The 108,651-nt window shown below is 40.5% G+C and overlaps 6 protein-coding genes across 8 annotated transcripts; 4 read left to right on the top strand and 2 right to left on the bottom strand.

Moving 5' to 3' along the window:
• Positions 1 to 265: 265 nt before the first annotated feature.
• Positions 266 to 19,998, top strand: mxd4 (MAX dimerization protein 4). Its single transcript, XM_068322617.1, has 6 exons — positions 266 to 460; positions 1,085 to 1,184; positions 4,855 to 4,884; positions 15,732 to 15,846; positions 17,150 to 17,312; positions 17,747 to 19,998. Exons 1-6 carry the CDS (start codon positions 397 to 399, stop codon positions 17,911 to 17,913), a joined length of 639 nt encoding a protein of 212 aa, XP_068178718.1. The 5' UTR covers positions 266 to 396; the 3' UTR covers positions 17,914 to 19,998.
• Positions 19,999 to 23,204: 3,206 nt separating this feature from the next.
• On the bottom strand, positions 23,205 to 29,459 carry LOC137600102 (PRELI domain-containing protein 1, mitochondrial-like). Of its 3 annotated transcripts, none has more exons than XM_068321499.1 (7): positions 29,112 to 29,459; positions 28,278 to 28,484; positions 27,539 to 27,764; positions 26,380 to 26,493; positions 25,812 to 25,890; positions 24,904 to 25,002; positions 23,205 to 24,251 (listed from the first exon to the last, which is right to left on the bottom strand). In XM_068321499.1, exons 2-6 carry the CDS (start codon positions 28,367 to 28,369, stop codon positions 24,941 to 24,943), a joined length of 573 nt encoding a protein of 190 aa, XP_068177600.1. In that variant the 5' UTR covers positions 28,370 to 28,484; positions 29,112 to 29,459; the 3' UTR covers positions 23,205 to 24,251; positions 24,904 to 24,940. The 3 variants fall into 3 exon arrangements, with proteins under 3 accessions (XP_068177600.1, XP_068177601.1, XP_068177599.1); XM_068321500.1 differs by having other exon boundaries at positions 24,904 to 24,929; positions 29,112 to 29,458; XM_068321498.1 differs by lacking the exon at positions 24,904 to 25,002 and having other exon boundaries at positions 29,112 to 29,279.
• An 878-nt stretch (positions 29,460 to 30,337) lies between these two features.
• Positions 30,338 to 33,579, top strand: ndufb6 (NADH:ubiquinone oxidoreductase subunit B). The gene is made up of 4 exons (XM_068321501.1): positions 30,338 to 30,616; positions 32,172 to 32,264; positions 33,292 to 33,336; positions 33,440 to 33,579. Exons 1-4 carry the CDS (start codon positions 30,440 to 30,442, stop codon positions 33,503 to 33,505), a joined length of 381 nt encoding a protein of 126 aa, XP_068177602.1. The 5' UTR covers positions 30,338 to 30,439; the 3' UTR covers positions 33,506 to 33,579.
• Positions 33,580 to 35,277: 1,698 nt separating this feature from the next.
• Positions 35,278 to 39,485, top strand: toporsa (topoisomerase I binding, arginine/serine-rich a). Its single transcript, XM_068321497.1, has 2 exons — positions 35,278 to 35,417; positions 36,512 to 39,485. Exons 1-2 carry the CDS (start codon positions 35,352 to 35,354, stop codon positions 38,888 to 38,890), a joined length of 2,445 nt encoding a protein of 814 aa, XP_068177598.1. The 5' UTR covers positions 35,278 to 35,351; the 3' UTR covers positions 38,891 to 39,485.
• A 1,084-nt stretch (positions 39,486 to 40,569) lies between these two features.
• Positions 40,570 to 51,637, top strand: mtap (methylthioadenosine phosphorylase). Its single transcript, XM_068321763.1, has 8 exons — positions 40,570 to 40,724; positions 41,369 to 41,455; positions 41,599 to 41,657; positions 42,177 to 42,344; positions 45,945 to 46,047; positions 46,361 to 46,600; positions 50,108 to 50,230; positions 50,954 to 51,637. Exons 1-8 carry the CDS (start codon positions 40,701 to 40,703, stop codon positions 50,990 to 50,992), a joined length of 843 nt encoding a protein of 280 aa, XP_068177864.1. The 5' UTR covers positions 40,570 to 40,700; the 3' UTR covers positions 50,993 to 51,637.
• cdkn2a/b (cyclin-dependent kinase inhibitor 2A/B (p15, inhibits CDK4)) lies at positions 51,547 to 54,161 on the bottom strand. The gene is made up of 2 exons (XM_068321764.1): positions 53,571 to 54,161; positions 51,547 to 53,005 (listed from the first exon to the last, which is right to left on the bottom strand). The coding sequence occupies exons 1-2, from the start codon at positions 53,691 to 53,693 to the stop codon at positions 52,754 to 52,756; spliced, it is 375 nt and encodes a 124-aa protein (XP_068177865.1). The 5' UTR covers positions 53,694 to 54,161; the 3' UTR covers positions 51,547 to 52,753.
• Between the last annotated feature and the right edge of the window lie 54,490 nt (positions 54,162 to 108,651).

The following is a 108,651-nucleotide window of genomic DNA, read 5'->3' as shown; positions in this document are numbered from 1 at the left end:
TGACAGCCAATCAAGGGCCGCTCGTGTAGTGTAAAACCAATCATCTAGGAAGTGGGCGGGACCTCAGACTGTTGCTAGGGTATGTCCGCGATGACTTTAACACGGTCAAACCAGTCACAGTGGACCTCATCGAACTCAGCTTTCCATAGGTCAACATGCAGAGAGACTACGCCCATAAGCTTCTGTGATTGGACAAAGCTGCTATCACTCGCGTCCCCTGAGTTTTGTTGGGTGCTGTTGATACTAACTAGTTTGGAGTCACCAAGACTCAGAACTGGTCATAGCAGCGTCAATTCATCTCTCTAACACAGTTTTTAAATTTCCATTCCATTACTTCATGACTTGTACATTAGTGTAAATAGAATCCTTCTATTTTTATAACGAGACAACAACAAGATGGAACTTAATTCTCTTTTAATTCTACTGGAGGCTGCAGAGTACTTGGAAAGAAGAGACAGAGGTATTTTGAGCTAAATTGAGAAATTGACCCAAGACTTTTTGGATAATAGTTTTAATGGACATTTAGGACGGCAGCTAGCTTCATAACATAGTCAACGTAAAGTTCTAACGTGTCCTGCCATAGTGCAGGTATGATGTCACTTTACAGACAATGGGACGTAGGCAGGGAATGAGTGCAGACTCGACCTAGTAGCTTACATAGTAGAAAAGCAAACAAAAATATTTCATTATCTTGACTATGTCATGTATTTATCAACTTTGTTCGCGGTATTTCCAATCTGAGATGTGTTATACATGTTCGTAGTGCAGTTTGTATTCGTTTCGGTTCTTCAGAAATTAGTAAAGAAGAGTAACATTGAAAATGTGAACCAGTATCATCATGACAGATACTCCTAAATTGTGACTGTGACAAATGCTAACCTTACTTATCTGTTATATCGTGTTGTTAGCTTTGACGTTAGCAACAACATTGTGGATCGATCACTGCTTGCTCCTATTGAAATGACATGTTCATCTCGGTGTTTCCCTAACTGTCTCGATGACAGCATGTTTGTATCGTTGTATCGTAGACCACACAGTACATTAACATTCATTTTATGTCCCCCCCCCCTATCCCCCATAACAGAGGCAGAACATGGTTATGCGTCTGTTTTACCGTACAGTAGCGACTTTGCCAGAAAGAAAACGAAAGCTTCGCCAATTTCCAGAAAAACTCAGAACAATAGGTAAATATACGTCTTGTTCTTCTTTGTTTCTTGGTTTAAATGCCAGTTTCTATAAATGCATTCAGATGTTTATGCAGGAGGGTCGAGCTGTTTGCATGCACACTGCCATCTTTCTTCTGTCTGGGTTGGGCTTTCGCTCTTGTTTTGGTTTCTCCAATACACACTGCCACGCGTACACTGTTAACCCCGCAGCTGCTCTCTTTCTGCCTGACACACACACACACACACACACACACACACACACACACACACACACACACACACACACACACACACACACACACACACACACACACACACACACACACACACACGCACACACACACACACGCACACGCACGCACGCACGCTCGCACTCGAGCACACACGTTCACTGAGGGTTCATGGTGTTTTTCACCGTAGATCAAAGCTTCACATCCCAGTGTAGACCTCTTTTCACTCACTCCCCATTAAACATTGATTAAAGCAGGTTATCCCAAGTTTGACCCTCCACCGCCCCCCCCCATCATTATGTTGTTACAGTGCGCATATAACAAAGATACAGCTGAAAGGTCTTAAAATAACAGAATGTGTGGAGTTTGGCTTTGCGTTTCTTATGCGGCTCAAGTTGATTTGAAGTCAACATATAAACATTAAATTCTTAGCCGTTGAAATGTTAAAAGCCTGTTCAGCCTGAGCTGCTGAAAGGCATTTTATTAGAGGTGACATTACTTTCATCGTACATTAGTGTGTGTTGGTGCAGTGGTTAGCACTGTTCTGTTAGCACATTGTTCTGTGTGCTCCCAAAAACACGCTTTATGGTCATGTTGTCTCTACAGTGTCCGTACGTGTGAAAAAATAAAAATGTGATCTTTTTAAATCAGATTTGGGCCTCTTTCCTATGTGTCCCTAAACAGATGTACAGTATATCTGATTCATGGTAGTGCAACATGAAAGCCAACAGAATTAATGTGATTTTGCTCATACGCATGTCGTAAGACTGGAGAGGAGAGATGATGACATAAATGCAGATTATCAAATGTTCATTAGCCAGACATCCACTGCTATAATTTAAGAGCTCACGATCTACGAATAACTTTAGATGCTGGGTTCACACCAGCCATTTCATCACTATGTTGGTCTTGAGTGTTGGAAATCGGTGAATCCCTTTACCATTACATTCTGATTTAGATCTTATGCAATCCATGTAAATACTTTCAATCAGCTTATTTTCTATATTTTTAAAAGTGTAATCATTCTTATGTCAACAGTAAATGTATTTTTTTATTCAAACTTATTTGCCAAACATGTCCACGTTAATCCAGTTTTTCTCCTAAGAGCTCTTGTCCTGTTGTCAAATATTACTTTGTGTCGTAATAGTAAATTACATCATTGCACGTACAGCACGTTATCATCATCTCACTGTATTTTACTATGTTTAGTCTTATTATTTAGAATATGGTTTTTGCATTTGTCACAAATGTGAACTCAGTTTCCGATGAAGTAACTGAGTCAGACTTTTTGTGTGTGGGTTGGGGTGTGCATGGCAATGTGGCAGGTGGGTGTGGTGGCTGAAACAAGACAGCTACACACTACCACAAACAACGTTGGGCTTCATGCATCAGAGATTCTTTCCCCAAATTCCTCAATTTCCTTTACGCTCTCCAGGTTTTTTGACCCCCTCAGGATAATTGGAACAGTTAAATAAAAATACTTTTATGTTTGACCTTAAACTGTTCTTTCATTGAGAATGAATCCAGTTCTATGAGGACAATGCCTTGCTTTGTACAACCAAAAATGGGCGTTGAGGGGTTTGATGTCCCGATCAAAGCCTTGTTATCTGTTTGACCAAATCAAAAAAAGCAATTTATACTAAGGTAGAAATATTCAGGACAAACAAACAAAACAGTTGGGCCTCCATTTCTGCACACACAAAGAATGCATGGTGGGGTTTCTTCTGCAACTGTTCTGAAATGTAAATGCGTCTAAAAATAGACAGAGACGTGTTTGTTTGTTTTTATTATTGACTTACCTGCTTCTCTTTGTTAAACTGGATATGATAATAAAAACAGTATTTCGGTTCAGGTAAAGAATTTATTGATCCCAGAAGGGACCCTGCTTACCCTGACGTCCCTTCAATACGACAAGCTTTGACTGTGTTACATTTCATTAAAGGTTGATATCAGATTTGTTATGTCGGCCTTGATCGTAGGAACGAGTTTATGATAGCAGAGAGAGATCTTTGCATTATATTTACATAACATGCAAAGGTGCTTGTAAGTACATTACCAACTACTGTTAATACAGGCCTCTGTGCATCCCCACCTAGTGCAGAATGACAGTATAGTCATGTCCTCTGTCACATCTGAGGCCTTTCAATGATTTATGAGTGTTTGAATCACACAACCTTCTCTGTGATGGGATACAGTGTTGTTTTGCATTTTGGATCAGATTACTTGAAGCAGTGCAAAATCTGGTGTTCCTTCTGGGATGATTCTGTGCAAGTGCAACATTACCCCAGTCGCACTGTTGGCTTGTGCTGTGCAGAAGTCTCAACCTTCCTTGGTACAGCTGTGGGAACCAATATGCCTCACAAGCACAAGGGAGGCTCTGAAAAGGCCTGTTGTCCGTATGGCCTTTTGTTGTGTCTGTTTTTGTTTTTATTGCCATGGTATCCATGGCGGTCTCATGAACAGAGGGCTTGTTTCAGACTGACTGCAGTGCTCTTCCTGCTCTTGGTTGCACATCAGGATTGGGGCTGTCCCTGGAATAGCTCACACGCTGAAGAATTCTGCAGCGTCTAGGCCTTCAGACGTCCGATTGTGTTTTCAAGCAGCGTCTTTGCTGCTGTTGGGTCAGCGTGCATCAACAAGTGCAGTGCATGCATGCTGTTTGTGTGAGGAGGGGGTGGGATGAGGGGGTGTTGTGCGGTGTCAGAGATTCGACTCTTTCTCGCGGAGCACTCGTTGCTCTCTGCTACATCTCTGTGACAGAAATCTTAGAGCAGGGCTAGGAATTTAACCAAAAATGTATCAGAACCACATCAAGTTCAGTCATGCGCCTCCAATTTGTCCAACTAACAATCACTCCAAATGAAACTGAATGCAAAGTGGCATGGATGACACAAGCCCAAACACGAGGCAGCAGATAGGTCTTGAGCACAGGAGCTTGTGCCTAAAAAAGGGCTATAAAATAATTGCTTCATTAATCATAGTCAGGATTAAAGACATTGTAACTCACAGATGTCATTGATGTGTTTGTGTTGCTGATATTCCACAGTAAATGCATGAATATGCAGCAGATTTGGGCTGAATGGTAGCATTGTAGTGTTTTACATCTCCTTCAAAATGTCATTATATAGCAGTTTTCTTATTCAAAAGCCCAAAAGCCACCGTGACGCAGAAACAAATAAAAAAGCAGAAAAGAAAAAGTGCGGTGTTGTATCGTCTTTACACATTTTTTTCCCCAATGCTTCTCAGTTCTCATGTTTGTTTCACTGCTTTTGCTTTCATCTCCCTTGCATTTCGATCCATCATGTGCTTTCCAGACTTCCTACCTCGGGACTATTCATTACACCACACACAAAATCTCATCTTCATTTATTTGATGTTTCTTTTTTGTTATATTCTGAAGGTAGTTAAAACCGTGCTCCCCTGCCACTGATCCCTGACTTTTGTGTTTTTGCTTTCAGATCATCACACAACGAGCTGGAGAAACACAGGTAAGGCGACATCCTAGGCTCTTCCACCTACTGCCTTGTCAAACTCACTAGTAAATGTCTAATTTTGTTTTATTCCTCTCATTGAAAAACACCAGAAGATTTATTTAAAAATTTCCAATCGATGAATTGCTCGCATCTGAAAAGAGATACTAAACTGATTATAATAAGCTGATTTCCAGGAGTTCCATCATGTTGATTAGGTCTGTCTCCATTTCACGGATGGAATGGTTGTTACCTTGTTTGGAAAGGGAACCCTGTCAGTAATGTGATAATCCAGCCAAGACTGATGCTGTGAAGTAGGGCAGACTGAATATGGCACTCGTAGATAACACACAACTCTTCTACCCTGCCATGCACCACAATTCAGCTGTTTTGTTTTATCCTCTTTTTGGGATAAAGCACTCAGCTTGTGGTATCTTTGCTCATTTCAAAGCACATTTGTGCTCTGTTTTCAGTTCACCTACAGGGAAAGTGACTTTACATATCCAAATGGATTTCTTGAAGCAAGCCCCCCCACCCCCCTTACAAAACTAGCTAAGCTACTTTAGGGATTTTTAATTTTTTTGGTGCTTTTGTGTTGCAAGATCACTGAAAGCAAGTTCTTTAAAAAAACAACAACTGCCTGCCAGAGGGATTTAGGAAACAGCTGATGTAATCATCGTCATGTGAGTAAAGTCTGAGGTGGGTGTGTCGAGGGGGCGCATGAGTGTGACACACCATCACACACACTTCTGGGGATTGTGAATTATAAGACATGTCTGGGAATGAGTAAGAGATGTGTGTTGTTTAGAGAGAAACAAGTGCAGACATATTTGTCCCTAACCTGAGACGTCGGATGGTCACGCCGCACGTCGTTGAGACACGACTTACTTCATGTCCGATGGTGGGTGTGGTCGTTTACCCAGGAAGTGACGTTCAATCAAACTGATGAACGCAGTCGTCAGTGAAATGTTACGTAATGAGTTTACTCACATCCTTTGTCGCCATAATGGCAACAGATCTTTAGAAAAGACTTGTAGGACAGTAAGATATTTTACAATACACTCTGAGTCAAGACAGATCATTTCACTGTGACTAGTGAGGCATGAGTCAATATTAGAAAGTCCTTTGATTTAGTTGCGTTTTTGTCACTTGTGACAGTTCCTATGGAAAAATTTCAACCCTCAGTACCGATTTTTAAATGACAGCTTAACAGGTGATAAATCTTTATAATATTTACGAGCTAAAATGACTAATATTTGCTCCTCAAATGCCAGTTTGCTGATTTATTTGGTTTTGTATGGATTATATTGAATATCCTTTTGGACTACTGGTCAGACAGAAAAAAAACCTGAGGTTAAGACAGTGTCTTGGCTTTTTTATAAATCTATTATCTTTAAGACACCAAATTAGATCTTAAAATTTTATCAGGATTGATTCAAAGTAGGAACTTCATTAGGATCTGTCCTGCTGTGGGATTTCCAGTGTCCTTGGTTGATTTCTTTCTGCCTGTTCCTGATTCAAAGTCATTGAAAGTGTTCATTGGTTCTGTTCAGACAGTTTATTCAGCATCTACACCGAGTTTCAGGCCTGTCTGAAATTAATCAGTGTCATCCAAAATTTCAACTTCTTTAACGCCTGTCAAACGTCATTCCAGGGAGGTGCTGCTGTTTTAGCCCTGACTCACTGTCATTCTTTTGTACTGCGTCTGTCTGTTAGCTTTGTTTGATTGAGTGCAGAACCATCCTAGAAATACACGTCATGTGGTCAATGAGGTTTCTGATAAATGCCTGGTTAAGACACCTAAAGCGTTTAGGTGTAGTGTCAAGTATGGCTTCTTTATTGTCTAAGACGGAATAGAGAAGGCCACAATGGACAGGGGGTCTTCTTGTAAGAATAACAATATAGGACAGGTAGATACGGGCACCAAACATTTTCACTTTCTCTCCCACCATCATGTGTCCAACGACGTTATATATTTTTGTACGACTCTCCAGTCAGTCATACCAGGCTTTGTCTGTTTAAATACGTCTTCAACTTTATTTTGTAAGCAAAAGTAGAGAAAGTAAAGAACTGAAACCTCTCAATTTAATGACGTTTTTATTACAGTGCCAAAAAATGTATTGCATTTTTAAATATTCGATGTTTTTTTGTGCTTGGTAGGTATCCCTGTGCTTTCAAGTCTTCAGACAATATTGAAATGATGTCTCAGTAGCGTTTGGTGGTGCCCTGTTATATTAGAATAAGTCCTTTGGGCGCGAGCCAGCAGCGTCTCTCGGCATTGCCTGTCCTAACATAACCTGCTTCTACGCTGCAGTCAGTGGTTTCTCTGTGCTGATCATCTTATGGGTGACTGCCGCTTTTTTTTTTTTTGTTATAGGCATCATTGCATTGGCACAGGCCAGCACTACAAAGCAGCGGTGGCTTGGTGTTTCTGTGGAATCAAATGATAAATATGTGGCTGGCGTCTGCCAGTATTGCTTTCTTCTTATTTCTGACTCGACTGGATCACGCCTGTGACGACTCACCCACGCCACAAGTTTCCTTTTTAGAAAAGCCAAGAAATTGTGAAAGTACAGAGGTTTTCTTTTCCCCACATGTCACCTGTTTACAGGAAATTTGAGTCCGTTTGTGTCAGACCTGCATGCATCCTATTTTTGCGTTGCTTTCCTCGATGGAAAAAAGAATTTTGAGGTGCTATTTTTATCCCTCTAGCCTCAGACATCACCCATTGCTGTGTGCTCTCAGTTCTTTTTCGGAATTCACTTGTAATGACTTTGCACATTAGTTTCAACACATACTACTCTCTTACACTGAATGTCATAATGCAGATAATGTGCAGTAATTGCATGGCACACTTTTAACTTGAAATTTAGATGCGGGGACACGGGATCAAGCGCTCAGGTTTTTTTTTCATATGATCTACTCTCTAATTAAATTTACTGTCACAGTGTAGTCTGTGAGTAATTTCAAGTGAAGCATTTGCATGTATGTCCATAGGCACAGCCTGGAACCTGACATAGCTGTCTGACTTACGGTGGTTTGTTTTAGGAGTGAGACCCATGTATACTTCACCTCCCTGTGTTCCAATCTTTGTTTCTTCCTTTCTCCACAGGCCACATCTGTTTTTTCTCTGTTGACTTTTTCTTCCTCCTCATTCAGGCTCTCCTTTGTCAAGCCCTGAAAGTGTCTGAGTCAGCAGAAACCTAAGGCAGAGAGGAGGGGAAGGGCGAAGGTCCCTTTTGACATAAAACGTTTGATAGGTCCTTGGTAGTGCTCCAACCAAACCCCGTGTATTTTTCTGGTCCGAGGTACAGATGTTCTCAGCATTTTAATGTGAGTTTTAAACTATGCATACACAGAAGCAAAGTAGGGTGACTTATGTTCACATCCTGTTCTTACTGATACATCCTGTTAAAATGTCATGCAAGTGATACATAAATGTCGTGTAATCTGCCTTTATCTTTATGCCTTCTTGTTTGGGTTTTGGTGTAGTGCTCACATGGTCACATGATTCCACATGAGCATTTTTACTTCCTCACGTACTTCTCTCTCAGTCACCTAAAGTCAAAGGTTGACTGTGAATTGTACCATGTGAAAAACACGTCATTTTTGCCCAAGTGGATATGTGTAACACTTCCATGTGGAACAGAAAGAATAGGCCTATGAAAAAACGGGGTTCTTGTTTGACTGGACATGTTCCACTTCCAGCATTTTACGTTACACCATCCCAGGATGAAGCGCAGCGAAATATTCATCTGAAGATTAATTTCTCAGGAATCTCAGACAGGCCTTGTGCCGAACAATTGTGATCAAGCTGGACCAGCCAAGTTTTCCCCATGTGAATTCAGTGTTCACAGTGTATAACGTTCCACAATGTCAAGAGGTGTGACGTACAGGACAATTCAACAGTTTGCCTAATGCTTCTTTGTTTTTCTCATTTTGGGCTCATCTTTCGCATGTGTTCTCCGAATAAAGGTAAAACCTTTATTTGGAGATAAAGGTTTTACCTTTAGTTGGAGACATCTGAAAATATGACCACAGTGTCACACCCGTTCTGAAGTCCTGGATGTTCCATTCATTCAGATGCCTGCTTTGGCACTGCTAATACTTCCTGAGGCGTCACAGCGGTGGAACAAACAGACATCCTACTACATCTTCATTGCATTCAGATGTCAGGGCGGAATACAGGTTTGCTGACTTCCACGTCTGCAGACAGATGCAGGCAGTCCACACTGTGGAAGTGACGCGAAAATACTGTGTATGTTCAAGTGTAACTATAAGTAATTTACTTTTTTGTCTAGTCTGTGAAGACGCAGCATGATTATTATGAATTTGTCTTCCTCTGGTGAAATACAGTATATCCAAATATTACTATGGGAAGTTTTCTGCATTTCCTTGAGTTGATGGGACCTAGAATTAAATGCAGACTCTGGGACAAAGAATAAGAATCATGGAGGTCAGGAGCAAAGTTCACATGTGGAATGCGTCCACCCAGAGGTCACTAGATCCTAACTGTCTCAGGTCAAGACTGTCTGTGATTGCAGGGTGGTTGGAGATATTCTTTCTGTACTTCCATAAGGCTCGATCTTTACTGCCGTTTAGCGCACCGACAGCACACCTACTTTAGGTGAGGACAGTCCTGCCTCCTCTCAGGTGTCGGGACTGCAGGTTCGACAGCCGTTCTGTGTCAGTTCACTTCACCGCCACAAAGAAGCTGATGCTTATATAAAGAGAAGTGCACGGCACATTTAAATAGGTATGTGCACAGTTTAGAAGAGGTGGCTTTCAAGGACAAGGAAAGGAGAGTCACATAAAGAAACAGAAAAAGGACTGAAGTAACAGGAGTAAACCATCGACGGCCCCTCAGGCCTCGTATAAGTCTGAAAAAGAGGAGGGGTGTAGTGGCTGCTTCGTGCTTCGAGCAGGCAGCTTGAAATTCAGGTCAGGGGAGCATACATGCATACGCTGGAATGCAGAGTTAAGTAAGAGTGGAGGTTTGATTGGGGGGGTGAGGGGGTGCGGTCTTAAAGCAAAAGCGGGGGCCTCAAAACTCACAGGCTGAGTAGAGCACTCTGCAGTAGCTTTCATGCTGGCTACTCACTTTCTTCTTTCTCTTTGCAGAGCAGGGAATCAAAGTAGATAGTTAAGATTAGGTCTCGACAGGTTGGATCAGAGGTGTTTGAGTCATTTACATTACAGCAGTAGTTTGCAACCAATCAGGTGACTGGTGTGTAACTGACACTGCACCTCTCCGATGTGAAGTTTTACAGTAAACGTAGAAACTGGAAATCGTCTCTCGTTCTAGCAGATTCCTGTATGTTAATCATTGACGGCAATGCATCATAGAGGCAGAGCGCCCCACGCCAAGGGAATGTGTTGACCTGCTTAACTTGTCTCTGCTAGTCACTCCAAGAGCAGCAGACGTACCTTGGGTGCTTGCATCTGAAGGCAATTAATATCCAGACCTGTCATTTGAATCGCGTTGACGTGATTCAGAGACCGTTTGCTCACACGCTCCCGTCTTTAAATTCATTCACACATCTGTTCACGGGTAACACCAGCGTGGACTGGATGTGCTGAGGAAGGACTTTTATAACGAGCTGAGGATTGTTTCAGCACACACATACAGACACACACGCACAAATCAAATTAATCTAATTACTTGGCATTACCCAGCATGCCCTGTTTGAATTCCACTTTGTTTTGTGGAAATACAACTATGCCGAGCAGAACAACAAGCTGCCTAGCGCTGCTGTTTCCTGTTTTTCAGTCACCAGCAAGGCATGCAGAGCTCACTCTACAAGTGGTGGAGGAACCACACCTCCCTCCGTCGGCTCTGCTGTCATGGTCATTTGCTGCTTTGCGTGAGAGCAGAGTCATGTGAGAACGAGCTCTGTGTTACTGCCATCAGGAGACCGTGTTTATGTGGGACTCCTATTTGTCTGTCTCGTCTTGCAGTTGTCCCTGCATGCAGTGGGAAGGGTGGGTGGGTGTGGTGTTCCCCGTCAGGGAAAACAAATAAAACTCAAGCAAGGAGACTGACATTTCATATCAGCGTGATAAAAACATGTTGTGTCTCCTGCCAGTCTCAGGTCCCGCAGAGGAGGGCGTCACCGCAAACCTCTGGGACAGGTTTACAAGCACGAGCCTCACGTCTGTTCCGTCTGACAGAGCCTCAGATCTTAAATGTAGACTTAAGGGCAGGAGGGTGACAGGGAGACTGATGGAGGGCTGATGAAAGTGTGTGCTGTTTGTCAGCAGGCCCATAGATAGGGTTCCTAATAAGAATCTTTCATCATACACCTTTTACTCCCTGGGAACACGCCAGACAGAACTACTGGAAACCCCAAACCCCAATTTATAGGACATAAAGTTTGTTGTACCCCACATTAATGTAAAAAAGAAACCCTGAGTAACAGCTTTTTTATATTTTTTATCATTCTTCTATCAGAGTATTTGCTGATTTGTTGCCTCAGAACCAGATGCGCAAACAGGTTTTAGGCCCTACAGGGGAGGTAATGAAAACAATGGTGATTAAGTTATTACCTGAACTGACTTCCTGGTTCGAATTTACTTAGAGGTTAAGGTTACACATCCGAAGAGTCTGAGACACTTCCTGATTGTTTAGGAATTCTTTTGGGTGAATCTTTCCAGATATGTGTCATTCATGATTTAAAAAAAAAGCATACTGATCTGGAATTAGCTTGTCTAAGCCCTTAAATGGCAGATTTGCTCATTGTTACGTCGGAGATGTTGACAGAAAAATTAATACGTCTCATTTTTACATTGAATTACGTATTTATGGTGTTCACCTATAGCTGAACAGAGAAGGCGCTGAAGCCCTCATACTGTTTTCTTGTCAGTTTAAACAAAGCCAACAACCCTGGAGAAGCACTGTCTCTTCTTCAAATCCAACAGGGAACGACCAGAGTCGGTTGTAGTTTGAGGAGGAAACCGTGGCTGAGAGAATTTGGAACTTTGCCAGACGAGCGACTTGGTCCTGAGCGTAGGAATCGAGGAATGCGCTGGGCTGCCGTGAGCTCATTAAAAAGTGAAGCGAGTGATGGGTGAAGGTCCACTGTTTGCACTGGCTTACCTCCTCAGACCCTGAAGCTGTTTGTGCACCAAACAGGACTCCGAACCCAGAGACTTTTGAGTGTGAACATTGTGAAAATGATCCCGCATTGTGCATCCATCAGACACGTGCTGTGCAGGTACACCGCTCACCTTTGACTTTAGCAGAACTAAAGGACATTTCACAGTTGTTCCCCCTCCCCCAAAAGAAAAAGGCCCAGGATGTGAGCACACACTTTATGTGAGGGAAAGGCATGGTCTGTGCCCAAGAACCTTGAAGAGCAAGTCAGCAGTTTAATTAGTTCATTCCAGTTTCAGGACGATGCAGATTTCAGAGAAAAAGTTCCTTTTTTCTCTCCTCTGCGTTTGCTTTGTTTTGGCATTGAAAGAGAGGGGCGAGGGGGAGAAAGGGAGGAAAGGAGGGAGGGAGGGACACAGATCAGACACAGATCAGAAACAAACCATCCCGTGGTACCGTGCACGTGAGAACGGTCAGGTGGTCATATCCTTGCAGACGTGACTGCAGAGCCAATCAGATTTCACTCTTAAATCCTCTGCTGCAGAGCAAGATTAGTTTCTTTGTGTTTTTCTGGTAACATTTATTTTTAGCAGAGTGCAATCATATTTATGCTATTTGAGTGTTTTGGTTTGAAAAACATCTGAGTTTCCATCATTCATTGACGCTCGCAAGCCAGGAATCTGCCTTAAATACAAAACCCTTGTGTGAGGATACACCAAAAGCCAACTTTGACACCATCCCCAGCAGGAATATGAAATGAACTTCCTATTTTCAAGCCAAATTGGAAAATTTATAGCGATTCAAAAACCACATTGGCCAGGGGGGTAAACCATCTGCTCTCCTTAATGCACACACAGCATTGCTGTTGATCTGGTGGCGAGCTCACATGGCTGTTTGAGGCAGATCTGAAATGAAAAACATTGCGTGACCGGGACTCAACTTAGGAATAACAAACGTGAGTGAGGGAGGGTCCCGAGTCCTGACCCCGAGCTCCAAATAGTCTGTGCACTCTTGAAGGAAAATAGCGAGTGTATCTCTTGGCACATGTGCTGGAGGAGGTGGGGGGAATGGTTGGCTGTCACTGAAACACTTCCAGGTTTAATTAGACCCTTTCTTGTTGATATGTATCACAAACGTGAAGCTAATCTCGTAGAAGTCACAGTCAAAACAGACTGGAAACAGGCATTCAGTGTTTAAGGCAAGGCTCGGGATGAACAGAGAGGTCCAGCCCGGACTTGTTGAAACTGTGATGGCAATGTTAAAGTGGATTGTTAGATAGGCAGAGTGATTTTGACGTCAATTCAGAAGCAGCTATAGGAGCGTTAGGAAAGAATTGTGCTTCTGATGAGGTGGTGTTCCGTTTTTAAAACCACTTAAGTTTTCCCCTCTTTTGGACCTGCTAGCCATTCAACCACCTGTTTTTGAAAACTGCAGCCACAAACCAGACTCTGGTGGATCTGCTGCCAACAATGGGCTGAAGAAACCTTTTAGTTTGTTTTAAGAGTAGTTCATGGGACCAAGACTTTGGTGTACCTCATGTGAGAATACAGCCACCAAAGCAGAAGCAAAGAATTCATGGTTGGTTTCCACATTTCCAGCTTTTGTACTAAGCTAAGCTAACTGGATAGGAGCTACAGCAGACCAGCATGACTTAGATGACTTGTCTTGATGTGAGATCATATAAAATTTCTATGGCCTTACATTTCCTTCTTTTGAAATTAGATTTAATACCTCTGGTTTTTTTTTCTTGTCACAAGGTAAATTCTAGTTCAATCTTTGTCCCCTTCATTCATTGATATCCTGAGATGATTTTATGTGTATCTTCTGCATGTCAGGTAGTTTAGGGTTGGGGTTGGGGGGGTAGGTAGACAGAGTATTCAGAGAACGCCTTGTTTTTGTTTTTCATTACATGAGAGGCTGGGTGGGGTGGGGGGGGGGTTAAGGTGCAAGATGGTGGCTCATTGGCTCAAGTTACCCTCTGGATGATGTGTGTGGAGCACAGCCTAGTGCAGCTGAGCACACTACACTCAAAGAGACCTTTTTTTTTCAAGCCCCAAGAAAAAGTCATCCGCTCGGTCAGACCCCTGCTCCTTCCTGCCCTGCTTCCCTCCGGCCCTGCTCCAAGTGCTTCTTGTGGCCCCGACCAGAGCAGGCTGGATGTGGACCCCCGCCCCTGTCCTCAGAAGACACTTGTTTTCCAGTGGGATGTGGGTGTGTTGGTGTTGGCAGTGTGGAGCAAAGGGGTGGAGGGGTTCACTGCCGGAGGGGTGCGAGGGGTAGGGGGGGAAGGGCAGTTGCCCCCTGGGAGGGGAGGAAAGAAAATAACAAGAGCACTTTCACACGCCCTTTTTTGGGGGGGGGGTGGGAGGGTGAGGTGGAATGCCTGTATGCACCTGTAGAGGTAATGGTTTAAAGGATTTTCCATTTATGTATTAGAATCCTGTGCATTTTTATTGTTAGAATCACATCCCAGGAAATTAAAGATCCAACCAATATTTATGTCTTTGGAATTATCATGTTTAGCCACTGAGATTCTGTTACCCGTAGGCCATCTCTGACTTACCTCTAAACAAACTGGGCCAGTCTGAGGGTCTTTCTTTATACGACAAGCACCGGCTACGCCCTTCCTGAAAAAGAAACAGGAGAAAGATGAAGTGTGTTCTTGTTTGCTGGCTGATTTCTCTGGTCTGCAGGGCTCTCCAGTTCGCCTGTAGAAAAGTTCATTTCTCTCGTTTGGTTTTATTGTGGTTGCATTGTTGGAGTTTGTTTACCATTCAGCCAGAGTTAGCCAAGGGAACGAGAGAAAAGGGGGGTGGGGGTAGCCCAGAACAAAGAAACGGTTCATGGACAAGCTTGACTAATGGAAGATTAAAAAGCCTTTATGAACAAACCTGAATGCACCAGGGAGAGACTGGGGAGGTAATCTGATGATAAAAATGTTGTGCATAAAAGCAATGCTTTGAAACATCCATGTGGTCGGTGAATGTCTGCATAGAGATAAACTCTTCATCACAATGGATGAATTAAACATCTAAATGCTGCATCCAGTGAGCTGTTTATTTGTGGATCTAGGGTTATTGGCCTGTTGGGTTTTGGCAGGGCTGCAGGGCATTCTGGGAGCACAGTTCTTGAGCAGCCAGAGCAGATGAGAAGCTTCTCACGGCGTCTTATTTTGGTAAAAAAAATTATTTTTGCACCTGGTTACTGTAGATTTACGAACTCTGTCCGGGTTCTATTTAGGTCAATGTGTTGCACTTTCACCACACATACAGAAGCAGGAGTGAACAGTCTTATTTTTGTAAAGCAAACAGGTTTTTGGTGGATATTTATTCACATAGGCAGACAAAAATTATTAGTTAAGTGTGGAAACAAGACAAGTGAGGCCCTGTTGGCTCGTTCACATGTTCCACATGTGGGTTGTGTAGTGAAAACAGCTCCTGTTGATGATGAAACATGCAAAATTTATAATAGGAATAAGCTGAGGTCAGCAGAAGTTTCCCTGTAATGCTAAATAGCATGAACTGTTTTCAGCATTTGGTTCTAAATATGGGTGTTTGTGTTGCAGACGGATGAGGATGTGATCTCTATTCAACCCGTCTTTGAGATGAACCGTGGAAAAACACATTTGAAACAAAGCTTGTAGAACATCAGCCCTGATCATATGCAGTCGCCGTTCTTTACTGTTTGGTTGTTAGTGTAGATGCCCATCATTTTTCTGCTTGAGGATGCCCACTAACTGACCCATATCAACCTTGTCCTTGTGTGTTTGCAGACGTGCCAAACTACGGCTGTACCTGGAGCAGCTGAAGAAGCTGGTGCCTTTAGGTCCAGACAGCACGAGACACACCACACTGAGCCTGCTAAAAAGGGCTAAGATGCACATTAAGGTATAAAAACCCCAAAGTCCAAAATGAAAGACGTGTTTGCAACGTTTCCATTTGTTCCATTGTGAATCGTTAAGATAAGCTAGCCGTTAACTCAGCAAGCAAAAATGCCAAGTCTCTGCTGGCACCGCCTCATTAAATTTTAGGGTTTGCTTTTTGTCTGTCTCATATTGTTGGCAAAAGAATCTTTGGTTTCTAAACTGTAAGTGAGACAAAATCTACAATTCAATCAAGTCCATCTGAGCTGTTTTGAAAACTTCCTTCTATTTTCACATATTTGCAGACTAAACAAAGAATTTGTTCATCAAAAAAAATATTGACAGCGTGTGAACGATTGTGAGCTTCATGAATACACTTGTCAGGCTCAACTTGCCTTTGCAGGATATTTAATAGCCGATCTTCAGGACATAATTGGATGTTAGGATTCTCAAAGTCTTTTCATGGACCATTACCTTTTTGCAGCTCACACACACACACACACACACACACACACACACACACACACACACACACACACACACACACACACACACACACACACACACACACACACACACACACACACACACACACACACACACACACACACACACACACACACACGTGAGACGCTGTTAACAAAATTAGACCAGCAGTGTAGAAGGGTGTAAAATATATTTAAACCTCAGCTTTGTAGAGATGTATTTACCTGTAATGTCTCATGGGGGGCAGACTGTAAATTAAAGCACAGTATAGGACACTGTATTCAACTGACTGTTTACAGCAACAGTTTTCATTTTAACCCTTCATTTCCTGTTCATCATGCACAGCCCTTCTGTAGAGACGAATTTTCCTAATATGCGTCATTACATTGAGTCTTCTTAGATCACAAGCGTCCCAGATCTACCTTTGATTCACCACAAAAAACTTTCATGTGCAAATAACTACAATATCTCAGCTCATGTTGAGCCAAAGATGTAAGAGTTTATTTCTTTTTTCTAATCTGCAGTACAAACCATGCATACTCACACTGCAACTTCCTTCGTACGTACTTGAATTTGATATTGTTGAATGAGATCTTTCTATATTTTTTACTAATGTGATTGGACAAATGATGCAAAACAAAACCTCTGTCAGAATCCCTCTGTTTTGGTTTTATGACATCATTAGCAGCATCTTTACGATATGAATGAATCCCAAATGATCATATAATATACAGTATATAATGATATATAGTAACACACACAGGAATGTAGAGGAGATATGTCAACGTTTGGGTTTCTCTAACGTTGTCATTGCGTTCTGGCATCAATCTGTGTGTCTGCAGAAGTTGGAGGAGCAGGACAGGAAGGCTTTAAACGTGAAAGAGCAGCTGCAGAGAGAGCACCGCTACCTCAAACGTCGCCTGGAGCAGCTCTCTGTGTCCGGATCCGTGGAGCGCATCCGCACTGACAGCATGGGCTCCACCATCTCCACCGACTCGGAGCAAGGTGCGCTCACTTTCAGCTCTGCATGTGCTACTGAAAACACGCATGTTGAATGTTTTCAGAAAATTATTAATAATGTACAACTCTACTTCATAACAATTGCATTGGGATTTTGGTCAATCAAAATCAAGTGTGGTAATAAAAGATTGTCACATTTGATTCAGGTAGACTCTATGCCTGATCGCTAATGATGACAAAACAATGTGTTTACCGTTCCTGTGTGTTTGTCAATGGATGGAGATCAACAATGTGAGAATAAAGACCTGCCTGTTGGCTCAGGGTTAATGGCTGCTGAAGACTGGCTTTAATTCCCAGGCACAGCAGGCTCCCTAATAAATATACCCACAGCTAGGTGGAAATTAACAGTTTCCCCCCCTATTGCTTTGTTTTCCAATGTGCACCAAAAATAACCTGGTGCGTTTTCGTCTGGCGTACAGAGGTGGACATCGAGGGTGTGGAGTTCACGCCGGTGGAGGCGGACAGCGTGGACAGCATTAGCGAGGGCGAGGAGGAGGAGGATGACCACTACAGCCTCCAGAGCAGCTCCAGTGACACCAGCTACACAGCTCCACATTCCCACAGACTGCAGCCACACCACTGTTAAGGTGCCACGTGGAGCATCCATCTACTAGCCATCTTTTCCCCCCCCTGTGCTTCCCTCCCTGACAATTTTCAAAACGCCAACGCCGCCCACTACCGACATCCAACCGGTGGTCCACCCTGAAATCTAGTCCTCCTTTCCTCGACCCGGGTCTCCAGGAAGCACATGGGGCTAAAATGCCACTGACGCCTTCCTGATCCCCTTGACCACTGACCCTACCTCACCCTACTGTATCCTGCCTGACCCCGCCTCTCGTGCCACACCCCCTACCCTCGCACTGACCACACAAACCCTAGCTAGTGTCGTGCAGGCTCAGAAAGGGCGTGGCAGAATTTGTTGTAAATGGGGACTTCTGTGGTGTGATGGACGGCTTTGACTTGTTAATTATATGTTTGTGTGTATGTATATATGCGTGTGTGTGTGTGTGTGAATGAGGGAGTTTACAAGAGATCAAATGATTAATCTCATTTATATAACGCAACAATACACAGGAAGGGTTTTGCACCGGTTTCGTGACGTAAAAAGGAAAAAGGCTTCTGTTTATTCTGCAGTAGATGCAACAGTTCTTTACAACATATGCTGTCTTTACACAAGAAGATTTACAGGAGCTGCTGTCGAAACCCTCGACTGCTGAGAAGTGGTCAAAGGTTTTATCAGACGTTTGACATTTTGGGAAACATATTTGTTCGTTTAGGTGTGAGGTACCAACAGAGCTGAAGCTAGCCGCTAAATCGCTCAGCATAAATAAAGAAAACTTAGCAGAGCCAGATTAGATCTCGTCTTCAGCTGCTCTACTGCCTTGCGGGTCAGGGGTGTTGCTGGAGCTGATTCCAGCTGACTACGGGAGAGAGGCAGGGTATACCCCGAACACATCGCCAGCGAATTATGGTCTTAGTTTCATCTAATTTTTCCAAAAAGTCAAACGACTCTTTTCAACTCCTGCACAGCAGTTCTCACCGCTCAACGTAAAATATAGCCTTTTTCAAATTGCTGTTACCGAATGAGGCTCGTTACTAAAGAAGTGAAAGAGTGACAGAGCTGTAGCAGAGGAGACAAACAAACCCTTTTGTCTCTCTCTGGTTGGGATGCCTAACCACTACTCCACACTACTGACCACTACACTATACCTCCCAATGGTGTGGATGGACTTTGTCAGATAGAAAGGCTCAAAACTAAAACTCTATTCCACAAAGATTGGTTGAATTCTTTCATCTCCTCAGTAGCAAATTGATGTAGCAATAAAAACAACAGAAAGACCCTTCATCTGAGTGTTTAAGAGATCTGATGCCACAGGGGACTGTTTTCTTTTCCCCTTTTAACCCCACAGATGACAAGTGGGTGCTAACAGAAAGGCCACTTCACCAGCAGATTCTTTTCTCTACTCCCAAAGCCATTTACCCAGGAGTCACATTACTCTGCAGCTTTGTCACTCTTTCATGTTATTTTCCTGTGTGTCTGGATTTTGTTTTGTTTCAATTAACAAGTCAAAGCTGTAAAAATGTGGAGAGAAAATATTTCAACGTGAACAGAGCCAGCTCCAATGGTTTGTTGTCTGTATTAGCATTAGGAAACTAGTCCCAAATGGTTGGACTTTCTATTTCCATAACAAGACCCACTTTACTTTCTATTGTTTGGCTTATTTCTGGAGCATATGGGTACTGCTGAAGACCAATGTAGATGCAATCTCTTCCCTAACACGTCTGTAATTTATGCACAATAGTCACTATTGACGGAGGAGGTGCTTCTGTCGCACTCTGACCATTTATCATTAGGTCCCAGTTTCTTGCGGTCTTTTGAGCTTGGTGTCCCAACACTTAAAAAAAAAAAAAAAAAGACCTTCCAGGCCTCCATGGCAGGTCTCGCCAAAAAAATTAAAAACTACAAAAGACTCAAAAGAAAACGAACAGACAAAAAAAAAAAACGTGAATACGTGAATAAGAGAAGCTACTTGTCACTCTAAGTGATGTTAGCCAGTGTAGTCTATATTTCTTGTATTAAATTTTTTATTATATTTTCCTAAATGTTCTCTTGTAATTAAAAAAGACAAAAAAGAGTGAGTATATCTATCAAGCTATGTATATCTATATATATATGTATATATATACATATACATATATACGTTTGTGTGTGTGTGTGTGTGTGTGTGTGTGTGTGTGTGTGTGTGTGTGTGTGTGTGTGTGTGCAGGTGTGTCTATACTGTATATATATATGTATATGTATATATATGTATATATATAGACACACACATATATTAATATATGTATATATACAGTATAATGCATGTATATATACATATATACAGTATGTATATACTGTATATATGCATGTATATATATATGTATGTATGTGTATATATGTATACACACACACACACAGTGCGCCTTCATTCCTCACGGTTAATGCGTTCCAGGAACCATATGCAATTAACGAATTCCGTGATAGAATGACAAACTATTAACTTATTTTTTGCGTTAATTTAAACATTTATGACCCTCCTCATACTGATATTAAACCACCTTCTATCTGTATTTCTTTTCCCACACTCTTATCAACTGTTTAAAGCACTTTTGTGTCCCATGTAAGTCCGAGACTCACCGAACTAGCGCAGTTCTGGATGCCGTCAGCCAATAGAATGCGCGAACAGTATCACGTGACTGCCTACCAAAAATCCACGATGAGGTGAAGTTGTGAGCATTAATGCGCGAGGGCGCACTGTGTGTGTGTGTGTGTGTGTATATATATGTGTATATATACAGTATATACAGTATATATATGTATATATATATGTGTGTGTGTGTGTGTGTGTATATATATATATGTGTATATATGTGTATGAGAGAATGAGAGACAGACAGATATGAGGCCAGGCTTGTTGAAGAGAGAGTGGGGGCAGGGGAGCTGATACACTGGCCCCTCTCACTTGGGTGACTCTCCTGCTGTCATTCTGTGCCTTGGTAAGCCTTTGACCTTTGACCTCCCTCCCACCTCCCCACTCTCAGTCCCTACTCAGGTCAAACCCCACCCCATCCTGTCACCTTCCCTCCTCTCGTCTCCTGACGGGGTGTGGGGGGAGCTAGAGCCCCGATTCCAACCCTCACCACGCCAAAACACTTCCATGAGCAAGGGCACTTGAAGAGAACATGTCATTTTAAATACTTTTATTTAAAAAAATAGACCCATTGGTCTCTACTGAGAAGCCGTGGTCGTTGTAGTTTTACACCCTTGTCCAGGCACTTCCCACCCCCTTGACATGTGCACGACTCCCAGCACCACCTCTGTCAGAAAGTTCACCACACACTGGTAAACTCCCATGGCAGCTTCCAGTCTCCCCAAATGGTCAACAACAGGGTTGAAAACTTCTGGGCTTGAAGCATGTGTGTATTTTATTCTTTTTTTTGTAATTTTACTATTCTTGCATGTTAACTATGTGTTTGTTGAGCGGGTGTCACTGGGAGTGGAGAGATAAAAGAACAATCCAATCAACGGCAGCTTAAGACGTTATCCTCTGCGCTCCCAGTGGTCCATCCCAGAAATAGTGTTACCCATCGATCAGGGGACCTCTTGAGACACAGCAATATTACCATCTTGTGCTTTCTGAGTGAGGGGGGGGGGCGGGAAAGGGGTTTTCAGACAAGCAGGTGGTTTTTGCTTTGACTCTGTGGTGCATTTTTTTTTTTTTTTTGTGACCAACTCAATATTTTGTTTTGATAAAATTTACCTCCTATCTGCACTCTCTCCACACACTGCAGGAGGGCAAAAGAAGTTGAATGAAAAAGCTTTTTGAAAAAGCTGGTTTTTCTCTCTTCTTTTTGTCATTCAGAGTTTACATTCATGTCAAACGATTTGTACATGACTGTGTGTAGCAAAAAAAAAAAGTCCTTATTCAGTTTGTTGGTTTAAATGAACAAATTGGTAAATCATATATTAATGGCATCAAAGTTATTCTCTAGCACAGAACCTCCCCGTAGAGAAGAAGTGACGGAGTCAATGAGATGGGATGAGAGGAAATGAGATGAGATGCAAGGGCCGGATCTGAGATTATAATTTTTCAGTGGCGTCATTGAAAAATGTACATAGCACACACTCAGAAGGAGTGGATTTTGAGTAGTTTACTGAAAGTGGTAACATTTTGTTTGAGAGTTGGAGGAACAGTGTTTATGGAAATTCTTTTAATGATGTGCCTTGGAAAAAGTTATTTTCTTAAAAAATAAAAATGCAGAGATTGTACCGATTAATGAAGACTGTTAAATCAGTCAATGTTTATTTCTAACCCCTCAGAGAGGTTGAGGTGTTGCTACATTCAGCTCTTATTCCAATTATTTTTAAAAACCTGGGGGGGGGGGTTGTTTGGATATTTGCTTTTATTTTGCTGTTGCACAGAGATTTACTGGAGCTTGTTGGGTTTCTTAAGAGCACAGAACCACAGTGTGGCATTTGGAGAAGTCGGACAGACAGACAAAAATGTAAGGGTGGATGGTGTGAAATCTGGTTGTAGCGCACAGAATGGGGAAAGATGAAGTCTGTGTGCATAGATGAATTTTTTTTTAAAAAACACAGCATCTCACCAACCTACTGAGAAACGGTGCTCATAAAAATCAACCCGAGAACTTCAGAGAAATGTTATTCCTGCCAAATAGTCACTTTTTAACTTTCCTCACTGAATGATTCAAATTTCTTTGTATAATTCCAGATGAATAATTTTATATGTAGCTTCCCTTTTTTTTTTCCCTCTTTGCGTTGCATCCTTGGGTATTGGGTGACGCTCTACAGTCGGAGCACACCGAGATGGGAGTCACACCAGCATTGTGGTTGATCTATCGTGCCTACTGGAGCCTCAAGCTTTAGAGGAGCTGTCGGGGAGATAATGGGGTCTTTGCTTGGGCTGATGTGCTGTGCAGAGTAGGGAGAGTTCTGTGCCAGAGACCTGTGAATATGTTCTTTTAGCAGATGTGTAATATGCATTCAGAAGATGTTATATAAGTTCCTTTTATTCTGTTTTGTGTGTGAGTGTGCATACACTAGTACCTGGTGCTGGCTACATCTGAGCAAACACTTGATGGTATTGTGTATTCTCATTGTAATATAATTAAAATGTTTTATACATAAAACTGTTTCAGCTTGATCTTTGTCTGTGAATGTCTCCAGTCAACAAAGCAGCAGGAATATGCAGATGAACCCTGATTGGTTCGTGCAGCTCAGATGTGATCTTTGGTGGAACTAGAAGCAGTTTTAAAAATATTCTGTCTCACTGGAATCACAGAGAAGAATTTACAAGATGAAAGCAATTAAGAGGCTAAAATAAACAATCAAATTTATTAAATCACAATTGGACTAAGAGAAAACAAGACAAATATGTGCTCTGTGCCTCCATTTAAAGTCGTTACTTTTATACTTAGAAGAACTCACTATTATCACATTACAATGAATATACATAAAATCCCACGTTTTCCACGTTTAATAATGCTTCTAATAAAACCAGAAGTTCAAGTCGTGCAGCAGAACAAGTTTCATCTCAGTGGGAATGTAATCACTGATAATAACAAACTTGCAATTCTATTACAGCATGGTTCCCCATACGGCCGCTGTGGGTTTGATTCCTGCACACGTCCTCCCCTTTTCCAGTCAGATTCTTTAAGCTTCCCCCTAATAAACTGCTTCATCATTGATAAGTCACTTTGGTGTCTCGTGATTACCAACACCACCTCTGTAAAAGCAGTGACTAGTCACTGATCACACTGCAGGTGTGATAAAAACCATTAAAAGTAGAAACCCTCCCTTCATTAATCCCATCTGAAACCGCAGACAAACTACATTGCTGTAGTTTGTCTTGTAAACGTTAACCTGGACTCATAAAACAATTTAAATTTTATTATTTAATGACTCTGCAGGAACGATAGCTTACTCATATTGAAACAGTAACATTGAATAAATGAAAAAGACAAAAACAATGCATTTGTGTTTGATGTACAGCATTCGAGCATGCAGCCGATCACAGTCTGAAAGGTTTCACAAAGGCTATCTGTTTCACGCTGTACACACAATCTGAGACCTGAGGTTGAAAAGAAACAGGACATGAAAAAATAGATAAAGGTAGACGTGGAGGAGAGAACTCGGTTGCAATGTTGACAGAATAAACAGTGACCAGAAACGTCTTGGAGACTTTCGGTTCAGTCTGGATTTAGGAAAGGCATTAGGCTGACGTCATGTTTCCCCATACGCTTCTTCTCCCGGGGCACACCATCAGACAAACTGCTGGGGCTTCTGGGGGATGGTGGCGGCTGAAGCCAGGGTCTTAGCAGCGTCCTTCACTGTGTCCCTGAGCAGCCGCTGGGGACTCTCTCCTGTGAGCGAGACGGAGAGGACAGGATGAGGATGGGAAGTAAATAAAGACCTCTTTTCATGAATGTCTTTCAAACTGGCATTGGGCCGATCTGAGAAGACTCCCTGAACGTGGAAAAGTGTCTCGTTCATAATCCTGACATGACAGGACGGTTTCAATAAACAGTGACAGAGACAAAAGGGTCAGGGCATGTTGTCCTTCATAGAAACCCTCTGTCATATCGGCAAACAGGAACAAGAGGGCAGAGGATTGTGTGACACTTGACTGAAAAGTGCACTCAAATGTCTTTCATGTTGATTGGAATTGGCTGCTTTTATGATTCTGATGTTTACAGACATACAGTAACTGTCAGTTATGTGTAAATGATGGCCTTCTGAAATATAAATCAGCTAGATTATAAATTAAAAAAACAGCATCAGGGTCACTAACGGAACACAATCTACTTCTACACCGTCTGCTAGAACTTCTCAGCCTTTTTCTCAAGGTTTCTGCTGAGTCTCTTTAAGATAGACTGTTTGTCATAGCACACAAAATGACAACAGCCACTATCTCTGCTACACAGCATACTGTCTGAGACTCATACAGGGCATCATGTGACAACCCTGGATGAGGCCTGGGATGGCAGATGGATGCCCCACTGCTGTCATACTTACCCCAACGCTCAGCCTGATGCCAATCCCTGCAGCGCCATCAACAAAAGGGCAATGGGACAGAATCACAACACTGGGAGAATGTCCTTTCAGAAGAGTACGCTGCATCAGCACAACACACAGCACAAATCCTCAGCGATCAGGGCCGGCTGCCAGACGAGGCACCGCCTTTCTGATTTGATTGCTCTACGATGATTACAAAGGTACCTTTCAAAACTAAAGTTTAATTGATTTTTTTATCTTATTTCCTTTAATAAAAAGCACATCATTTAAGAGATGACTGAAAAAATGGCATTTTTCAGTCTCTGATGGGATTAGTGTCATCAGTTATCTGTTAACTTCACATAATCAGCCAGACATTCACATCTTTCATTTTATGTGTCCTAGCTAGTCTTCCTTAATCAGTTTTTCAGACATTAAAGAGTCCAAAAAATTATTTATTCAATTTGATAAAGAGGTTCATTACTAGTTTTATAAAATAAGCAAAAAGAAAAACACTTTGCAGGCTGCAACTAAGGAATGTGTGTAAATTCATTGAAGTTTGTGCTTGAGTTTTGGAAGAGGTGTGGACAGAACATCCAACCTGTTGCACATGCCTGCTTTTCATGGCCTTATGGTGGAGGCATGAAAGAATTTGAACGTCCTGGATGAACCAGTTCAGTGTTTACTTTCACCAGATTCATCAAAATACATCAGAGCTGCTTCATGTATCACACAGCATGGAAAATGCTTCAACTCTAATTAAGCAAAAATAAATATTGTACATGCGTCCCGGTCCAATGTGAAGGGGAGAAAGTTAAACTTAGTTTGCATGTTCTTATTTCCAGAAATGGCAAGAGATAAAAATAGTCTGTTTCTCATTTTCTCTTTCCCTTGCAGATCTCTCGTATTCACAAGCGACACGGACGTACCCTGTAAGTTGGACAGTGCGAATTCCAGCCCTTTCATGGCTTTCACCTGGTTGGTCTTGAAACGGGCCAATCCAAACTCCTGGGAAAACACAGAACAGGAAATGGCTTTTCATGGAGAAGACTGCAAGAAAAAACAGTGCTTAGCTAACATCCCTCTCTTGCCTGTTCTCTGGGGAAATTAAAGCAAGCATGGCATCTTCCACTTCTAAAAATAACAATTCTAAGTTGACAAATTTTGGTACGTTTTCACTTCTATCTCCAACTTCTTTATTTTGGCATTCACACACAGGCTCCCATGCCTCTGCTGCTCAGATTAACTTGAGGCTTTGAAAATATAACTAAGTTATAAAATCAAAGGTGTGAAATTCACCTTTAAATATATATATTAGAAAAAAACCTATTCTGACCTATGACTGAAGAGAACTTTCTTTCTACAGCAGAAAAAAAGATGGTGAGAATGAGAATGCATTCTATTGTAAAACATATTGTGCAGTCTGCTCTAGGACAGTCCAACATAGTTATGTAAGCATGGGTAATTAATTACTTCTTGCACCAAGGATACAAGTACCTGAATGGGTCTGGAGAAGCCATAAATACTTGATGATATCCAAGCTTCCCGTTTTAGATGGGTGGTGGATGGCTGCTCCACTGAGTCTTGAAAAATGCATCGCTCCTCGACAGACTACCGTTGGAGAGACAAAAGACACATGAGGTTGCAGAGCGATTTTAATTTGTCAAGCAGTTCAGGAGGAAAACCTGACAGGATAGTGAAAACATATGGTATTTTAAAACTTGATGTGGACAAAAATAATGATAAGATTTAAAAGGATTCCCAAATGAAATCTATTTCAAATCTGAAAGAAATCCACTGCTGTCATCTTACAATATATTTACAGTATATAATATAAAGACATAGGAGGCTCAAAACTAAAAGTTTGCTTGAGACTACATCAAAGCTTTGAACCATTAGTTACCTTACTTTCTGTTTCTGTTTTGAATTATAACTGATTAATAGCATAATTAGCATAATGCCATCATTAGCATCAGAATGAGATTTACAGCAGTAAGAGAGTGAAAATAGCACGCCTCCATATTTTTCGAATAATATTCAAGGTCCTCCTTCCCTGTGAGATTATTACATCTCAGTTCTGTTCAAAAGCTTTTCTCCTTTGAAGTCCAGACGGGCTGAACTAAATCGTCCTCCTCCTTTATAGACAACTACAGCTACTAAAACATGTGACCACGCAGAGCAGGCAAGGCACAGCGTTAGCCTTTAAAACTCTGCCAAATGCCCCAGGATCAAGCTGAGAGAAAGTGCAACCCTAGTGAATCAAAACTGACGTTATTTTTGGAGATCGGCAAAAACAACATTTTTGAGGCATAACTTCACAATTCAAAACTACTATAACTATAACTTGTTTTTAGCTCATTTTAGGGAAGTGGAAGCTGTAACATATCATTCCAGCTTACCAAACGTGTGAAAAAAACAGTTGTCAAACAGCTTATCAACTTACCAACTTATCATTCATTCTGAGTCATGCTGTTTGACAAACCAAGGAACGAAAAATAAAACATTCACTCATTTCTATTTATCAACATCATTCCAGAGGAAATATTTTTGTCTCTTCAGCCGCTAAGTTCAGCAGCTCATTGAGGTCTTCATCTGCAAATCCAAAAAGGAAAATTTTTACTTCTAAAAGCAACAAACTACAAAGGAGCAGCCTCACCATCAGAGTAGCATAGTTGAGGTTCCAGGTATAGGTCGTCAGGCTCCTGTTGACTGGGTCCACGATGGAGTCCTCGATGATGTACACAGAGCGAGACATGCCAGAGGGAAAGAACCGCTCTGCCCAGCGAGGAAGACGATTGGTCTTCATTAGTAGGCGCCTTGAGAGGAGACGGTGGTCCGGTGTCACCTCCCGATACACAACATCCTCTGTGAGAACATGGGTGCTGGATGATGTAGAAACACAGTCATGTCGGATAAAAAATTACTGGTTAATGATATAGAATCACGATAATCACGATAATAAAACATTGATCAGGTGCAGTTTCAACATCCCTCCAGTTAATACATGAAATTAAAAGTATTCCCTCTGCCAATGTAAATGATGGAAGACACACACACACACACACACACACCGAGGAACAATTTGGAGTGATCAATTCACAAAAACTGAATATTTCTGTAGGTGGGAGGAAGCTGCAGAGCCTGGAGTGAACCAGCGCAGACAATCAAACCCAGAACCTTCTTGCTGTGAAGCAATAGCTCTACCCACTTCCCCACTGTACTGCCTCCACGGTGCAACATTTTGTGCATTATTCATACAGTCAGTCATACATTCAAAAAGTGGATCGTGTGTGATTCTAGATCCTTGTGCTAATTTCATGCACTAAACCACTATAAACTAGAAAATGTTAGGGCTGACAGTGAAGATTACATTTCAATATTAATTGTAAAAATACCTGTATGGATTGGGGTACTTCTGCCAAAAAGCAGAAACAACGTGGTCCCACACACTTCTGATATCAATGTTATTACAGTAATACTTGACCATTTTTATCTCTCAAATGCGAAGGTAGGCCTGAATCCCAAACTGTAAGATCCCTGGATGTGATTACACAAGACAATGGAAGCTTGGATGCTAACTCCATCCAAAGTCTCGCACAGTCCTGCAAAGGAAAAGAAACAGAGTTGATCATGTGTGTTTACGCTCAAACCAATGTAACCTTTGTTTAATAACTTATGGGTTTTGCCTCACCATTAATAACACAGTGCTACCTATTTTTATAGACAGCTCTTGATATATTAGGCACGTTTGTCTTCAGTGTTGTATATCAATGAGCAGGGACGCTTTATGGCAGAAATGGATTTCAAAAGGATATTTGCTTTTCCTTGATTATTTACCATCATCTGCCGTAGATTACATTTACTTCAGTAAAATCCAACAACAAAAAACAAAACTTTCTTCTTACTAACATGGGAAAACAAATTCATAACTCGGTGGATTTTTATCACAATGTGATGAAATCAACTTGGGTAGCTAACAGTAAAATTACTAGACAGATTCTCAAAATGAAAAAACTAACTAATACGTGTTTGGGATGTAATGATAAAATAATATTGAAATGTGACTAAAACGCTGCTTACTACTATTCAGGAGCTCAAACCTGATTATACATAAAACTGTTTAACAGAAAACACTGCAGAGGATTTGACAGCTGATGTTTCCCAGTGCGAATGAAGAAGCGAATGGTTGAAAAGGTCTTTTTGTCACCACGATCCACGGATAGTCTTACCTCCAGTGACTGCCGGTGAACTAATAAAATAACACAAAACCGAACGGAAGACTCGTTCTTGTGTATGTAGCCTACAAAATGACTACATTAGCTAATCTCATCCATAATCCTACATGAGGCTACAGGGTCGAAGCACCAGCAGAGCATCACTGCTACTTCCTGTGATGTCGGCTCTACAAACCAAATTCGAAGGCACAATGCCGCCCCCCTTGGGACCGGAGTGGAATAACGCTTCTGATGTCTCCATTAAAGGCAGATTCCACACAATTTTATTCATTACCAGCTGGATTAACATTACTCGTGTTCCGCAAGGCAGATAAACGGATGTAGATGAAATGATTGCGGTCATTCCATCTACAAGAAATAGGACGGATTAAAAGTACCTTCACTCCTCATATAAGGTCTAAAATAAATGGTGTCATAAAAATTAGGTTTAAAACAGCGTACAAACGAAGTCCAGTTTACTGGCTTGGTAAATTCAATGATGCTTCCTTCGTTGCACATTGCTCATGAAAATGGTGCCTTGCATCCATGTACAGTACAATGTATATTTTTTTTGCCATCTAGTGGATAAATGAAGGAATGAACATCAACTGATGCAATGTTTTAAATGCATCTCGTCACTGTGAAGCGTGTCGGGTTCTAACATTAAAACACGTGACGTTCTAAATTAAGTCTTACAATTAAAAAAAAAGAATTATAAATATTATACTTTAATATTATAAATATTATAATATTATGTTCATAAATATTATACATATTATTATAAATAATATATACTATTATAAATAACTCTAAATATTATAATTTATAAATATGTTTAAAAAATAAAATTATAACTTCAAAAGCGTAATAAAAACATAAATAGATTGTCATAACGTAAAGTTACTTGCTATAACCTAAAATTTTATCCCGCTATTTTCATGAAAATTATTTGTTATGACACGAAAAATATGTTGTAATAAAAAACTTTTAGCATTTTAATATCAGTATATTGAAATCATACACATTTTTCATTATCATTACCCATCACTAAATCACTGTGAATTACGCAGCACGCCAAAAAAAAGCAGTTAGTCCAGTTAGCAATGAAATATTCCGTATAAAAAGATTGAATTCAGAATGTGACCAAGAAAAAGACGCGAATGATAGCTGTCTCGCTGAAGGTAGAGGGAGGACGCGTTCCTCCAGTCCACTAGAGGTCGCACCGCAAGTAGGCCAACCATAATTTCACTTGTTTTCCTCTTCGCTAACATAGTTGCCGTCAAGGGGAATTGTCCTCCATGGTGTCATTGCAGGTTTCTCTAGGTTAACTGCAGAAATAAGACATGTCTGGGTACACACCAGACGAAAAGCTCCGTTTGGACCAGCTGACAAAGCTACGGAGGCAGTGGCTGAAGGACCAGGAGCTCAGCCCGAGAGAGCCCGTCATACAAGACAAAGCAGGCCGCATCGAACGGTTCTGGACTCGCTTCCTGGAGCCCAAGACCCTGTGGAGGCTATACGTGAGTGCTAACACACACACCACGGTAGCTAGCAAAACAGCCGACAACAAATGAATACACTGGAGATTTCAGCGAACCAGTTGCACTGTAAGATTAGGTTTAGAGGAAATCAGTTGTACTGAATAGTTTGTCTACATTCAGAGCAGCAATTTAGCTTTGTGATCGCCTGCCTTCAGCCTCTTGAGACCTGTTCACAGACATATTTGTGTGGATCAGACTGCAAAGCATGCAGGCTTTATTGATTGAAATGTTCTCGTACAAGAATGAACAGCGATATCACGCATCTGCAGGTTTTGTTTCGATAGATAAATGATTGATTGATTTGATTGATTGATTTGGAAGCATACAGCATTCATGGTCATTAATCCTCTGCGATAGATCTGCATTTAGTTTTGAATCATTTCGTGATTTACTGAATACAGTAAACCATTCTAATGCATTGTAGTTAGTCATCGTGATTTTGTTTCTGAAGAAATGAATAAGATAAAAGATAAGATACAGTAATCCTTTATGGATTTAATTTAATTTTAATTTAATTTTATACTGTTTATATTTTAATACTGTAATATTTTTTTCAATTTTATACTGTTTATATTTTAATTTTATACTGTTTATATTTTAGTTATAGTTTAGTATATAAGTCCTGTTAGTGCTGCATGTGTCTGTTAGTGTAGTGTATGTCTTGTGGTATGTCCTGTGATGTCAGTGTTTCCTTTTCTCCTGGTGTTTATCCAGTATTATTTGTTATGTAATGCCTGAGCAGTGGATATATACAATTTCCTCCAGGATTAATAAAGTATCTATCTATCTATCTATCTATCTATCTATCTATCTATCTATCTATCTATCTATCTATCTATCTATCTCTGTCTATCTATCTGTCTATCTGTCTGTCTGTCCCACAGTGGATACAATTTCACAGTCGCAGCAGCATTTCAGAGAGCATGGAAAAATAAAATACACAACAATAGGATAAGTACATACAAATATACATAATACGTAGTCAGAAATATACAATTTACAATCTACACTGGACATACCCATGGTGTGAGTGAGTGAATGTGTGTCTGCTGAATCACAGTTCAATTCAATGAAGTTTAGGATAGATTAATCCTTTATTAAAAACATTTGATATCTGTAGACCCATATTATAAGTGAGAGTACAACTCAGTGATTTATTTTATTTCAATAAATGAACCTGTTTACATATTCACTGAAATATTGACCTCAATATCTTTTTCAATATCTTTTCCTAACTTATTTGTGAAAATGTCATCTACACAATTACTTGTTTTTTTTACAGCATGTATGCGTCTGTTCATTATTGTTTCAGTTTTTTTAAATTCATTTTCAATATTTATGGAAATAACTCATGTTTTTTGTGACTGTTCCTGTGTACATTCATACTTTTCTAACTACCTGGTTTGAGAGAACAAAGTACAGCACATGCTGAAGTATTCTGTCATTTCTTTGGAGCAGTCCATAAACACTGTCATTCATTATGTATGTCTCTTTTAATTATGTTTAACTGTCTGTAATTTGTATCTCCATACAGACCTACAAAGCATATAATAGAGGAGTTACCATATTAACAGGACTCTTGATACCTGCTTGGATCACACACTACTGGGTGAAATACCATGTGTCTGTAAGTAAACACAAAATGTTATTTGTCATATTTAAAATCATTAATGAGGAAACAGAATGAATAAACACAATATATGTCAATCACATGTTGTAAATGAGTTACTTATGATGTGACCCGAATTTTATGTATACAAATATATCAAATTTACCTACATACTGTACATTACTTTTAGAATTCAAGTGTTTAAATGTGTTACATTTGTGTAACACATTTGTACAAATGTGTTACATTACATTGGTGAAATCAACACTGTGTAACCGCGACCTGGAGCTAACAGCTGTTAGCATCAGACCCTACTACCTGGCGCGTGAATTCTCACACGTCATCGTCATGGCCGTCTACATCCCTCCACGTGCGGACCCTGAGGCGGCACGAGAGACCATCTGTGGGACCACCTCTGCTTGATTTAATTCAAATTTAATTTTATACTGTTGTATATATATATATATATATAATTTATTTATTTATTTTTTATACTGTTTTTATATTTTAATTCAATTTTATACTGTTTAGATTTTATTTTATACTGTTTATATTTTAATACTGTAATATTTTAAATTTTATACTGTTTATATTTTTAGTTATAGTTTAGTATATAAGTCCTGTTAGTGCTGCATGTGCCTGTCTGTTAGTGTAATGTATGTCTTGTGGTATGTCCTGTGATGTCAGTGTTTCCTTTTCTCCTGGTGTTTATCCAGTATTATTTGTTAAGTAATGCCTGAGCAGTGGATATATGCAATTTCCTCCGGGATTAATAAAGTATCTATCTATCTATCTATCTATCATTTCTCAATAACCTTATATATTTATCATTATTAATCACAAAAAAAGCCAAAGGACACTTTGAAACCACAAATATGCAGCCTTCTATTGTCTAATTCTTAAGCATTTCCATTAGAAACGTGCCTTACTTTATTGGATCCTTGCTGTTGTTAGCTTCAATACTGTTTATAAATGACTAGTTCAGTTATCTGAAAATGTATGGATTAGTAGACATACTAAACAACAATGTCATTTTACTCTACAGGAAAGGCCATACGGCATTGTGGGATTGAAACCCAGATTGTTCCCTGTAAGTCTTAATATTAAACAATAGTCTACACGACTTGCTGTCACATGTAGTAATTGAGGAAAATATTATTTGTAATTGTTTTTTTCCCTGTTTTTGTGTTTAGGGTGACGTCATTATGGAGACGGGCGAAGTTGTTCCAGATCTTCCTGAATCTCATGATCATCACTGAAATTGACGTATTTCATTAACTGCTTGAATTTCTGTTGTAAAAACTGTGTATATTCCAATAAAAGATTACAGTGGTTTCGGTGTTTTTGTTATGTCTTCTGGAGTAATTGGTTGTGCGCTTATCTAGTTCAATAGTACATTAGTTAAAAATAAAAAAAAAACCTAAGTGACCTAGTAATAAAGGAGCCTTCTTTAAATCAATACATGATTTGCAGAATCTGTGTTTTCCATTGAAATGGAGTTGAAGCCATTTCTATTGAAAACATAGTTAATAGTTTAAGAATGATTTTGTATTAGAATTGTTTTAGTTAAACGGCTTTCTATAGTTGGAAATTCTGTGTTGCATTTGTACGGTGGGGATTGTGTTCATCAACCAGCCATGCTTTGGAATGCTGCTTAATGCGACTTGATTGGCTGTCTCATTTGTATAAAATAATAGACACTTCTAGAAACATCAGATGCCACTGGACCTTGGAGAAATATTCTTTTGACCTAGACCAGACAGGTTACACTTACTTTCAGATGATTTACTGTATTTCGGTGGGGTGGGGTTTTTGATACATTACAGTAGATTGTATATCAAAGCCTGACTGACCGTTGATTTACTCTCCTTTGATTGTACATATTGTACAATCTGTCGTACAGTTTACTGTTATTCGTGTACAAGAAAAAGAAGAAGGAGCCTCTTCTTTTTCCTGCTCCTGGAGGTTCTCAGCTGGAAGGTCCAGGGGTTGGATACTTTCAGCGTGGAGTTGGTATGTTCTCTCCGTGTGGTCATGAGTGTTTTTGTTTTGTCTTCTGGAGTAATTGGTTGTGCACTCATTGGTCTGAAATTTAAGTTAGACCTTAAAAATGTAGGAACTTTCTTAAGTCATGTACTGACGACATAATATTCTATTCAATTTGTCCCTCCATGAAGTCAGATGAGTAAATGGAGTTGAAGCCATTTCTATGGAAAACATAGTTAATAGTTTAAGAATGATTTTGTATTAGAATTGTTTTTGTTAAATGGCTTTCTATAGTTGGAAATTCTGTGTTGCATTTGTATTGTGGTGATTGTATTGTATTAATCAACCAGCGAAGCTTTGGAATGCTGCAATATGATTGTCTCATTTGTATAAAATAAAATAAACTTCTAGAAACATGTATTTTGAGCATACAGACTGGGTAGACTACACTACATTCCAGTTGATTGACTGTATTTCGGTTGGTTGGGGTGGGGGGGCTTTGATGAATTGCAGTAATTGTGTATCAAAGCCAGACTGACCTTTGATGTACTCTCATCTACTCTCCTTTAATTGGACAGCGTGTAATGTACCATCTATCTTAAAGTTCACTATCCTTTGTTTACAAGAAGAAGAAGGAGCTGTCCTGCCTCTTCTCCATCCTGCTCCTTGAGGTTCTCAGCTGGAAAGTTCAGAGTTTGTATACTTTCTGCGTGACTTGGTATGTTCACCCTGTATGGTGAAGAGTTCATTTGTGACCCTGAGGACTACCACTACCTCCGGAGGTGTGCGCTGCAGGTAAATCGGACTTGTCGTGAGTGTGTGGGTGAATGGTTGTTTGTCCTTCGTGTAGCTCCGAGGTGCACCAGTGTCACAAGAACACGAGCCGTTAATGAAAATGAATGAATGCATTTTATTAGAATGGTACGATTTTATTTTAAAAACTCGTTTTGAGTACAGTACGGTAGTTCTTCAAAATGTGTGCTTTTATTCTGAAGGACGGATGTGGCTGATCGTTACACGGTAAAAAACAACAACACACCAAATCTGGCAGGACGAGGAAGGAGTGTTACGAAGCTAAGCTGCATGTCTTGTTTAACAGTTTATTTTTTCTGAAAATGGATGAAGTTGTACAAAGCGGTTATAGGTGACTGGTTACCAAACTTGTGCGCGTCCGGGAGGTTAGAGGTAAATGTCGAAGAACTGTCCCTCATAATAACCTCAGTCATAAATAGCGATAATTGTGCTAGCATAGTTAGCTAGTTTGCTAACATTAGCTAATCACGTCTCTTAGTTCTTTGATCATATAACTGTTTCCCACATTTTTAGAATATTTTTGGCGTCTGTATATTTAAGAAAAATTGCGTGTGTGTGTGTGTGTGAATATCAGTATTGTTACAGTAACAATGACGTTATTTTAAGGTACGATATTTCGGTTGTAGCTTTACTTGCTTTGCTAACAAACCTAAAACAGCAACGAAGTTCGTTCCCCGAAAGAATAAACTCATACTTACATTAAAGAATACATATCATGTAGCTTTATGTTTGTTGCTTTTCATATTAATAGCATGTCTTCCATACTTAGCGATAAAGTAGTTAAATATACGTCATGAATAGACCTGGTGTAACGTCAAGTTCAGCACATTAATGAGTCAGAAATAGTCACATTTCATCAGACTATATAACACTAATCATGATGAGACTGCAACACCCCGCAACACCCCTGAATTCAAAATTTACCCTGACTTATTTACCCTGACTTTCATAGATCGAAGCACCAGCATTGTTCAATAGTCTTTCTCACACTGTCTTTCTCCCTCGTCTTTCTATCTTATCCGGTTCCTGAGTGTACAAAAGTTCAAATTTGACCTTGACCTACTTTTGTTAAGGCCATCATCTAATTTTTATCTCCTTTCTTGCCCGAATAATTAGGTTTTTGTTTAATATTTTTATCTGAAACGGTTGCGAAGATATTTGGTGGACGGATGGACGAACACACAAACACTGGCAATTACAATACATTACCGCTTTGAAGTGGGATGTAATTAAGATTTCAATCTTGTTATCGTTGAGATGGGCCATACTGTCGAATCTTTAATGATTAGAAGAAAGACAGCCTTGTTATTATAACTAACAACTTAAGTTATGCACTTGTTTGGTTAATTGTAAAACTAAACTAAGTATTAGCACTGACTTTAGATTTAAGGTTGCAACACCTCATAGCTCACCAAGTTACATTAGAGCTGTCATTCATTGTTTCATTATTATTTTTTGTTTTTTAGATCATGTCACTCATCAGGATTGACCTGGAAGAGAGCGGAGACAATTCTACAGCAATGTCTCCAGAGGTGTCCCCAGACTCCAAGTGTCCCATCTGTTTGGACATGTTTAGCAATGTTTCTTACCTGGATGTTTGCTTGCACAAGTTCTGTTTCCACTGTATTCGTGAGTGGTCCAAGAACAAAGCGGAGTGCCCTCTATGCAAACAGCCTTTCAGTTCTATTTATCATAGTCGAAACCCAGGTCAAGATTTCAAGAAATATGACCTGCTGCCTCCGGATGACAACTCTTTTGGAACTGTTGGGGAAGTACGATTCAGATACCAAACAAGTCTTACGGGTTTCTATCAACAGATGAGAGGAAGGCCATCTGCACCACGAGACAACGGAGTAATGTTTGAATCTGCTGCAAATGTTCCTCAACAGCCACGGGACCAATACATCCGACACATGATGAATAGGTTGGCAGCTAAAAGCAGAGCTGCAAGTGAAGGGAGGGCAGTGAGCAGTGTCGGAGAACAAGAGATGATCAATTTCAGGAGGGAACTATATCGAGCGGGGGTGAGGGTTCGAAATGTCCATGATGGTGGTCGTGCCAGAGATATCTCATCTGAGTTTTTGCGAAGAAACCCTGCCTGCCTACATAGACTGGTCCCCTGGCTTAAAAGAGAGCTCATTGTGCTATATGGGGAACATGGCGCTTTGGTCAATATCGTTCAACATCTTATAATGTCACGAGTTACACATTTCGACATGGAGGATGGAACTATTCAGGAAGAGCTAATGCCATTCCTACAGGGACGCACAGGGCACTTTTTTCACGAATTCATCAGCTACGCAAAGTCTCCCTTCGATATGGAAGCATATGACCGACATGCAGTGTATGAGTGTCCATCCCCATCCTCAAATGAAAACAACAGCTCTAACTCATCTGTAATTTTCATCTCAGAAGATGAGGAGGACATGATGGACATAGACCCATTAAGAAACCCCACTTCTACAATGAGTTACTCTGTGTGGGATGACGAGATTCCTGGGCCATCATATTCCACTGCAGGGGAGCAAAGCAGTGCAGGGTGTCTGTCAGTCCTCGACTTAGACTACGACAGCAGTTCAGATGAAGAGGCACAAGAGTTTGGGGCTCATCCACAGCCAGAAAGCTCTCTCCACCAGACAAAAGTGAATGAGGGCACAGCTGAGTTTTTGTCTTGTAAGAGCAACGATTGTGTCGTCGTGGGTTATGTTAAGCCAACAGCAGAAAGGACTCCTGAGGTGATTGTGATCTCCTCTGACTCTGGAGAGTCCGCCAGTGAAGATCCTACAGAAATGCCTCTTCTTCGTCAACACATCCGCTTCCAGTGTCTCAGTCCAATAGTTTCACAAAATAGCAATCTCAGTGATGCTGGTCGGTCTGAAGATTCAGAAGCAAATCATGATCACCTGTTGGATTCAAGAGAAAGAAATGGCTTTTCAACATCTAGCAAACACAAGAATGGTAATAGATCAGATAAAAGAGACACACGCAGAAGATTTGACAGTCAAGATGGATCTCAAGAGAGGAGCTATTCAAAAGACAGAAAGCATAGGAGAAGAAGGAGGTCAAGAAGTGAAGAGCGCAGGTACTCTCGTATTAACTCCCACAGCAGTGCTGAAATTCTGTCCAGAGAAAGAGGTTATTCTCACTCCAGTGGTAGAGGCCTCTCAAAAGGTGACAGTAGCTATGACAGCAGGAATGGTGGTCACAGCAGTCGCTCATATAGGCATTACAGCCAAGACAGACTTTGGAGTAGGATGCATTACACAGACAAACATCCCGGTTATCATGGTAGACGTAGGTATTCACGGCAACACTCATACTCTCGCTCCCGGAGCCGCAGCAGGGAGTCATGGAGACGAGAAAGAAAACATTCCCGATCCAGGTCTTGCTCCAGTAGTCGCTCCCCTTCGACTAAAAAGAGATTTCACTATGACAAGCCTGGTGGAAAGAGGAAATATAAAACAAAACATTTGGAGAAATCATCTGAGGTACTTCCTAACTCAGAAGCTGAAGATGACTCTCCCACCTCCTTGACAAAACATAAAAAAACAAGCAACAACAGGCATCATAAAAAATCCAAAGACAGGTCGAGAAGGACAAGTAGGAGCGCCAGCCTGGAGCTTGTCAATGAAAGCTCTGATAGAAGCAGGCGTCAACACAAGAAAAAGAAGAAACACAAGAAGAAAAGCAAAAGACACAAGAGTTCTGGACATAGAGAGAAAAGCTCATCAAGTTTCATCATCATTGACAGTGACAGTGACTGTTCTCTTAATGACCGAATCAACCAGGAGAACAGCTTTGACAACCCCCCCACCCCATCAATAATGCCACAAATGACTTTGTAGATGCCACCCCCCCCCCCTCTAATGAATAAGAAGTTCAGATTTATAGTTAATATAGTTGAAGCACATGGGTTCAGCCAGAGTTGCTATTGCCTTCCAGCAGTATTTTAATAAAATATAAGTTCCTCAAAATCACTAGACTGTTATGACAAAGAAAAGATGATCCAAGTGTAACTTCAACTGAAAGTGGAAAGTTTTCTGCTGTGGTTGTTCATGGGATGCTGAGTGGCCATGTTTTAGGAAAAAAAACTATGCCTCTTAACTGTTGAAAAAACACTTGAAACAAAGCTATTTCATGTGCAAACTGCCATTATGAACATGGCAGAATGGATCGAGGTTAAGTCACGTATTTTTATTTTTTAGTTGTTGTTTGTTCCTCTGGAAATGTGTTTTCTTTAATGTATGTGGTGTCTAAGGTGATCTCAGGGAACCTGTTGATACCAGTGATTTTATTGTGATACAAGTCAACTATATTCTTGAGAGGAAATGTTTTAAAAGTTATACTCTACTCTCTACTCTTCTTGCTGCTGATTCATGGATAAGTACTCGACATGAGCTCTTGTCAGAAGAGGCTCTTTTGTACTGAATTGTATTTTAAATAAACTAATGAGAAAATTTGCTTGTTTTTTTTTTTAAATTTATGTAGCAGCAGACTTAAGGTGATGAAGTATTGTTGACATGCGAATATGATAGCTGTGTGCCAGCCATTGCAATGTGACTTCATCTAGACTGAAGCTTGACCCATTGTTTCAAATTCTTTGATCCTACAGGAAATTGCATTTCCCCACTGCTCTTATACTTTCACACGCACTTATAAATTCACACGTTCCACAAGGCAGCACAGGTTATAAATGAAAACATAAAATAAATTAAAAAAAGACTACAGGACATATATTACACAGACTCACAAAAATTACGAATAAAGTTGGAAAAGTAATGACAGCAGGAGGGCCATAAGGGCAGGGCACAACCATAGGACATTGTAAAATCATTTAATCCATATTGCACTTTTGCTGCCATGACTGCAACACCTTGTGTTTGGCTTAATCCTGTTTAATGCCATTCATTTTACTATAAAACTGTTCTAAGCCTTACTCCAGTAGCCAAACCCTGGCTACTAATAAAACACTGTTCCAGCTACACAAGCATAAGTAAAACACCACTGTTTGCACAATGACTGCTCCCTTATGGTCACTACAATTACATTTAGTTCAAATCATGCACTATAATTGTGAAGCGTTGTGACTACTCGCGTTATTTATCTTTTTATGGACCTCACAAGACACCGTACTCTGAGGAAGCGCACATCAGTTCGTTACCATCCTGGTTGCGTTTCTCGATCGGCATCAGCGCTTAGGATGTCTCAAGGTTGTCACCATGGCTGCTCAGGCTGTCAATGAACTTTGTTAATCTTCTTCTAATTCTTCTCCTTTCGGCTTTTCCCTTGTTCGTATTCGAATGAGTTTTATTTTGAGGGTTGTCCCCTACATTATAACAGCAGTGTTATTGTGAAAGATAGCTCCCCCATTCGATGTGATCAAGCTATATACAACCCAGTATGTACCGTAGATTTGCGTAGAAAACTATTGAAAAAATAGAACAGCGTTGCTAAGGATGATCAATTATATCCTTTTTCAAAACAAATTCACAAATTTTGTAACGTAAAAGAAAAGTGGGGTCATGCTTTTATTTTGAAGGTGACGGAACTAACGGAAAATGAAGATGAACCAGTGATGACGTCACCACTGTAAGAGTCTTCTTCCTCAAACTCCAATCTTCATTCTGCAATAGCGTCATTTACAGTACTGTCGTCATGTCGTCCACTGTGCCTATTAAGGTAGTAATCTTTTCATACATATGTAGTTAGAGTATTGTAAAGTTGACAGTCTCATGAGCTGAACATTGTGCGTTTCAACAGAGAGATACGGCGGGAAATTAATGACGAGGTTGAGAGAAAATACCTTGGTAGCCTCTGTCATGACATAGGATGCTAAGAGGAACCTGGGAGTAGGGAAGAAGACGCTAGCGTCGCTTTAGCAAAGCTCTGACGTGTGCGGGTATAAACCACGAGCTAGCATGTACGTGCTAAGTGCGAGGCTTCCCTTTGTGATGTTACTAAGAGAGTTGAAACTGAACCAAGTCAGAAAAATGAATCAACGCAAGACGGAAGATATATTAAGTACCTGATTAACCAGTTTGAGCACACACATGTACAAACAATCAGATAAAACTAAGTGTCATGTCTGTCTGAGGGGATCTTGGAGTTTGTCACCTGTTAATGAATTGACAACTTATTTGAGTGTTCATAGTTTGAAGTGCCACATATTTGGCTAGTTTGTATTGTTTTTCTATTACACCATTTTCTTATGTGACATGTGAAAATCACAATAAAGAGTTTCATTTATTTGTATTTTTTTTAAATTGGCATTTGAATGGAATTTGTTATGTAATTGTCATTGACTTTCTCATATTTCTGTTTAGATTGGAATAATTGGCGGTTCAGGTCTTGATGATCCCGATATCTTGGAAGGAAGGACTGAGCATTATGTTGACACACCATATGGGAAGGTTAGGGTTCTTCTTCTTTTTTGTAAGGAGTCTTAGCCCAGGAACAGTGTCACAAGTCCACCACAGACCACAATATGAAGTGTGAGCTGGTAAATACAGAATTGACAGTTTCTAAATAACCAAATTATTGTGTTCTTGAACAGCCATCTGATGCTTTGATACTTGGGAAGATAAAAAACGTGGACTGTGTACTTCTTGCAAGGTAATGGAGGAGGCAAGTTGCCATTTTAAAACTTGAATTACAGGTATTAGCAACATCTTGTGGAAAAACTGTGCAATTGTCTCATATTAAGAGCAACAACAACACACTCAGTTTGTTAACAAGGCAAGTCACAGACTGCAACATCATTTGCGACACCCCTGAATTCAACATTATACCCTGACCTACTCTCATAGGTTAAAGATGAAAGCTAGTGCTCTGACCTACTTTCATGGATCAAAGCACTACCTTTGATCTATGGCCTTACTCACACTGGCTTTCTCCCTCGTCTTTCTAGTTTTTTTATTTCTTCAAATTTCTTTGATATCAAACAGCAACAATGAACAGCAACAACACCTGTAACTGGGGAATCATTATTATCAACATCACAGAAAACACATTAAATGTGTACACAGGGCAGCTATAATGAGACAAATCATCATCTTTAATGTTAACGTTTACAGCTACAGTATGTAAGTTGCTTATACAACATTGAAAGCAGATATTTGTCCCTGTCCTCAGACATGGGAGGCAACATACAATCATGCCATCCAATGTGAACTACCAGGCCAACATTTGGGCTCTGAAGGAACAGGGGTGCACACATCTTTTGGTCACCACAGCTTGCGGCTCACTCCGGGAAGAGATTCAGCCGGGAGACATAGTCATCATCGATCAGTTCATTGACAGGTGAGTTTGACTCCAGCAGGAGTGTGTGTGTTTTAGATATTTTTCATATCTTTTCACATACTCTCAGATTGTATAGGACATGTAGGATTTGAAATTGTACTACTTTTTAAAAATAATTATCCTTTGTTTAAATGATACTTAAAAAAGTGTTCGAATTAGAATGTTTGCTTTGATTTTTGTTGCCAAATGTTATCAGACAAAACTTGTATGTTGCAATACAAGTAAAGCACACACACACACACACACACACACACACACACACACACACACACACACACACACACACACACACACACACACACACACACACACACACACAAAGAATACCATGTGAGCTTGGTGTAAACAACTGGCTACTTTCCAGAACCGGATCTTAACTTTGGTCTCATTCCTGTTTGTTCTGTGTAAGCAACTTTTTCCCAAATTACTGGCAGCATATCAGCAATGTTCATAAAAGGTCTATGAGGTCTACGTAGAGGAACTAGGTAACAATATGGTTGTCAATTCCATTCAAAACCTCCTTAAACCAGCTTTTTTGGAACTTATTGCAGGCATCAAATTCAAAGTGAGTGAATAAAAAACAAAGTTTATCAGTTTGAGCGTTAAATATCTTGTCTTTGTAGTGTATTCAATTACAAAGCATTTTATCGTTTTTATTTACATTTTACACAATTCCTTAACTTTATTGGAATTGGGATCGTAAATTTAGGTGATGTTTGTGCAATTTGCTCTTGACAAGATTTAAACATATGCATGGTTCTAATGTGATTCTGCATGAAGGGATTTTGCTCAACGGTGTGCCTAAAAATCTTGCTGACAGGATTCACGTTACTGTGTAACAAGATTGTCCAGATAGCTGAGTGAGAAGAGGTTGGCTTACTGTGATTGACACATTTGCCAAAAGCCAATATTTGTGTGCTACCAGTGGGAAATGACAGCCCACATTCTATTCATTCATTCACTTTATTGAGGCGGCTCCCTCCATCATCTGTTAGTGGTGGATATAGACAACTCTTGTTCATTTCATTTTTAATTTTAATAAAATTATGACTTTATCTTGATAATGACAGTCTATGCTGTTAGTTTTAGAGTTGACCGCATTTCACCTGGATTTACTGATTACAATGTTTGTGTAAATATCTTTATTTTGTTACACATATTTTTGCGGAACCCTTAAAAAAACAATCTTGTATTTCCTGGTATCGATCTTTAGAAATCAACACAAACCTGAGATTGTCTTTCAGTTTCATCCGACGTAGGAAAGCAGGCTTTGTCAGCAGCGTCTCATTTTCAGGCACATGTTTTTCCACACGTCATGTAGCACAAGCCTGTGGGAGTGTTGCTCTCTGTTAGCTGACAGCACAAATTCCATTAAATAACTCAATATGTGCATTGAGAAATGCGTTTTAAATGAGGTGGATTATTTGTTACCCACAACATTCCCTCAGTCGTGTCAGTGTACGCTTGTGTACGCCTTTGTCACCGTGTATGTGGCGTGGTGTGCCCCGATTGTGAATCAGATTAATAGTAGCAGCGTAACTACCAGCATCAGGCACAGACAGTATCTATTTATAAGAAATGAGGAAGGTCCTTTTTGGGCCTTGTTCAGACTTGTCTGCCAGCATGTGATGGCCTGTTTGGTTAACCCTTCATTGTATCGATGCCAAAATTATGTGACTTCTGCACACTTGTTCCACGTGGTTATAAGTTTATGCTGGGTTTTTTTGCAATTTGGTAAGTATTTAACTCCCTCAAGCTGACCGGGTGGCATCATGACAGCATTGCTGTTGTCTCCGATGTCACCATCTATATTTGAAAATGTTAAATAAGGAGATGACAACAATATAATGAATATTTAAAACCTGATATGAATTTTAGTAACTCTGAGATTGGTGTATAAAACCCAATCTCAAAAACTAGAGATCATCTAACATGATATTAAGCAACATAATCCAAAATATATGTTAAAAAGAAACTAAAACAAATTTGAAAATTATATGCTGCTGGAGGATTTACAACGTGCATTCCAGAACAACATTGCTAGTAAAATGCCAATCCAGGATAACTCAATTTCTATAGCATAAACAACCATTGTTTTCCATTCACAGATCATTCCAGGCATTGCTCTTATATAGAATTTTTGGTAGGGTGGAGCTGCAGCTGACTCAAACTATTTCGGTCCTGAAGTCTTCCATTGTCTGGGCTGTGAGTAAGAAATAAGGGTTGGGCAGCAAATTGAAATTAAACTATTTTTGATAAGACATTAATCCAGATTGATTTACTGAAGCATCTTGACACAATAATCTTTTGTATTCCTTGACGAAACCAAACTTGCCAAGTAGAATTTAGTTTCTACCAAACGAGTTGGGATGACACCTGAATGTTGTCGAGTGACTTGGTGAACAGTCACTTGTTGTCTTCCAGCTGTCTCCATGTAGCTCTAAGGCTGTTAGGCTGCCTGCTGGAACTCCACTGTCTAAGCAGAGTTGTGAATTGGACGATCATTGTAATTCAATAGACTCTGTGGTGCCTGTTATGTGTTAATGCCTTTATAGCCCTGCAGCTGTGAAAAGGCTTTTCATAACATGTCAAATAGCATTTTTATCCGTGGTCAAATTATTCCTTGGGATAAATAATTTCTCACTAAAGTTTATACTGCTTTAGATTTCAAATAGGTAAATTATTGCTGCGTGGCTCCTGATGTCGTTTGTGTTCAGTAACTGTTCCAAGAATACATTCTTTATTAATCCCAAAGGAAATTGTAAAATATTTTCTACATATTTATATATTCACAGATGGCAATTTTCTGCTGATCAGCAGATTTTAGCCAATTTTAATTTAATTTGATTATTTATGAATTTTCTAAATCTGTTGAGGAAAAAGAGGGGTTAGGTATGTCATTTTTATTGTTGTCATTGAAAATTATCATGTATTTGATATTCAGAAAAACTGAATAACTTGAATGTGTGTTTTTTAAGGGACTTACAATTGGATGAATTTGAAACAATTAGACTGCTTGAAGCATTTCACTTGACGAATTTTCAGCAAGCATAACACAAGAAATTAAAGAGGAAGGCAGTGTAGAGGACGGCAGAACTCGCAGCAAAGAAGAGGAAGTTGTCAGACCAGAAGTACCAACTGTGAACTGTAAATAGTGTAAATATGAATATAACCTGTAGCTACAACACAATTCTGGAACTGAAGAGAGATGTAGTCTTTTAAGAAGCTGCCGTCTGAGAAAAACTAGAGCATTGAAGAAAAACAATGTATGTATTTCAATTAACTTTTCCTGAAATATGTTGGCTTGTTTTAAGTTTGTTTTTGGTTTTTCTTATCAATAATCTTACTTTAAATTAGTCACAATTACCGTCATTGGTTCAACATTAATAGTTCAGCTGATATATTTTCCTGTTTCCATCCCTGATATATTAACTCATTCACATTAAATTTGTTATTAATCTCTAATTAATTTGGAAAGCATCATATGTTTGATATTAATGAATTTCTTTTTTCATTTAGCTTGAATCCTTTCTAACAACAATAAATGCATTCATCCTGGGTTTCTTGATAATTCTAGCGTCCCGTACTTCTTTTTGTCAGGACTACCAAGAGAGCTCAGACGCTCTACGACGGGCAGCCTGCGAGTCCTCCAGGAGTTAGTCACATCCCGATGGCCGAGCCTTTCTGCAGCAGAAGCAGAGAGGTGAGTTCATTTATCACATTTCTTTGATGTCACTCTTGCATCAGTATTGTATTATTACTCCTCCATGACACAAGTTGGTCTTATTTTATTTTGATGATTATTCTATTATGATAATTAAATTAATAGATCCCACAAAATCCCACATTTGAATCTTCAAATTAAATTAAAAAGGTTACACTTAACACACTTGAAATTTTTGACGTCAACAGAACTGTTTTGAGAAAGAGACAAATATTAAACCCATGGCAACAGTCTTCACCTTCCCTGGTGTGGTTACTATGGAGACAGTTACTGACTGTTTGTCCTGGTGCAGGTTTTGGTGGAGGTGGCGCGGAGCCTGGGGATCAAGTGCCATGTGCGGGGGACCATGCTGACTATTGAAGGGCCCCGATTTTCCTCCCGGGCAGAGAGCCTGATGTTCCGTCAGTGGGGTGCTGATGTCATCAATATGACTACAGTGCCAGAGGTGGTCCTCGCTAAGGAGGCTGGCTTGTGTTACGCCAGCATTGCCATGGCAACTGACTACGACTGTTGGAAAGAACACGAGGAGGCAGTGAGTGACAAGCTAGATATTCTGACAGCTAATTTATTTAAAATTTGTTTTGATTTCTGTTGCGTTCTTTTATCTGCAAAGGTTGAGTCACATGACTCTCTTCCTATAACAAATTCAACTATATACAAGGGACTTTTAGATTTTTTTAATGTATCTCTGGTTCCCAGTTTCAAAAAGTTTGCATCATGTTGCATTCATTGTGACCTGAACACCATCGGGCTAACGCCATTGGCCGATTGCAGCCTTGTACCTGCTGTTAAGCCATCATAAGTGGTCATCTGTTCTCCACTCGTCTGTTAACTGCCTTTAAATGACTGTGCTGGGATACAGTTTTTGTTGAATTTGATAGATAGATAGATAGATAGATAGATAGATAGATAGATAGATAGATAGATAGATAGATAGATAGATAGTGCACTAAGGAGTTATGGTTAGTTTACTTATCAACTTCCTTTTGTTCATTTGATTGCATGCAGTAAGGATTTAGAAAGGAAAGCGTTACCCTTTGTGTCACAAATGGTCACACATTTGCTTGGGACATTTTGACATGTAAATCTTTTATTGCTAGTCTGGCGGACATTCTACTCCTTACCAAAATAACCACATGTAGCTGTTAGACACCTGGAGCTACGCTAACACTACGCTAATGGGTTATTTCTGTATCCTCTTTTGTGTTGTGAGTTTCGAGACTGGTTGAATTGATTCTGATCCTGAACATGAACATGATCACATATTCTCTTTTTGTGTTTTGGTGATCCTACAATCAGTCTTATCTCAGTCCTTTTTAATGAGATCCATATTTTTTTGTTTCAATTCTTTTCATCCAATCAGTTCCTTTAATGTTTACAAAACTCTCCCTCTTCATTAAGTCCCCTCATTTTAAGGAGAGAATTGATTTTGTAAATTCTCTGCCCAGCGTTGAGCATTTTGAGCATGCTATTTCCAGAGTAGGCTTAAGAAATCTCTGAGGGTCAATTATTTATTTCCAAATAATTTTTGCTTCACAAATAAATTCCTGTAGCTAAGTTGTGCATTGAAAGTACAGGTACAGGTATGGACCTCTTTCGCCAAAGGATGCAATAAAGCAGTTACTGCATAATTAATATCCAATCCTCCCAGACTCAGTGTACTGACAGGATACACTACATCAGGTTAATAACTGTCCCTTCAGGAAATGTTCGTGATGGCAAAGGGGCACATTTGTTTTTGGATGCATATTGAGTGTCTCACAAATGTTCTATTCTTTTTTACTGTTGTGGAAAAGACATAAAGATAAAATATTTAGAAACAATCGAAACAGCCAACTTCCATCGTAATGTTTCCAAGTTGTATCGAAGGCTACAGACTGACGTTCTGTAGCATTTACCAGCACAACGTGACATGAGGAGCAGCACAAGCTGGGTCATTCATTTGTTCTGTGACAGAGGCATGAAAACAGACAGAGACGGTGCCAGACCGCCAGCCTGACGCTTTCATCAGTCAGCTTTTGTCTTACGAGCAGATTCTTCGAGGCAGACACAATAAGAACAAGGAAACCGAGGACTAGAGAGAACCGATCTAAACACGGATGTCAGCTGCATTCTTTAACCATTGCTTATTTCAGAAAGATGTATTTCAGCAAAAATACCCATCAATTGCTAATTTAATTATGAATACATAACCAAAGGTTGGGACTGTGTCAAGTTGGCTTGCCCTGCAACTGATCTTAAACACCCCTTTGCAGAAGTATTTAAGCAGCTTTGAAAGGGTTGAGCTTCAAATTCTCCAAATGCTTTTTTGAACTCTATATTCTACGCTTTAAGTTCACACACTACTATACAGCTGTGCTGCTGAAAATTAAAGGTTTCTATTATTTGTATGACACCATGTTGTTAACTAAAGTATCAGTGACTTCCTGTGGTTTCCTAGTGACCGTAACTCTCTGTCAGACACTCATGATAATGCAGTTGATAAACTGCGCGTGGGCGCCTTCAGGCTTGTTTGTCCCTGATCCAGTCAAATTCACAACTCTACTTCAGAGTTCCTGCAGCTGACCTCTTCCCCCGTCCTGTTGTAGAAGGCTCGCCACATCCGCCAACCCCTACCTCCCCCCAAGTGAGTTTGCTTGCCAGCCTCCGGTGGAAGTGCTGAAGCCCTGCCAGAGGAGGTTGAGTCACTCTGAGTCATCAGCTTCGCTGTCTTCATCCTGATAAACACCACAAAATCATAAACCTAGTTATTGCGTCGGACATTAAACTGGAACGCACAACGGAGGGTCAGGTCACAGGAAGGAGGTATGGGTGCAGGATGTAAATAAGGTTGTTACTGTCCTGTTAGGATATCACTAATAAATAAGCTTATTTCTTACACGGTTTTCCTGTCATCAGTAATTAGGTGTCATCGAAAAAGCTCAAAATGTTGGCAATAAAGAAAAAAAAGAATCACACCAACACGAATGAAATACAATAACAACCGTGTGCCTTTGTAAATTACAGATAACATAAGGGGTTGTGGGTGTTGCCATATTCTGAGTGTATTTTTCTCACTGCATTCGTTAAATCATACTAATTTATTTGTCTTCATCTGACCCATAATGTGGAGCAGCCGTATTTTATTTTACAGGAGTAGATTTTATAGTGTCGGTTCAGTATTTGGTCAACTCCTTGAATAACTCTTTATAGTTTGTTGAATACAAATGCCTGCATGGCTTTAGTTCAAGACCAGGATGTTATTTATTAGAATAAAGTCGCATGTTACAGATCTACTCTTTTCTCATATAAAAAATAAAATTCCAAGACCCACCCCTGTACCAAATCATGAGTCATTGGAGGGCACAGGAGGCGGCTTGAAAACTAATATCCTGATCTTCAAAAACAGTGCGGATGTGAATGTTGTCTTACATTGACCGTTAATTCGGTGACATGTGGTCATATTGGATAAACTCGGGATGAAATAAATTCTTACCGGTTTGCGTTACTGCCTCGCTTTGATCTGGAACTCTCTGTGATGTCCTTCTGCTTTTTCTTGAAACAAAATATAAAGTAGGCCCCTGAGATGAATCAGTTTAATTATTTACTGAGTTTCTTATAAAATTCATCCATGTCCTCCTCCTAAGCCCTGTGGGTGTGAATGGTTCATATACAGTATAATTAAACAACTTTCATTCAAAAGACAATCATTTATTAAGTATAATTTTAGACGTTTATCTTTTCAAACTTTCCACTCCCTCTCTGAATCTGAGGCTTTGGTAAACACATCACAAGCACCAAAGTAATTTCTCCTTGTCTACCTCTCTGCTAATCTAAGTCAGACGGGAGCTCACAGAACACAGAAATTATGCAGGACATTTTCATAAGTAAATTCATGTGTTGTACACAGGAGGTGACTTAAAGGGGAAAAAAACTAGGGGCTAAAAGCTTTGTTAGATACATGTTTAATACAAGGTGACTGACACTTCTAGGAAGTTAAATCTGAATTACTGTCAGTAATGCTGACCATGAGGTGGTTATTTTTCTTCCCTTGTCTCAGGTCTGCGTTGACAACGTACTGAAGACGATGAAGGAGAATGCCAACAAAGCCAGCAGCCTCCTCCTCACTGCAATACCCCAGATCAGTCAAATGGATTGGGCTCAGACAATAAAGACCCTGAAAGTAAGTCAGCGTTGCCACGACTCAGTACTGCTCAGCGAGTCTCTAGAGAAGTTTGTTTGTTTACCTTTCTAGTGATTTATTTTGTGACACCATCTGTCTCACGGACCCACCTCCTCATACGGAGTTTAATCAGACCGTCTGGAGCTTTTAAAGGTGATTATCATCAAATCAGCGGATGATCTCTGTGTGCAAGGCGAACTCAGACGTCCTGCCTTCATAGTGATATCATAAAGAAACAGCGTAGAAGGGAAGTCAGGGGGAGGCACACCCATTGCAGCCTTCACTCAAAATATTAAAGGAAAAGTGTAGTTACACTACACTCATATAAACATTGTATTTACTGAACTATGGAAAAGCACACCACTCATCTTTCTTTCTGTTTAACCTCTCAATCCATATTTGCAACCATAGTTTTATGTGTTTGAATTACTTTGAGGTGGCAGGTCAGTGTTTTAATGTGTTAAAACATCTTAAAACAAAATACAGTTGAACGCTTAGGTGTTTTACTCAATCAGATTTAATGAAAATTTAAAAAACTAGACTATTGAATTTTTTCCCCCCTCTTCTACTAAATCTCCTCACCCTCCCAAAAACCTTTCCTTGAGACCGCCGTGGAAAAAATCCGAGACAACATTCACCAGAGTTAAATGTCTAAATGTAGTATTTGTTGCTGTATAGAGAGGCATTCATGGTGAATTAACTGCTTTGCTTCCTTCCTTAAAGTCGATGGCACAATCCTCCGTAATGTTACCGAAACACTAGCAAGATGGAAAGAAGGAACAGCACCCAGTCCCAGAACCCCAGACCCGCACTGCACCGAAAAGGACAACAGACTCCACTAACTTGCATCTGGTGGATTTGTCATCAGTGAATCACAATAAAGTGCCTCACGTATATTTTTCAATGCATGTTCTCTGCCTTCAACTGGAACCTTACTGAAAATGGACTTAGTTAAAAGAAATACACTTTTTTAAATTAGTTCAATTGGATGTCTTCTCGAACATGTTTGGTTTACTGAAGACGATTGTTTCGCTGAATTTGTAGCAGAAAAATATATTTGGGATTTATAGACAGATTTGTTCTGTCTATAAATCTTTGTTCAAATACATTGAATGTTTACTGGAACAAATTAAATAGGCATTTTTTGTAGGAGTTCTGGGCCTTTTTTAGGAGTTCTGGGAGTGCTTCTGTTGTTTGTTGTGTTTGGTCTTGTCTAAAGAGGCGTAAGGGTCATGCACAATTTCACTCAATAAAAATACACAACTCTCAGAGCACTTTTTAAAAATGTCAGAAATTTAAAGCAATTGATAGCAATGTCATTGTTTGAAAATTTGATTCAAAAGTTTATTTCTCACATGCAAATACAATGAGCACAGTCACTGGATTCTGTACCAAGAGTGCTGCTGTGCAATAAAGAATAAAAATAAAACACATAATTTAAGTGCACTTTTTTATTTTTATAGATTGATTTCGATTTAAATGTCTGGCATTATCAATGCAAGCATAAAAAAAATGAAATCAAAAGATTGTCTTGTTTTACTTTAAATTGGCAAAATATATTTTTCAGGAAAAAACTGCCTCTAAGCATCAAATGAAGTGTTGTGCTTTAGATAAGAGAAAAGAAGTGTTGCAGGTAAGGGTCCTGTCTTTTTAGCCAAACTTCATTTTCATACCGACATTAAAAATAAAACTCATGTTTTAACTCACCAGATTGTAGAAACTACAATTTTAGGGATTATCAACATAATTTCATAAATTATTCCCTACCGCCAATCAGCTGGTATTACAACCTCGCCTTATTTACAGTTCATTAATTCTGATTAATCTCATCAATATTGGAAATACTGATTTAAAAGAAAGCAAAAACGATAAGTCAAACCGAAGTGGTACATTTTCACGTTTTTTTTTCCAGATGAATTATTGTTGCTGGATTTATTTTTTACTTTGAAACTCTTGGATTAAACCTTACTATTTACTGCATAATATCCGAAAGCTGAATGGACTAAATGGGAATTACAGGAAAGAATTAGACAGTAATGTGCAAAAATATCCCAAGTGCTTTTGCGTCATTTGAATTTAATCTGTGACTTGGAGAGATTTTAAAATACGGTCATCAGATTATGATTTTTTTTTAAAAAAAAACCCAACCTGATAATATTCCTATTTTAAAAAATGTAATACCGGACAAAAACAGCGGCATTAGGAGCATTTTTGTTTTTGTATTTTAAGAGCGTATTTTTAACAAATTGTACAGACGTTGCTGTAAACTACTAAAACGGATTTTTTTTTTTGTACTCTTTATATCTAACGCAGTACGTCTTCATTTATAAATAACCCCGATTTCGTTAAAATAAAAAAAGGGGATGACAAGTCAAGAAAAAAAAAGCCTCACATATCAACATAAATAGGTCTTACAGCAATGCAGTCTTTGTGCAGAATTTATGCTGGAGGCCTCTTCGGGCCCCGTGTCTCCAAACCGGGAGTGCCTGCTCCGGACTCGCCGCGTCAGCGTCACGGACACTTTCACAGAGACCTCAGGAAAGCAACCACGTCTGCGTGGCCGTTGTCTCCGGCCAGATCGATGGGCACAGAGTTCGTGTGGTCCCTGGCATTCGGGTCAGCCTGAAATAAAACCAAGAGGCGCACAGTCTCAAGAAAGCCCATCCTGGCCGCGTCATGCAGCGGGGTGGTCCCGGTGCGCCTGTCCTTCACGTTGGGATCCGCTCCGTGACTCAGTAACACCTGAGCCACCGACGTGCTGCCCATCATCATCACCTTCACAAGGACAAAATCAGCAGCTATAATCTTAAAATGGAAATTCTGCTTTTTTTTTAATGACCTTACATCGTTTGAGACTCTGAAGCAGAGCGACTTGACTTCATATGGATAAACCTGAACGCAAAACGATAATTTGTGTAGACTTTTGGAGAAAACAAAGAGTTTCGTTTCCTTTTATTTCAAATAGATTTGATTTTATAACTTGTGAACGAAGTAGAACCAAGTTTCCCCACAGTTGAGTAAAGATTCAAAACAATAGAGAGTGAATCATCAAAAGCAACAAAAACCTCTGTTGTGATCACCTCAGCTTCTAAAGCAGCTGCAGGATAAATTATTTTAACCTACATTACATTATCCCTTATAGAAAGAAGTTACTTCTTGGTCCGGACCGGTCTGCGCGTCACGGTGAGATGTGTCGCTTTTCCTTAACGGGTAATTTAAATGATAGAGGCCTATCAGAAGTCCTCGGTCCTCACAGCTTCATCAGCGGAGGGGTTTCATGAAGTCACCTCATGAAAAACATCAAAGTTGGAAGGACGAGCCTGGTTCTGGTGACACTGACCTGCAGAGCGGTTCGTCCAAAGCAGTTGACACCGTTCACATCGGCCCCGGCCTGGAGGATACATTCCACGTCCGCCGTGTTTCCCTTCGCGGCGGCTGTCGTCAGATCATCCTCCAGAGTCATTGTCGTTGCGCCGCACAAAATCTGCAAGCGAGAACCTCCGTGATGGCTTTTGACAGGTAGCCTGACTGATGATGTCTATTTGTGGAACAACAGAGGCTCGAAAACACGCCGCGTGGAATAATAATCACGACTCGGTGACGAATGTGGCGGTCGTTCTCCGCCCGTCCGAGCCCCGTGGGTTTGTCCGGTCCAGAGGTTGTCCGGTTCGGATAAGCTGTACATCGTCTATCTGCCGATCGGTCGGTGTGTGTCTGGGCTTGCCTGTGTTTTGAATGGATGACGTCATTGTTGCTGCAGTGGCGCGATCTTGCGCATGCGCCTTGTGGGCGACTGTGTCAGCAGAAGCGGATTTAGCTTCATTCTAGTTCTGCTCGCTAGGCAACTGGACCAGGAAGAGGCCTCCGAATCCTCAGGATACACAACACGACCACGTTGTTACCGATGCTGCTGCAAAAACATCGTGAAGTCCTGTGCAGCCTTGGATTAATTAAAAAAAAAAAAAAGGTATGTTAAATAAAATACACTCTCTGTTGATCTGTGAATTGCTTGCAAGTATTGCATCATAATAAAATAACAAGCCATGTTTTTATCCAACATTTATCTGGATTTAAACAGTAACATAATCAGAGACTAAGAAAGTAAGCGCCACAAAAACATTTTACATAATTAATAGTTAGAGTTCATTTTTAGTTTACCCATCAGTATTGATTTACATCAGTAATCCCACTCCTCATCCTTCATCTGATGAAGATCTTCACTTACAATCAAAACGACAGGTCAGATTATAAAGCTAAAGCTGACCTCTTACAAAATCAATTAGCCCAACATTAACAAAACAATCTCTAGGTGTATATCTGTACTATTACACATTTATTGATGTATAAAAGAAAATGATAATACAATAATATTGGTTATTAGTAAGAAGCAGTTGGGTAAAACGCTAATATGAAACTAACTACAATCTGACATTGATGGAATTTTCATCTAGAATCCCACATCTGACATAATTCATCTCAGAAATGTTTTATTATGGGAAGTCATGAAACTCATGACATAAGGATGTTCATTGTGTGAAACTCCTCAGGTATCTGGATACTATCCTCTCTCATGTGGGGGGTTGGGGGTAATATCTGTCATGCAGCGGTAGCGTTTGTCTGAGCACGGACTGAAGCTCTCGTCCTCTTTGCTTCTTCTTTGTCACTGCTGTGACCTGACGTGGACCTCAGTTCGCTGTGTGATATCGCAATTGAAAGCATATACTGAAATAAGAGCGATCAAGAAATAATGCAAGCCCTCATGCTAAGTCCCTGAACCAGTCAGTTGTGTATTAGTAATGCATCTACAGATTTAGGCCTAAATGAGATAAATCCCGTTAGGACACATAAAGCATGGAACTTCTTTGGTTCTTCAGGTTCTGTCAGTAGTTTAATTGATCATTCAGATTTGGTGCCTGCTCCAAAATAAATTTAGCAGCAAACAGATTCTAAATTAAAAAAAAACATGACACAGCTGTTTTGGGTCACTTGCACATAAAAACTGGGTCAGGTTTTGATGAGCTGAAAAAAATAACTTTAAAGCAGGGTGCCATTTACAACAACCCAGTAGTCCTGGGCACTAAATGCATGAAGAGGTCTTTGACAGAATTATTTGTGTGCCTCTGTTTCTCTCTCTTTCTAACATCATCAATGTCCTGTTTCTCCATTGTTTATCCTGTTAATTACCAGTCCTTTGAAGAAAGAATTTTCTTTTGTGATCTCCAGTAATTACACATGACCATACCGAGGGAAGACTCAACCACGGGGACAATCTATGCAATGCCTGTGAGGAATGCAAGTGGATTGATCAGTAAATAGAATGTGTGTTGTGAGGTGAGACGGTCAGAGATGGAATAATAGTCGTCTCTGTGTCAAAATAAAATGCATCACATTCTTCATCACATCGAGTGGGTGGTCACGCCGGGCTTAGACTGAGGAGTCTTAAAATGTTTTTCATAGCAGCAGATTATTGTTTAAGTTTGTGGTGTCTGCTGCTGTCTAATGTCAGGACATCACCCTCCTTATTTTCAGAATTTTGTTTCACGTAATAAAATATAAAACACAACGGGTCGACAAACCACGAAGCTCTTGTTTCATATGACTGGGCTGAATTTTGTCAAGAGTCATTAAATAAATGATGCGAGTCATGATTAAAGGTATGGAACAGATATTTTCAAGTAAGTAAGACGCTGATTTTATTCTATTTGGTGCTTTCATACTGAAATATTAATTAATATACAAATTGTGTTTTCTATTACATTTAGATTAGATCTTGATAGATTAGATGAATCTCTTTTGACATTACCAAGTACAAAGCATTAAACAAGGAAATGCAGATAAGCATCCAAACCGAAAGAAAAAGAGGTGACTTCTTCTAAGACTGAAGCAAGTATTTTTCATCAAGCCTTAAGATATTTTACCTTATCAGATAAATAACATTTAAATAAGAGCAATTGCATTTAAAATCACACAGCACAATGGTCTGTCAGAAGTGAGTTGTATATTTATGTAATTAACATTAATGCATGTAAAAGTTGTCACCTGGCAAGTGTGTGTGTGTGTGTGTGTGTGTGTGTGTGTCAGTAGACTTGTCTGTCTGTGAGCAGACCTGTGTGGAATGTGTTTGTTGGGAGGTTCTCAGACTTTTGGGATGGATGTTGCGTTAATCTGGAAGTCCCCTGAATGCGCATGCATGTATGATTGTGTGCATAGGTGTGTGTGTGTGTGTGTGTGTGTGTGTGTGTGTGTGTGAGAGAGAGAGAGAGAGAGAGAGAGAGAGAGAGAGAGAGAGAGAGAAAGGCCACTGTGAATGATTACAGACATTACGGCCTTTGCCTTTTATGTTCTGTTTAAAGCTCAGCAGAGTAAACAGATCACCATTTTTAGGTGGTAAAATATGCTTTTATCATCAGCCATGTGCAACTCCCTTGATTTTCTTTAAAGGTCGTGACTTCACGGCATCAGTGCATATTTTACATTTTTTATGGTCACGAAATACTTTAGATAGAAAGTCCCCTCCCGGTTGCCAAATTTAGCAGCTTACTTTCAGGGAGAAAAGCTTCTTGGTGATGTGAGCATTGCTGTAAACTGAAATCTGTGATGCCTCTCACTGAGTTCATGTGGTCTGTTTGATTTGATGTCACAGCATGTGACTTCAGAATGAATTCATAAAACTGGTTTGGGCAGTTTAGTTTTTCTTTCATATCTGCGACAAGTTGGTTTTATCAAAGGGTGTGTGGCACACTAACATACCGATGCTGCCCTCAGCACCTGTGAAGGGGAATACCTCCACTCTGACTCCAGACAGGACACCTCATTCTGTAATTACTTGTAAATGGTTTTATTGTCTGCCCTATGGACCGCTGACTTTTGTAAGGAATCCAACACTTGACACTTCATATATCTACACAAATACAATTGTAGTTCCTAAAACGTTGGGCCACCGTGCAAAATGCCAATAAAAACAAAAAGTAATGATGTACAAAATAACAATAGACAAGATATTTAGAGTTTAAACTGATTAACATAATTTTTTCATCACATTTATTTTTAACTTGATTCCAGCGATGTGTTTTGAATGCAGCGCTGCCTAAGAGATCAAAGGTCATGACCTCTGTAACCAGCCAACCTCATCACCTGTGGAATCTTTCAATCAGCTGTTTTAATGTATTTCAAGAATTTTTTTAGACACATGTTTCTGTTTAAAAAACAAACAAATACGATGATGTCTTATATTATATATATTGTCTTATTCAATCTAAAAGGAACAAATATCCGAAAAGGGTTAAGGGTTAAGGGTTAAGGGTTACAGATATTCTGTTTGGTTAATGTTTTACAGAGTGTCCCAATGTTTTTTGGAATGGGGTTTCATTTTTTTCTCTACTCATTACACTGACAAATGACCAATGTGCAGTGACGGAACACATTTGACACATGCAAGCTAGATTTTTTGTGTGGCCTTCTGCACAAAACAGAACAATAATTATGGCCGAATAAAATAATATGAGTTGAATATTAAAATTTAACCCATTTGTTTCACCCCTATGTAAACAGGTTTAACTCATAATTCAGAAATAAGCCGATAATTTATACTAAACCTTGACTTTGCCTCCTAGCGGTATGATCACGCCCTATGAGGTGGATGTTTCTCACTGACTAATGTCTATTGATAGCCTCTCATTACTGCCAAGGCGTTATTAATGATGTGCGGTATTTGGCCTTGCTGTGTGGATGCTGTCATACTTACAGCGAACTTGCCATTATCATTGTTCTAGTTTTTAGCGCATGTGCCTCCACCTTCAGACCTGTGGTGTCTCACAGACCTCTATACACACACTGAACTGCACCGCAGTTCAAAGGAGCTCTTTGTTATGGCGCACTTTGAGTCATGCATCCTGATATGACCGCACACTGATCCAGCCTTTCCACTACCGTTTGATGGCCACTCATTACATCAAAAGCACATCACAAACATGACTTAGGTTAAACACATACCATTTGGAGCACTGTATTGCTGATCAAGCCATTACTGAGGTTGTATTTTTTCACTTTGAAGTCCTGTTATCAGAACACTTCCCATGAGCAGAGAGATAGTGGCTACAACAGACGCAGGACGGTGTTGTTTCATAGTTGAGGTTACTTTCAAACATCCACATAATTGATCCATTCATTCAGTCATTATATCCCATCTCGCGCTAGTCTGTCTTTGTTGTCCATTTTCATGATACAATATAGATAAATGTCTACCAATTGATAAAAATGACATCTTTTAGCGAGCAATTTCCGCTACAGTTTAGTATTTATAAAACAGAGTACCACTGCTTAATCATTTACTAGTAATTACAGAATGTAAATAATTAATATAGGAGAAAAAAAGAAAATGACTCAGTGCTCATTAATTGTTTAGCAAAAGGAAGAGTCTCTTATTGGATGAGAGATGACCCAAATAAAATAAGTAGAACTAGTATTTACATAAATAGAAGCTTTCTCCTAATATTTACTAGTCACACCACACTGTATATTAGAATAAAACACCTTCTTTCAAATCAATCTCCAAACACACTGGGCTCATTCTGTGCACAGACACAAATATAAAACTACATGTACACATTACATCAATGCAGGCGTCTGTAAAAAGATCCATCTAATGCTTTAGACTTTTGTCTCCAGATAGTTTGGATCAGCGTGAGCGTACATCACGGTATTTACTATATTCTGGGTGTAAATGACACTGACACATTTAATATTTCCCCCGGTGGTTTGCATGTTAGTACTCTTCTTTCTCCTTTTATTGACATGTTCATTTATGCACAAATCCTGAACTTCACCAACTTCACACGTCCTTGGGGGGCATATGAGGCCACAGACACAGAGCGGTGTGGGTGAGGACTGAGAAAGGGAGGATTTCACTTCCGCTGTTGTTTTCTTGTTGTGGCAGTCACATGCAGAGACATGCGTGGCTACCATCCACGTATGTCTAACAGTCTCGAGCCGCTGGGTCACCTTGGGAGTAATGCTGGAATAGACACATGGAAAGAATGACGCTGCAAAAGCGGAAGGAATTAACAGTCAAAAGTCTCACATTTGGTTTTTAGATGTTACTGTAAATCTTGACTTTTGTTCTGACAAGGCATCTATTGTCATTGACAGGAAGTATCCGCCCGGGGTCAGAGTTAGAACACATGCTAGAATTGCAGTTCCTTTATTCTTTTGGTGGTTAAAACATAGCGTACAGTCAGTATATTGCTGTTTATTTTTCCAGGAGGTTCATAAAGATGGGATTTGAGCACCTGCAGCAATTGGGCAATGATTAACAAAGAGCTGACATCATTCCTCTTTATTATGACTATGATTACTCTCAGCAGGTCCAGATATCCTTTTAAGGTAAACACAAACAGCAAACGTTTTGTGACCCAGCGGGGGAAATTTGTGAGATGCATTTTAAATATTTGTCAGAATCCGCATTAAAATGCAGATCGATTTTTCAAAAGGGAAACGCTTCTATTGTGAGACAACAGTGGTGTCAGGTTGCAGACTCGCTCGTGCTCCACTTCAGGATCTACAGAATGAGGCAGTTATAGGCCTGAACGCACCACGGAAAGAAAACAGCAAAAGATGAGTCATCATTTTAACACGAGGCTCACGTCGTCACCGTGTGACCTTGTTATCATTGTTGTGCAGATTGTCTAACTTGCTGTTTAAGATTTGGACATGGCTGAAGATTTTGTGTTGAATGATTTTTCAAATATATTTTCAACACGGACAAGTTGAAAACTAGATTCTTTCTATCAATACCAGCAAGTTTCTTTTGAGGAAGAATTATCATCTGTCGTCGGTGGGTGTGATACTGTCTTAACTTTTTCTCAGTATGTGTGACAGCAACAGATCAGCTCTTTCCCTCAGTTAATTCCAACCAGAGCTCTCAAAGCTGCATCTAAAATTATGCTCAGCTTACAACCAGCCTGGTCAAACCGTCTGATATTATAGTATATATGACAGGAAGATTAGGAGGCAGGTAGTATTAGTCACCATGGAAAGTAGGAAAGTAGAGGGCTTAGCTCTGTGGAGAGGGTGTGGTCACTTGCAAGCATTTTATAATCACATCTGCTGAACTTCATTAAACATTCATTCAGTTGTAATACATTATTCACTGGAACATCACTTGAAGATGTAATATGAGAAAACTTCAAGTTAAAAAATGACTTTTTCCACCACCTTCCCAAAACTTGTTACACATCCCTTTCTGACATTGTCTGAGATCTGTCCTTCCACAAATGTATAAATGAGAGATTACTGAAAAGACTTTCCCCTTAAAACAATTTAGCAGCCTTACATTCTGATAAATATTGTCTAAATATTATATGAAAAGACAAAAAGATGAAGCAGAGGGCCGAGGTACACTAAAAATATTTTCTTTTGTGATGTTATTCTCCAAAACACATGAAAGAAAATAAATGTGGGTTGGTTGTAGTTGGTGTAGGTAATCTGCAAAGGAAAAGGAAGAGAAACCTAAACAGAATAAATTCACATGGCGAGTCAGTGTAATTTGACTTTCAGGTGCTTCTGAATTTCATGCCATTATTGTGAAAATACTTACTTCTGCGTTTTGATTCAGTTTATAAACCAAGCCCTTGTAATTCCCAGCATTCGTCACATTCTCGGTGATTCGATTGTGTCTTTTATTTCACGATCATCCATTTCATCCTTTTCTTTTTTACATCACATGCCACATTTAGTGAGTTCATCAACTTACCACCAGAGGGCAGAATTGACTCAGATTTAAACTCAGGCTGCAAGAACTGACGTGAAATACTATTTTGCCTCCTCTTGTGTGAATAGAGACACGTTACTGACTAATTATACACTGCAATCATCATATTAATAATACCAGAGAGGCCTTCATCGTCAACTGTCATCGTGTGTAATTCTGAGACAATTTATGCTGTCAAAAAGCCCACAAAAGTTCAACAATCAAAAAATTTGCACCATTAGAAAAAAAATTTAATTATTAATTTATAAATCCATGATATTGAAACTGATATCAGACTGAAAGAACAAAGTCAGATGTGTTTATCAGCACTCCCTCCTCCAATGTGTCTCAGTAAATAACCATTGTCTTTTACAATGAACAGCTGCCATCATCCAATGAAAAGACATGTAACTTTATTTCAACCAAATGTAAGATGTAGAAGTCATCCGAGAAATGGGAGGGGGTAGAGGATTCAACCGTGAGGTCTGAGCTGCTCTCAGACAGATAATGTGTGTAGTCACCCTCCCTCGACTCCCACCGTCCCTGCCTCCCACATCAACACCACCCCTCTGGGCAATATGAGACGTCTGGGGGAGCAGAAGGGTGAAACTGGAGAGATGCCGTAGCCACTGGCCCATGTAATAGAACGATAGAGGTGTGTGCCGCACACACACACACACACACACACACACACACACACACACACACACACACACACACACACACACACACACACACACACACACACACACACACACACACATTTTGGGGTGTTTAGACAGAAGAGTAATCACCAGAAGAGCGTTAATTGTTGTTACTTCTCTTTTTGACACATTTTTGACACATTTTTCATTTTAAGACTTGTTTCTTTAAGCAATAAAATCAATGTTTAAAGACACAAAAGAGAATTTAACTAAAGTCTTCTTCATTTGATTTCATTTAAAAAAAACAAAACCTGTATGGTCTTAAAAAAGGTGTTGACTATGTCAGTCCAAATATCCCAGAGAAAAATCTCCAAGCTGTACAATTTAATTCAAGTTCAAGATTCTGGAACAAGAGGATATCGGCATTATTGCTTCATGACTAACGTATGATCATTGAAATCAATCAACAGGTAAAATACTATACACATTACATTGTCAATACACAATTACAACATGCTGACAAGGGGGATGAAGCCACACTGTACAAGCTGGATAAATGTATTTAACTACATTACACCATATGCTACATCTCAAATTTATACATGTGTATGTACAATACATTTTTTTTCCTGAACCAAGTGGAATACCAATGAAATTCAAAAATAGGATACGCTGAGTAATATTTATTTTCATCTTTTCAGCATGAAGAGAATGGCTGTGATGAAGCCGGACAGAGAGTGTGCATCATTTGGGTTCGCTCCATTCCAGGGTCTTTGGTGAAATGATAACTTCTATGAACACACAGCTGTATTTCTGCAGACAGAGCGCTTACAGCTGCACAAACAAGTATTACATGGGGCTTGTAAAGGCAGAGAGAGACTATTATTCAGCCCTCAGGATGGTAATTTCTCTGTGTTTACAACTGGCCCAGCAGATTTAGCAGCTTCCTGTCATGTGACCTGACTGTCTCCAAGAGGTCTGGACCAAACACTTGTTGTCAGGAAGCAGAAAGGGGTGGACTGGAACATTGCCATAGCAAACATGTAAACACAAGCATGAATGCAGGCAGACGGATGCGAGACCGTCCATCTGCCATCTTTGTGTCTCTTTCTACCTCGTAAATGCTTACAAATAAAATTTAATTAAATTGCCGCTATCTTTTAGCATATGATTTAATATGGTGGCATATTTGCTTCGAATATATATATATATATATATATATAAAATAAGAATTGTAACAATTTCAATTTAACACTCTTGTAAATTAACTGGTCAAAAGTGGAACATTCACATGGTAAAAACGAACAAATGCCTCATTGTGTGGCAGGTCATGTGACAAAGAATCATGTGCAGTTTGACAAGCAAACAATCATGAAGAAATTCCACTTGCAGACAGAGAAGAGTATGTCATAAATCATTGTTAAATTCTAATTTGACCCTCATCCGTTCAACAACTGTCCACAGGTACGGGTCTTCACCACTAGATGGCACTGTGCTGACAGCGATCCCTCCCTTCCAGAACACGCTGACCTTATTCCCTATCTATCTAATTACACATTAGACCTGTAATATGCCATTCCACATCCATGGGTCTCAGATGAATGGTTTTACCCTCCCTTCCTCTTCTCATCTCTCTCGCTCTCTCCTCCTATCCTTTCCTTTTCCTACCCCCATCATCACGCTGTTCCGGCCAGCTTCCCTCAATTACTGTCACAGGCAGGCCACAACATGGGGGGGGGGGGGGGGGGGGAGGCTCAGTATGAGGAAAAGGTGGTGGAAGAAGGAAGGAGGAGGGGGTATGCATATGGATGTGATGAGAGGAGAAGACAGTTGCTGACATACCAGTGCATGGTATATGTTTACAGGTGTGTTTGCGTGTGTGTGTGTGTGAGCATGCATGGGGTATTTCCATGCATGTGCATTTGTTTGTTTGTGTTATGAGCCCATGAGTCAATTGCTTACCACACATTATGGCTGTTGTAGCAATGGCATTGTGACAGCAGCGGTTTGACATTTGTGAAGGGTAAATTTCTTCTTCTCGGAACCTCTTCTACTGGTTGTAGCGAAAATAAAGACAGAAAACTGAAAACATGATGACTGCATGACTGTGGACATTAAAAAGATCTTCAGCAATCTTTGCACTGGATTCAGAGGCAAAAATCAGGTGAACCATTTATTTAAGGTGGCTTAAATCATAACATCATTTCAACATGCATTTTTCAAATGAGTGCTTTTCAGCTAAAATAAATAAATGCCTGATATCCTGCTGTCAAATCTGTCTAAGGATTTTTGTTGTTGTTGTTAATCCATTAAATGACCCAAGTAGGGATGTGTTGGGAAAGACAGTTGTGGGAGTTGGACGTTGAGTGAGAGGTATTGTGCACCCCGGACAGGTTGCTATTTCCTTACAAAGCAGCATGTACCAAGTCAAATTACCAATTGCACTCAAGCTCCCATGGATGGGCAAAACAATGTCCTCTTCAATGACAACAATGCAGTGATGGTGGTGGATAAATTGCGGTGATATTTTGCATCATGCAGCTTTAGCATAACCCTGACACCTTGGATCCCCATGAAGAGAACTCTTCAGTGTACCAGATGTATCGATGGAGAGCACCTGACCTTTAGAGCCATGCAGATGAACTCCAATCAGGTTAAGATTAAAGATCTTTATTTGTCATTAGACAGATGGTACAACGAAATTACATTGGAAATGCTGGGGTTTGAACCCATGACCTTCTTTGCCGTGAGGCAACATAGCGCTAACCACTATGCCACCGTACTGCCTATCCACTGTGCCGCCTTTAGGATGACAAACATGGATATGAGCTTCCGTGGAATGATTTCTGTTAGTTTGTGGGGAGACTTTATGCAGCCTAAACTGTCCAGGCATCTCAGCGTGAAGCCAGGTGGATGATGCGTGGCCAGATATTTGGAAAGAACGCCTGAAGGTGGCTCATGTTAAAGGAATTAACATTCGACTTACTAACAGATATTCCTACAATCAGGAAGCCAATTGATTTCTCCCTCTAGACTTGTGATATCCGTGGCATTGTGTTGCTGTAAAGTGGTCTTTTATCGCGGTGATCCAAACACACACCTGTGCAATAATCATGTTGTTCAGTAAACATCTTGATATGCAACACCTGTCGAGGTGGATGGATGAGGGCAGACGCTCGCCAAAATGGTTTGAAAACAAAATTCAGAACCAATTTCTAGTAGTACAAAGATTGAAAGCAATTTTTGAGTGAAAATAGATTGTTAAATTTCCTTTCAGTGTTGATTGAAGTTGCTTTGGTGTGTTTTTATAGACTGACCATGTGAATATTATCTGGATTATGCACCATCATCTGTGTGTATAATTAAACAGAACATTTCCAATATTTCATATTAGAAATGTGAAATATGATCCACAATTCTCCATCACGGCCCCACGATGAGCAGGTGTCTTATCCTGTGTGTACCCCTCCTTTTGCCTGGTGCCAGCTGAAATAGGCTCCAGCAGAGGTAGACAAGCGGCTGTAGATGAGACGATTGAAGAAAATGGATGAATAATCCATAACATCATTCAGAAATGATCAAAAATGCACTTGTTTCGGTAAAACGTGTTTGATGAATGAAAGTTGTTAAAAAAATCAGAGTTGCTCCCTGTGCGGGGCTCACAGACGAACAGTTACAGTATGATGCGAAGACCACATCCTAAAAAAATCAAGTAAATCAACTGTTGTTTGTCACAAAAGGCTTACATCCCACTGTCAGTAGGTGTGCGCTATTCCTGTAGCCGATCATTTCTTCAGAACAAGATTCTTGTCTAACAAATAGTTTGGAAAAAGTTTGGCCAGTGAGTTATTGAAAATTCCAGTTTCAATGCAAAACATTGAAAACTGCTCTCACCATGGACTATGCACCTCAAAATCTGAAAAACTTTTTAATTTTGTTCATTTGAAAATAAATAGGAATGGTTTCATTCAGGCTTTGTTGGTAAAGTAGTCCTAGACTAGACTTGGACAGACCATTTTGTTAACCAGTGCAAGGTGAGGAGGAAGCATTTCTTCTGAGGTTAACGTGTTGTTTCTGTCGCTGAGACAGAGACATTGCTTCTTTCTATCTCTGACCAAATGGAGGATAATTCTGTATCAACAGGGATGAATGCACAGCTGCTTCCTGCTACCCACCCTAACATTAGATCATATCAGTCATCATGTTTGCTTGATGGTCTTTTTTAAATGTTCCACCTCCATTGGAGGAGAGTGACCACCAATTTTTGTTCAGATTTTGCGTAGTGGTGGATCTTTGGCCGTGGAAAAGTTGATTCAATTTTGAAATCTATTCAGGTGTGCCATTGGATCCGGTTCGGGATCAATAGTATTGATCTGGATCATAATCTGATTCGAAATCGGGACCTGAGAGATTAAATAATATGTGAAAAATCATATGTGAAATTCAAATAAAGCAACTTCTTCTAGCCTGCAAAATATTGTTGAGTCCTAATCAGCTAACAATGATAAAAATGTAATGCATATACTGTTCACTGATTGTGTTCAAATTTGTTTTTTAATAAGTGATATTAATGAAAGTATGCATTCTCTGAGAGCTCTCTAGCTTAACAGTTTACTTGTCCTGGTACTGAAATAGCTAGCCAGAGTGAGGAGGCAATCTAATTTGCAAAGTAGGACCGCAGTCTGTCAACCGCTAAGATGCTACAGGGTTGATGGCCATGTTGCCAGATGAAATGACGAAAGTGTAGTGGCAGACACTTTGTCATTCTCATCGCTCTTGTTCCAATGGAGTAGCTTTCATGGCTGATGAGAAAATGCAAAAAAAGTCTTCATTCTTCTTTTGTTCAGGTAGAGAATCGGTGTAACCTTTTCATTTGGTCACGTGAGCCTTTTGCCAAGCTACCTCCAATTTAACCCTTTGAAATTACAAAAAAAAAAATCATCACTGTAATCTTGACAATATTGTCCTCAGCCACGCTAAATTGCTGCTGCTGGGCTTGGAAAGAGGCTTTTAGGGCTACAAGGGAGGGGGTAGAGACTGAGATGAATCTGTTGCATTGTGACTGCACATTAATTGAGGAAGCGTCAGTCCTGAATCCCAAATTAGGGACAATGTCTGTGACGTGGGCAGCACAGACGAAGAGAACATGTCTGAGAGGTAGGTAAGGGATTGAAGGACGGCCATGAGATATCACCTCATCCCTGACATACACCGTTCTCCAAAATCCTTAAGAGACTATCACAAGAGTGTACAAATACACACACATATAAAACTATATAAAAAGTGCAGTGGAGGAGCTGGCGGGATATGGACCCAAAGGCAGGACACCAAAGGCAAATCTTTCTTCCATGATTTATTCGAGACTCAAAGAATTCTCCAGACAGTCAAGAAACATAACAGACTTCCAGGAACTAAACAAGAGAAAACGAACCAGCACCTAGCTCTCATTGAGGTAGGTTTAAAAAGCCTCATCATTATTACCCCAGTGAAGTTCAGGTGTGAACGATCAGAATGGCCACCAGCCTGGCTTCTCCCTGCCACACAGCAGAACTGCCACGCCGAATCGTGACAGGAGCAGTGGAAGTGCCTTGGCTCTACAATAGCTTATCCCTATCCCTTACCCCTTCCATCCCATTGACTGATGTCGCAAGGAGAAAGGATGTGGAGGAATGTAATGATGTGGGAGTGTTGCCCACATCAAGGGAGTCTATCTGATGTCATATGTCTTCCAAGAGCCGTGACTGTGGAGGTACAGTATGTGATGGTCGGCACAGTTCTGCTGCATTGAGCTCGATCTACGTCCAGCTAACAAGGTTCTGAGTTGTATGGACATGTAGTAAAACCTAATGAAGGCGATTGTCTCTGACAACTAGAAGTCTTTACCTCTATTTGTCTTTTCACAATCTATACTTTGAATCTTTTCAACAAGGCATGCAGGTTGGTAACAGACAAAGAGCTCTGACGTGGCACAACAGTCAGTGTTAACTCTACTCAACCTTGCCTCAACACCCCAAAGACAATGGACAGAGTGCACACGAATGGCAGTGGGCTCAGGCTGGACCCCAGGGTAGGCTACATAGTTCAATCAGAGCGACACCCAAATATCCCTAGAAAGATGAGACAGCAATCCTCGCGTACTAAAATAGTCCCCCCATTCTTCTTGCCAACAGACATAAAGAACACCATCTGGAGAGAAAACCATTTCAACCCATCTGTTTCTAGGTAGGGCGGCGCAGTGGGTAGCACTGTCACCCCACAGCTACAAGCTTCCGAGTTCAAGTCCTTTCTGTGCTGAGTTTGTAAGTTCTTCCCGTGTCTGCATGGGTTCTCTCCAGGTTCTCCGGCTTCCTCCCTCCTCCAAAAAACATGCCCTTCAGGTGCATTCATCGTTCCAAATTGCCCGTAGTTGCGAGTGTGTGTGTGAATGATTCTTAACCACCGTGACCTGCAAAAAAAAAGGCAGAAGAAGTGGATTAGAAGGCAAATGAGTGAATAAAGTTTCTGGCTGCTCAAATGACTCATGCTCAAAATTCCAATAGCATCACCTCCAAATTATACTTGGGTACAGTCAAAACTCTTCAGTTCAGAGAAACCCTAAGTGCAGCTTTTAGAAACAGCATTGAAACAAGACCTTGCAGTCTCCAAGGCACAGCATGGGCTGAAGGTATTTTTTTCTACCATTTCCTTAGAATTGAAAGAGGTGTGTCTAACTTCAAAACTTTTTGAAAACCTGGAGGGTTCATGCATGAGGCACAAGAGGGGATTTCTCTGTCCTGGGATGGGGTGAATGCTTTTCCTCTGACAATGCTGGATTCCCCGACAAGAAAATAAAGCAAGCAAACATGTGCCTGGCAAAACAACAAAGGACCTGTGGACCATCCCGTCTACTCACAAGCTGATGTTAAACCACCTGTGCACAATTGACATGGCAACATACACATGACTCAATGTAGAAATCAAGTAATCTCAGGCTTTGGTCCTTGTATAACCACACATTACTAGTCATTGATAATCAGCACTCAGTGACAGTCTGTTTTTATTAGTATTTAGATTATTTGCTTTAACTGCTTCCTGGAAGTCAGTCCTGGTTTTACCTGTGCAGTCAGCTGAGACAGAAAAACATCTAGCCTGCCAAAAATACACAGAGAAGAGATAGCATGAGATTTAACATTAGTGGTTTTGCTTTTGAACCTAAAGAGATGCAAGTACGATTCCTGATACACATTCTGTAGCAGTGGGTAACAAGGTTTAGATGTCCTCACTTTAAAGGTAACCTTTATCTAAAAATCTAGTTCGTAAATGATGCTAACGTGAGCAATGATCTGTCTCATGTGGCCTAAGTAAAGATGCACGATTCATTCATTCATTCATTCATTCATTCATTCATTCATTCATTCATTCATTCATTCATTCATTCATTCATTCATTCATTCATTCATTCATTCATTCATAAGACACTGCTAGCTGCAACTTTATAATGGGTCTGCTTCAATTAACTTTGAACAATATCTTATTGCAGCAGTTTCTTTATTCAAAATTAGACTCCTGATAAATGACATGTAAATCTTTCAGTTGTCGGCATTGATTTCAGGTGGCGTCAGGATGTTTTCCTTCAGTGTTTGTGCCACAAGGGCAACACCTTAAAGAGGATGCCTTTGGCTTTTAAATTTTTAAAACGATTCACACGAAGAAGCGACTCAATTCTCCTTATGCTTCCTTTATGGCACAAATCAAATTTCCCACACATCTTTTCACACATGTATCAAACACTGTGAAAATCACCTTCACTGATTTATCACCTACATCACCTACAACCCCCCCCCACCCACCCCCCCACACACACACAATAAATTGTTATTTGTGTGCATGAAAGGAGACGTGAGGTGCAGAAAAGCAAATCTAAAACGAGACGGGATTAGCAAATCCCTGGGGAAAATGAAATTGCCGTCAAGAACAATGTCATGATTCCATGCAGCTGCTTTATGCCTGTTTAGCCTGGTCAATCAATACCGTGTCCGATTCTGCCTGCTGTCCTCCAGGTGTGTGGTAACAGCAGGATGTAGAACAGCAGCAGCGAGGAGGATCTGGATGCACGTGAGCATGTTCTGTGTCCTATGAAAGGAGACGCAGCTGGATCTTCCAGGCCAAGGGTGTCAGCTAACCAGCCAGCCAACAGGTTCACCCTCCCTCCAGCATTCTCCCCCCCCCCCACCTCCACTTCCGCTCCCTCCTACGAGCCTCATTATGAGAGGTAGAAAGCTCTCAGATACCCTCTCCTCCCCCTGCTCCTGCTGCACCGTGGCCGTGGAGAGAGTTAGAAAAAAAAAAAAAAAAAAAAAAAAAAGAGAGTCAGGTGCTAAATGTGAACGTGGATTAGTTTCTATGCCAACGGCGGTAGGACGCTCTCTCTCAGCCAGCCAGGAAGGGTCCCTGCAAGACTCTTGTTTTTTGTCCCTCTTGTTTTCTCTCCTCGCCTCCCTTTCCCTCCCCTCCCCTCTATCAGTAGGGGAGATAAGGCTGGGCCCTGTGCTTGGTATTAAACCTTATCTCCCCAGCTGGGGCTAAGGCCTGTTGGATTTGACTACACAGAGGCTCCTGTTCAACTCAGACATGCCTTGTTTTAATGGCCACCCATTAGCATCAATTGCCACCATGATGTTGTTTAAAATGGGCCTGGCGAGTTTTTACTATCCACACTGTGGATTCAGAGGCTGAATAGTAAGACATAAAAATATAAATATATATATGAACTTTAATATCCAACCAAACAAATATTCTAATTAATTATTTTTTTCCCCCCTCCAACGTCATTCCCATTGCATTTCTAGTGACAACCAATAGTTCCTTTGTGCGGTGTTTCCTCCTGAAGCTGCTGTCCCTCTTTCTATGAGGGTTGAGAGAGAATGAGAGAGGGTCGGTGAGGAAGGAGGGGGTGGTGGTGGTAGTGGTGGGGGGGGGGGGATGAAAAGACACAGGAGGAAAGAAAGCCAGGGGGAAAAGCAGGAGCAGTAGATGGAGGAGAGGAGGAGATGGGAGGGGAGGAAGGTGCGTTCACGTTCGCTCAGGCAGCCAAGCCGCAAGAAAACGAGCAGGAAGGGGTTAAGGTGAAAACAATAACAAGGGGAGCGGGGAGCGTGCGTCTCCGTGCGCCTCCCTGGAAGTGTCAGGCTCTCTGTTCATTGACAGTGTCGTGCACCCACCGCCCCGAGAGCGCCAGCAGCCTCACAAAGACAGACAGCTCGAATTAATCCCACGGGGGGAGTGCGTGACAGTTTGGCAGAGCGGAGAATTGAAAGGGAGGACGATGCCGAGAATGGGGAAGGCGCGAGCATTTGTCAAATCATAATTAAATGATGAATCACTATTCTGTTATTAACGATATGCCCACCCGAACCCTCCTCTTCACATAAAAAAAAAAAAAAAAAAAGAAAAAATACAAAAAAAAGAAGAAGATGGAAATGGAGAAATGAACGACCACCGGCATTGTGGCCAATGACAAAAAAAAAAAGGATTTATTGCCAGCTCACCTTATTTTACAGGGTCGTGGTTGCACATAATATTTTGTTGTTAATGGTTTGCAGTCCTTCCATTGACAGAATCAAGATGATCAGAACACATTCCATTAGGACATATATATTTTAAGTCGTGCATTATAAAAAAAGCAATGTAGTTTATAGGAAACTCTAAGTCTTTCCACAAATGGATATCATTTTTAAGTAATTTTGGTACTATTTGGCTATCCTTTGAGATCCATTACATTCTGTCACTGTAATATGAAGCAATGTGTTGAATGGATAATCATGACACCAAAACAGTAGTAATGAAAAGTATTGCAGTAACTGTACAGCTCAAATCTCTGAAGCCAGTCTGGAAACAGACACAGATACTTTCCTGTTAGTCACCGTTAAACCCAGAACCACTAGCTTGTTATTCAAGGTAATGGAAGTTTACCTCTTCTGTGCTATAGTGCTTGCATGTACAGCACACGCGTGCAGGTATACAATCACACACCTTGTAATAGGTTTAAAAAACTGATTTAAAGTAACAAAAAATTCAAAGATTTTTCTTTCCACATGGTATTCAACATCAGAACGGAGGGCGAATCCTGCACCATCTTACTAAATCTGAGTATGACAGATATTTTACCCTTCTGACTGACTGTTTTTGTAGTTTTAACTCTTGTTGAGCAACTACCCAGGTCTTGATGAACACTGGATTCACTGGGCTGTGTGACCACCAGTCTTTACCTCCATTTTCTCTCTCTTTTTCTGTTTAACGACAACTGTGAATCCAGATAGAACACACACTGTGGTGACAAAGCCCAACAAATGCCCTGTGGCAAACGTGGGCATGGATTAAGGATGGAGTGTGGTCAATTAATCCATGTTTTTCTTATGACTGACGTCAGGGAAAAAGCATCTCTATACCCACTCAATGTTCTACCAACAATAATACACCTAATCAATCCATCCATCCATTTTCTTGAAGAAAAACTAATTGCTTTTCTGCCTTGTAGGTCATGGGTCTGCTGGAACCTATCTCAGCTGGGTAAGAATGAGAGGCGGGATACACCCTGGTCGTGTCACCAGCACATCGCAGGGCCACACAAAAGCCAAACAACCACTCACATCTATAGGGTCAAATTTGAGCGATTAATTCACCGTCGCTGCATGCTTTTGGAGGTGGGAGGGAGTCGGAGAACCCAGAGAGAACCCACACAGACACGAGGAGAACATGCAAACTCCACTGAAGGGACTCAGATCCCAAACCGTCTCAACAGTGCTACCACTGCGCCGCCGTGCCATCAGCACCAAATCAAGACTACCTAATCCAAACTTATTTAGTAAACAAAGTTATCACAGATAAGTACAGTATTTGCTTACAAAATAAGAGGAGTATAAGAATTAAATGGAAGAAAAGTGTACAGAATTTTGCTAAATTATTCCAAATTTTCACCTCGGATTAATTTTTTTTCTGTACATCCTTATGGGTTGTAAATATTGGCTGTCTGTACTCTTGTTATTAGTAATATCAACAAGAGTACAACATCCGTCAGCCCTTATTTTTCAGATGTTGTTGATGTTGTAAATGTGATGAAGGTGTGAAGTTTGTTATATGAACATGTCCGGGGGAAAAAACCAACCTGAATAAATAAAATAAAATAAATAAAATAATCAGTATTAGTGCTGAGATGCACACATGCATAAGCATCTTTTGATAAATCAATACATATATACTGCTTTGACTACACAAAAACATCATTAAAATTCTTTGGAATATGTCCTGTTACGTTAAATCTCACCTAAAAGATATACTCTCTATACTCTCTTCCTTTGGTTGACCACAAGCATCATGGAGAATCATTTCGGCATCCTGAGAAACCTCATCACAATTAAATAACCCTTCAACACAAGAGCCTACCTGGCAAAGAGAAGAATCGTAGAAAGCACCCCCCCCACCCCCCCTCCCGTGCCACATAAACTGTCTGTTTCCTGCTTTGTAAGGAACGGATGTAAAAAATCTTGGAAGCTTAAAGAGGAAGTCAGAGCAATTAAAGAACCATTAGCAGCACCTCTCTGAAAAAGCCATTAATCAAGAAACAGCAGCAGCGCTGCTCAAAATGGCAAGTACAACGTATACAAAGAAGAATGAACGACAGATGATCAAATGAAAGATTTCTCTATTTGTGAAGCGTCTAGGCTGGATGTATATGAAGCGCTGTAAGGACAGGGTGTTGTTACACAGGAGAACAACCTTCTATCATTTTCTCAGATTGACTCCAAATGGACTCCAAACTACTTCCCTAAATGATTTATTAGGAGAAAGAATCTGGTGATAATGAATATCTTCATATGAAAAAGTTGCTTTTTTTTTGTCGTATAACTAACGATCTTCTAGGGTCATTGGTCTTCAGCTGCACTCCCCATTGAAAAGATTACCTGTAGGCTGGTATTATTTCGTATTTTTGCTCTCGATAACAAAACGTTTTAATTGACACGTCAATACTTTCAGAACCTTGAACCTTTTACGCCCTGACTGTTGCTCTTCTGGTTTTCATATGCCATTAAATACCTGCGTTGCCTCCAGGTTTGTTTTGTGTGAAACATATAAAATGATACTGGTGAGGAGGGTTGAAAAAGATAAAATCAGTCATTAGAGTCTATTCACTCTGTCCCTGTGGTGCCAATGGATAGGCTCTTAACCTGGTGACACACACACACACACACACACACACACACACACACACACCACACACACACAAAGACAGAGGGAGCTGTAATGAACAGTCGAGGGAGTCCATCGTCCCTTCTGTTCACATTTAGACTCTTGATTGGCCGAGACCTCTGCCCGCAAAGGTGAAAAGGTCAGAAGCGTGACCGTAGGAGTGTGTGTGTGTGCATGTGTGCATGTGTGTGTGTTTGGGGAGATGTAGAACCAATAGAAAAACACTTCTTGAATATTCTGAATGAGCTGCTGAAGAACTTTTATTGTGAATCAACTCATTTTAACGGGTCGACATGAATGCAGGTCAGCGGCTCCACGTCTGTTCCGAGTGTGTGGGAACTCCAGTCTGCAGCTGACAGCTCGTTAACAGGAGGAGATTTTGACCGCCAACCCCGATCACTGCCCCCCCCCATCACCACCAACCCCCCCACTCCACCCTCACCTCCACCCGCACCTCCACGCCTCGAGCTCTGCAGCAACAAGGTCAAACAGAGGTGGAGGAGGGAGGTGTGATGCAGGCTGGGATGGGTTTCTGCTGATATTGTGCAAAGCTACACACACACACAGCAAGCACACACACACACACACACAGCACACACACACACACACACACACACACATACACACACACACCATCTCTCGCTGTCATTTAGCAGCATCCTCTTCAGCAACACGCTTGCAAGATGGATGCCCTCTCACACGCATTTATCCGCCAGCTCCACGGTGCTTTATTATCTAATTTTGACAGCCCGGTCCCGCCCATAGTGCCGCTGTACTGCTGCCGATGTTTCCCCCAGGGACAGTCTGGGCGAGGCCTCTGGTGAACCCAATCGCAAAGTGCTAAATGTGTGCTGCAGCTCGAATGCTAATTTCCCAACGCAGTGAAAGACCTCCTGTCATTGCGGCTACCCCTTCAGCCCTGTCTTAGCGGTTCCTGCTACCGCTCCAACTAAAAATACACACAATACACACACACACACACACACACACACACACACACACACACACACACACACACACACACACACACACACACACACACACACACACACACACACACACACACACACACACACACACACACACACACACACACACACACACACACAACACACCAGGCTCGCTCAGCTGAATTTTTTATTTTTCTCTGGTCCATAAAAATTTGCATCCTCAATGCTGTCCAGGGTCCAAGGTTTACTGGGGCTGATAAAAATGATGATTTTGAGAGAGGGTGTCTGCGCCTGAGGGGGAGATGACAAGACAAGATTGAAATGTGTGTGGAGCTCTCCCAGTCGGCTGTGATGAGGGATGGCTGTCTGCTCTCTCTGAGGTCTGAGTGGATGAAACATTAAGCCACCTTAGGATAACTGATGGTCGCTTGATGAATGGTCGTGGTTGACACCTTCGCCATTCATCACGGCGCCGGGAATGATTGCGATTAATCAAATCACTGGTTTGCATTAGGATTAGCTTATGCTTGTTTGTTTTTTTGTTGTTGTTTTTTTTCCACGTCATCCAAACTGGGAGGCTTGTCATCAAGGTGTCATTCTTTGCTTTGACACTTAACGGCAAGCGAAAAATATATGTTTGTGTTTGTGCTTTGGATTCAGATTTTCTATAAAATCTGAATAACGGATCAACCTGAAATGATATTCCTCATGTGGGATTCAACTGTTTTGGTCATAATGTAAAATCGAAAACCCAGAAATGGACACTCGGCCCACAGCCTGCCATTTAGCCCATGACGGAGTGGGAAATCAGGTATTTTCCTTGGAGCAGGAAGCATTTGCTGACTACCTCCTTCTGTTTAAAATCGCACAGGGGAGGAGTTCTCCTCCAGGCATTTATGACCCACTTTATATTTGTGAAATTGGATCCAGTGGGGTTTTTTTTTTAACACTGTAAAACTGGCATTTATCTGAGAATTCAAGTCAGGTTTTACATCTCACGCTCATCTGTTATTTCTGTTGTTGCTCGCTGTGGAAATTCTACACTCGGCTAAGGAATGCAGTCTTTGAAATTAACACTGACTTTGTTTTGAATTTCTCCAGAAAAAAGAAAAAAGAAATCAAACATTATGAAAGATATTCTTTTCCTGCTCCTTTACTTCCCCTCAGCGGTTCTACTCTGTGATTTAGAGATGAATAAAATGCTTAATAAACACTCATAAATGTCTGTGTTTTTCACCAGAACAATAAAATGCTTTGGCATAGAATTCCACCGTGGTTAAAACAGTTGTAACGCCTAACTTGGGGGGTTTTAGTTCTCCTGATCTTGAGATTCTTTGTGGCACTTTTCACCTCCTACTGAAATCAGATAATCCTCATTTTATGTCCGTGGTTTGCCAGTGTCATGAGGTGCTTCAGCCCTTGAATTGGTAATTTCATTCCAATTCCCCCCAAAGGCTCGCCTGGCGGTCCTAACCCCCTTCCCAATCTGTACATGCAGGCCCTGCTTTCGGTCGAATTGCCTAAACCCAGGACGACTGTAATTTCTGAAGAGGCTACCGAGTGGTGCTTTGAAGGAGGAGGGGAGAGGAGGGCTGGGAAAAAAAAAGAAAAGAAAGGAGGCAGTGATGGCGATGGCATTGGGCATGCAGGAACAAGAAGGTATAGGTAAGAGCAGGTGGATGTGCGCCGGATGGATGGATGGTGTTAAGTGCTCTCGCACAGGAGTCAAGCCCTCCCTCTAGCCGGCTGCAGCCCCGCTCTACGCTGTCGTTCTGATTTCCTTTGAAGCAATTACCCTTTCACCTGGACAAGGTGATCACAGATTCAGTGCGGTCACATCCGCCCCCCCCCCCACCACCACCACCACCACCACCACCACCACCACCCTCCCAACAATACAAGACTCAAACAAAGACTGCAAAATGTTAAGCGGAAGAGGAAATATAAGGCAAACTTAGAATAGAATGTGCGCACGCACGCACACACACTCACGCACGCACGCACACACACACACACACACACACACACACACACACACAAACATGCGCGCGCAGTTAAATCATAGCCTCTTCAACACATCAGCTCCAGATATCAAAGGAATTCTCACATTTCAAAACTTAAGTTGTTGCTCTGGCTCAGGCTTCTATTGATTATTAATAAAATTGTCTTCCGTGCAGTAACGGCGATGATCACTGCATGCAGCACCAGCGGGTGGCTAAAATAACTCCACAGAGGGCAACGAGCGTAAGCTGTAAAACCTTTATTGAGACTGAAAACAACGAGAGCAATAAAAGCACGGCTACAACTGTTTCAAAACCACAAACCGTAACAGATCACTCAACCCCACGTCTGTGGCGTTCTATCCACGGGTTAGTCCAAGTTATACCAGTGATCTGTGAGGTTAGTGGTGTGTTTTACCCTGAATATCATTGGATACACTCTAGATATGAGATTGGGTATTGATTTGAGATAGCACAGGCAGAATACCGGGTTAGCTTGAGGTTTAACATATTCAGAAATTTAAAATTTCTCCCGTTTTTCTCCAGTTTTCTACTTGTTGATGCTGGATCACCAATATCAATGATCTAGTAAATCTGGAATCTGATTGTCGGACGTCTCTCGATGTCCTCCTTTGCCTGGTCAGTTAACCGAGTGATGTCACCTTTCTAATTAACATGAATTATTATATATTACACATCTTTCTTTTGCATTACTCTGCATGGGCGTCTACAACATTTTATGCTGCTCCTACATGTGTATGTTTTGCCCTCAACCAACCCCAACCAGCAGATCAGTTGTAAGATCAGTCTAAACCCCGTCTCAAACCAGAGCTGAATCACTTGGATTCATTCTCATAAATAGACAAAAGCTTGAATGAAATGATTAAATAACATGCTCATGGGGTTTAAACTCCATTAGCGTGTTATTTTTTTGTTCTGTCTAGCGAGGGGTAACACATTTTAAAAGCTGAGAGGCCTTCATTATTTCAGATCCGACATTATGAGGATATCCAGTAATTTTGCAGTTGGAATATTCCAGTTTATGCAGCACGAATATGTGCGTGTGCACGCTTGCACGTCTGGCAGCTTGCATAAGTGCGTGCCTGTCTGTCTACAATTTGGGCCCACACATTGTCCTGTCAGGGGTGTGTGCAGCTAATCTTTATGCACCCTGTGACCTCCTCACTGCAAACCCTGCTAAATATATTATTCCCCTGGGCCTTTCATTGCTGCTTGGTGTCAGAAATCAATATGTATGAGGCGCGTAGATGGGAATTTCTAATAGATCTCTGCGGCCCTGCGCTGCTCTTCAATATCTGCCTTGGACTATTAGTGCCGGCTCAGTGGCGGTGAAATAACCGAGATAATCTTTTAAGGTACCTTTCTTAAGGTGGAACGGCAACTCCCGCTCTGCATCCTCCTCCACGCACCTGAATGCTAAAGATGGATTTGTTGGTGAGGGATGTTTTTTAAATAAAAGTGGCTTCCACGCTGTCTGTGTTTTAAACGGCTGTATCTAAATGTTTTCCACAGCATTAGTAATAGATGCGTATGCTATCGTGCAATATTAATGAAATATAAAATCCAGTCATAATCTTTTACCATTTAATCATTTAGATGCTAAAAATAGGGGCTGAAAACAACAAGAAGGAAACAGATGATTGTTGTTCACAGGTGGCCACACTCCGTTCTCACATAAATAAAGAAGCATATAGGTGTTTTTCTTACATGTGAATACCAATGATGTGGAGAGTCACATTTTTTGTTAATACATGTATGCCTGTACCAGCATGTCTGGAGGGATGTGCCTCAATGCTAATTGCCCATATTCCTAATGCAGGGATGATTTGCTGCAGCACTTAGCTGCAGCACAGCACACGAACCTGACTGTAGTTTCTGTCTCTCTCCCCTCCATCACCTACAACCCCCCCCCCCCACACTTCCCAACCACCTCCCGCCTCTCTCCCGCTACGTTGACGAGAAGAAAAGACATCCGGCATCAGCAGGCAGTTAGAGGATTGGTGGGAGAGGTGGAGGGAAGGAAACGGGTGGGAGGAGGAGGAGGAGAAGGAGGAGGAGGAGGAGGAGGAGGAGGAGAGGTGGGGGTGGTTTGCTCAGACAGCGTGTGGTCTCATGGGAGGGACAGAGGCTGAAATTATTCTATGGTCACAGCCCCCCCCCCCTTCTCTCCAGACGAGGACCTCAGTGTATAATCCTTGGCGCTCGCCTGCTCGTATATCTGCCGTCCCTGAGACAAAGGTTATATCTCTCTCCTTCAGGACCGCCGGCCGCTGACCGAACACCACAAACCTGCACTATTATCACCACATCATCAGCCCCCGTAGAGATAAATTAATCACACCAGTGGCAATAATTTTTTCTGATTTAGAATTTATATGCATTCAAGCTGGAGACATACGATAACACAGCCATAGGTCACGTGAAGACAAGCTCACCTGCAGCGTCTGGTGGCGCTCATTAGTGATTTTTGTGCGATGCCATGATCCTCAGCATCTCAGTGTTTGTTTCCTCCGGTTGAAAGGCTCACCTGAAATGCGACTAATTCGGAAATTGTTCTCATTTCTTCCTCTCTTGGTTCTGAAGCACCACAAAACCCTCTGCCCTGACTTTGAGAACCCATAAGATGAGAATAATTGCTGGTTTCTCATTCTCTCACTGCTGTTACAGTCTGTCCTTGGCTCAGGCATTATCTAATCTTGGTGGAGCCACTTGATGCCACTTGTGATGGTAGAATTATTAGATGAGATTATTAGATGTAATGCAACTTTGGCGCCTGTGTCGTTTGGAGTGTTGTGGAGGTTCGGGATTCATTAGACTTGGGTAGTGAGAAGAGTGATGAAACCTGTATGGTCTACGGATGGAGATGTGAAGGTAAAGCTCGGTTAATGGCTCAAATAAGGAGAGAGAGACCACAGAGGTGGAGAGAAATGTGTCGGAGGCGTTTAAACACAAACCTGGAAGAACGATGGATCAAGGAAAAGTAACAGGCTGTCAGAAAGAGGCTGAAATTACTAAAAAATGAGTGACAGACATGACAAATGAAAGAAATATATATATATACCTATATATATATATAATATATATATATAAATTTATAATGTATATAATATATATATATATAGTCATTAATATATATATATGGTTTCTTTCATTTGGGGGTGGGGGGCATGCCTATAAATGGGCATCCAGACACACCACACAACCATAATTCCTCCCTTTCACACACACACACCCCCACACACGAGGCCCTCCTACCTCATGCTGCTCATCTCGATAATTACCTCCCCCAGGTACTGATACACAAGAATACGCACGTGCTGCCACCGGGGGCACTGCGCCAGGGAGCGCAGACGGCAACCATTCAGGGGGCAGCGAGCAGAAAAAGAGGTGGAGTGATGGTGATGATAATGATGTGTGTGTGTGTGTGTGTGTATGTGTGTGTGTGAGGGTAGGGGGTTTGGTGGGTTTGCAGCGGTCTAAGAAAACATCAGGGGGAGTTGGTTTCTAATAGACAGGTGTCATGGCAGGTGTACGGTCTCCTAATTACGCAAGGTCCCCCCCACCATTAGGAGCTGTCAGTAACATGAGGGAACGCAGGCCGCCGCTGGAGAACAGGCGTCCACTGCAATCCAACACAGATCCTGTGTGTGTGTGTGTATGTGTGTGTGTGTGTGTGTGCATGTGTGTGTGTGTGTGTGTATGTGTGTGTGTGTCTGCAGTGTAAAAGCCCATTCATAAGGGTTCAGCTATGACCTGGACTGACTTATTTGTATGATTCTATTTTTTTTAACTGTTGGAGGAAAACTGAAGCTAACCCTATTTCCCATGCACATAGCTGTTGAAGACTGACATTTTTATATTATTAATGTTTAGCGTTTCTTAAGCGTGTAGTCCTGAAGGCGTGAATGTGAGTTGAGGTTTATATTTCTACATTTCTGAGCTTGTACATGTGTTTTTGACAAGGGAAGTTTCTCGAGGTTTATTCTTGGAGTATTATTTTGTAATGTTAATACACTGTAGTGTCCTTGTATATTTTTGCAAAACCAAACAACTAAATTTCAAATTAAAATAGATCTTAGTGAATATTATGTGTAATTATCAGGAAAAGCAGACCTAATTACATCATCGTGTTACTTTTTTTTATTAACACACACACCAAAGTTTCCTTTGGTGTGTTTGATCAGCTTGGAAATGAAGCAGTTCACTGACTGATCCCATAAATTTCTTTTGTGTGATTCACAGTTAGATGTAACTATAGTGAGTAAAAACTCATTCATTCATTAATATTCCCATCTGCTTCTTCTGCTCTTGAGGGTCACAGGGGCTTGCTGGAGCCTATTCCAGCTGATTTATGGGCACGAGGTGGGGGACACTCTGAATGTGACGCCGATGGACTGGGAAGTTGAGTAAAAATTACCAAAGCTTATTACTGACAATAATTTTCATTGGATACCCTGTGGAGATTCAGTGGTCTTTGACCGTACACTGGCTGTGGCTCAACTTACCTCTGCAGCATCTCTCATTACTACAAAACACATCAATTGAATGACAAAGATAGTCATGGTTCAGATGCATTTTCATCTGGTGTTGAGGTCAACTTCCATGTCCTGATCGGGGGGGGTCTTTGTTCTCTCTGTTGTTCTGTCACAGCCGGAGGGAGGTGAGGTTCACCCACCATCCAACAACATCCAGGTGAGTTTCAGCCTTGGCCTTATCTGTTCACAGACCAACACCAAACAGACTAGCATGAAATACATCCGAGAATATTACCCAACCACAATTTGTACTTTTATTGTGGAATATTCTATTTCACTGCTCTTCCTGGAAAAAAATGCTTATTGTGGTCTGATTTATTGATTATTGAATTAAACCTTTTATGAAATAAGCAGAGCTTAATCTAAACAATGGATAGGATCACTTGGCAGCTGGTTGAATATGAGGCTCAATCACTGTCTTTAACATTTGGTATTTACAATAAAATTAGCATTTTTATTAGAAAAAGTTGTTTTGGTCCTATTATTAGAAATCATTTCATAATAGTTTTATGCAAATCTTTAAAAAATGTCAATCTACATTTTTTTCTGTCTATTTTTTGGATGATGATGATTTTTTTCTCCATTTTGGTGTTGAGAGGAGAGGGTTGAGAAAAGGTGCAAAGAGGGTATGATTAACATATCTGCATACAAATGAGGAAACATCACTCCTCTGTATACAAGGTCTGCTCTGGAGCTTCTGACCTGACCACACTCTGAGCATACAGGCCACAGCAATGACCTTTGGTACGCTACCAGACCACATGAATGTTAAGTTCGCCTGCTGTTACTTTCCATCCTATAAAAGTGGGAGGTATTTGTCCTGTTCCTGATCTTATTCTGGTCCTGCTGGGCCTATTGGAGCAAACCTTTAAACTTAGATGATGTCAGCCATCATAGAGAGCAACTAACTTTACAAGGATTTGTGAAAACAGTGGTCATTGTATTTTTTATTAAGAACGTTTCACAGTAGTACCTTGAGATGTCTGTGTAGGTTCTCAGTCATCCAGGTCATGGTTATCCAAAAGCTGTTGAGTCGATCCACTGGACGTTAAGAAAGTTCTTGAAGACGTTTCGTCTCTCATCCAAGAGACTTCTTCGGTTCTTGAGATACGAGTTTAATACATTCCGTGACTGAGGTCAGAAGTCTACCAACTTTTCCCCATTTAAAATAACTAAAATCATTTTAATCCATTCAAGCTTCTAAAAAAGCCCCGAACCCCTCTAAATTACGAGGAAAAAAAAAATCAACCAATACACATCTGTTAATTACATAGAACAGAGTGATGCCTGGTATCTCAAAAAACTCATATGTCGAGCAACTCATATCTCAAGGTTCTCCTGTAGTTGCTATTGTGGCCTCAAAATTTGTCATAAACTGAGCATATGTGAAATATGTTTCAAACAACACTTCTAAAAAGTAGCAACATAATGGAAACTAATCTTGTTTAACTGTTGATCAGCAAACTATACTGATATAATGAGCAATTACACGAATTTACAAGCATTGCCAGGGTGCCTGTCAAATTGATTAAAGTAACTTGTTGCTTCCCAAACACTTCTGACAATAATGATATTGAGTAATGCAACAAAATAATACTGCCTTTTTTCTTAGAGCGGCATTTTATGTTAAGGTAAGGGCTGAGCTTAACAGACTTGAGATGGGCAAAGTGAGAAGTGAGGACTTGCGGATGAAGGAGTTGGCGATGTTATACCACGGGGTTAATTACCTTGGAGAGTGGGAAGGACCAATTGAACCAGGGAGGCAGTTTGCAAGACGGTAAGCAGGGATCAGGCATCGTCATGACATTCTGATGTTCTCTTACAAGACTCTGAGCCTTTGAAGAACATCTGACAAGCACAGCTTCACAGCTTAAGCTGAGGGGACATTGACCTCTGACTCCATCTCTGGAAATAGTGGAGGCTGTTACCCAGAGGCACACTGGAATGGTGAGAGACCAGAAGGAGAAGCACAGCACTACATGCATACCCAACTCAGATTAGATGCCTGCTCCCAGAGGCCAAATGCTGAGGCACAAGGCAGCACAGCCCTGTCTCCTGCTCCTAGTTGAGCTAATGGGTCTGACCATTTAGGATAGTAGGATAGTAGGTGGAGGAAAGGCTAGCTATAGCCCTGAGCAGAGAGTAGAATGGCTGCTGCAGAGCTCAAGATATCCATGTGTTAATGTTTGATAAACAAATTAAATCATTAGTTCTTGAGAGCATTTCTCTAATCCTGGGAAGAAGATACTACTACCTTTCAAACCTGCTGGGAAATCCAAGCGGATATAAGATCAGGGTCTTTTGGAGCATTGGGTCAGGTGATTGGCGAAAAACTTTGTTCAAAGCGCATATAGAGCAGGCTGCCATTTCATTTTCCATAGAATGTCACCCCCCACCTAGCCACCGTCAACTTTGACATGCTGCTGACGGCATGTGTTTAGCTGCCATACATTTAAATCTACAGTTGTTTCATTGACAGGTTTATAATCACACCAGTCATTTCTTGTTTTAGTGACTTTTATTCCAATCTCACCATGGATAGTAATGGGTTTTCACTCAGCTGCTCTGTCTTAATGTTAAAAGTTTAGTTATTCGTCTGCATCCTTTAGCAATGATAGCACACAATTAGATAGCTATCCCCTTCCACTTGTCCAGCGTGGACGGACCTTTTGATGGACCTTCCTGTCCCCTGCAGCAGAAGAAGCTGAAGCTGAAGAGACGCTGGGCGACAGAAAGAAGCATACTGGAAGCATAATGGCACAGTTCACCACCAAACAGTTTGCATTTTAATAAGGTTCTGCCCACTCAGTAACACACTGGGTGAGAAACCAACTCTGATTAATGGCTCTGTTTGCAGGAACAAGATGTTAATGACACCAGCGACCAGGCCAGAGCAGGTGAAGACGCCTGATTACAGTCACAATACTTATACTGAGTTTTGTGTACATTTGCTAAGACAATGCACAAACTCAGCGATAATACGTTCAGTGCTGTAAATGTCCTAAATACGTGCAATGTCTTAAATTGGCTGTTAAGGTTATGTTCAGTAAATTATGTGGCCCCTTTAGACAATTGCCAAACTTTCTATGGAGGACCTAATCTTATCAGGAGAGACAGCATGTGTTCCACTTTAGATTGTTTCATTGTGCCTGGCTCCTGGTCTATACTGGATTTTTTTAAAATCTGAATTCTCATAAGTTTTAAATTTAGTCCTCAAAACAGATAAAGTAATTATTGTAGGTGATTTTAATAATGTAATAGAGGAGTAATGCATAAACATAATGCAGATGAAGAAAACAATAGCCTTTGTGTGTGTGTGTGTGTGTGTGTGTGTGTGTGTGTGTGTGTGTGTGTGTGTGTGTGTTTGCATATAAAGGTTTTAGTTACACCTTTGACCTTCTCCTTACACGTTGAACTGACACTCCATGTTTATTAGTCTTTCCAGACAATCCTACTTTATAAGTTTACCTAATAAAACTTTTGACACGTCACTGCAGACACTATAGATCTATTTCTGATTATGCTATAGTTACATTTCATCATGTCATGTCTCATTATAACAGCTGACAATAGTCCCCTCCAAACTGACTGACTGCTTCATACATGGTGTTGCATTTCCCCCATGAATAAACCTGGATTTTCTCAGGGGATAGAATTCATTCGAGATACACTCCAGGGATGGCTGGAAAAGCCACAAACTACAGCGAGAAATGCAAAAATGTTAAAGAACAAGGTATTCAACTAAAGTGGATGACTTTCATTTGACCCACCAGGTTACCTTTAACTCACACAATAGACGAAGGACCTGCAGAGCATCCTATTCATAAGCACTAATAGAGGAGTATATGCATAACACCAGGTTTTTTCAGCACTGACAGAGAGTCATAGCTCTATTAAGGCTTCTCCACAGATAACCCTCAGTCATAATCTTCTTTGACGATAAAATTCTAGAAATCAAAGACGCAATTCATCACGTTACCCTCAACTGGTATTAATTTACCCTCCAACACAGGAACCTTAGAACAATCTGTGAGATCCAATGTATCTCTAGACTACAATAACTCTCTCATTGACCTTTCTACTATTTCTTCATCTAAACCAACAACCAGTCTCTGAGACCCCCACAAGGATCCTTAAAGACTTCTCATTCAAATCAGTTTGCCTCCATTAATTATTTGTCTCAGTGTCATAGAGTAGTGATAATTAAAGCTTTTCTTAAAAAGTTCCTCTTGATCCAGAGGTTTCAGCCTCCTATTCTCTGGAACATTCCCATCTATGATACTATTTGCACAACAGATGGCTCTCTGACGATTTCCAGTCAGGGTTTATTGTGCTTCACAACAAAGAGTTGTGAATGCATGAATGTTACGAATGACTCTTTAATATCTCCCTAACCTTAGAGCTACATTTGACATCGCTGACCATCAAATCCTATCACAAAGACTGGAGCATGTAACGGGCATGACGTGAGCTGCATTGAACTGGGATAAGCTACTACATATTTACAACCCCGAACAGGAAAAAACCTTTAAAGAAAATTGATGCATTGATGAAATCACAACAATAAAATGAAATGGTGAAAACAGAAATACTGTCAAGAAAACTAGAATGAGAAGAATGCATTTGAAAAGTGATCTAAAACATGTCACCGTACAAGCCTCAGATCCTCTTCCTTACTAATTTGGTAACCATAGTTACCTGCTAAAGATCAACATACTAACATAATGATTGTGTGGATCAGCCTGATTAGAATACAGGACAATGCGCCCTTGTGCATTCGCACATCAAAACTAGCGACTTCACCTCATCCCGGATTTTTGGTAGGCGGTCACGTGATACCGTATGTGCATTCTATTAGCTGACTGCATCCGGAAGTGCGCTACATTCCGTGAGTCTCGGACTTCCGTGAAACACAAAAGTGCTTTGAACAGTCGATAAGAGTGTGGGAAAAGGTAATACAGATAGGAAGTGGTTTAATATCAGTATGGGGAGGGTTCCTAAACGTTTAAATTACCGTAAATAATAAGATAAATACTTTGTCCCTATATTGCAGAATTTGTTATTCACATTTGGTTCCTGGAACACATTAACCGCAAGTAATGGGGGTGCACTGTATATTAATATTTCTTCATATTAAACAGGTGTGTACTGTACTTGAACTGTCCCAACCATTCGTAGATATAAAACTATACAAGCTTAATGTAGCCACAAGAACGATTTTTAGGGTATTGGTTTTATTAGTAATGATGGGGATGAGCGGCCAAACCACAAAACTTATTTGATCAACTGTTCACTGACAAACACCGACTGAAACAGGTACGGTCTCTAGGGAAAGTCAAATGGCATTCCGGAAAATGTGGGATATCATTAACTGTAATAGACAAAGAGGAGGTGGGAATTTGGTGAAAGGAAATAAACATAAAATAACCGCTGGGATGCACTGCACACCACTGATTGATTACATACAGCAGGCAGTGTGTGTGGGTGTAATTTAATGAAAGAGCACGGTGGGACAGGTGTATGCGTTTGTGGATGTTTGTGTGTTTCATAGGAAGAGGCTTTTATATTTACCAATACACTTGCACCTGTATTTTGCTCCTTTAAAACTTCAACTTTCATTAAAAAAAGTAGATGAAAAAAATGAAGACGCCATGCTGGGCACAGACCGGTCATGGTGAATCTCCTGTACCATGTGGCAGCAGGTGGTAGACGTCCTCCCTACGTCACACTGTTGTCTACCAGTCCAACACAACAGCACTGGACCAGTAGACACACACACACACGCACGCACGCACGCACACACACACACACACCTCTGTCTTCGCCTATCCCTTGTGGCTTCCCCTTTAAAGAGATACGTGGAAGGCTGCGCTCCACTTGACATGTCGGCCCTGATTCTCACCTTAGAGACGGTGAATGAACATGGTTGCACGCTTTGATGGCTTAATTACTACTGTGGAAGCAGGAGTGGTTGAAGAGGGAGGGGGGAGAGGAAGACGAAGGGTGGGTTATGTACCAGTATTAGCAGCACTCATAAGCTTGTAAGGATCCTTAGCGTGAGGCTAAAATGGCACAGTATAGAGGTCCCCTTAGACATTTTAAATGTATGTGCTTTGAGTGAGGGGAATACTGAGGCTTATTTAGGCGACTGTTTTGCCATCATATTCTAACTGCTCTCCGCTGAGATAGTTTATTGAAGTTTCTATCATTTGGAGTTTTATCACACAAAACTCTTTTTGTTTTCAAAACTGTTATAGCCATTAGAGAAGCACAGGGTGTAATGAAAGTTAAAAGGACACCACAAAATGCTGTAATTTTACATATTGTAAAAAAAAAAAGATTACATTTAACAACAGTTTCACATTTTGTATCAAACCCATTTTTCTCCTTCACAGACCTTTATTGTTGTTCTAAGATTGAATAATGTCAAAAATTTGAAGCTCTTTGTCAATTCGGGTGGCACAATCTAGTCTTATAACAATCAGCAGGATAGATTGTTGTCAGTCACATATACAACCCTTCGGCTGTAAATAACCAATAGAACATCAAAGTGTCTTCATCCACAGCTAAAAATAGTCCCTAATACATGCAAACTTTACTTCTGTTTCAAAAGCGTTTGATATAACATGCTGAATATAATTTGAGCCCTCCTCAAAATGAACCTGGATTTGCTTGACCCACTCCTCAGATTTTATATTTAGGTTTACGTCTTCAAGACGATTGAGTTCCAGAGACATAGCTGTTATGTTGGAAAGTATGCATTGTTGTTTGCAGTCTTTTTATACCATGGACTATGTAATGATTAGCTGTGTGTCAACAAAGTGACGTCATAGTTTATGCTTTGCATAGGAAATATGTAAACTTGAAAAATTGTTACTTGTCGAACATCTAAAGTCTCAAACAAGTCTCCTTTATCTCTCTCCATACTGTACAAGCAAGCAAGGCCAAAAATGTGTTTGCATGGTGACATTGAAGTCCAGTTGTGAAAAACGGATAATGGTACACATGCACGCCATAAAGCATTCCAGCACCTGGGTTGCAAACCGGGGGATTGGACCATTTATCTTGAGGGGGAGTAGCTGTGTACTCCAAGGTCCATCTGTCTCTGGAAGGGGGGAAGGGGCCGTGAGGTCGTGCTCAGTTTAATTGAAGATTATCTGCTTAATTACTCAAGCACAGTCTTGGATTAAGAAAATGTCGGTGAGGCAGATCTTGGGGTACAGCAGTGTGATCAATTAGCAAGCAGGCGCAGATGCAGCCCTCCCCTCTTCACCCATCATCATTGCACTGGAACTGAAAGTGCATGCTAAGAGAGAGATAAACTGCGAAGATGATATGTGCACATTTGAATAACTGCTAGAATACATCACATCTGGACCCCCCTCTGTTTCACATGTATAACTTCAAGCACCAAAGCTGCCAATTAGAATTAATGCATTGATTCTGTATCTCATACATTAAATCTATGCCACAGCTCATTTCGAATGTAGACAGAATCATCACCTTTAACCAGTGGTCAGAATGGAAACAGCATCAGTCTGCATGGGGTGTTTGTTACAGGTGATGCCATGAAGATCCATAAAATTCAGGAAGTCTGGACTGAGCAGTTAATGCAGTGGTTCTTAACCTTGTTGGAGGTACCGAACCCTGCTGGTTTAATACGCTCACTCACCGAACCCTTCTTTAGTAATTTTTTTTTCTCTCCAAATTTAAGACCTAAGTATATGTTTTACTGGTGTATTTAATGAACTGTGCATTAATGTAACCTTTTTCAAAGAACAAAACTAAGACAGTGAATGAACTCACATGAAATGACCTACCTGCAAATCAGTGTGACTTCTGCTGTTGTTATTGAGAGACCAATTCAGATTCACGTGGCTTCACCTTGGCAAGTGCTACTCTTACGTCATTTTCACAGCAAAGTCTGTTTCTTTTGTTTTCCATGCAGCTTAAGGAAGTGTTCCTTTTACCAGTGTGAGACTAGTTGAGTTGATCAACTTGATATTGCAAATCATGCAGAACACTGACTCCCATCACATTCCGTTATACAGTACATGTAAATTCACGTTGCAATTATTCGTCCGACCACTTTCTTTTTTTGCTCAACATAGTTACTATGAATTAAAATATTAAGAAAGAAATCAGATGATGTACCATCATAAATCGTGTCGGGTGTTTTGTCTTGACCTCCGTCTCCGCCGAACCCCTGAGACCCACTCACCGAACCCCTAGGGTTCGATCTAACCCAGGTTAAGAACCACTGACTTAATGCTTTTAAGGGCCTATAATATAGAAATTAGAAAAACCTTTAAAAAAATTAAAATGCATTTATATAAAACCCAGAACATTTTTATGTTACAGTACATAACAATACAAATTATTATGAATTAAATACATGACGTTCAAACCACAAAGGAACTTACAGGGTATACAGTTCTGCAGGCCAACAATGCATAACAGTGTATAACTGCATGTCATCCACGTAACAAAGAAAACCTTTGAAGCATTTCTTTATCAAAAGACTTAAAGGGAACATTTACAAGGTGAATATCTTTGTTCCAAACACAGACTTTTGTGGAACGCGAGGATATGCCATGCCAGGAGGACTCATTGTTAACACGTAGAAACGTGGAACGTTGTGGAACGATCAGACGAATTTGACTTTAACCAGCTTCTTCTAATGGCAATTAAATGTCCCAATCATTTTAATAAGATGTGATGTTCAATGGTCTCAAACGCAGGGCTAAAACCCAACAAGACATGAGCAGAAACAAGCCCCCTGTCTGATACAATTAGAAGGTCATTTATAACTGCCTCTGTGCAGGTTTATCACATCACATCTGCTATTGGGTGCGCTTGTGCTTGATTATACAAGTAAGCTGACGCTAGTTTTTGGTCCAACTGACTCCCTCATGCATTGACTTGAAGTAGGTATATGACCCATGGCCCATCTCCATATTTCTTTCATCCTTCTCCATCTATTTCTATCCCTTCATTCCCCCAATGTCAGAGATGTTCCTATCTCATTCACAGAAAGGAGACCACTCTCGGCAGAGATTCGTACAGATGTTGTGGATCCATGACACCCAAAGGTAAGCAATGGTTTTATCTGGCCTCTCAAAAGAGTGACTGGTGCTAAATGAATGTGCAGGCACTTGACATGACTGTCTTCACAGGTGTCACGGTGTCGGTGTTGGTGTGCTGGTGTTTGGCAGGAGGAGAGGCCAAACTTGTGGGTGGAGCCTCGGCTCCCCACCTGTTGCTGGTCTCCACACATGGACTTGATCAGTATGATTAACACGAGGCTTTTTAAGCCAGGCTCTGTCTGTGTTCATTGCCTCTTTGTCTTGTAGTTTTGTTTTGTAGTTCTGTCTAGTTTCTGCATACAATTTATACCTCTGCTTACATCTGATTCTTGCCTGTATCTGAAGTTTTGTTTTTTCTGATTAAACCATGGACAAAAGCTTTTCCACTCGTGTCCTGGACTTGGATCCATACCCTTCCCCCCATGACAACAGGACAACTTCATGAGATGCAATTGTCTAGTCATTTAGAAGTAATTATATTTACATTTTTAAATAAAATGCTTTGCAACATTCATTAGGAGGAACACGCATGATAAGCATATAAGCAAATTTGATTCATCTGTCCAGACTGTGACCAGAGCGAAGCTTAAAGCCGTAACTGGAGGAGTGACATTTAGAGGTGGATTGTATGAGTCAGTCCTATTTCAGCTAATCACCAGCATAACTATCACTGCTGGAAGTAAGATGAAGTGAAAAATAAGGTGAAATGTGACTTCTGGCAAGTCCAACGTTGTCTAATTCACATGTATTTATAGGTAGATAATATTTCTTATACTTAGAATTCAGTCACTTTATCTGGGATAAAACGCTTTGTTCTCCCCTCATGTTTTGTTGTTAGTGTACAGCTGACTTTACCTTGTGTAATTCTTTAAGGGCTAACACAAAAGTGTAGCCATTCAATCACTCTCCATGAAAGGAAATGTAATTGTTGAATTCTTGCTAATCACAGTCACAAAAGTCTTGCTCATATTTCCATTGTGTAGAAAGTAAAATTCTTTTATATTGTTTTATAGTGTCACTTGTGAACGAGACAATGACAACTTGACTTTTTTATAGGATCAGGTGGAGAATGAGAAAAAGGACCGATCTGTAAGAGCATAATAAATGGCAAAAACACCTCTGTCATTAATGGGAAAATTACTTTATAAAACAGCTTTGATGAAATTGATAGATATGGAGGGATAAGCGTCCTGATGGCCTTTTTTTTGTGCATGTGCTCACATGGTAATCCTTGTTTAGAAACACAAAGTTTTCCATTTGTCTACGAGGTTCACCACATACCAGTTTGTCACTTCATTTTTTTCCAGATAGATTAATTATAGAAATGCTGAATCAGAGACGGAGATGAATCGCACAATCTGGTGAAACAGAGACCGGTCTGGAGGTGACATCAAGTCTTTGACTCGGAGCGTTGTGAGGATAAAATGTGATGCTTTGCTTTCCATATTTACAATGTGCGGCATAATAACTGCTCAACAGAAGGAACTTATTCATGACTGTCTTCTACTGCAAACACATTGTTCTCTCCCTCTATTTGACATGAGAAAAACAAGGTTTACCAATGGGGAAAAAAAACCTCTCTTTGTTGCTTGATTATACTGCATCCATGATGTGTGAAATGCCCTGAACAGTGCTGGCAGGTCTGCCCGTATACAGTACATGTACGGTTGTGGACGTTTCGGTCGACCCTTGTTCGCTGGAGTCATCTCCATCGGTGAATCCCAAACTCCACCACGCAGACAAACACATTCAGGCTCCCGCTGCAGCACTGAAAAATTATTCTGTTATTCATGGGTGCTGGTGTGAGAGGGTGAGAGCTACAGACAGCGAGACAAAGAAAGAGGAAGAGATGAACACAAGGGAGGAGGAGGAGGAGGAGGAGGGTGGGGTGGGGGGGGGGTGTAGTTTGTGGAGGTGCGGGAGGAGGCAAGCAGGTGAAGATTTGGTTCAGCTTGAGTGGTTTGCTCATGCAGTGGAAATGCTGAGGAGGTCAATCACCATCCTACCCCCGCTGCTTCCCCTCCAACTCTCCCTGTCATTCAACCTCTCCTCTCCTCTCCTCTCCTCTCCTCTCCTCTCCTCTCCTCTCCTCTCCTCTCCTCTCCTCTCCTCTCCTCTCCTCTCCTCTCCTCTCGAGCCATGTGCCATTTTGACAAACTGATTTATTGGTTACGTCATATTTCTTCCCTGTTTTAATCAAATGCCGGGGTGGCAGGGCTGACTCGTGCTCAGATTAATATCACCATTGATAAGATTGGATGGAGGTGTCCTCACACCCTCACCATATACCACCTCTGCTCGCAGCCCAACCCCACCCCCACCCCAATTCCCCACTCTTCCATGGCAAGGCAAAAGCTTTCCACTCTGAGAATTCCAGTACAGTAAAATATTTCTTCCCATGTGCCCGATTTGAGTCACACGTGCGTGTTTCAAATTCCCCTCTTTGATTTTGTTCATGAGCACTTTGTCTTCTTAAAGATTCCAAGCGTTGCTTTTTTTTTTTTGAAATGCACACACACAAAAAAAAACTTTTAGGATTCACGGTCATTGCAAACGCTGTGGGTTTAGTGCTGTGGTTGACAGCGGGACTCAGACAGAGGGAGCATGAAAGCTGAGGAGGCTGTGGAGGAGGATAGCAGGTGCGGCGGCGAGCCGGTGACAATGCTGCACGGGGAAGTCATTTTAACAAACACACCGTGGCGGCCAGGGCCGGTGGCAGCCATCAGAGCTGCTCCTTCCCCCGCCAGCCACCCACCATTCATCCTCACACACACACACATACACACACACACACACACACACACTATCAGCACCACCACTCTGATGGCGCTTTCAACCATCACTCTGCCACCGCTGTCTCCCCAGCCTGCCAGTCATGCAGCCGCAGCCCCCCCTGCTCTCCCATGCCGATCATGCGTGACACGGGGGGTCAGCGGCGAGGCAAAGAGCCTCTGTGCACTGCCTCCCTCCATCGCCCCAAGGGGTGTGACCATGCCGGCGGTCTGCCACACGCGCAAGGAAATTACCACACATCTTTTGTTGCTAAGTGCACGGGTGAGTGATGAACAGAGGCGGCCTTTGGCAGACGCTAACTGCAGGGGTGTAGAAGGAGGTGTGTGGAGGGGAGAAGGAAGAAAATGTAAAGAGAAAAAAAGAGAGAGAGAGAGAGAGAGAGAGAGAGAGAGAGAGAGCTTGGAGGGAAGTGGTGGCTGCTGGTGAAAGGATAGAAGGGGGGATGGGGTGATGAGGAGGATGGAGGGAGGAGGTAGAGCAGCGTGGGGAGCCGCAGCCTTCTGATTAAGGGCGAAAGACTGCTGGTTGAGGTGGGTGGGTGGGTGGGGGGGTTGTGTGTGTGTGTGTGTGTGTGAAGGGGGGGGGCGCCGAGAGCTGAGTGAGTGAGAAAGGGAGAGACGGTGAGAGGAGATGGTGGGGGAGGATGGGGGGGTGAGGATGTGGGGGGGGGGGTGAGGAGGGGGTGGGGGAGGGGCAGGAGCGACAATTTAACGAAGCTCAAAGCCTCTGCCTCTCTGAAAAGCAAGAAAGGATGCAGACATGGAGGAGATCGGGCTGGGCTCAGGCTGGTGTTAACAGCCTGTTAGTTCTGCCCTTGCTTTTCTTCCTCTCCTGCCCCTTTGTTTGTGATTCGGTGTTTAGAAAAATATGAGCCAGGATAATACCAGGGCTTTGACGGAAACTTTAGAAGTCTGTTTTCACAAATACGATTGGCAGTCGAGTTTGCACAAATCCATCATGTCTGTAAGAACTTGTTGATTATCCACTTTTCCCCCTAAATTTAAAAACAAGTCACTCCTTTTGTCTTCTTTTAAGCCCACCCCCCCCCAAAAAAGTCAAATTTTCTAGTACAGACAAAATTTTTACATGCACAATGCAAAATTTGAATGCACTCTTTGTTTACTCATTTTGCTTTTCTTTGGGGCAGAAATTTGCATGAGACAGTGATTTTTTTGAGATGGAAAGGGGTTGAAAATGTTTTTTTTTCTCACTACTACAATATAAAAGTATAGAAAAAAAAAATCACACAACCCATATCTAAATTTGTAAGAAGAGAGATAAGTTCAAGATGTTCCGAATAATCAGGGTGTAACCTTTTTGAGTGTAACAAATTCATGCCGAACTTAAAACAAGTACCATTTAACATTATTAAGGCAAGGATGCAAAAAACCTCGAACGCTAGGTGAGAGAGAGCACCTGCGTCATTGTTATGCCTGTTGCCTAGAAACAACATCCTCACTGTGAAGCAAACAGGAAACCAAGCTTGTGTCCAATGCAAAGTCTCATTAAGTAATTTTGCTTTTCTTTGGGGCATTGATTTACTTTAGACACTGATTTTTGAAACAAGATGCTTGAAATGGAAATGTGGTGGAAATCCAACCTTAGGGGCAATTCTTCTTTTTTTTAACTACAAGAACAGAAAAGTAAAAAATAAAACAAGAAAAATCACAGAAATAACCTGTATCTAAATGTGAAAGAAGAAGACAGACAAGATCAAGATGTTCTGAATAATCAAGGCGCAACCTTTTTAAGTGCTGAACTTAGAACAAGTACCATTTAACATTATTAAGGAAAGGATGTGAAAACCTCGAACACTAGGTGAGAGAGAGCACCTGTGTCATTGTTATGCCTGTTGCCTGGAAACAACATCTTCACCGAGAAGCAAACAGGAAACCAAGCATGAAAAAGGTCATCCTCTTAAAAAAGAAAAAAAAAATCCTGCATATGAATAATAATGGAAAGAAAAAAGATTTTCAAATTTCAGTCCCGTTTTGGAACGTTTCTTTTTGATATTTGTCATTTCTGGTCAGTTTTCAGCACCAAAACGCATTGAGAGTAAAATTAACTTCATGTGTGCTGCTAAATGTTAGTTTGTGGCCTTTTTAAAAAATGTATACAGACACACAAGCTCTTCTTTGCATCCATCTGTGGTACATATGCCGCACAAATAGCCGTTAAAGACGTACTTCTTCCATATAGTGTAGTGTGACTGTGAAACATAGCCGGTGATTACATTGTGTTACCGAGGTTCAAACCTCAGCGGCAGAGAGAGTCACCTTTGTGATGATTTTTTTTTTTTTTTAGTTGAATAAGTATTCGTTTTGTGTTTAAAAGGTTGTTTTCCTTCAAAGAAATTTGTACACATTTTGATAGAGGTGCTAATTGGCTTTGGTTGTTGAGACTTTGATGACACCTTGATATGAAGTCATTTCTGCGTGTTATAAATGTGGCACAAGAGCCAAAAGGCAATTAGCTTAGTTGGAGCGAAACAAGGAGTAAAACGCTAGCTTGGCTACATCCGATCGTACAAAATACGTCTGCCAGCACCTCTAAAGTTCACTAATTACTAGGATGAATGTAAACAGTTTAGTCTGAGCACAAACAGAAATGAATCAGTGCCAATATGTGGTTCTATGGGAGTTATGTGTTGCAGCTATTTCCCGGCGAACAAACGTTAGATGCAAACGTTAGGCTTTAACTGGTTCACTACCACAATGAAATCGATTACCATTTGTTTCTGGATGGTTGAACAGAGTTTTGACAAACATTATGAGCTTAGCATCCACAGGTTAGCATTGTCTTTTTTTGAAGTAAGGCAAGACACAGATTGTCATTTCATTGAAATTCTGGGTATTTTTTATGTATTATTCCTTTTCATCTTTTAACCAATACTGTTTTAAGAACATCCCAACAAATTTTCCAAAGAGCCTATCCCTGTCTCAACCACTTTCAAAATCAAGCCTCCGGCTTGATAAAATAAAAACATCCATTTCAACCACAAGCTGACCTTGTGTTGCTGTGTAACCCAGATCTTGTTTGTATCTCTCTATAACCCTTTCATCACACAGACAATCTATCAAGGCTTTGCGGTTTTATATTATGCCTTTGTTTAGGATGATAATGACTGAGGCAATGCTATTTAAAAAAGTTTCATAATAATATTTTGATTGTTCTATCCTTGAAATATATAAAAATAGCGATAGACTTGTGATATGCTAAATTCTTTAATGAGAGCCTTTCTGACAGGCCAGTTTCCATCTGCCTTTCTCTCACTCCAAAATAAACTAGGTGTCACGGACAAATCTGGAAGCCTTGTGAAAAAATTTTTCAAGTCTACATCTCTTCAAATAACCGATTGAACTGTCATGGAATCATTTCCTCTCCAGCCACAATGACATTTGGGAAGCATACGATACAACGAAAATGCCACTACGGTGTTTGCATCTGTATTTTTGTGCATGTTTACTTCATGAGCTACACCAGTCAATGGAAGATGCGAGGTCTTATATATTCTGACAACATCCTTGGACAGCCTGGAACAACACCTGTTGACATGATGGGGGGGAGGGGGGGGTGCAATCTGGCTCTACAAATCAGCTTTGAGAAACTCAGCCACGGATGCTTGCATGCGCTGTGCATCTGATAAAACAGACACATTAAAACCTCGGTGGTGCCTTCTCTTCTTAAGGTCCAATAAAAGTCAAACACAATAAATGATCAGCTGCGCTTTGATTGTCAAATGTTGGGGAGTCATCACATTGCTTTAAATACATTTCCTTGTCTTGATATTTGACCAATTAGCTGCAGACCCTGTATCATTTCCTTCCTATACGGTGATTTAATCTTTAATTTCCATTTGAATTGTATGGCTTTTGTCAGTTTCACGCTTGGAAGTCAAATAAAGGTTTGGCTACTGTTAATCACAATTACTGTACACCAATGCTGTCGTTCATACAGCGAATGTCAGTAAGAATGGACGGTATGATTTACAGGAAAATCAAAATGAAAAGTGAAAAGAAGGATTAAATTAAATTCAGTCAGTCTAATTGCATTCAAAATCAGTTTAACCACATATAGTATACCCAGTTGTCTTTTTACCTGCAAACTAAACCTGTTTCAAGCCTTTGACTCAACTGAGAAAAAAACTAAATTTGCAATCCACCATTTCCAGCAGGGATTCATCCTTGGTTCCTTTAACACGTTTCTGCTCTTTTTTCAGTCATTTTCTGTGTCTCTGTCGTCAGAATTTTAACTTGTTGCTGGACTCTGGCGCTAAAACGCTGCTGTAACTTTCCATCCTTGTTGGTCGGGGGGGGGGGGGGTGTTATTCCAATGTAAGCCTTGCCCATTAACTGTGATAGCTAGCCCTTGCCACAGCTTCTTTTGCTTGAATGAAAAACCTCCATATTTGATGGATGTTTGTACCAGAAATCCTTCTCCCAGCCTAACCACCGTCAGTAGTCCTTCCTTAAATAATTAGATTAGATTAGATTAAATTACATTAGATTAGATATACTAATGATTCCAAACTGGTGAATTCACAAATAATGCCATGCAGCACAGAAATCTCAATAGTGGAAAGCCCATTTTGATTTCTATGGATAAGGTAAGTAAGAATATTTTCAGCACTAATATAAGCTTGATTTACAGCTATGATTATTTAAATTTAACTTTTTGGTGGTTCCATTTAGTGATCTAATTTATTTATTTATTTTGCATTTATTCGGCAGTTAAGGCTAGAGTCAAACCCCTGATGTCACAGAAAAAGGCAAATCACTAACTCTGATCAACTATACTGTATTCACTACAATTCCTCACCTTCACTGATTGAAAATTACATTAGAACTTAATGTACTATAATTGTAAATGTAATGATTTGTTCCTAATTTGTTCCTAAAAAGCCTTGAAAATAACTCATCTCATGTTTTTTTTAGTTTACACTCGTCATACTGCTCTGGAGCAGCATAAAAAAAAAAAACTGACTTGAAGCAAAAGATAAATTGGAGAATGTGTCATCCAACAATCTATATGGAAGATGGTGCTGTGAACTCCCTCATGTCACCACTGGGAAAGAAATAGAAGGAAACGATGGGTGCGGTGAGAGCTGGTTGTGTGAAAAAGGGTTCACATTACCCTCTCCTGGGTCAGATTTCTCCACCAGCTGCTTGACACTACAGAGCGGTGCAGCAGTGTAATGGTGGCACACTGAGACAAAGCTACAGGTGAGACGCTGAGCAAATTCAGCTTGATGTGAGAATCCTTTCCTCCTTTGTGTTCAGGAAGATACCCAAAAGACAAAAAAAAAAAAAGTTACTTTATCATTATGTAAGCAGATATTCATTAGTATTCCAATTTACCTCAATGGGTGTTTGCTTGAAGTATGTGTTGACTATTTCTGTTGTTTGGGAAATGGTGACTTAATCAAGCAATAATGCTGGAAATGATTTTCAGCTAATCTTCTAGCCAATCATGTGCAAAAGTAACGGCTTGAAAGCTGGCAAATGAGCCAGCGCCTTCGACGCACACGGGCTAATGGCATGATTATTTGCTCATCAGAGCGAAGTGAGCCAAAGTGTGTGTGTGTGTGTGTGTGTGTGTGTGTGTGTGTGTGTGTGTGTGTGTGTGTGTGTGTGTGTGTGTGTGTGTGGATGTATGTGTGTGGAAACCTATATGTGTGCTTGTTGGAGGGTGTTGGCGGTGGTGATGAGGGAGGTGCTGGTCACATCTCAGCGTGGTAATAAAAGCCGGAGCTGTTGTCACAAAACTCAGCCCCTAATGCCTGGCTTTTAAGTGCTGCCTCTATTCTCAGAGAGCAGCAGACACATTACAGAGAGGGGAGAGACAAAAAGGGGAAGAAAGGCTTGGGGACAGAGAGAGGGGCAGAGAAACGAGTGTGTGTGTGGGGGAGTTTGAGGCCTATGGCTGAAGGATTGATTTTAAATGTTCTGCAAAGGCAGTGTTTACTATCCTCTCTGGCTAGCCCCCTGACAGCGGGAGAATCAAAACAAGATTTGTCTGCCCTTCCCCCTACCCACGGAAAGACGACATGGAAGTGGGAGAGGCGACGGTGGCTCAAAATGACGGCTTTCTCCCTGGTCAAGTGCTTAATTTGCCCCCAGAAGTAGAACGACTGCGGCCCGCCATGGACAGACTATGATTTCTGCTTCCTTTGTTTCAGATACAACTGGATACAAGTCCAGATTTAGTTGGACATCAGTACCCACCCGTCTCTTTACAGGGTGGCTTATTTAGATAATTTGAAGAGCTGCTCTTATAGTATATCAACGGAAAAAACATATGTGGTCAAAATGTTCCTACTGGGCAACCGAAACTAAATACAGTGCGCCCATATTCTTTGCAGTTAATGCGTTCCAGGAAGCACATGTGATTGAGGAATCCGCAATCGAGATCGCAATCTATTTATCTTATTATTTATCGTAATTTGAATGTTATGAGCCCTCCACATACTGATATTAAACCACCTTCTATCTGTATTATCTTTTCCCATACTCTTATCGACTTTTGTGTCTCACGTAAGTCCGAGACTCATGGAACCGAGCGTACTTCCGGATGCCATCAGCCAATAGAATGCGTGTACCTGTATCACGTGACTGCTTACCAAAAATCTGCGATGAGGTGAAGTCACGAGTGTCGATGCGCGAATGCGCGAAGTCGCACTGTATGTCTGCTAACAAGAGTTGAGAATTTTTTTCACTTTCGTCATCATTGCATGTGAGAATTAGAATTTTGCAAATGTCATAAAAGATAATAATAGTAATAATAATAATGACACTGTTGGTATGTCACAAACTGCCAATGATAAAAACTAAGGGTAGGATCCAGGGTCAGTTTATAAGTTATATTTAAAAATAATAAGAAAAAACAAAAAACTAACCCAATACCATTGCCAATAGACCAGTTGTAGGATTTTGATGTAGGTAGGAATCTGTTTTCAAATTATCGAAATATAAGGGACAACAGCATTGATTGATGATCGTGCTCTCTGAATGCTCTCTTGTTCCTGGGTGGGAACAAGAAAGCATTCTAATCTGACTTTAGTTCTAAGGATCGGTTCTTACTGCAGTCATAGGAGTGGATAGCTCTCTGCTTGCAGATCGGCTTACATTGGTTGGGAAACTATCTATTGTAATTTAGACATATTACATTAAACATATTTGTAGCGCAATTTTTGCAAAATGCTGTTCTAAAGTTAAGGGTGGTGCTGTTCGAATTTTGTCTTATTCTGAACTTTAGGTAACCTAGCGTATTTATGTTTCAACACATTCTCCGCACATTTGGGCTTTTGGCATCTTGATCCCTTCGTTACAGCAGTAAGCCTTCATCACTGTCACAATGGATCACCACCGAGCTTCTTCATCTTGAGAAAGGGGTAATGATGAAACAGCCCCACCACCACCACCACCACCACCACCACCACCACCACCACCACCCACATGTTGTCATCATGTGTCTGTAGACCTCCTTGGTTGATAAGCTTTTTAGGGTTCTGCTGCAAAGGCTAATGACCTTTGTTTCCCAGTCATTGCTGACTTGCATTTTTCTATTACCCCAAAAAAATAAATATAGCTAAAAATTCTCCACATCAATCATGTTATTCATATTTCACTTCTTCATTATCAATGAAAGATTTGGATAATGAGCTGAACCGGACCAGTATCATCCGTCTCCTTCAACCCTTTCATTTTTAAATGAATAGGACTTTAAAAATGGGCAACAGATTGTTTTATATTTATTGAGTTGCTCCTGAAAACAGCTCGGCTCTGTAGTATTTAGTGAAAATGAGCTAAACAGGAGTAAATAGGCTGTTTGGGACTATTTACAGCTGTGCAGTAATACACGTTTGGTGTTTCAGTGACTATTAATGACAGCAAGACCTTTATGTCTGAGTCACTCTTAAAAAAAACACACACTGTCCTTGAAACTAAATGTAAATCAGGCAAAAATCTTTTTGCTGCTTGTAATTTTTTGCCTCTGACAGATGATCGGACTGTTAATCTCATCTATCTGAGGAACTTCATTATATTGAATAAATATCCGCAAGCGGAAGATCTCATTTCCAAATCAGCAGCGGCCGTGTCAAACAAAAGTTCTGAGCATTGGTGAAAAATCAGGCTAAATACTTAAAATGATTTAAAGGACAAAAATCCCTTTGGTGCAACGTGGCCGCACTCATAATTAACCAATTGCTGCCGACCATTAGGAATTTGATTTATTGTTCTTTGGCAGTCAGGATGGAGGTTTCTCACCCCCGCCTTGGACGTGCGTGAAATACACAAATCTGGAGGGCTGAGGGGAGTATGGGGAGGCAAGAGCCATATGTCTGCGCTGTCAGAGAGCCACTTGTTACAGGAAGTTTAGCCTCCCCGTGCCTCCAGCCACAGCCTTAATTATTAACAACATGTCTCCCCTCTGAAGAGCTGTGTGAGGGTGGCTCACTGGAAAAGGTGCTTTGGAGTGTGGGCTGAAAGCTGACTTTCCTCTAGATACTGAGGTATATTCAGTTGAGCTGGTAGAGTCTTTCAAAGTTGTTGGTTTGCAGACATTTATCCTCCCCTTTCCTCTCGTGCGAGACTTCGTAATTGAAGCTCACTTGTAAACACATAAGCAAAACTGGAGTGAATAAGTCTCTCACACATTTAAATCAAGGCAATCATCGCCAAGTCAGTCTGTCCCAATTTAAGATTGGAAAATGATCATTTCCGCTGATTTGTATCCATGTTTTTTTTTTTTTAAATCAAGTAAAAAGCCACATGAAGTGCATTGATTGACTTAGGGCTTCATAAGCAATAGAGTCCCGATTTTCTGATTGGCCGAAGGTAACCGAGTGACTCAAAAGTGCTCTATGTACCGATAATTTCTGGAAGCTAGACTCACTTCTGCACTTCAAAATAAATGTTTCTGAAATGCAGTTTTAAGCTCAGTTATTTAATTATTATTATTCATTATATCAAAAATTCTAATCAAATCACATCACTTTGCTGTCGGCATAAAAGAGAGATTAGCAGGGAATATTCTACACTGTAATAAATTGAAAAGTCAGGAGATAGATTTCCTTAAAATGTCCAAATAACCTAGATAAATGATTTAAGTTGTTTAAGCTATCACCATTCAAAACCAAATAAAAAGGCAAGGGATGGTGCAGCGTCACAAAATGGATTGAACCCCAAACAGGGTCTAGATGGCATCTAATCAATAAGTGCCTGTTTTCATTTCAGTTGCATTGTAATTATCCAACCATCAGTCAACTGTAATTATCAATTACAAGACTGAGGTGGCTTGATAATTAGGAAATCAGATCAGGTTTAACCTTGGCATTAAAACCAGAATTAGAACAAGATTTGTTACGTTCTTGTCAGCAACATTTCCGCCAATCATTGTGGATTCCCGGTTCGACGACTTGCAAGGTTTGATGATGCACTACGTTGGGCGAGAAAAAACTGATTTAAAGTAGAGGAGTGTCAACAGAAGTAGCATTTATAGCCTTCTTTCAATCAAAGAGCATTAATGCACTTTTTTACGTGGATGTAAATGTTTTATTTACTTATTTAATTAATAAGTAAAATATTGTCACATAAGCAAAGGATTTGTTTATCTCTTCATTCTGAAAAACATATGACTTTCACCTTCTATCTTTGTCCTTAACCTGTTCATAATTCCCTCATTACCTTTCTCTGAGCACAAAAACAGCCTGAGGGATGCAACGGTAAAAAACAACAACAACAACAACAACAAAATAAACAAAAACAAAATAAAACAGAGCATTCAAATGAGCGCCAACATTATCAATGCATCCATTTAGGATACATATGCAAACACATTCTGGATGCACAATCATGAACCCTGCTTTCCAATGTTAATATAGACTTCATATGTGTGCTCCCTTAGCTTTATTCTGGATCGACTAGTTGATTTAAATGCATCCAGTTGGTTCCAATTTAGGGAGGAAATGATCATTTTAAACAGCTTTTCAATTCACTTCACAAAGCAGCTGTTGATCAAATGATTAAAAGATGATTACCGTAATGTATTTTCAGCCACTTTTGATTTTCTAAGTCATTAATTGAACGATAACGAAAAGCCAATAATTTATAAAACCATATGTCCAACACTTGTCTGGGAATACATGAAGAGAGGGATTCCCATCATACAAGGTAAATAAAAACATTGAAAACCTTTGCTAAAATAGAAAAGAGACACGGAATGACAGAAATATACATGCAATAGTAATTGGTGTAACATATATGTAAGTAGTTCTTTGAGATGTCTGATTAATCCCATTTATTTACTGAAAATGCCACTGAAGAAAAGGAGCGGCGAGGGGATGAAGTTATTCAACTATTTGGCCGAATCTAATTCTGTCCCTTGTCTAGCTTAAGTGAGTAAACTCCTGTATGCCTTGTTCTTGTGTGTGGTGCCATCCCTTTCCAGTGATTGTACCTGGGGTGTCTGTAACAGATAAAAACACTAAGTGTGTCTGTGGGGCCGTTCTGACTGTGACGAAGTGGAGGTGCCATGTGACTTTTCTCATCTTCTCCTTTCCATCCACCATCCACAAAGTCCTCGCATCCTTTCACGCACATACACACAGGACTCGTGCACATATTCAAAAATGTGCAAACACACACACACGCGCACACACACACACACACACGTACGCACGCACACACACACACACACACACACACACCAAGCTTAATACTGTGGAACAGCCATCAGTCAAAGTGTGTTGGCGCTGCAGGTCTGGGGCATTTACATAGATAGATGATGGAGAGATTATGGGGCACTGGGGTTATTAATCACGCAGCTGAAAAGGAGAAGAGGGACTCCTTGGTGTCACTCTTCTCTCCAGGGATGGCTCTTTACCCTGGATATGTCTTTTGTGCCTATTTCCATGTTCTATTCGCCGTCTAGCTAAACCACTGTGGTATTATGAATGCCTTGGTTTTCAATATTGCTGCAGGGTAAAACTATGGTGCAGCTAAGTCCACCTCCAGCCTTTCTTTTAGGGGCTACAATGTAGAAATTCCTCCTGAAATGAACAAAGAGCTTTACTTTTTTGCTTAACTACACCTTCAATTTACTCCTATTAAACATCCAAATCTACCTTTTTAACTGTTTCGTACTTCCTAAAAGTATGAATTTTCTTCTTTTCTCCTAATTTTTTGGAGAAAACAATCAAATGAGGTAGGGATTTTTTCATACAGTTAGTATTTTCAGGTATCAAACATCTTATGACATGAAAATGTCCATCAGGCATTTTTAAAACCTCAATAAATAAACAAACAAACATATAAATAAATGCATACATACATACATGAAATGAAAAAAAAACCATGTCTATCTATACAAGGTACAAATTCTGACATTGAGGTGCAGTGGGAAAAAAATAAAGTACTCACTTTGTTCCTGTGGATTCATGGTGGACACAACTCATTGAGCGTGATGTAGGAGATCGTTCTTCCCGTTCTCACGAGGGTCACGTCCAGTATTATACATGTTGGCCCTGCAGTAGCGCCTTAATTCCTTCAATCCTCCTCTTGAGTGATTTGTTTCGCCCGATCCATCCGGTTCCTTATCCCCTCTGTCCCCCTGGCATCACAACCATCTGCTGCAGGTGACTGATTTTATAACGGTAAGCTATCTTTCTACTTTAATACTCAAATTCACTTTTGGTATGGCGATGGCAGAAACAAATTTTCATCACTGTTGGAAGTAATTTCAGGTAAACATAGTACCAAACAGGGTAACCAATTTGTTGGTGATCAAATATTTACTTAGAGGTTTAATCTCAAGGATAAGATTTTCAAAGATTTCAAAGCGATACAGCAGATTCTGTGATTATGCAGGGAACACGCTGCGCTATAGTGTACGTGCTCTGATGTCAGCTGATCCAGAGGAACTTTGTGCAGGAACGCTCTTGGCCAACTATCCATCTTTCATTGATTTTACCTTTGCCACACAGGTGTTGATTTTGCTCAGGTTTGCTTGTCTGATTGTCTGCTGTCCCCTTTTCATTCATTTTCATTCATTCCCATTCAGTCGTGAGCTGAAGGGAAGAAACGAGGAAGCCTCTTGGACGAGAGGTGAAATGTGTTCAAACCCTAAACTGCTTCAGATTCAACCTTCAAGGATCACGCATGCGGTGGTTGCATTTGCATATTTGAATATAATAGAAGAGACGATTGCCCTTGGGTTAGGTGTGAGCATTTCGCACGCCCTTCTCATTTTAAATAGGAAGAGAAAAAGAAAAAGAACTCGCTTCATACACATCTGTTTTGACAAATGGAATTAAGTTGCATTTTTTTATTCCTCTTTTGCATATTAGTAATTTTTTTGGAAGCACACAGCCTGGATTTTCATATTCATTTATTAATTTCTTTTTCATTTTTATGTTTTCAACATTATTGTTTTACAATGGTTACATTTATGCATTTAAAGTCTGAAACGAATAAAAATAGTATTTTTTATCAGCTGTACAATATGCTATAAGTAAGTGTTTTGTAGCTTTCATTATGTTTGAAAGCGCTTTAGAAAAATATGCTAATCTTTTTAACTTGAAGTGCCATTCCATTATTCCAGATGGCTAAAAAATTCCAAAGTTGTTTTTCACGCGACAATCAAATAACAGACTCATTCCCTCCTCATTAACTTGGTGCTGTTTAAAAATGCGAGCAATGCTGCAGTTTAACATTTTATGGCACCCACCATTCTGCATGTTGTAAGAATTTTGAACCGTGAGTGGTTGGAACGGGACACCATGGAACTGGTGGATGTGATAATGGAATAATCCACAGAGACGGGTGAAGTACTCTGCTCCTCTGGGCTGTTTGCTTTGGTAAATGTAGCCGCCATCCTCTGACCCCAATGGGATCTGACAATTGGACCTTTCCTGTCCTTCCTCCTCAGTCCAATATCTCCTCTTCCCAGGTTCAGCCTGTTTACTGGCATTCTCACAGCGTTAAGTATTCTGCGGTGTTTCACAGGATGAATTAATGTGTTAATGGAACCACTTGGTGAGAGCTGGTGTGTGGATGTGCTGGTGGATTAAGAGCAGGTGATAGATGGGTGGACAGATGATGAATAGAGGGTCAAAGCGTGGATGAAAGGACAGGTAGATAAATTACAGAATGAGTGATACCTGGCAAGATGAGTGACTGAACACCTCTTCAGAGATTATCTTGATGACACACGTCTTTAATGATCTCTATAACCTTTTTACATCATGCCCGTACTGCATGGCGTGAGCCATCCTATTAAATAGCTGTGTTTTGTTATTTATTTCATTTATTTGATCATCATGGTTTATGCAGGATTGTGCAGAAAGCAATCAAGAAAAGCTGAGTCAAAAATCTTTCTCTATTCTGAAACGTTGTCTGAACAAAACTGCCGCTTGCTGTGAGTTCTATAAATCACACAGGATTACCACCATACATTGACGTTTGATTACTACTCGGACTGAATCGGTGATTGATTATTTCAAATGCTCCATCCATTTTTCACTTTCACTGCAGAGATGAATAAATGGATTAAAGCCACTTCACTGTTTACCTTCTATTTATTAGCTATGCCAAGTTTGTTAAACGAAAAGTAATTGCGTCCTTGATTACATTAGCGAACGATGGCTTTTCCTCTAAATACAGGATGTGTAACATCCTTGTTCTGCTCTGCATTTATAGTGAGGAAGATTGTGTTGAGAGGTTTCTTCTGCTTTTTACTTTTTTTGCATCGCTGTTGTTCTGTCCTCAGCTGCTATTTTCAGAAGCTTGAGAATTCTGGTTTACCACTTACCTTTCTGCTCCATAACGAAGATGACGACCACTTTTAGACACACTTATATGTTTAAACTGGCCAGGGTTTAATAAGAAAGCTTAATATTTGGAACAGAACATCAGAAATTGGAGGAGTTACAGTTTTAAATTAGGTTTGGAATTCCACCCATAACAAATTGATTGATCAGATGGTGGTACTATAAAATAAAATGAATAATTTTGGCTCACGATTTATGAAACTCCAGGATTTTATTAATAGAAAAAAAAAACTATCAAAAAAAACCTAATTCTAATCTAATTTGTATCCGTCTAAGGAAGAATATCAATGATTTCTTCCTTGTCGTATTCCCATATTTGAGTAATCCTGCTGACAAACAACAAAAACAAAACCTCCTTTTTTGGATAATAAGCTACAGGAGACTGAGTTGACCAAAAATTACATTTTGAGGTTTTTTTTTAACAGAGATCCATGCAAGACTCTTGGGTTGTGACATTGCAATTGCTGTCAGCCATGATGTCAATCTATCAGCATGTGTGCATTTAAATGTGTTGGTATATGCATAAAAGGTGTGTGTGTGTATGTGTGTGTGTGTGTGTGTGTGTGTGTGTGTGTGTGTGTGTGTGTGTGTGTGTGTGTGTGTGTGTGTTGTGAGTCACAGAGAAACGTGATGTCAGAGGCAGAGATAGACAGACATATACAGATGTGTGACAGAGATATGCACAGGTGTGTTTCATGGGAAAGAGCTGGCAGGAAGTGTTGGCATGCTCTGTTGTCTCACTGTGTGACGATGGCTGCAGGATAACTAATCAATCTACAGCTGCCTCAGACGGGGAGGGATAGGAAGAGTCAGACTAGATTAGCGGAAAAAGATCACAACAGCCAGGTGCCGCGTCGGCGTCTCTGATGTGTCCTGCTTTCGTCACCGTATGCACCCTCAGCATGAAATCAAATAGGTTTCTCATTATGACTGGACTGGATTTAAAAGAAAATTAATTCCTGCATTTATTATTGTTGCCAATGGGGATTTTCTACATCTACCAAAAATCTGGACATTGGTCACAACTGTTGAGATTTATTCATCATATGTCTTTCAAATTACTTCTATTCCCTGGGGGTGAGGGAATATATTTGAACTGAAGTGGATCCACTATTTTCTAAATAAATGGACAGCTAGTGCAGCTCTTTAAATGTTCCTATGGTGATACATATATATATATATATATATATATATATATATATATATATATATATATATATATATATATATATATATATATATATATATATATATATAAATCTGTGGGAAGACCATGTTTTATTGACAATTTTTTTATATATATGTATATATATGTATATATAATTTTTTTTGTCAATAAAACATGGTCTTCCCACAGATTTCTGCGATCATTTCAGACAAAACAGTCTTGGAATCCAATTTTCCTGCCCTAAACTTCGAGAACTCTGTAAATCTACTTTCCTCCCAAATGCCGCTTGTGCAAATCTTGCCACTTCCTTCAGCGTAGAGATGTTTTTCTTCTCCCTCCTGCTCTTAACTGTGTACCAGCGGTTCTAGGGGCTGTCATATTGCATCAGTGCTCTGCTGATTACTTCCACCTTGTCTCCCTCGTC

This window comes from Antennarius striatus, chromosome 8, assembly GCF_040054535.1.
Source record: "Antennarius striatus isolate MH-2024 chromosome 8, ASM4005453v1, whole genome shotgun sequence".
Lineage (NCBI taxonomy): Eukaryota > Metazoa > Chordata > Actinopteri > Lophiiformes > Antennariidae > Antennarius > Antennarius striatus.
This window is presented reverse-complemented; position numbering and strand designations above follow the sequence as displayed.

Excerpts from the sequence above, each read along its gene's own strand:
- mxd4 (XM_068322617.1), top strand. The coding sequence starts at position 397 with ATGGAACTTAATTCTCTTTTAATTCTACTGGAGGCTGCAGAGTACTTG. Across the intron at positions 1,185-4,854 it reads AGAAAAACTCAGAACAATAG|ATCATCACACAACGAGCTGG; the intron begins GTAAATATACGT and ends TTTTGCTTTCAG. Across the intron at positions 15,847-17,149 it reads GGGCTAAGATGCACATTAAG|AAGTTGGAGGAGCAGGACAG; the intron begins GTATAAAAACCC and ends GTGTGTCTGCAG.
- LOC137600102 (XM_068321498.1), bottom strand. The coding sequence starts at position 28,369 with ATGGTCAAGTATTACTGTAATAACATTGATATCAGAAGTGTGTGGGAC. Across the intron at positions 27,765-28,277 it reads AAGTACCCCAATCCATACAG|CACCCATGTTCTCACAGAGG; the intron begins GTATTTTTACAA and ends TACATCATCCAG. Across the intron at positions 24,252-25,811 it reads CGCACTGTCCAACTTACAGG|GAGAGAGTCCCCAGCGGCTG; the intron begins GTACGTCCGTGT and ends TCTCGCTCACAG.
- ndufb6 (XM_068321501.1), top strand. The coding sequence starts at position 30,440 with ATGTCTGGGTACACACCAGACGAAAAGCTCCGTTTGGACCAGCTGACA. Across the intron at positions 30,617-32,171 it reads AGACCCTGTGGAGGCTATAC|ACCTACAAAGCATATAATAG; the intron begins GTGAGTGCTAAC and ends ATCTCCATACAG. Across the intron at positions 32,265-33,291 it reads GGGTGAAATACCATGTGTCT|GAAAGGCCATACGGCATTGT; the intron begins GTAAGTAAACAC and ends TTTACTCTACAG.
- cdkn2a/b (XM_068321764.1), bottom strand. The coding sequence starts at position 53,693 with ATGACTCTGGAGGATGATCTGACGACAGCCGCCGCGAAGGGAAACACG. Across the intron at positions 53,006-53,570 it reads TTGGACGAACCGCTCTGCAG|GTGATGATGATGGGCAGCAC; the intron begins GTCAGTGTCACC and ends GTCCTTGTGAAG.
- toporsa (XM_068321497.1), top strand. The coding sequence starts at position 35,352 with ATGAAGTTGTACAAAGCGGTTATAGGTGACTGGTTACCAAACTTGTGC. Across the intron at positions 35,418-36,511 it reads GCGCGTCCGGGAGGTTAGAG|ATCATGTCACTCATCAGGAT; the intron begins GTAAATGTCGAA and ends TTTGTTTTTTAG.
- mtap (XM_068321763.1), top strand. The coding sequence starts at position 40,701 with ATGTCGTCCACTGTGCCTATTAAG. Across the intron at positions 41,658-42,176 it reads GACTGTGTACTTCTTGCAAG|ACATGGGAGGCAACATACAA; the intron begins GTAATGGAGGAG and ends CCCTGTCCTCAG. Across the intron at positions 50,231-50,953 it reads AGACAATAAAGACCCTGAAA|TCGATGGCACAATCCTCCGT; the intron begins GTAAGTCAGCGT and ends CCTTCCTTAAAG.